General features: G+C 57.1%; 5 protein-coding genes across 9 annotated transcripts; 2 read left to right on the plus strand and 3 right to left on the minus strand.

Annotated features, from left to right (window-relative positions):
• Window positions 1-4,565: 4,565 nt before the first annotated feature.
• PDGFRB (platelet derived growth factor receptor beta) lies at window positions 4,566-17,533 on the minus strand. Its single transcript, XM_010227405.2, has 22 exons — window positions 17,485-17,533; window positions 16,119-16,415; window positions 15,438-15,704; window positions 15,101-15,228; window positions 14,573-14,747; window positions 13,779-13,971; window positions 13,474-13,589; window positions 13,153-13,279; window positions 12,512-12,723; window positions 11,748-11,842; window positions 11,355-11,487; window positions 11,041-11,145; window positions 10,805-10,915; window positions 10,156-10,309; window positions 9,408-9,574; window positions 9,006-9,124; window positions 8,212-8,334; window positions 6,688-6,799; window positions 6,278-6,377; window positions 6,053-6,158; window positions 5,324-5,562; window positions 4,566-4,868 (listed from the first exon to the last, which is right to left on the minus strand). The coding sequence occupies exons 1-22, from the start codon at window positions 17,531-17,533 to the stop codon at window positions 4,718-4,720; spliced, it is 3,279 nt and encodes a 1,092-aa protein (XP_010225707.2). The 3' UTR covers window positions 4,566-4,717.
• Window positions 17,534-33,398: 15,865 nt separating this feature from the next.
• Window positions 33,399-43,312, plus strand: CDX1 (caudal type homeobox 1). Its single transcript, XM_088536764.1, has 3 exons — window positions 33,399-33,876; window positions 42,332-42,477; window positions 42,709-43,312. The coding sequence occupies exons 1-3, from the start codon at window positions 33,444-33,446 to the stop codon at window positions 42,913-42,915; spliced, it is 786 nt and encodes a 261-aa protein (XP_088392890.1). The 5' UTR covers window positions 33,399-33,443; the 3' UTR covers window positions 42,916-43,312.
• Window positions 43,313-47,601: 4,289 nt separating this feature from the next.
• SLC6A7 (solute carrier family 6 member 7) lies at window positions 47,602-62,250 on the plus strand. 2 transcript variants are annotated; one of them, XM_088536952.1, is made up of 14 exons: window positions 47,602-47,695; window positions 53,052-53,232; window positions 54,400-54,531; window positions 55,136-55,370; window positions 56,109-56,247; window positions 56,603-56,737; window positions 57,550-57,653; window positions 58,849-58,973; window positions 59,087-59,199; window positions 59,282-59,413; window positions 59,766-59,865; window positions 60,258-60,358; window positions 60,570-60,737; window positions 61,822-62,250. In XM_088536952.1, exons 1-14 carry the CDS (start codon window positions 47,663-47,665, stop codon window positions 62,032-62,034), a joined length of 1,911 nt encoding a protein of 636 aa, XP_088393078.1. In that variant the 5' UTR covers window positions 47,602-47,662; the 3' UTR covers window positions 62,035-62,250. The 2 variants fall into 2 exon arrangements, with proteins under 2 accessions (XP_088393078.1, XP_088393079.1); XM_088536953.1 differs by having other exon boundaries at window positions 60,570-60,693; window positions 61,822-62,015.
• Window positions 62,251-69,146: 6,896 nt separating this feature from the next.
• CAMK2A (calcium/calmodulin dependent protein kinase II alpha) lies at window positions 69,147-97,394 on the minus strand. Of its 4 annotated transcripts, none has more exons than XM_088536770.1 (19): window positions 97,177-97,394; window positions 91,729-91,823; window positions 89,957-90,016; window positions 86,206-86,260; window positions 85,811-85,876; window positions 84,573-84,645; window positions 83,718-83,820; window positions 83,120-83,203; window positions 82,546-82,640; window positions 82,036-82,158; window positions 81,459-81,542; window positions 80,049-80,091; window positions 78,469-78,509; window positions 74,778-74,810; window positions 73,641-73,689; window positions 72,051-72,126; window positions 70,948-71,042; window positions 70,415-70,652; window positions 69,147-70,028 (listed from the first exon to the last, which is right to left on the minus strand). In XM_088536770.1, exons 1-18 carry the CDS (start codon window positions 97,236-97,238, stop codon window positions 70,420-70,422), a joined length of 1,470 nt encoding a protein of 489 aa, XP_088392896.1. In that variant the 5' UTR covers window positions 97,239-97,394; the 3' UTR covers window positions 69,147-70,028; window positions 70,415-70,419. The 4 variants fall into 4 exon arrangements, with proteins under 4 accessions (XP_088392896.1, XP_010225705.1, XP_010225706.1 ...); XM_010227403.2 differs by having other exon boundaries at window positions 70,424-70,652; window positions 97,177-97,393; XM_010227404.2 differs by lacking the exon at window positions 74,778-74,810 and having other exon boundaries at window positions 97,177-97,392.
• A 5,822-nt stretch (window positions 97,395-103,216) lies between these two features.
• Window positions 103,217-105,985, minus strand: ARSI (arylsulfatase family member I). The gene is made up of 2 exons (XM_088536769.1): window positions 105,666-105,985; window positions 103,217-104,618 (listed from the first exon to the last, which is right to left on the minus strand). Exons 1-2 carry the CDS (start codon window positions 105,983-105,985, stop codon window positions 103,217-103,219), a joined length of 1,722 nt encoding a protein of 573 aa, XP_088392895.1.
• Between the last annotated feature and the right edge of the window lie 23,439 nt (window positions 105,986-129,424).

Here is a 129,424-nt window from a genome sequence, read left to right on the forward strand (position 1 = left end):
CACACTTTGGGCAAGTGTTGCAGGCATATTTAACTTCGGTGCGCTCCATAAAGGAGAAAAGGACCCGAACAAGTGGGACACTGCAGGCCTCCCACTGCACCCTCTGCTCCAGCTGGCCTTCCTGCCTCCTGCAGTTCCACAAGAGGAGCTTTCTCTCCAAGTGCCACCTGGGCTACAGTGGAGCAGTTCTCCTGCCTTTGCCAGGGCCCTCCGGATCCATCCAGACCCCAGGCTGTGGCTGTGCTCCCCATGTCTAGCTTGGCAGCCCGCTGTCCTCTGGTCCATGTTGGCACATAAGGACGTGCCATTTGCACAGCAAACTGGCCAGGCTGATCCTGGGGTTTGAGCTAGGCACCATGCCCAGCTGGAGGGAGACCTTCCCTCTGCGCTGGTACAGGGGGGTTGCCTCCACAACGCTTTAGCTGACATCCTGCTTTAGAAAAAGCCCCCAAAAGGAGATCCCCTTCTCAGATCTGCTCAGTTTTACACAGGTGGCCCCTGGACTTCCCCCCAGCCAAAACCTAACCCGCTACCCAGGACCTGGTATCTGCGGTGCTGTGTCTCCCCACTCAGGAGAGCTGGCGAGCCCTGGCTGGGAAGAAGGGGAAGAGCCATTTCCCACTTCTGGCTAAGTTCCTTCTGGCTGCACATCTGCATTGCACTTCTGCCTCCCATCCCCATGGGACTCCACCACGGTCCCCTTGTCAGCTAAACAGAGACAATTTAGTTATAAGTAAAGTCCGCTGTGCTCTAGATTCGATAACACGATGCAAACAAACACCAAACATGACACTCTCACTTAAAAAAAAATAGTAACAAACCGAGGAGAGGAGGATTGAAACCTGCGCACACGTCAGTCTGAGACGCATCTTAAACATGGAAAGAGACACCAGAGTGTCACATTAGTTTCTGGGATACACAAGGCACATATGAAATAGTGACTGGCAGTAGGATTATGCATATATTGGTGCTGATAACAATGCAACAGCTGTAGAGTAAAATATGGTCTACAAATAAAAGATATTGCACTAGAGGTGGGCCCAAGCTGTGGTATGTTGCCCTTCTGGGGATCATGGCCATGATAGAAGTCTCAGCTTGGGTCCACCTCTGAACACGAAAACACACCCAAACAAAAATACTAGTCATTGAAACTAAAAACCCGGAGGGACCGGTTCCCTTCAGAATCTCACCGCAGAAATTATGGCTACAAGACTGATGGGTCCAGAACAACCAACCCTTTCCCACAGCCCTCACCCATTGGACTGTGTGGGGACTGGAATGTCAGAAGCAGAGAGAGAGGGAGAGAGGGCTGGGTCCAGCTCTCTATGTGGGACAAGCTCGTTTTGGAGCTGCTGGAAGCCTCTGCCCCTGCAAAGGTCTCGTAGAAGAAAATCTTCCCACCTGGGGCCACTGGGATGCACAGATGGAGTCACTGCAGGTGCAGAGTTTACCGGATCGATACCAGGACCAGGGTTCCTGCACCAGCAGCTAGAGCTGCTGCTCTGTGCATGCCCTCACTAAGGGGTCATAGGAATAGCCAAGTTAGTGTAGGAAAGTACCACAAAGTGCAAGACTTGGCCCTTGCAAACCTGGGGCCAAAGGCGAATATTTGGTCATACCTCTCTGAAGTTGAGAATGGTACCATAATGCAAAGAGATTGGCGTACCGGTGTTAAAAAGGGAGAGGGAAGTGGGATTAGCAGCAATTTGCTGACAAATCTGACCCCATCAGCAGCCAGAACAGGTGCGAAGGGTAATTGAAATGGAGGCACAAATGGGATAAAAATGCAATAGTCATCCAAGTGCAGTGAATGCCCAACCAATAGGAGAGGATACCTGAGTTCCCTTTGAGGGAGAAGAAATTGATCTTTGCTGTCAGGGCTGTGGAAAAACATTTGGTACTGGGAAACTCATCTGTAGAACATGGAATTTAGTGTAGGACTGGTGAAATGAATAAGAAAATGTCTCAAAGGAGGGTAAGAAGGGGTTAACTGATGGGGAAGTCTTTGGGCTGGAGGGAGGTAGTAGAAGTGGTTCTCCAGGGTTGCTCTTGACACCAAAAGCATTAAACATTTTTATTAGTCAGTCCAGCCCAAAAATAACAAGTTTGTTAATAAAATGTGCTGATGACCCAATGTCTGGAACAGCAGGAAGTATCTCAGAAATGCCAGAAGAGTAGAAAGACATGGGTGCCTAGATGGGTCAGGGGATGACTCCAAACTGCCAGTATGTTGTGACTGGGAAAAGGCCAACCTTAACCAAAGCTACACCAGGCAAGACAGTTCCAGCACATATCAGAATGTATTAATGCCCTATATGAGGTCCTGATTTGACCCACCCTGGAGTACTGCACCTACCTGGGAGTACTGGCTGCTTTTTGTCACCTTTGATAGGGAAGGACAAATGCAAAATGGAGCTAGTGCAGATAGTGGCTGCTAGGATGATCTGATGTGGCATCCTATGGGCTCAAGTTGCAGGGATGTGAATCCTATGAAGCACCTTAGAAGTTAGAAAAACAAAGTGGTCTGACCCCAAAGATCTCAGGCACTACTGCTTCTCTGTGGTAAGGACTCTCTGGACCATGACCATGAAGGTGGATACCTTGTTATAAGCAGGAAGGACAGAGTGTGGAAAATAGGTATTTACAGTGTGATCCCTATGGATGAAGGGGAATCTGACCATGCAGGTTGAAATTATACTTCACTGGCTGCTAAAGAAAGTGCTATTTTTTATGTTCACATTTTACCAACAATATCAGCCCACAAAATATCTACTCCTCTTTTAGCTGCATAAATGGCAGTGTTACTAGCTAGCAATGATTGACAACTTCAGATAGAAACTCTCTTGCTTGGGGTTTTCTGGCAGCAGTCTCAGAAATAAAAGAAGTCTCAATGGTGTTGAGGTGGCTGAAACCCAGAAAGGCACTGAAGGAATTTTTGAACCTGTCCGTGCAGCTTTTGTAGGATACTCACAGAGATGTGCATAAGCAGGGCAGCAAAGGGGTTAATGAGAGTGAGGCACATGCAGCAAATTGAGCTCTGTGCAAGGCAAAACTTCTCCTTTTGGAGAAAAAGCCTCCTTGTTCCTATGCTGGTGTCGTAGCTGTAGCTTTTGGGGTCCAGCTTTCCTCTCTGTGGAGCAGGACCTCGTGATTTCAAAAGCTTGGTGTTCCTCCTGCTTTGAACCTCCTTGTTCAAGTGTCATCTGAGAGCACAAGATGTCCCAGGTCTGTCTGTGAGAGCTGGGAAGGAGGTGAAAGCAGGAAGAAGATCTCTGCCATTTTATTCTTCAAAACCCTTTCCAAGAGAGGGGAATCTTGCTGATTCCTCTTGCTCTGCTTGGTTCCCTATGGCACTTCATCCACAGTCCCCAGCAGGCTGCAGATGACTGTGCTTGACCAGCAGAAAAGCTTCTTGCTGTTGAAACCTACCTTCCCTTGTGTATTTTGGCAAACAGAAAGACTCAAAGTGACAGAGTGTTGGACGCAGTTCAGCCCTGGCCAACGAGCCTGCTGACCTCTCTCCTACTCTCTTTTGCATGTCCCTGAGTTGGTGTTCTGGCATCCTAATGTCTCCCCATAGTCTTGCTATGACTCAGGAGGGACCGGTGAGACCTCCCATCCTGAGAAAGAGGGTGAACAGTCTATCACAAGGGAGCCTTTGCTTCCCAAAGACAAGGCATAAAGATTTTGCAGCTGATGGAGTTATATCATTTCCCAGCAGATGAGCCGGGCTCAGTGGCAGTAGAAGATTAATGAATAGCCGTATTGCTTCTTATACTGGCCCTGACTAGTGAATTAATATATTTGTTCCCTTTAAATCTTCAATAGAGGCTTTTTAGTTTGATGTCCACACAAGCAACAGCAACATTGGTTTGCCCTGTTTGCTACCACAACAAAGACATCGTCAGAGCCCTTCTTGTTCTTGGCATTCCCTTGGGTCTCTCAGGTGCCATGCTGGGCAGAAAGGGCATCAAGGTGTGACAGTCCCTGCAGGTGGGTGCAGAGCTGTGGCCCAGAACCACGGTACCTATAGTGTCCATGATGCATTATCCACCGCAGAGGAGCTGCCAAAAAAGGTGATCCGATGTCTCCAAGACACTGTCTGGTTTCTCCAGGCCTTGGCTGTGCTTGAAGGAGAATCCACCCAGTGTGCTCTTGGTCTCCAGCAGCTGGAGCTGGGTGTTATGGCTTCTCTACACCCCGGCGATGGGCTCCAAGGAAATCTGTCCTGGTGGCATTTCACAGAACTTGTGATGCATTGTGGCTGGTGCTGAAGCCATCAGGGAAGTGCTGGTGCAGAGGAGCTGAAACTCATTGCCATGTAAAGAGTGTGGAAAGGGAAAGGGCTGGATGTTCATATTAGCAAGGCAGAAAGTAGCCTCTCCTGTGGAGATCTGACCTGTGTCTTCCACTCGAAGAGAAGATGTTGGTCTGTGAGATGTCTCTCTCCAGCAGTGTTTCCATCACTGGGGAGGATGTGGCAGTGATATGGAGTGTTGTGGCACTGAGCCACCTCTTTGTAACAGGGGAAGGGGATGGCAATGGGGGAAAAGTCTCTAATTTCCCACTTGACCACAAGAGATGGGAGGGAGGGAGGAATGCCAGGACAGGCGGAGATGTCCCTATGAACAAGTGCAAAGCTTGGCTCTCCGTGACATCTGGTTCAGTCTCTCAGCTGGCCTCGCTGTGAGGAGTTGCAAAGTCAGCCCAGCTCTGACTACAGGAAACTCTCCTCCACCTCGTGGTGCCCCATGTTCGGCTCCTGGCAGCCCAGCGGCAGGTCCGATTCCTGCTCCTCGTCCTGCTGAGGGCCCAAGGGGCTGTCACAGGATATCGTAGACGATGTGTTCACCTCATTCAGCATAGAGCTGAAGGGAGACAAGGGGGAGAGAGAAATAAGTGTCCTGTCCCGACATTCCTGGTAGAAGAGGATTCCCAACCGGTAACAAATGCCTTCAGCTTATGGCAACCTGGGTCTACATGAGTAGCTTTCGACAAGGGGTCAGACAAAATTGCTTCGGTCTGTTTGGCCCTCATATACAACATACATCCAGTTGTGCTCTATAGGCTGTGCTCCTGTGCGCTCTCCTTGTCCACAGCTGCACAGGCTGATGTCCCAGGACGCGACATGACACTCATCTTAGCTCACTTCCCAGTTCCTGTGGTTCATCTACATCCTGGGGGCTTGTGTGAGACCTCAGCAATCAGATGGGGGTGACCCTGCCCTCCATCCCTCTCAGTAAACCCACCCCAGCTCATCCTCATGCAATTTTCAGGTTTGGGCAGCCAGAAGCAAGAGCACATTCAGGAGGGACTTTTTTACCTGGCCCGGCTGACGGAGGCCTCCAGAGGGAGGTCGCAGATTCCCTCGGGCTTGGGGTCGGGAAGGGGGATGATATAGTCGTTCTCGCCCCCATTCTGATGCACAGCTGTGTAGAGGATGCTGCTGGTGGGGGAGCTGGGAGCAGGCCTGACGTTGTTCAGCCCAGGGATCGTGGGTCTTGTGCGGACAACAGCGGGGTGGTCGCTCTTCATGAACTCTTCATCCACCTGCTGGTACCTCTGCTCCCGCAGGGCAGGTTGCCAAAGAAACAGGAAGTTTTTGTGAGCGGTGAAAATGAACTTCTGTTGTGTTGGCAGCCTGGCATTTGGCTGCCTCTACAGGGCACCTTCTAGCTGGGTTCAGCTGCCCAGACTCCACTACAGCAGACCATGAACGTTTCCTGAGTGGGTAATTAAGGGAATGACACCACAACTTCAAAATACTGGATAGCCAGTGGCAGGTTTTCAATTCAATGGACCTGCCATTGATTTGGATGTTCCCTGCCGTTGGGACATCTGGCAATGTCAGTTGTCTCAGCAATGTCCCCCAGGTGCTCTAACCACCTTCACTGGTTGTTCAGCCTAACTCAGGCCAGGTCACAACAAAATCCTATGGCACAGCAGGAACTAACCACTGGTCTCCCAAGTATTAACTGAGTCCTCCAACCATCCTCTCCAGGAGAGTCCTGACCCTCCTCCGTCCCTCCAAAGCAGGGTCCTTTGAACATACCTTCCTGTAGCAATCCACCAAGAGGTTTCCCATGAGCACCACCAGCTGTGAGAAGGATGGTCTTATCTCAAATTTCTCCTCCCAGCACTTCTGCATGATATCGTAGCTAACCAGAGGGAAAAAGGGGTATGCTGGTGAGTTAGTAGGTGGGGAAAACAGAGGCAGGAGTGCTCCTGTGGTTAGTGTGGGGCAGGGGCAGGTAAAATATATATGGACAGCACTTACATTTCATCAGAAGCATGGGTGGGTTTGGACATCCGATAGCCACGTTTGATGGCATTGTAGAACTGTTCATTCATGGGGAGTTCAGGGTATGGAGTCCCTCCTGGGTGTAAAGTGAGAGCAGGGAATGAGGCTGACGGAGACTGCCACCCTCATGCTATCCGACCGATCGCACCAGCGTTTCCTGTTCTTATTTACCTTTTCTGTTTCATTTCACTTCCAAATGGCAACGTTAGCATGGGAAAGAAGGAGAGAGAGCATGAAGTGCTACTCTGAAGCTGCTATGGTTGGGAAGGGGGATAAGAAATGGATTTGTACTTCCTTGGCTTGAGAAGGGATCCTAGGGATGTTCAGATGCTCTGCTAATGTGCTACCAGACCTAAGAACACTGGCATGATCTGCAGGGCACTTACCCAGAGTGAATATCTCCCAGAGGAGAATCCCAAAGGACCACACATCACTCAGAGTGGTGTAGAGGTTGTTGAAGATGCTCTCTGGGGCCATCCACTTAAGAGGCAAGAAGGTCTAAAAGGGAAAGATGGAACAAGAAGAGAGTGAGCTACAATTACGGCATTTCTGTATCAACACTCAGCTTACAAGTGAAGGAGACACCCTCAGAGCTTCCTATCAGCCCAGTACAGTTGCTGTCAGCCACTCCAAGGGCGAACCAGTTTCGTCCTACCTAGCACAGGATGAACCCAGCAGGCAGGAGGGACATGCTACATCCATTTCCATGACAGCTGGCAGCCAGTCTGCTGAGCTGTCCTGGTGTGCACGTGTGTCTCCTAACCCCTTGGGTAGAGTGTGCTGCCTTGTGGTGACCATGGCACTCTGGCAGGGGCTCCAGGCCTGTCTGCACCTTGCAAAGGAGACCAGCCTGTAGATGGCTATGGGGCTAGGAGGAGATGGGCTGACAAACACATCCAGGACATATCCATGATGCTTTGTCCTGCTCTTATCTGTTCAAAGCGATGCATAAGGAAAGCCTCACTTGGTCAGCCTGTGTACAGTGCTGGCCATGCTTTTCCTGGTCTCTCAAGGGATTTGCTTGCGCAGTGAATACCAAAATAATCCCCAGGAAGGATTGCAAAGGAGCCCAGTTTCATTTCCTGTTTTGGAAGGAAAAGAAGCAATGCCAAGACTGGACTGGAAACTCCAGCCCCTCTGCTGCAGCAGAGAAGAGGAAGGACTTTGCAGCCTCTCCAGGCACTGAGTACCTGGCTGCCACCCATGTGAGTGGGAGCAGGTGGAAGAAGGCTGAGCAGTTCATTCAGCAGCTAAAAGGGGGCCTGGCTTTCAGCTCACGAAGCCTCAAATTCCCTGTCTGCCCAATGGGGCCAATTGCATGTCTTGCTTTTCCCTCTGTGCTCTCTGCCACAGGGCTGTTGGAGGGAAAGGGGAGGCTCTGGGGGAATGCTGATCTACACCCTCATCCTCTTCTGCCTCGAAAGATTGGAGATGTCTTTCTGGAATGTAACTGTTCACAGGAAAGCACTTCTTCTTTCCCTATGATCTAGTGGTTAGAACAGAAGTGTGTGAACCTCTTCCCTGATGTCCAGTGACTCACTGCATCACTGTTGAGCAGCATAACCCTGCACTCCGCCTGCCTGCAGCTCAGGGCTGGACACACACTGTGCAGGAAGGGATGCAGGGCTGATCCTGAGAATGGCCTGGGTGATGGGCTCTCACAGTCCCTAGTTTTGCTACGGCCATCCAGGTTCTTCCACAAGAGCATGTGGGGGCATGTGGTTCTGTGACTCCATGGCACACAGAGTGCATCAGGTGTAGGACAAGTGGCCTTTGACACCAACACCTGGGAGTCCTGCCTCACTACCCAGAGGCACAATGTTGACAGGCTGCTCACAGGGCAAGAGCACAGTGGTTGTCAGGCCCAGAGCAGGCAGGAGGAAGGGGCTTGCATGGCTTGCAGTACTCACGCTGCCCTTGGAGATGTAGTTCGAATCCCTCATGATGTCCCTTGCCAGGCCAAAGTCGCAGATCTTCACCAGCTTCCCCTCACAGATGAGGACATTCCTTGCAGCCAGGTCACGATGCACGCACTGCAGGGGAGAGGCAGGCCATGGTCACTGCACGGGGCAGGAACACCCAGGTCCAGGGGAAGCAGCCCAACTCCAGTGCTAGCCCCATTCTGGGACTGCAAGAACAGGATTCACCTCCCGTCACTGGAGGTACCTCCAGGAAGAGACATGCCTCACAGAAATGAGCAGTGCTACCTTGTTTTCATTGCTACCTTGGGCTGCTTCCCCTTGTGATGGCAGCAGCCATCCAAAACTCCCGAGGGCAGTTTGTATAACCCAGTGGGGTGAGGGTTGCCAGCTGCAGCGTATGCAAGGTGAGCAGCAGGCAGGCACTGAGGAGACATCCCTGTTTGGACAGCCTGACCTGCTGTGGAGTGTCTTGTGCTTTAGCACAAAGACAGTATCACAGTTCGGGGTGGCCACATAAAAGGAGCCAGAGGCAAGCAGTTTGGGGTCTGAAGCTTGATCTACGCCAGAGCTATCTGTCATGTGCAAATACAGCCCTGCTGATCCCAGGGCTGTCTTTCCAAAGAGAAGTGGTCAGCAGCTCTTCAATTGCATGGCCACTTTTACGTCAAGGAGGTTGGTATGGACAGAGGGACAGTGAGCTGTCCCACAGGCAACCACAGGACACAGCAGAGCATTTCTTGCCCCTGCTGCTGCAGACACCATGGACTGGCCTATATACGTACGTTTTTGGAAGCCAGGAACTCCATTCCATTGGCCACCTGGAAGCTAAACCCAATCAAGTCCATATAGCTGAGAAGCGGAGACTCGTTTATCAGGGTCATCCGGTCTGTTCTTTCAGGAGCTAGAGGGAGGGAAGGGTAATCAGAGATTCGCACTGGCATTCCTTGGCACAGCCCTGACTCGCACGGGAGCCTGCGCTGGAAGGACCCAATCTGCTGGGGATTGCTCAGCCTCCATGGGCAAAGGGGCAGAGCTGGGTGTCCCCAACACAAGGATATCTGTCACCACTGCTGGGACAGTCCCAAAAGGGACCTTTACAATGTGCACCACCCAGCTCTGCAAGCAAGAGCGTCCAGCGCGCCAAGTCCAAGCTCTTCTTGCTCCCGCTGCGGTTGAGCCGTTACCTGATGGGGAGTAGCTGTCCAACTCATATGGGGTGCCATAGTTGGAGGATTCGATGTCAGCGTACTTGACTTCACCCTTCATGTCAGACATGGGCACGTAATCCAGGGAGTCATCCTTGCTCATGTCCATGTAGCCACCATCGCTCTCAACAGACACGGAGAGGTGACTATGGGGGTGAGAAAAGAGGCTGTTGAGGCCCAGAGGAGCAGAGGAAATGCAGGCAATGGGAAAGCAATTTGAGGGACTACAGTTCCTTAACTCTCAGCCCTGTATCATGTACATGAAGATGTGCAGATGGCACTGGAGAACCTCCACCACCGAACAGCTCTGGCTGTGCTTGGTGCTTAAGAGGAACTCAGCTGCCTTAAAGCAGCTGGGTGGTAGGGGTGGTAGCTGTGCTGATGTCCTGACACTGCTGTGTTTTACTACTGGTTTGGTATGCTGGAAGGAAGTGCTGCTTTCGAGCTTCCCGTGGGACCGCTGCTCTGCCCTGCCATGCCTGCAGGCTTGCGGCCAGTGGACAGATGAAGGATCATTCCTCTTTGCTCTGAAAAGCTCTTATGCAACTACATTCCTTCTAGCACTTCTCCCTTAGGCACGGTAGCAACAAGATGTTCCCCGAAAATGCAGAACTGAGGTTTCCAAGGCCTAAGACATGCTGGGAAACCTTTCTCCTCTGTACTAGATGTGTACTAGTACTCTGTACGAGATGAGCATCCCGCTAGATGAGGGCTGCTCTTTAGGCACCTCTGCACGTGCTCCTCCTTGATGGTGTTCCCGTACAGCTCTGCCTCTCGCCGGCCCTTCTCGCCGTAGGCCTGCAGGAAGGTGTGCTTGTTGTGGTGCAGGTAGTCCACCAGGTCCCCGTAGCGGCAGTACTCGGTGATGATATAGATGGGCCCTGGGAGGAAACAGTAATTCCATCAGCCCTGCTTGCTCCCTGGGGCAGCCAGTTTTATCCCACATGGCCTAAGGGTCTGCAGGCCACCTCTATGGGGGCCGAGAAAGGTGGGAGAAGCTTGTGGGGCTGAGATGTGCACATGGGGTCTCGAAGCCAGAAATGTTTCCTGCCCCAGGGATGTTACCGGCTCATAGGAAATGTTCCTGGCTAGGGTCACAGGGAAAAGCCACTCTTTTGGCAGCAAACGTTTTTGAAATTTGAAATCTGTGGCTGGGGAGGAGGGTGGGTGTTAATGCATTCTCAGCTTCAAGCAGGCTGGAAGGAACAACTTTTGGAACCCCACTTAGCTTTCCTAAGGCAAGTCATTTTGAAACAGGAAAGAGGAATTATTCTATTTGAGGACAATTCTTCCTTGCAGCATGACCTGGGGCATCAGGGAGAAGACAGGGAGCACCCGGGGCCAGATGGAGCCCTGTGTGAGTGGGGCAAAACTACCTCCTTTGGTACAGGCTCCCAGCAAGTTGACAATGTTCAGGTGAGGTCCCAGGTGGCTCATGATCTTCAGCTCTGACATGAGGGCCTGCTTCTCGCTGCTTCTGGCAGTGGCTGTTGGGAAGATTTGGTGTGAGCCGAGGCAAGACAACCCACCAGGGTGAGGAGGGGAGCACGGTGGGACCAGACGGTCTCATGGCATTTGGATGGAGGGATGGGGGATGTTGGAGCAGACTCACACTTGAGCATTTTGACTGCCACTTTCATAGCGGATTGCGAATGGCTCAAGCCATGGGCTGTTGCCTCCACGACGCGTCCAAAGGCACCAGAGCCAAGAGTGCGACCTGCAGAGAAACAGCAAAGAGACAAAGGTAGTGATGATCCCCTGCGTATTCCTCAGTGAGGATAGGAGCTTGGAAAAGCCATATCCCCTGCCTAAAGCAACACCAATCTTGCTGCAGCTGGAGTACCGGCCACATACTCCCCAGACACCCCAAACTCACTGGGCATGAAAGTCCAACTGACTTTCCTGTTGGACTCGCAGAGCCTTTACCTAATATCAGCTTGTCCCTGGGCACCTCCCAGCTGGAGTCATAAGGCAGCTGCATAGGGTCCACGTAGATGTATTCGTGCCCATCGGAGCTGACTGACTCAATCACCTTCCAGCGGATTTCGTAACGTGGTTTCTGGAGAGAGGAGCAAAGGGGCAAGTGAGGCATGAGAAGCTGGGGGGTCAGGGAGAGCATGGGATGTGAGGATGGGCTTTGTCAGGCAGTCTGTGGTGCCTGCAGCCACTGCCTCCTGGGGATGTGCAGGCCTGTGGAGACACGTGGCCCCAGCTCTGGTGGGACAGCACTGGGGCAGTGGCAGCAGGATGCTCTCAACTTCCCTCCTCACCACCACCCAACATCGGGGCAGCACCACGGCAGGCTGGGAGCATCCTTACCTTCTGCCACAGCACGATGAGGATGACCAAGGAGATGACGGTAAGGACCAGCAAGGCCAGGATGACGGAGATGATGACCACTTTAAACGGCAAGGCTGCAATGATAACCACAATCAGACCCCCCTGTCCCTGTGTTGCCTGGGCACCCTGGGCAAAGGGGGGACTCCCCCTTCCAATGCACCTTTCTCCTTCCCCACTCTGGGTCTCACTGGAGGGAGTCTCTCTCCTCTCTTCCTTGGCAGACCTGTCTGGCACTAGTGGCGGCAGCACCCGGGGGAAAATGGGGTGAGGGGTTGCTACAGCCCCCTGAAAAGCTCTCTGCAACCTTGGGTGAGGTTTGTAAGGAGCTGGTTTTCTCAGGGGAAGATCTGGTCATGCCAGTCCTCAACTCAGAGCATTTTCTTTCCTATTAGGGTGGTTTAGCATGTAGTTGTTCAGGTCCGTGGCACCATCTAGTGAACTGCAGGCTAATAACAAGCCATTGGGGACCTGCTCCTCTCGCCATCCTTACGGGTGTCCCTGCTCAGCAGTGATAAAAGGACGTTCAGTATCAGGGAACAGGAGGGCTCCAGGAGGAGCCTGGAGCAGGCTGTCCTTCTTGACCCAGAGGAGGCTCTGCTTTGGGCGTAAATAGCCAGACTTCCTGCCTTGGAGGGCTGCAGCCATCCAAGGACAGTCCTGTCTCCCAGCATCTCCAGCCTGGAGGCACGGACACGGCAGCCCAGCTCCCCCAACCCTGCTCGAACACCTCCCAGAGCACTCACTGTGCGGGACCAGCGTGATGTCCTGGGAGTTGGTGCCCAGGAAGTTCTGCACGGTGCATCGCAGCAGCAGGGGCTCGTCGAGGCGCTGCAGCTGCAGGGTGCTGTTCACGCGGTACACCTGCAGCTCCGCGTGGTACGTGGCGTTGGTCTGCAGGCCGATCTCCGCCGAGTCGTTGCCCAGCAGCCGCGTGGGCTGCCCCTTGGTGCTGCACCTGCCCCGGGGAGGACACAGGAATGTGAGGGGCACTCAGAGCTCCGCTGCACCACGGGTTTCCTCCTTGTGCTCAAACACCACCCTCTCCTCCTGTTTGGCCTTCCTGCACCATGTGCTGAGGAGGTGGAAGGCATTGGTCCAGATCCCTGCGAACTGCTGGGCTGAAGCCCCAGGATGTCTCCTGAGTGCAGTATACAGCACGTTTCACTTAGAAATGAATTTTCCAGCTCTTTTCCTTGCAAGCACAGGCTGAAAGGAGAAGGGGCCTTAGTCCGTTGCTGCAGCAAAGCCCCAAGACCTGCTCATCAGAGGGCAGGGTTGACATGGCTGCAAACAGTGCACAGCCAGCAGAATACTACAAAATAGTCTGTTATTAAAATAAATGTGGGAACCGTGCTGCTCCTCTGGGCTCCGTCTCTCTGCTTACCATTTGATGTCACTGCAGGTGGACCAGCTGATCTCTGGCTGCGGCATCCCTTCAGCAGAGCACGTTACCGTCTGCTCCCCACTGCTGGCACTGCTGTTCTCCTTGAGATCCACCACTTTGGCTGGCACTGAAACCAAGAGACACTGGTGAGAATCAATCCTCCGCTTTGCCTGCAGGTTGGAAAGGGTGCAGGATTCCTCTGCACCTCCAACATGGCCCGAGGGGGAAAGGACAGTGAGCCCAAATACTGCAGTGAAGGACAGAGACAGCCCCAAGGACTGCCAACACTCCTTGGTCAGGTGTCTGTAGGCAAGTCCTCACCATTTATCTGCAGATGGAAGGACAGCTCCTGCACATCATCCTCATTGGAAGCTCGGATGGTGTAAAATCCTCCTTCTTCTTGCTTCACCCGCACCAGGACCAGAGCTGTTTGGTACCTAGAAGAGTCACAGCCCTGGGGTGATGAGCACAGGGAGATACCTGGGGGACGACAACTCCCACCCAGTCAAAATCCATTTGCAAAGAGGCCAGTGTTCAATGGCTGCCCCATGTCCAGCTGGCTATTTCCAGCTTGTCTTACGACACATCTATTCTCTGTGCTCTGCTGAGGGGATATGGGTTTTCACCTGGTTTCTGAGAGGTTCCTGCTGGAGATGCTGAACTCGCTGTTGCTCTCCATGATCAATGTCTTGTTGTTCTTCAGCCACGTGATGCTTGGTGGTGGGTAGGCCTCCACTTCCACCTGGATGGTGCGGCTCTTATGGACCTCGGCATACTCCGTGCTAGCCAGGTGAGTGTGGAAGCGCACAAAGCCTCGCTCTAAGAGGGAACAGGACAGGTAAGAGCTTCAGAAAGAGACATGGCTCCTTCTCTACCCCTCTGACTGGCACAAGGGAGGACAAACATGGATCTGGAACAAAACACCCTGAACAGCAAGCAGTGGTGGGGCACTCCAGATATAGAGTCTTCAAGGCCTCAGGCCTGTGTCCAAGGGGAATGTGAGTGCAGAGTTGTACTTTATGGCAGGGGAGCTCATGAAGGAGATGACATGCAAGGAAAGGCTATAATCTGGTAGAGATGGAACAGTTTCCCTCAAATTACACAAAGGGAGGAGAGACACAGATGAGAGAGATGACAAGTTTGGGTTGGCAGTGCATTGACTCTGCACAGCTCTCACCTACACCATGAGGCATTTAGAGGGACCCATAAAGCCATGGTGCCATGGTGGGGGATTTGGGATTTTTGGAAGTTCAGAAGCAAGCAGGGATGACATTGGGCCTCTCCAGAGTTAACAGTTAACCTTTAGTAAGGGAGGTGGGAAGGGAAGAGAGCTGGAGGCTGTGTGGAGAGGAAAGAGTCTGGGATGGTGGACACATGGATGCCTCAGGTGCTGACTTTGAGCGTGCGGGCAGCAACGCACCGATCACGTGGACTGTGATATCTTTTCGGTCTGTTTTCTCATGGTAGCCCTCCGAGACATTGCAGGTGTAGGTCCCACTGTCATCTAGCTCTGCATTCTGGATGATGAGGATGGAGCGGATTTCATGGGTGGATCCAGGCAGAAAGTCAGTCACTGGTTCCACAGCCTTTCCAGCCTGCATGATAGGGACACGATAGAGACAGGAGATTTGTACTGTGAAATTAGACGTGTTCTGCCATCAGAGCTGCAGAGTCAGGCTTATGAGGAGGGAGGAGAATGGATTGGAAGATCCCACAGTTGGGGTGGGATGGGAACAAGCTACATGCACTGATCACAGGCCACTGAGAAAGACAGCTTTACTCTAGGGATCTCCCTGTGAAGCCACCCTACATGGCATCAATATGATCCCACACCTTCTGTCAGGGGATGAAGCATCCTGAGCATCACTATGATACTGATGTGTGGTTGCCACAAGACATCTGGGCAAAAGCTGGGGCAGCCCAAAGACCATAAGGCTGGAACGCTCACCTTTTCACGAGGATAAGCCCAGTTGAAGTTGACCAACTCATTGCCGCTCACTGTGCACATCAGGGTAATGTTCTCTCCTTGCCTCACCACTGTCTGCACAGCACTGATGGAGACATTCACAGAGGAAACTGTGGAGGATGCCAAAAACAGGAATGAGTAATGAAGGTATGGAAGAGAAAGTAGGAGCACTGGAGAGCTGCTTATCAGAACAGCCCCTGTGTCTGTATGATCTCCCCATCTGTCTGGGTTTGCCTTTTATTCGAAGTATCCCTGCTTAGGGGCAGGGACCAATTCTTTGTTCAAGGCTGTACAAAGACAAAGGCCCCGAGCATCTCACCCTGGATTCTGTAGACGTAGAACGTATCTGAATCCACCTCCTGCTCATCCACAATTGTCCGGCAGAAGTAGGTCTTGTCCTCAAAGAAGCCTTTGAAGCCCTGCTGTGGGTCATAAGCAGCTGGGATGGGGTTCTCCACCTTCTTCTCATAGAGGGTCACCTGCATCTGCGGGTTGGTCACACGGCACGGGATGACAGCCTCTGTGTAACCCGTGATGAAGATGAAGAGTTCTTCAGCGGCCGTGGGGAGGAAGACTAGGGCAGGATCTGTGGGAAAGAGAGCCATGCTGGTTATGGTAAGCAGCTTGAGGCTGAGCTATGGCTGCTCTGTGTCCCCTCAGCATCAGGTTGTCTCCAAACTGCTGCTGTAGGTTGCTCCTTGCCTATTCCTCCTCATCACAGGAACACAGAGCCACTCATGGCTCTGAGAGTGAGAGACATGGGCAGCTACCAGCCAGCACCACTGCCTCTACCATCACTTGCACAGCATGTGATCCATGGGCCTGTCCTGGGACCTGGAGACATGCCAAAGCCAGAAACATGGCTTGAGAGCTCTCTGCTCTGGGAGGAAGGATGTGGGGAGGCCAGGTGCTTGGAGACCAAACAGTAATTCAGGACCCTCTTTCTCTTGACTGCTAGACCCCCACGGAAAGGCAGAGACCAGGATATGCTGCCCCGTACCTGGAACGTAGATGTAAACAGCCTTCCTCTCCGTCGGCTCTGGAGCCTGCTCGGGGCTGTAGGTGCACACGTACTCCCCAGTCTGACGGCCCGTCACGTTCCTGAGGGTGAGGTTGCTGGCGAAGACACCATCCTTGTGCTCCAGCGAGGCGGCGAGAGCCTGGCCCTCCCGCTCCCAGACCAGCAGGCCATCCCCATAGCACACGAGGGAGAAGGTGCTGTGGAGGCTGAGGACGATCTCAGCATCTCGGGGTTCGATGTGCAGCCTGCGGCCTCCTGATATTGCCTCCAGCAGCCCTGGGAGAAGGAATTTGGGAGAGCGAGATGAGACTGTGGCACTGCTACGCTGGCCTGAGTGAAATCTTTGGAGAGGAAAAGGCTAGGAATCCCCCATGTATTTGCTCATGTCTTCAGCCTTTTTATGTCCCATCAGCTGGTCTAGGTGGTCCCAGGAGCTGACGTTATGGATACCAGTACTGTTGACTCAAAATAAGCCTATCTCTGTAAAGGCAGATGTAGGTCTCAGAGGCACCTTCAAAGGCTTGGATAGGCTATTGGTGCATTTAGTGAGTGGGGAGCAGTGGGGGGAAGGAAATGATGCAATTCCCTGTTCCACTGGCTGCAATTCCAGAGGGACACTTTCAGAAGCAACACGGACCAGCCAGAAACAATTTAAAAGAAAATGAAAAGGGAATGGAAGCAAAACCTTGCAGGAAATCCTATGGAAGCAATAGAGCAGGCAAGGTCTTCCTGAATGATTTCCCGTGTCTCTCCTGGGCAGCTGCTGTCCTCCCCGTGGCACCCTCACCCGGAACTTCACATAGTGGCTGGGGACTTCACATCCCGCAGTAGCATTGGGTCAATACGGGCAGAATGACCCCAACCATTGGAGGGGCAGGTGCATCCACCCCGTAAGCACAATGTGACGGTCGGGAGCCGCAGAGGGCTGGCGTGGCCACGTGTCACCCATGTGCTGGGCACCCTCTGTGCCGGCCAGCACCCTTCGCTCCCCATGGTGCTGCTTGGGATGAGCCTCCCGGGGCAGGTATTATCATGGAATCATGGAATGCTGAAGGTTGGAAGGGACCTCTAGGGATCATCTAGTCCAACCCCTGCACACACAGGGTCACCTAGAGCACGTGGCACAGGACTGCGTCCAAGCGGGTTTGAAGATCTCCAGAGAAGGAGACTCCACAACCTCTCTGGGCAGCCTGTTCCAGTGCTCTGGCACCCTCACTGTTAAGAAATTTTTCCTTAAGTTCCTGTGGAACTTTTGGTGCTTCAGTTTGTGGCCATTACCTCTAGTTCTGTCGGTAGCCCATGCAGGGCCCAAACCCGCGCGCGTCTCCCCAGCCGCATCACTCACCGGTGAGGAAGAGGAGCCCGAGGGCAGCCTTCAGCGAGGGGCACGGCATGGTGGCCTCTGCGGCACAGCGGACGAGCCCTGCCAAGAGCACAGCAGGGTGAGCACCGTCTGCACGGCCAAAACGCTCCGTCCGGAGCCACCCCGGCTCTGCAGCCGCGGGATCGGGGCAACTCCCTCCTCCCGGACGGAAACCTCGCGTTTCTTCCCAGTTTTCCAGCCCCTCTGGTCAGCCCAGCCCGCGGTGCCCCGGGACCTTCGCTCAGCCCTTCCCTCCTGGCCGGCTGCCCTGGTTTTCCCTCGTGCTGGGGTGGCTGAAGGAGCCGTTTCTAAGGCATCTCCCACTAGTAAACAGGGATCCTGCGGGATGCAGCGGGAGTTGTCAGGCATTGCTCATCCCTGCTGGAAAGGCCGCTCCGCCACCGCAGAGCCCGGCCTTTTGCTCTGCTTCCAGCCTTTCCTCCCCTAGCTTTGCCTTCCCTCAGCCCTGGGGAGATAAAACTTGCTGGAAAAAGCATTCTCCCCAGCTTATTCCTATCACATTTTTTTGCTTCTTCTGACAATCCCCTCCCTCCAATGAAACTGAAGATGCTTTTGTATTTTTGTTTAAAATACATAAATTTTAAGGGAATATTTAAGAAGGCATTCCAGCTAAACATCCTCTTTTTTTTTTTTTGCAAAATTTCTCAAGAAATCTTTCCCACTGAGCATTTCCAACCCTCCCTGATGCAAACACACAGTCCCAAAGAGCCCAGGCCAGCGTTTCCCACGAGCAAGGAGGTTGTGACGTGACGAGGGGACAGATATCCCCCTGCTCACACCTCCACGCTGGGAATGAGCATCTCTGCAAAGCCAAACAAAGAAGCTAAGGAAAGAAGGAAAGTCTTTCCAGGGGAAAATGGAAGGTCAATCCCTCGGGATTGGGAATAAATGGGAGGAGAGTTCCCTGTCCCCATTTGGGCTGAAAATAGGACAAGAGCAATAGGACAACAGCACTGGGCGAGGGAGCAGGGCCCCCGTGGCCGAAGCGGCAGGGTTGAGCAATGGGACGGCAGAGCCAAAGCCGCGGTTCAGCACTCCCGGGATTAGGGAAGGTTTCCATGAGGATCTGAACGTCACGAGCCAGCCGTGCTGCTATCCAGGGACGAGCTGCTGCCCTCCAGCTGGGTCTCCAAAGCCCGTGGGTCACCCTGCACATACAGGGCTGCCCTGCGCGCCAGGCCCCCTGTGCCAGCGACGTCTGCGGCTGCAGCCCAGCTCCAGGTACCGTCTCTTAGCGAGCAACATGTTGCCGCTTGGCCCTGGAGCGGTGTCTGGGTCTGCTGGAGGAAATGGTTTTTAAATGACGTGCGCTCGTCAGATGTTTTTATTATTCTCTCGCTTTGGCTTGGGGAAGGCTGATCTACCAGCAAACTCTTCCAGCTCTCCAGCTTATTCAGCATCTTCCTGCTCTCCTTCCAGAAAACCCCTCCGTGCCTCCTGCCGCGTTTGCCGGGGGGATGAGCGCGCTGCTGGGGCTGGGCAGGATGAAGTGGCCTTGCTGCTCCTGCCCGCCAAACCCACCGCCTGCAGGGGGATGGACACCTAATCCCGCCAGGACAATGCCATGGGGACAGTGCTGTCCCCACGCACCTTTCAGAGGTGCATGATTCGCCAATATCCAATGTCCAAGGCTGCAAGGACGAGCGGAATCATCTCCTTTCCGTGTTCCCATGCACCAGGCTGGCTGTGTGGCCCATCCCGAGTCTCTGCCTTCCAGCAGTGAGCGCATTCCCAGCCAGTGCTCAGGCTCCAGCTCTGCGCCTGCTCCCGTTAGCCTTGTCGCAGGCAGGTGCTGCATTTCGGTGCCGGGCTCTGCACGTCTGCATCCCGCCTCTGCCTGCCTCTCTGTGCTGTGTTCATAGCTGGTGTTAATAAAACCGCTGGCTCTGCAGGAATGCATTTCTCTGCGAGAGCAGAGTGGGAGGGTGGCAGCATCCCGTGCGGAGCAGTGACCTCCCTTGTCTGTCTGCACATGGAGATGCCGGGCTCTGCCCACCTCGGAGCAGGCGCTGGCATCTCCCACAGGCTGCGCCAGGACGGGCACAGGGATGGGATCGCTCCCCACTTCCACAGCCCCCTCCGGAGCCCCTTGCCCAGAGCTAAGCAGCGCAAACCTCCTTATACACAGGGACACAAAGGCACCCGTGTCCCTGCCAGCCTTGAGAGTAATTCTCCTTGTCCTCCTCAACCTCAGCCGCAGAGTGACAAGGTGCCCCTAGCAAAGCCACTGCTGGGGCTTTCAATGGAGCCCCGTGGCTGCCTCCCGCCTCGCAGCCTCCAACATCCTGCGTCCCCATCCCCGCGCGGGGGCCCCTCTCCTCCCCGCCGCGGTCCCAAGCGCAGACCCGGACCCCCCAGCGCCGTGACGCGAGGGCAGAGCGGCCGCAGCCCGGCAGGGCCAGCAGCGGGACTGTTTATTATTCTAAAAGAGGAATTTGGCCGGCGGAGGGGACGGGAGGTCGGCAGGCGCGGAGGCCCCGCGCAAGGACCGGGCGGCTGCGCCCTGCTGGGGCCAGCCCGGACACGGGTGGCCGGTCCCTGCCGGGGGACGAAGCCGCCTTGTCCGTCCCTATCTCCTGGCTTTAATCGCCGTGACGGGGACACGGGCGGTGGGAGCTCGCGGCTCCCGCGGCCGCGTTGTGCTCCCAGGAAGGAGGCAGCTCTTGGGTGTCTGGGTTTCCCAGCCTGCTCCGTGCTCATGGAAAGGAAAGTGTTGGGATTCCCGGTCTCGTGACTTTGCAGCTTCTGCAGAGCAGCTCGGTCCTGTTTCTCCTGTCCCCCAACCCCATCGGTGCCTCTGCTTCTCCATCTTCCCTCCCGCAGCCCCCTTCCTGCTGCCAGCGATGCCTCCTTGGCTGATGAGCAGGAATTTCTGCAGCAGGGTGGGATGAAGCCAACAATTGGTGATACAACAAATAGCCACATCCCCCTTCCTTCAGGCAGGCCTGATTTCATCAGCCATCTCTGCTCCCCATTCCGCAGGGCCTTGCTAAGGTGTCTGAGCTGCCCCAAACCTCTTGTCTAAGGATGCTCCTAAATCAGCAATATCTTTGCTAAACCCAAAATACATTTTGTGGGATTGAATTCTGCAGGGTGACAAGGCAGGAGCTCACTTGGACATTGCTTGGCGTGTCCCACCATGCATCCGAGTCTCCTGCCCTCAGCTCTTGGTCGCAGCCCCGGTGCCCCCAGCTGGGTACCTCTACATGACGAACGCCACTGGCGCCAGCAGCACAGAGCGATGTCCCTCCCAAAGCACCGGCCCACATGGGACGGGTCCCTTTGCAGCTCAACAGAAGCCAGGGGAGCCCTGAACGAACGGAGATCAACGCCGAGGAGCCCCTTCGCATTTACCGCCTACGACTCGAGCATCCATCAATTGCATTTTTTTTGCATCTCCCCAAAACCACTCGAGCCATCAGCAGAGCGGCAGCAACGCAAAACAGGGAAGCAGCGCCAGGCTCCTCACAGAGCCCCGATCCCTTTCCCTGCCCCTCGCTTTCTATTTTGAGCTCTCCCGGTCCCCCCTCGCCCTCCGCACAGCCCCGGCCGGGCTGCGATTCCCGGCGCTCCCACAATCCTCGCCGGCCGCGGGGTCCTGCCAAGCCGGCCAGGGACATCTGGTGCAAATTAGCGGGAAGAAAAATATACTTTATTTCTTCTTTGTCTAAACGCATCTGAGTCATTAAGTGAGATCATGGGTGCCCGCGCGCAGTAAGGAAGCCCCACACGGATCCTGTGATCGATGCCGCTCTCAGCCAGGGATCGAGGGCTTCTCCCGGCCCGGGGTCCCGCTCACGAAGGCAGGAGCTCCCCGATGGACGGTTGGCAGCCCTGAAACCCAAACCCTGCTCGTCTGGCAGGGAAACGTGCTGGCTGGTCCTGCTTCCCTCTGCCACCCTCCCCCCTGCTTCTGCGACTGCTTCTTTCCCACCCTTTAATCTAAATAAATCTGAGTGTTTTCTTTCTTTCTTTCTTTCCTTTTTTTTTCTCCTTGGCTGGAAGCGTCCGGAGTTGCAACATCTCTCCTCTGGGGTCCCTCGGCTCCCATGACACCGCCTTTACTCACAGGCCAGATGATCATCACAGAGCCCTTTTTCTTTTTCCCAGCACATGGCTGGAATTAGGCAGCGCGCGCACGTGGGGGCTCCCCGTCCCCAGCCCCTAAACAGCTGATGATAAAAGGCAGAGGTAGGAAACGTGAAACCAGGCTGAGCAGCGGAGGGGCTGGGAGCCTCCGCGCTCCAGCAGGACATTCCCTGCCCGGGATGTGCGGCCCCGTCCCCCTGGTGCTCCTGCCCGCCAGGGCGAGGGGGTCCTGGTGCTTCGTCCCCCGTGGGGACACTCGGAGCCCACATGCACTGTGCATGGTCCTGGTTCTCTTTTATAACCCCCGTGCAGGTGAGATTTTGCAAACTCTGCTCCTCAGCCCCACTCAGGCAACATCACAGGCACCGTCCCGCGTCCTCCGAGTGGTTTTGCCAGAGCTCTGTGAGCTGCTGGCTGTGAAGAAGCGCTCAAAACCACAACCACATGTCCCCGGTGTGGGCCAGGCCCCGTGGGCGATGCTCCAAGCAGGGGCAGCCGCTGTCCCGGGGCAGCCCATGCTCAAACCGGCCGTGCCCGCGATCCCAGCGACTTCCCGGCCGGACCCTGCCGCGGGTTTGGGACCGACTGCGGGAGCAGGGCGGCCCTGTGCCCGGACACGGTGCCCTGGAGGAGGCGGATCCTCATCCCGCTCCTGGCCGCATCCCGCCCGCGCTGCGCATCGCCTGCAGACACCTGGAATACACGAGTGCTGGCACCACATTTCCCAAGCCAGAGGAACGGCGTCTCCATCCCTCCTGGCTGCTCCCAGCAGCCGCAGGGAATCTGGAAGGGGGGCAACCCCATGCAGAGCTGTCGCAGGAGCCAGCAAGGTGCAAGTTAGCAAAGTTAGTGCCCTCATGCTCCCAAGCTCTGCCAGCAAGCCAAAAACCAGGGCTGTGATTCCAGAGTGGGAGGCTGATAGGAAGGATGCTGAGCCCTGAGTGGGTCTGTGCTGGGTGCAGTGGGGCTGCCAGCCGCGTCCTGCTGCGTGAACTCGGCATCGTGTGCGACGAGCGCACGGGGAGCCATGGGACCGAGCAGAGCGCCGCTCTCTCACCCCTAATTCCTCCCCCTTGCCTCCCCTCTTAAGCCCAGGGGAGACAGAGGAAACGAGTGACCTACTGAGTGCAAGCTCAAAATAAAATGAAACATCTGTTTGGAGAGGTGCCAGCGTTATAAATAAACCGCCAGCCCCCAGTGCCGGTATCCATCGCCCCGCCGGCCGCGCATGCTCCCCCGCTTCCGCTTCCAGGAGAAAGGCCAGGCCCCGGGAACGGCGCTCGCTCCCGGGAGCTCGCTGGCTTGGCCGGAGCTGTGGGAAAAACCCTGTACGAGGGGGCCGGGGGCGTTGGGAAGAGCGGCCTCGCCGTCCCGCTCTGCCTGCGGGGATGCCGGGGCTGGCTGCATCCTGCGGAGCATCCGGCCTCCCCGTGCCGCTCGCTGTGCCCGGTGCCATCCCAGCGACTGCACCGGAGCCCCGGGAGTTTCCTCACTTGTGCCGTGAAGGCCAAGGAGCCATGACCGGACTTCCCTTATTAATTAGAGGGAAGTGATTAATAAGGGAGGTACCAGGAGGAAAGCAGCCCCCGGCACATCGGTGTCCCCTCTCCTGCCCCGCGCGCTGCTGCCACGGGGCACAGGCCGCAGAGGGGCCAAAGGGCCCAGCTGACTCTAATTAACCACTAATCACCCATTGCAAGGGACAGGGAGAGACACTGGAGCCCTCTCCAACTCCTTCCTCCCTGTGCTTCCAGCTTCGCCCTGGAGAGGACGCGGGAGCTTGGCAAAGCCGTGGGATCCGGTGGCGTTTTGGGGCTGCCTGCACCATTCCCGTGTGCGGCAGCAATCTGGTCCTGATTGGAAAAACTTCAGCAGAACGCAGGGCCGAAAGGCACTGCCAGGGAGGAGGGAAACGATCCGCACGGATGCGTTTGGGCTCCTTTCCTGGGCTGCCTGCAAGGGAGCCGAGCGTAATCGCTTTGCCATGGGGGTTTTCCTCTCGTGGCCAGGATTAGCTGCGGTCAGCAAGGAGCAGGGCAGGGAGCTGGGCGCATTGGGAAAGGGCAGTAAACTGGGACAGGAGGCCAGGAGGGATGTTGGTTTTGGAGATTGGGTCCCATTTTTCCAAAACAACTTGATAATGGGATAAGGAGCCAGGGACATCCAAAGATTTTTGCCTTTCGGATGTATTGTGGTGTGAAAACTGTGGGGCAAAGTGCCCCAGGCTTTGCAGGAGGAATTTGCCTCTCTGCCGGCTCCGAGGGGACCGGAGCTGTCTGCCCCACAGCCATTTGCAAGGAGAATCCTGCAACCGAGGTAGCTTCCCGTTTGCAAGCGCAGAATGCGCTCTCAGAGCGGCGCACTCGAAGTGGCTTTTTTTCCCCTGGCCCCAGTTCAGACAAACCCACAAGCAAACATATCTTTTTTGTATAAATAAGACAGTGTGTCTCGCCAGTTAAAGCAATTCAAACATGAATGTAGCAATTTAATTGGTGCCAATTACCGTGTCTCGGTAGCATTAAGATTTCAGTCACAGCTTCTCCGGCGTGGAAGACGGGCCAGGAAAGGGCAGGCAGAGCGCCCGGCGCGCAGGGCCCAGCAGGATGGGGACCATGTGGAGGGGCAGCCTATCCATGCTGGGGCTGGGGGAGCTCCTTGTCACCCTGTCCCAGCCCCGCTGGGAGCGAAGCCAACCCAGATCCTGTGCATGGGGATGGGGGACCTTTCCTTAGCAGGAGGACGGTGCTCCCGCTGTCTGCAGTGCAAAGCCCTGTTTGTGCTGGCGCGCTCCAACCCTGCCCCATTTCTGCTCCTGCCCCTTGCTGCAACCTGCGACCCCTTCGCCCCTCGGGTGCGGATGGCCGGATAGTTGCGAGCCTGGGAGCCCACAAGCCGGCCACTGCTTGCACAAGGCCCTTTACACTGAGCAAATTCCAGGCCTTTGGCAACAACCTTTCCACAGCCCCTTGCAAAAGGTTCCCTCCCTGTGCAGCCTTTTCCTATAGCCCTTCCTTTTCACCTTCGGGCCCCCAAGTGAGTGGCAGCACAGGGGGAGCAGAGGGGACATAAGCAGGGGCTATCCAGCAGCCTGCAGCCCATGCATCCATCCCGGGCTGTGTAAGTGCCCCATGAGCCACCCTGTGCCACCGTCCTGGGCAGCAGGGCTTGCACTGGAAGCCTGGGGACACCGAGGCCCAGGGTGGGACAGCTGGCACGTCGTGCTGTGCTCGGCCTCCCTATCTAGATCCGCATCCCACGCGTCTCCCGGAGAGCACCGCGGCATCGCCGCCGGGAGCGGAGGAGCCGGAGCGGTGCTGGACTCTGAGAGCCTAATTAGGCACCCAGGGAGGGGAGGAAGGGAAACAACCATCCCCAAAACAAGCCTCGTTATGTCCAATTTGCCTGGCAGAGCGGAAGGAGCCTTCTGGAGCGGCTCCAGCCCCATAGGAAACAACAAGCGGTTTATAGGATCCCCTTGCGTTCCCTCGATGGGGGGCTGCTTTCCCGAGGCTTCAGCACTCGGCCCCGCATCCTGCCCCAGGATGCTCCTGCCAGCCTGGACCGCGCTGCCCTGCGCCTTGTGCAGCGCCCGGCTGGCCATGGCCATGGGACACCGGATCTCCGGCATCAGGAGAGAGCTCAGGAGCCCTGGCAGGCCCAGGACACGGCCTGCACAGGCCCCCCGACACCGGCACCCCAATTGCTCCGTCTCGAGGGTGGCCCTATGGCCGCCCAGTGCAGTCTCCTCTCACGTGGCACCGGCCAGGAGCAGTTTCCAAACCCCTGCTTTGCCCAGCTGCCTTGCAGGAGAGTTTCCACACGCCCTGGCAGGGCTGCAGGAGGACTCCGTGCCCTTTCCTGCATAGCAGAGCTGTTCTGAACGTGCTGAACACCCTGTCATAGGGCCACGAACAGCGAGACTGCAGGGGAGACCATCACATCCCCGTTGTGCTCCACACCGCATCCTCCCGAGCCAGATGCTGCCCAACCGGGCTGGGAAACCATCAGTGCTGATGGCTCTGGGGCTCCTTGTCTTTAACCCTGCACAACTTTTCCCTAAAAGAGAACTTTTCTTCTCTGCAGTGCCCTTTCACGTGCTCCAGGACGGCATGCCTGGTCTCCCCAGTGCCCGGTGACTCCTCTGCCCTGTGGACCCTGCTTCCAGCCCCCTGGCACCCTTTTCTGCCCATGCCACCATGCTGCATTGCCCAAACCTTCCCGGTTTGGACACATCTTTGCTGGAGCTCCAGCGGCTGGTCCCGCATTGCTCCTCCACAAGGCAGGTACCTCCCGACACCATGCACGGACTTTTAGAGCTTCCTTCCAAAACACAGCATGTTGTCCCAGCTCTTTTTGCCTTCTTGATGCCAGGCTCCCTCCGTGAGCTCATGGGGATCATCTGGAGCTCTCCTCCACCAGCCAACACTGCATAAAACCAAGCCCAGGACGGACCCTGTGGACCCCACATTTGACAACAAGCCCTTGCTAAGCCCCCTGGCTGCAGTGCAGCAATGGGTTGTGCCTCCGCTGTCCTGCTGTTTGGGCCGTGCTTCCCTTGCAGAACACCGGTAGGGCCAGGGACAGGTATCGAGGTGGCTATGGCCTCAGCTCCATCCTTCTGAGCTGGAAGGAGGGTTTTAGGGGAAGGAAGAATTGCATGCTGCACATGGCTTGCTGTGGCTTCTCCTGAACACCAACCCCTCTTGATGCACTGACCACCTTGGAGGTGCTTCCTGGCCTGGGGATACTGTCCCAGGACAAGGGTGGCAGCACGGGCCACCAGCCACCCATGCCAGGGTAGCAGCATCATCAAGGAGCAGCTTTGAGCTCCCATCAGAAGTGTTTCCAGGGAAGGTGCCAGCCCTGGTTGCTCCATCACCAAAACACGCCTGGCGTGTTCCTTGTGCCACACAGGGCCATACCCTGAAAGGAAATGTGTCACTGTCCCGGAGCATGGGATGCACAGTGCAGCCAGAGGGAGGACACGGCTGGGGGAGATTTTCTTAGCCCTCATCATGTAGGGAGGAACATCCTAAAGATTAGAGCTTGCCAAGACCCCGCCAACGGGGTTTGCATGCCGAGCCCTGCCACTGGCCTTCCAGCAGCTGCTGCCTTCGCTGCCTGCCAGATGCTGGAGCAGAAGCCCCAGCTGCTCTGGGACAGCAACGGGGTGACACGATGTCCCCTGCACCCCGAGTGCTGCTTTGAAACCCTCCTGCTGCCAAGGGAGCCCCACACGCAGCCTCCTGCCCCCCAAAATCCCCTGTGCAAGTGCCAGGGTTGCAGACGTCTATCTCCAAGGCCAGCCTGGCCCACAGGGACAGAAATCCAGCCAAGGATCGGCGACAGAAGCGGCACGTCCCTGGGAGCATTTAGGGACACCCGCGGCTGTGCCGGATGGTTAAAGCTCCAGCAACCCTGCAGTGCCCAGGCAGGGCAGGGCACCAAACCAAGAAGGGGACATGAATCAAAGCGCTGCCACGAGCATCTCCTAACTCAGCAAGAGTGCCCGTCCCCACGTCGGCCTTCTGCAGCCACCTCGGAGCCACACAGAGGGACGCGGGTGACTCGGATAAGGCTCCAAGAGCCACCTCGCTGCGACAGGCACCAGCCCCTTCCCAGGGGCATCCTGGCTCTCCGATAGCCTGGGGATGACACCACGGGACCTCCTGCCAGCAGCACACACTGGGATGGGGTGCAGGGGGAGTCACGATCCTCTGCAGTGAGGGGTCCCCGTGCTCCTGCCCTGCAGCACCCCCTTGGCACGAGCCAACCGCTCGGCTTTTCCCATGGGATGGCTTTTCCCCCGGGAGGCTGCACCAAGCTGGCTTGGCGCAGAGGCCACAGGGGCACTGGGGGCCTGTGCTGCTTCCCGTGCTCCGGGTGTCCCGATGTGACACCTGGGCCTGAGCGGGACTTACCTGGTGCAGGGGCTGCAGCGGGCGAGCGCCAGAGCCCCGTGTCCCCGGCGCGCTGGGAATGCCTTGCTCTCCGCCGCCGCCGCTCTCCTTATCCACCGCCTTCCCCAGCTGGCAAGGCTTTTCCACTTAAAGGAGAAAGAGAGGGAAGGGAAGACGTAAAAGGGGGAGGAAAGGGGGGAAAAAAAGGGCCAGGAGAGGCTGTGCCAGGGCTGGGCTGCAGCCAAGGGCCGGCTCCGCTAGCGCATCCCTGCGCAGCCCCCGGCCCGTATGGAGGCTCCGGGGGTCCCGGTGCGGAGCGGGGGGGGTGTTTCCACGCGCGCGTGTGCGGGGATAAATAGCCGGGATGGCGGGAGGGGGGGAAAGGGGGAGGCTCCCGCTCCAATGAGGAGCTGGCGGCCGCCGACTTCCTCCTGTGCCGGCCGGTTCCCTCCACCCTCCGGCCGGGAGCGCTCGCGGAGCCAAACTTTCGATTAGCGCCCGGCGGGCGAGCGCGGCGCGGGGAGAAAAAGGGAAAAGGAGAGAGGGGGAAAAAGGAGGAAGGCCGAAGGGGCTGCGAAGAGAGGGGGTGTCGCCGCAGCAGGCGATGGCGGAGCGGGGGAGGTGGGACAGCTAACGGGAGACAAAAGCAGCCCGAAGAGCCGGCCGTGGCCTCCTTAAATCCGAGGGAGGGGAGCTGCCCTCTCCCTGGGTCTGCTTTCAATTCTGGCCTTTTCCCCTGTTTTCTTTTTCTCTCTTTTTTTTTCCCCTCAAGCCCCCCCGCCTTTTTTTTTTTTTCTCTCTCTCCCCCCTTGCTCCTTTCTCAGGATATGAGGGGATGTTTAGAAAATCCGCTGCCCACGCCAGCAGCTGACTCATGTTTTTATTAAAGCCGGCCTGTGCGGCGCTGACTCCGCGCGCTCCCCGCGGACGCCTCCCGGCCGCGCCGCGCTCGGGGGCCGCCAATGCGCTTAACCCGCGCGCGGCGCCCCGGGACCTGCACGCAGCGATGCCCGAGGGCCCGTAAGAGCTCGGGAGTGGGGTAATGGATGCGCTTTGCACCTCTTTGGGTGCATTTGGGTAAATTTTGTGAGTCTCTGAATAGATAAAGCGTTACTGGTCCGCGAGGAGCATGGTGCCATTTGCTTTGCCAGCAAAACTGGGGTCAGAAACTATCTGGATGGGCTCTGTCTCTGGAATGTCACTTCTTGCCTCGGTTTCTCCCTTGGGCTTATGCCTTAATCTGACTCCAGAAAATAAATGCAGAGAAAATGCCATGAGCTGTCAAGAGAAGGCTCCCCTGAGATGATGTGCTTCTCCATTTCCTTCTCCCTCTTCCAAGGAAAACCTCAAACCCTTCCCATAAAGCCCATGCTGCTGGAGCCTGGGGACTGGTTTGCTGGGCAGCATCATCTCCTCTGGCTCCGCAAGGTCGAAACGTGCACGGCAGAGTCTAATGATTCACCATGCGAGACCGACCCTTATCTCCGGTTATCTCTATGTTTCTCTATTCACTGATGAAAATGCAAAGCGGGAGCGTCTTGCTCCAGACTCTCGTCTGGCCATGGTAAAGGGAAGCGAGGGCCGGGCCTGCGGGAAGCCCCGAGTGAGGAGCGTGGGGCAAAAGATGCTGTTCCCTGTGCAGCCCAGGCAGGAGATATGCAGAGGGATGGTGGGGATGAGGAAAGATGCTGGAGCGATGTTTCTAAGGATGGGGACAGGGCTCTGTGCTGGGCTCCCAGGGCTGCGGCATGAGGCTGGGCAAAGCAGAGGTGTCAAGTCCTGCTGAGTCCTGCCGGGTCCATGGTTGGACTGCATGGAAGCCCTGGACAAGGGACGCGATGGCCCCGCAGCGCGTGGCAGCGTCTGCCCTGCAGAGCTGAGCGCGCGAGCGTGGGCTCATGCGGGGCGCAGGCCGGAGAGCGGCGTGCGCTGCACATGGCTGTTCCCGGCACTTTCCCCAAGGGACGGAGCCGTGTCTGACGGGTCCCTGCACGGGGCCGTGTGGGTGGGAAGAGCTCTGCAGAGCAACGCTTTGCTGCAGCCCTGCTCCGGCGTGGTGGGACGTGGCTGCTTCCACGGGAGAATGCGTCGGCGCCGTCTTTCCTGGCCATCCCGTGTCCTCTTTCACCAGGGTCCTGTTTGGGCTGCAAGCTGCTTCCTGGGTCCTGGGAGCAGCCCCTGTGAGGGGATTGACTGGAGCCCAAGGCCACGCAGCCTGGCATGGAGCAGCGAGAAGGAATACGAGCTCCAAGCTCCTGGAATGTGAACCCCAGCCCTGTCACCAGCCGCCCTCTCCTCCCTGTGCCCCCAGGCCAGGGGTGAGGACAAGCCGGGCGAGCAAAGCCCTTTGCTCAGATGGAGTTTGAGGGCTCTTGTTTCGGGATACCCGGAGAGCCGGCAGCATCCCGGGAAGCAGCGGCCGCTGCGAGCGTGCGGGCCCGGGCGTCCGTTTGGGAACAGAGCGCGCCGGGGTTAGCGCAGCTCCTGGGAAAGGGCAGCTCGGAGGAAGCGGCAGCGCCGCGGGGACACGGCGTGGGCAGGGGCTGTCACCTACCCGCTCCCACCGTGCGCCGCTCTGCTCTATTTTCGCCACCCACTCGTGACCAAGCGCAGGACGTAGCGACTCCCCCGGAGCCGGGCGGCTGCAGCGGGGGCTGCCAGAGCCCCTCGGGATGAGGTTTGAGCCTGGGGCAACCTCAGATAAGTGGCTCGAGTGCTTGGGACAGGGCCACTCTTCAGGTGCACAAAGCAGACGCGGGGACAGGGATGCTCTGGAGTGTTTGGATTGCAACGCCGGGATCAAAATTGCATCCCAGCCTCCTGCCCCCACTGCAAGTGGATCTGGGACCTAAGAAAAGCTTGGGCCGAGGCAGAGAAGAGCAGTTCTGCGTCCCGGGGAGCAGGACTCCTGTGCTGGCAGGCGAGGGGCAGGTGAGGAAGAGGAGGAAGAGAGCAGCCTCCTGCTCCTCTGCAGGCAGCCGTGGGTCCGGATTCCCCCCAAGGCTGCAATTCCTCCAAGCCTCTCTTGGTGGAAAGTCGACCCAGGAATTTGCGCCCTGCTCTGATGTGGTGTTGAACCTCAGACCACAAGAGAGAGGTGGCGGGTGCCGGGGAGCAAGGGGGAACATCTGGGCAAGCCATTGATCGTGGCAGCTGCCAGAACATCTTCCTGAAGCATCCAGCTCCCGGGAGAGCAGCACGGATGCTTCTTCCAGCCTTTTCCAAAGCTTTCTTCCAAAGGGCTACGCTAGGCAGGGCCTGGCTGCCTGGGGCTTTGCTGTTGTGTGGGTTAAGCACCATTCCCGGGCCATGCCAGGCTGCAGTGCCGCAGGATGGATCCGCACGGGCCCCCAGCGCTGCAGAGCTGCTCCATCGGCTGCGGTGACGCCAGCCCAGCGCCCTGTCCCCAGCACGGGGCCTTTCCGCCCCCGTCCCACGCGCTCCCGCTCGCCCCCGCGATGGGCCCTGCTATTAAATGTGCTCGGGAGGCGGCGCGGGCTCCAGGGTGAATACTAATCGTGGTGCCGGCCGCTCGCCCCAGACTTTCCCACACATCTGCAGCCACTTAACACGGGCCGCGTTAACCCTGTGCGTGCCCCGCGCCAGCTCGCTCCCGCCGTGGGCGCTGCCGTGGGGTCCGCCGGGCGCCTGGCCCTGCGCCCCGGTGGAAGCAATTGCACCCGCTGCACCACGGGACGCGCCGGCCCCTCTTGCAGCTGGTGCCCGGGGTTGTCGCTCTTGCATTTTGCCGGGAAGGTCGTTCCCGTCCTCTTGGACCTGGCGAATGTCCTGGGAAAGGGCATCAGGAGCAGGGTGGTTTGAGCTACCCCAACCCTTGCCCGGCTCTTTGGAGAGCAGCACCTTTAATGTCACCCTGCGGGTGCCACGCTACAAAACTCTCCCAAACTCTGTCCCAAAGCTTGAGAGGTTCCCCAGCCCTGGATGCTCCTCCTGGCCTAGGCCCATGGCAGGTCCATCCTCCTGGCTCCGTTTCTTTTGCTCCCACGGCTGCTGGGCTGAGCTGGGCACCGTTCCCCACTGCAGACAATTCCCTCGCGGTGCTGCTGTCCCCAGTGTCAGACCTGCTGCGTGTGACGTGTCACCCGGCCCTGGGGACCTGCCAGCCCTGCCCTCCCCGGCCCAACGGCTTCCAGGAGATGGCATCACTCGCTCACGGATAGCAGCACCGAACCCCGTGGAGCCAGGAAAGCCGTGTCCGATGCTCCCTCCAGCCCCGGGAATGGTCAGGGCAAAGGGGTTGCCCAGGATGGGGTTGAGGCTGGACATCTCGGAGTGGGTGAGGAGGTTGAGCTGCCTCATTATTCCCAAATGGAGAAATCAGTGCGGAGCCGGGGCAGCCGCGCACTGACCTGTGAGGTGCTCCTGGCCGGGCTTTTCCCCAGCAGAACGGCCAGAGCAGCCCCTCGAACGCCTTCGCACATCCCGATGTCTTCTGCAGGGATTTCTTCCCCCATCTGCTTTTCTGCTTCCCAACCTTGGGCACTTTTGCAGGCAGAGGGAGGAGAAGGAGGAAGAAGGCCTTGGTGTTATTGTTTAAACAAAGTTGCTGCTCTAGGGAGACCTTGGGAAAGAACCAAGGGAATTACAGGAGACATCAACTGGGCTGTGGGGTGGTGTGGGCACGGGGTGACGAGGGATTCCCTCTGCCAGGCTTCACGTCGCATGGGGGACCTCACGGAGGGGCGAGCAGGGTGCCCCAGCCATGTGCCCCCAAAACCGGGCAGAATTTCAGCCTCCTCTCAGCCTGGAGCAACACGACGGGGCTGCATGGGAGCGGGTTGAGGTGCTGCCCTGCTGCAGACGGGAGACGCTTTGGAGCCAGGCTGGGAATCACCCGGCTCTGTCCTGGCTGCAAAGGCTGCCGTGAGCAAACGGGGCTCTGCGGGATGCTCCCATCCCACCCCAGGGACCAGGGCTGGTCCCCAGGGACCGCGGCAGGGGTGAACAGGCGAGAAATGGTTGTGCCCAAAATGCTCTGAGCCCCGCAGGCTTCCCAGGCATTTCATTGTGGCCCTGCAAGCCTGGGAGTCAACGTGACATGGAAGGAGAGCAGTTCCCAGGTGCATCAGTGTGACCAGGAAATGCTCTGCACGTCGGCCTTCCCTTGGTTTCTTCTTTCGGGATTGGCTTCATCCCAAATCCTTTATTTCCGGCCTTTTTTAAAAAAATTATTTTCTTCATTTTTCCTTGTTTTTATTATTAAATCCCAGGCTCTTCCTGGGCGGGCAAAGTCCCTCTCCTGTTTCTAGCAGGGAAAGCGCGTTACCTCCCCAGTGGGGTCCCGGGGGTTCCCTTCCCGCTTTTGCATCAGGTGGCTGCTGCCACCCGGAGCGGGAAAGCTCCGGCCCAGCACCAGGGCTCGGTGTCCCCAACGTGGATGACGGGGCCAGCACTGAGAGCGGCCCAGCTTGTCCCCCATCCCCTGACGGGTTCAGACATGGGGGACTCAGCGCCAGCTCCCCCGTGTAGGTGAGACTCCCTGCGACCATATGGGCACCCTCGGTGGGTCTTCATGGGCACCCCTGGGTGCACGTTACCATCCCCAAAGCCAGGCAGCACCAAAGGGTCCAGTTGTGGCCTGCTCATCATCATCCCCCCAGTGCTGCCCGTGGCCTTGGCCAGGTGCAGGTCTCCCCGGCCACCCCCGGCGCGGGGTCCGCGGGATAGGCTCGAATTCGTCCCCGCCGCCGCCGGGGTTCCTGCACTTTGAAATGCAAGCCTGCCTTTCAATGCAAATGCTGCGAGAGGTTGGGCCCAATAAAAGCCTTGGGGCAGGGAGGCGCCTGGCCCGTGGGACGCAGCTCCCCAAGGCGCCCAGGTGAGCGCGGGGCGGGCGGGCGGACGGACGGACGGACGGAGGGGCCCGCAGCCGGCGTGGGCGCAGCATGCGCGCGGGGCCGGGCGCCCAAGATGTACCTGGGCTATCTTCTGGATAAGGACGCCAACATGTACCCCAGCCCCGTGCGGCACCCCAGCCTCAACCTCAACCCCCAGAACTACGTGCCGGGGCCGCCCCAGTACTCGGACTTCGCCGGCTACCACCACGTGCCGGGCATCAACAGCGACCCGCACCACGGGCAGCCCGCGGGCGCCTGGGGCTCTCCCTACACCCCTGCCAAGGAGGACTGGCACGCGTACGGCAGCGCCGCCGCCGCCGCCTCGTCCGCCGCCGCCCCGGCGCAGTTCGGCTTCAGCGCCCCGGATTTTAACCCCATGCAGGCGCCGGGCTCGGGGCTGCTGCCGCCCCCCATGAGCAGCGCGGTGCCGCCGCTCTCGCCCACGTCGCAGCGGCGCACGCCCTACGAGTGGATGCGGCGCAGCATTCCCAGCACCAGCAGCAACGGTAGGGACCCGCGCGGGGCACCAAGGGCTTTCCTGGGAATCGCGGCCTGCGCATCGGCCTCTCTTCCCGCTGGCTGCTGGGCTTAGTGTCTGGTGTGGCCATGGGGCAGGGTGGGTGCCGTGCGATGCAGGGGTGGTGGCACCGATCCCATGCTTATCTCTGTGCTGCCTGCGGCCTGCTGTCCCCCAGGTCTGCCCTACTGTCCCCTGGGTCCTGCTGTACTGTCCCTGGGTCCTGTCCCTCCTTTCCTTGGGTTCTGTCCCTGATGTCCCCCAACTCATGTCCTCACTGCTCGCCAGGTCTTGCTCTGCTGTCGCACAGATGCTGCTGTTCCCTGGGTGCTGTTCCTGCTGTCCTGTCCCTGCTGTCCTCCTGCCTGTCCCCTGTTCTGTTCCCCGGTCCTGTCTTCAATGCCCCCTAGCTCCAGTCCCCCTGGGTCTGGTCCTCCTTGTCCCCAGCTCCTGTCCCCACTGTCCTCCAGGCCTTGTCCTGCTCTCCTGGGGTCCTGCTCGCTGTCCCCTGGGAGCTGTCCCTGCTGTCCCCGGGGTCCTGTCCCTGCTGTCCCCGGGGTCCTGCCCCGCTGAACTCCTGACCTGGGGGGGAAGTGGAAGTGTCTGGGCCACCAGAGCCCCCTGCCCACTTCAAAGGCGGTGGGCAGGTCCCCCTTGGGGCCAGCCCAAATTGACAAGGGCTTTGCTTTGTCATGGAGATGGAGCCGGCTCCTTTGGCAGCCGCGGAGGTGCCGGCTCCGGCTGCCCCTTTGTGCCGCCGCCTGCGCCCTTTCATGTCCCCTGCGCCCCAGCGAGGACAGCAGAGCACGGCCGGGCCGAGCTCGCTGCATGAGCGGCCCTGTGCATGGGCACGAAGCTGCAATGGGATCTCCTGGGGACAATTCGGGGGCAGAATCTCCTGCGGATGATCCTGTGGCAGGAAGGCAGGCGCGAGCTTCCCGAGCTGGCGTTCCTGCAGGTTCGGCGGGTCCAAACCTCCCAGCTCCTTGGAACATGGGAGAGACTTGAGGGGACGGTTTTGCAGTCGGCAGTGGGACTGAGACAGAGCAGGGGGTTGAAAGTGCCCCTGATTGAGTTATGTGACAGTCAGATTGATTTAATTGTGCAAAAACACCATTAGCGGTGCACTTTGTATCTCTTAGATTAAATGCATACAAAGGGACAAATAAAGCAGCCATTGCAGCCTCACGCACGGCCCCTGAGCAGAGCTGGGCCTCGCTCCGGCCACGTGCCTGGCCCCGGTCCCTGGTGGATTAGAGCATCCGAGGGCTGCAGGATTGGGCCATGGTGGGACCATGTGCTGGGAGGTGGTGGGAAACAGCCCCATTGGTAGCAAAATTCCCCTCGGGTTTATTGGAGCACTGGGCACTTTGATGCATCCTCAGGATGCTGGAGGAATGAAAATCCCATATGTTTTCCAGCCCTCCTTAAAAAAAAAAATGCTTTAGACGTTTTCTCTGTTAAGCCTGAAGGCGAGCAGGGCAGAGATGGGTCTGACAGAGATAAGGAGGAAATTCTTCAATGAATTTTATTATTGCCATCAGTAAGCTGGACATTAATCGGGCTGGATAGATTGAATGCCCATCTCGCCACCGCGGGAATAGGAAATTAATGCGTGGGCTTTTTCTTTGCTATAAATATCAACAGTTTTGTTATGAATGCTATAAATCATAGTGCTTCACAGGGCTGTAAATTGAGGCTCTTTTGCTGCCTTTCCTCGAATAAGCAGCTGTTGGCTGCTGCTGGGAAGGTTCGGGGAAAGAGCTGGGCCTCTGCCAGAGGAGAATTTACGTGGGGAAAAATGAGGGTGTTGGGAGTTTCTGCAAATTGAAGCTGGAGCCCAAGGAAAACCAGTGGGAAGAGTCTGAGCGAGTCACCACAGAGCCAGGCTTTAGCAGCAGTGCTTGCAAAGACCTGTTGCTAAAAGCAGGTGCGTTTCACCCGGCTGGGCTATCGATAATGGGTGGGAAAAAGGGGAAAAAATCCCACCAGGGGTCGGGAATTAAGCAGACCCGAGCCCGGGTTCACTCTGCTCCCAAAAATCACCTCTTTTGCCGCTCATAAAATCTTCACGAGCCGAGTGTCAAAGCCTCGCGCTTCCTCCTCGCTCACAATCATTTGCAAACTTCCCTGTGAATTGCACCCCAGCTCTATAAAAAGCTCAGCGAGGCTGCGGGAAGCAGCAGCGACCTGAACTTTGAAATTCACCCGGGCCCCTGGCTTATGTAAAGCGCGAGATCCCGGCCCGCGCGGCCGGAGCCCGTGAGCTTCAGTGAGCTCCCACCTTTATGCTTTTTATCCCTAATACGGTCCTTAAAAGCTGTGGGGAACAATGGAATTGCTGTAATGATCCAGAGGGGTGTTTCCTCCCCAGAAAGGCAGGGTTTGGGAAAGCATGGGGCTCTTCCCCAGGGGGCTTCTCCTTGTGGTGCTTCTCACCATGGGTTTTCTCACCATGGGTCTTCACCCCGTCAGTTATTAACCCAGCTCTGTTGGGATGTGCGAAGCCACTGGGCTTGCTGGCCAAGGCACAGGCTTTTTGGGGTTTTCCAGACGCGACTTTCCTTGAGTGGAAAGGGCTTCCCTTGAGCTCTGGAGGTCCCTACGTGACGGGCTTGGCCAGCGAATGCCTTGGGATTAGCAGAGGGACACTTAAAACCGCCGGCCAATGGCAGATGCTTCCGCAGGGACTGTCAAGGACGCGGCCGCAGCGCTGTTAGCTCTGCGATGGCAGGATAAGGGGCCGCGTCCCTCCCCGTGCGGCCCCCGGGATGTTCCCCGTGGAAGCAGACCCGGGTTGCACGGCCCGGGCGTCGCACGCGGCGGCTCCGCGCCAGCCCGAGCTCCCTCGTGCCGGTCTGCGCCCTGCGGATCCGGCTGCGCCGAGCCCTGCGCCACCTCCCTGCTCCTGCCCTCCCGTTGTCCGTGCGCTGAGCATGCTCCCACATGCAGCAAAAGCGCTGGGCTTTGGAGAAACACAGAGATCAAACCCCCTTGGACAGGAGGCTCTACAGCCAGTGGGACAGTTTCGTAGAAGAGAAGCATTTTCAAGGGGTGATATTTCAAGTCAAATCAGGTTTTGCTGCTAGTGTGGTGGCTGCGGGATTGGTACCATTTCCATGCGCATCTTTGGTGCCAGGCAGGGACTGTGGGAGGTCGCAGGGTGCTGGACAAGTCCCCGGTCCTCATGATTCAGGTGCTGTGGGGTTTTGCCACCAGTGAGTTTGCTACCAACACACACAGCTCTGAAACAGCCCGTTTCTCTGGCAGGGACCGGGCGCTGGGGAGTACTGGGGTCCTTGGGGTGCACATTTGTTCAGCAGCTCCTCCCTCTGCCCTGCAAAGAGAGAAGTTCACGATGGGAAGACGTGGTTCCTTCTAGCCAGGTTTAGTACCTGACAGTTGTCCGAATCCAGCGCCCTGTTGGTAGGGAAATGATCTCAGACAGCAATCGCGTGAAGGTGACGTGCCTGCTGGAGGGGCTCCTGGAGGGCCACATGGCTCCTCTCCATTGTGCCTCAGTTGCCTCATCCATCACCCTTGGGCAGAGCAAGAGCATTTGAGGACATTGACCCATGAGAGGGACTGGGAAGGTGGGTGGACTCCCTGCCCTGCTGCTTCCTGGGAGAGGTGCAACGGGTTCATGTCCCACAGTCCACCTGGGACACGGATCCTGTGGGCACGTGGGAGGCTGCGGTGCCTTCACCCAGCCTGGTGACACTCAGTGGGGGCTACGCAGCCCAGAGCATGCAGGAGGGATGAGGTCTCAGGGTGCTTTGGTGGAGATGAGATGGAGGCAGCGAGCCCTGGCCTGGGCCAGCTCTGGCCGGGCACTGCTGCAGGGACAGCCACGCTCAGCAGAGGGGACATCAGCTCTGCCACCCAGAAACAACTGGAGCACATCTGGCTGCCACATGAGGTTGACTCCAGCGAGCCCGGGTGCTTCCAAGTCCTACGAGAAAACCCGTGGTGACCTGGGATTGGTGTCCCTGTCACGGGACAGCTGCTCCCTCTTTCTCCTGGCAGCCGTGGAGGATTTCCCCCTGGGAATGGTACCAGGGCCATGGGCTCAAGCTGACCAGGGGGGTCACAACAGGGCTTGCAGCCCACAGCTCTGACTCTGGGGTCCTCTCTGGATCAAAGCTGCCTCCATGCCTCAGTTTCTCCATCCATAACACGGACTAACCCGTGCTGGATGGATGGAAGTTTCCATTGAAGCTCCTTCTGGGCACAGACAGCGAGTCGTGATGTAGCAGCTCTTCTTTGAAGTGCAGGGAGTTCATCCTCTTTGGAATGAGACTCTGCTCGTTCAGAAGCGGTTTTATCACCCACTAAAAGCACTTGGCTGGGGGGCCTAGCCCCAACAGCTTTGTTCTGCTCAGACAGGTCCTTCCTTCGATGCTCACCAGGAACGGGGCTTTTACACCTAATACTTTTCCATATGAAAATACAGAAGCACCATTAGAGAGTGTGGCAGGAGGCACGTGGTGCAGACAGATGGGCGGACAAGGCTATGCAAACAGCACCGGGCCAGGACCGGAGCCTGGCCCAACAGCAGCAGCGCAGCTCAAGCACCTGCTGGCTGTGCCCATCTCCTGGGACTCGCTTTGCTCCAAGCACGGCGTTTGGCCCGTGAAATCATCATCATCATCATCATAGAATGCTCAAGGTTGGAAGGGACCTCTAGAGATCATCTAGTCCAACCCCCCTGCACACGCAGGGCCACCTAGAGCACGTGGCACAGGGCTGTAGAGGCACCTTTAGCAAAGCACGCGGGGCTCTGCTCCTCTCCAGTGGCACCGCGGCATGCAGGACGCTTTCCTCGCCCCTGCACTAGGCAGGAGACATGAGAGCCCCATCCTGCCTGGGGCTGCATGGCCAGGTGCCCACCATGACACTGCAGTGGCAGGGACCCATCGTCCCTGGTCAAATTTGCTGTAGGACCAACCCTGGGGCTGATGCTGGTGGCAGGAGCGTGGGAAGTGGATGGTGGTGGGGCAGCGGGACCCTGGTGCCCATGGGGTGTGTGCGTGAGTGTGCAAGCACACTCGGGAGTGTGTCCTTTGGGGTTTGTACAGCACATTAAAGCTATTCCCTTATCTAATCATGGCTAAGGTGAGTGCTATTAGGGTTATACATTAACGAGGGGAATGATACCCTCTCCCCAGGCAGCCATTGGCCCTTCCTTGATCCTGAAGCCAAAATCCTCCCCACTGGTCCTGTGAGCGTCTTGATTCAACTGCCCAAGCTGTTTGTCTGCCTGGTCTTTTGGGGACAAGAGAGAGGGAGTTAAAATGCAGAGCGGGGCTGGACGGGGCTAGTGGCCATGCTGCAAGGAAGGTCTGCTTCATTGTCCTGCTGCCATGCACGAGGTCCCCTTGCACGAGGGGATGGTGGCATGAAGATCTGCAGTAAACCCAAGACTTTCTGGGGGAAATCAGAGCTCACTGCACCCCCAGTTGCCCACCCTTGCACCAGGGTTGGCAGAAGGGGCTTCACCAGACCCATGGAGCCCTCTGCACCTGCACCTGGGGCAGGTTCACCACTTCCACGGTTTGTTACTTCCTCTTGGGGAGGAGAAGGCAGTGCTGGAGCTGCTCCATCCCTGGGCTGCTCCATGCGTCCCATGGGTTTTGGAGGGCTTTGCCCAGGAGCTGAGGTGCCTTGTCCCAAGTTCCCTCTTTCCTTTCACAGAGCCATGAAAGGTTGCCAAGAGGGAGGTAAGTGCAACTGAGCATTCATATTCAAGGTAGTTGAATTATTCATTGTCAATAGTATTTCTTGCAAATCCTTTTCTTTTTTTTTTTTTTCCCCTTTTGAATCACTCACAATACATTCCTGAATTCAGCAAACATAGCTGAAAACAGCAATTAGTTGAGATGAATAACTTTCCATCTCTGGCTTGCTTGTGAACGCTCTGCTTTGACTATTTGCTGCTTGACGTTTAGCGGTTTGGGACCAGCTTCCCATCCCGCTCACACGACGATGCCTCACCAGCATGAACGGGCATCTGGGAGACTTGAGACAAAGAAGAGAATTGGTCCAGCACAAATGATGAAGAGGGAATAAATAAAGAACAAGCAGTGATGGATCTATTTACAGCTGGAGTAGCAAATAATAACTCCTGCTAAGATTCATGGCTCAGGTGGCATTCACATCTCCTTTCTTTAGCATTTTTTTAACTTATCTGTGAATTCATTTCTTTCCAACTATTTTTTTTTCCCCCTCCAAGCCATGGTATGCAAGCAGTACCATTTCAAGTAAGACCTACTTCAAATTTTTAAAGCATCATCAGTTCAGGAAGTTTTCTGTTTTCATCTGGCTTAGATATTCAGGTAATTAAAAAAATAAATTTATATGAGAAAGGAGAAAACCTGCAGGAGTCCCTGAGCCTGCAGCAGGAAGAGCGAGGGAGCATGATTTCTCATGGAGCCGCTAAACCCTGTGTAAACCTCAGCCGGGGCAGCTCCCCTGTTTTGTAATTCCTTGGGAATTGATGCGTTGGCAAATTTGGCATGGGTGGCTCTGGGGTGTGCATGCAGGTGGCCCTCGTGTGCCGAGGAGCAATTCGGGAGGCCCCGCGGAGCTGCGGGAGATGGAAGCACAAGGCAGGGATCCCGCGGGAGGAGCGGCGGTGCTGGTGCGGCTGTCCCGGCTTATCTCTCGCTTTCGTTTTGAGCCACCAGCTCCTCTTTATGGGAAACAGCAGACGAACGCCCAGGAAAGGAAAAAAAAAAAAACTTGCAAAAATCCCCAAAACCCTCTTTGGCTTCCCTTCCACTTGGACAGACCCATGTGGTGGCTGCAGGTGACATGAAGCATGGCTCTGCTGTGGGACATCCCGCTTGCCTGCAGACATCTCCCTACACATGCCAAGCCTGGACAAATCCCTTTATACATCTGCTTTTTACTTGCATAGTCCCCCTCTGCCTCCAAAAGCAGGTTTGCTTTCAAGGAGAGGGGACGAGCAGGGCCCTCCACTTTCTTTGGATCTTTTCTACCACCGAGGATAAAGCGGATGGAGAGATTCATCTCATCCATCGTCTACGGTTTAGGGAGGCCTGAGGGCTCCGGGAGCAGGGCTTGCCCTGGGCTTCAATCCCAATGGGCCTCAGCTTTTCCCTGTTGCTGCCCTGCTTGGGCCAACAGCCCAGCGCTGCTCTGGAGCCGGAGCTCCGGGCTCCGGAGGAGCGGTTATCCCGGGAAGCTTGTGTGCAGCTCCGAGGAATCAGCTTACGATGTTCCTAACACATTCTGAGATGCTTAAAAATAAAAATTGAGTTGCCTGGTAAACAAGCAGATTTGCATGCTGGAGGCGGAGGTGTCACTGTGTGGGGATTCTCTGATGTCTAACCAAGGTTGAGTCCCTACTGCCATCTCTCTCTGTGGGACAGGATTTTGCTTCATTCCATCTGCTTCTGCCGAGCTAGCCAGGATGGCTCTGGTGCTTCTCACTGCCCAGCAGATTTGACCCAAACTGGTCAACATGCCAGGGAGTTACTAGTGGATGCAAATGAACAGAAGGATGAGCATGGAGAGCATTGCTATTTTTTTCTTGGGAAAGCAGGGTAAGAGCGAGGTTAGAAAACCCTAGAGAGGATGGACTGTGCTGGGAAGCGGTGCCTCCACTGACTCCTGACAGATGCAGGGGCTGGAGCAGGGGCAGGAATGGGGCAGAGCCCCTGAGGATCCTACTGGAGCATCTGAAGCAAAAACTCTGGGTTTTGTCTTGAGAAAGGAGGAAGCTCCTGGGCCAAAGCAGCTGGCCGAATCCTGCCTCCCTGTCAATGCTGGTGCCTTGGGGAGATCCACAGAGCCCTTCGGCATTGCTCTCTGTTGCAGAAATTCAGGAAAACACAGGCAAACCCAATAACCTGTGACTTCTAGGCAGACAACTGGCTGGATTCCCAGTTGGGAGGACAGGGTCTGCTCAGCTGAAAACCTGGCTATGTCCCTCCAGCCGCCCTGCAACAGAGTTTGGGGATGTGGAGTGGAACAGCAAGTACTTGAGCTGTGTTTATGCTCCTCTGCAGGGGAAAGCACCACGGTTTTGTCAGCAAACTCCCAGGGATGGCCAGCCTTCCTCGAAAGGGTGCCAAAACTCGCAGGAAAAACAATGATCCTCATTCATCTGAGGATGCTGTTAAACTGAGAGGCTGCCCAAGGTCTGTGGTGCCCCCACGCCGGGGCTGCTTTGTGGAGTGGCTTCATGGTGGTGGTGACACAGGTTGGACCCCACCACATTGTGCTTCAAGCTCCTGGGCCACCATGCCATTAGAAGGAGCATCTCTTCCCTCTCACCAGACAGTCCCCAGGGCGTTGCTGGATCTCTGGAGCTTCCCATGGCTTCATGCAACCCCTCAGCCCCTTTGGGGATGCTCCTACCCCTCTTGCTGCCCCTCTGGCTCCCCTCTCATCTAACCCCACTCCGTTGTCTCTGCTAGGCAAGACCAGGACAAAAGACAAGTACCGGGTGGTCTACACGGACCACCAGCGCCTGGAGCTGGAGAAGGAGTTTCACTACAGCCGCTACATCACCATCCGCCGCAAAGCCGAGCTGGCCGCCGCGCTGGGGCTCACCGAGCGGCAGGTCAGTGCACCGGGACCTCTTCCCAATGGAGCCTGGCGGGAAAGCTCCATCCCGGGGGAAGATGCAGCAAGTTGGGCTGCAGGAGGAGGCGACGTTGTCCCATGGTTCTCCCTTGATCCGTAGTTTGTCCCTCTCTGAAACCCCCAGATATTTCTTGCTTCCCCGGGGTGCTACAAGGGTTGTCGCTCACCGCCCTCTCCTCTTTTTGCCACTGTCTGTTTCTCCCTACAGGTGAAAATCTGGTTTCAGAACCGGAGGGCGAAGGAGAGGAAGGTGAACAAAAAGAAGATGCAGCAGCAAAGCCAGCCCACGAGCACCACCACCCCCACACCACCAGCCGTGGGCACCCCAGGACCCATCGGGGGCCTGTGCAGCAGCAGTGCCCCCAGCCTCGTCTCCTCCTCCCCACTGACCATCAAGGAGGAATTCATGCCTTAGCCCCCGCAGCAGCTGCAGACGCCGAGAGATAAGCACTATGCAGCAGAGCCGAGATGGTCAGGGTGCTCTGAAGAGTGACAGTCCCTTCCCCAAGACACAATGTTCCCTGACTGAACTAACGGGACAGCCCAAGAGGCTTGGGAAGGTGGCACTGTGACCTTCCCAAGGGGCTTGTGGGCTCTTGCCCACATACAAAATCGTTAGGTTAAGTAGTATTGCTCTCCTACAGGAAATACACACTGATCTGGCCTCCAGGGTCCACAGACCAAGGCAGGATATTAATATTATTAGAGAGGAAGGGAGGGGGTCTTGGCTGGAGGTGTGAGGTTGTGGTGGGGAAGACTTTCCTGCAGCACATCACATGGAGCTTACAGGATGGACCTCCTGGAGATCCAGCGGCCTGAAGCTCTTGGGACAGTTCAAGCAAGACTGAATGAGAAAAGAGACTCGGCTGGACTCAAGGCAAAGCTGAACTGCTCTGCTGGATTTGCCCCGCTGGGAAGGGGGATGCAGAGGGAAGAGCAAGCTGGATGGGGCTAGTCGGGCCCCTTGGCTGATGGGGCTGCAGACAGAGGGGCCTGAGGGGGGACAGGAGCCCTTCTTGAACCAGCACAACGGTGCTGAGCAGGAGCACGGCCTTGGCCAGCTCCTCACGCATGCCTGCACCGTGCAGGGCACCCCTCCTTCTGCACCCCGCGCTGCTCGTGCTGCGCTGGCTCCGGAGCCTCCTTCTCCATGCAGATAACGTCTCTGCTCTGCTGCAGCGCGGGAGCCGAGGTGCATCCGTGAAGCTCCACATGGAGCCGTGCCAATCTCCATCCAGCAAACGTATCGCTGCGGTGCTGCGGGAGGGCTTTGCTGAGCCGCACTGAGCTGCGGGGACTGCGGCAGCCGCAGGCACGGGAAGAGGCTGCTCTTTGGGGCTGGGGCGCGCAGGGGAGATGAAGAGCTGGTGACGGAGGGGGTGGTTTCCACAGACAGCGCCGTGGGGTTTTCCTACTTCCTTCAAGACCCAAAGAACACTGGGTTGTGTCCTCACCACGTGTCTCGGGCCAGTAATGAGTGCACCCGTGCTGGGGATAAGCAGCACGCAAGAGGGCTGCTCTGACATTCCCCCTCATGCGAGGGCCACCAGGCAGGTCCCTGCTGTCCCCTCCTACCTGCTGGTGAATCACAGCCCAAAACTCCATTTCTCCTGCCAACTCCTAATGGCCCTGTTGGCCCTGTTTTGGTTGCTCTAAAGACTATAAGGGAGCAGGTAGGGTCCTGCCTTGGGCTGGTCTGCAGAGCTGAGAGCAGACAGCAAGGTGATGGGGACAATGGCTCCACCACGGACCCAGCTGGGCCCTGCACTGGGGTCTTGTCACATCCGAGTGTCCTCCATTGGTACCTCCCTTGGTCACCACTGCTGGCTGCGGTCGCCGATGCAGACGAGCAGTTGCATCAGCTTGGAACTTCGGCTCATTTTTTTTGTGTATATAGAGCAGATTTGATTTTCTCTTTATTTTTTAAGCGTTGGTAAAAATAAAAGCTAGCAGGAATCCCACATGCCGCGGCTCTGCTGCCGCCTCCTCGCAGCTCTGGCTGTTGTGGCTGCCGCGCGGTGCCTGGGAAGGGGATGCTGGCTGCTGGGCTGGCGCTGCAGCAGCGCTCCTGGCTACCTGGGGCTGCGAGCCCAGCGGGATCCCGGGCTCCAGATCCCAAATGGATGGACCATCTCCAACAGGAAGGATGCCAGGAGCCCTTTCAGAGCATGGGGGCACTGCTGGGGGACTGGAGGTCACAGCACAGCATGATGCCACCACGTCCCGGCTCCTGCTCGCTGTGCCGGGGTGTCCCAGTTGTGGCAGCCACAGGAGCAGTCAGGGAAGGGGTGAGGCTGAGCCTGGGATGGTGGAGGCCAAAGAACAAGGCCAGCTGCCCCGGTACGTGGCGGCCTCCCATTGGCGCCTCCCAGCCTCTAATCTCATTTTATGGCTGCTGATGGGCTGAATATCCTCCTTGTCCAAGAAGAGCAAACACAAAACGAGGATGTGAGATAGTGCCTGGAACAGCTGGCAACGGTGCCCAGTTGCACGGAGAGGCACTGCCGAGCGGGAGAGGCTCAGCATGGGCTAAGCCATCGCGGCGCTTGCTCCAAACGTGGGGCTGCCCCTTTTGCTAAAACCGCTCTTTCTGCCCCGCCACATGCCAAGCTTTGGCTTGTGAGGATGTGCATGTGGAGGGTGACGGGCTGTCGCGGGAAGGACACCGGGGACAGGATAAAGCCCTGGTTCCTGGTGGGTGGAGGAGATGGTGGCACAGCGACGGGATGCTGAGGTGGCCGAGCAAAGGGTTGTTCCCGACCTCGCTGCCCATTGCTGCGCCCTGGGGACCTGGGCACTTCCCAGCCCGAATGTCACCAGCGCCAGCAGTGTCTTGCTCCAAGCTGCTCCGTGCTGGAAGGGGAGCTGCTCTGCTGCAGCACGAGCCGGGACCAGGGCTGGAAGCGTCAGCACGGACACTTTGCATGTGGAGGGAAGATGCTCCGGCGCCGGTGCTGGCGAGCTTCCCGGCTGCCGTTGACAGGCTGAAATTCCAACTGATCCCCTAATCAGGTGCCTGCCTGTTTGCACAGCCGGGTAAAAGTCCAGGCAGCCCTGGGCTGTGCCCTTGGGTTCCTGCCGCCTGTGTGTGCACAGGGAGCAGGCGCTGGCGGGAAGAGGCAATAAATGTGCCCACACACCCAGGCGCCCCTTCCCCCCGCACACGCATGCATATATGCACATGGACACGCGAATGCACACACCTTGGGCTGGCAAAATGCATCTGCTGCATCCCAGCTCCCCTCACTCAACCATTGTGAGCCCTTTGCTCATCTACTTGCTGTTTTCAGGCTCTTTGGCCCCGACCTCCCCTCGTGGTTGCACCGGTGGCAGGTGCCAAGCACCCGTTCTACCACCTGCGGCAGCTGCTCCTGCATCATTGAGGCCCCGGAGGGCACAGCTGGATGGAAGAGACCTGCTGGGTGGCCCTGGGTACCGGCAAGCCCCAAGGTTTCCCTCTGTTCCCACCTGCTCGTTCCCGCCGTGCCCTTTCCTTGGAGAAATCTGGAGATCACCATCAGCATAAGGCCGCTCAAAACAAGAGGCCCAGAGCATGTCCAGGATGCAGCAGCCTCCGAGGTGACCCGCTTCCCTGGGCTGGTGACCAACCAGTGCTGTGACACCTTCCTTGTATCCCACAGAGCCAACTCGCAGGCATGGGCCCACCATGGCCCTGGCCAGGCCACATCTCCAGGGCCCATGGCCGGGAGGCGGGTGGGATGCGCCCGCCCCACGGGCTGTGCTGTGGGCACGGGTGGCTTCCCAGCCTGCGGGCTCCTTCCTCCTGCAATAGCAGCTGCAAGAAGCAGCGTTGATGGTGGTTTGGGGCATGGTGAGCTCAGAGAGCACAGGCCGAGGTTTCCCTCTGTCCCTGCATCTCCACAGTCCCCACAGTGGGATGTCTTGTAGCTGGAGCCAGGGAGCAGCCCAAGGGGATGCCAGACTCAGCTGGCTGCTCCAAAGAGATGCTGGAGCTCCGTGAATGCTGGAGCTGGCCACCCCTTGTCATCCTTTGTGATGGGTCTGCTGGCTCCACTACCCAAACAACACCTGCCATATGGGTGCAGGCGCTCTGCAATTGGAGCATCCCTTTGGGGTCTGCATCCCAACCCACTCTCAGGGCTATCGTTAGTCCATGAGCTCCTGCCAGGAAATACACTCTCTGGATACACGAGGACAGAGTCTTGACACCGGCTGCGGGAAGGCTGGGCTGTTTGTGCAGGGATGGGTTGGAGCCCGGTGACGCAGGGATGGGGCAGCTGCAGTGCGCTGACACCAGCTCTGCCTGCTGCACCGGGGCATGCAGCTCCTCAGGCAGATCCCATGGGAAAACAGCAACGGGCTGATTCACACCAAACAGGCACGGGAGGCAAACAAGGCACCGAGCGGGATGGCGAGACTGGGACGGTACCTGAGAAGGTCTCTGCCATCTGTGCCAGCTCAGCAGCTCTGGCCCCGCTTTGCCTTGGAGGGAAAGGATCTATTTGCAAGGGATACGGGGCACCTTCCTGATGGAGTGGCTTTGACCGGAGATGGTCTGGGGGAAAGCGCAGCACAGAAAGGACGAGGGCTGTGGAGCACCCTCCATCCCAGCGCTGAGGACCAGCCTCGGGCAGCCTGTGGCAGCATCAGGACATTTCTGACCTGCTGGGCCTATCCAGGGCTGCGGCACAGGGAACATCAGTGCCAGCCTGGCCATAACGAGCCAGGACTCGCAGCCCTACGTGGGGGCTGTGCAGAGATAACACTGTGCCCCACATCCAGGGCACAGGCTGAGAACAGACACACTCGTGGCACGTGTAGCACATGAGCGGCAGCTGCCTCCTCCTTGCCCCATCGCCCTGGTGAGGGGCTGAGGTCCTACCCCCCCATCCCGGCAGGGGTGCGTTTGACAGACAGCCCCTCTCCAGCCTGCCCAGAGCCGTCCCCTTCCTCCCTTCCCGCGTGTGGCTCCGGGCTCCCGCGGGCTCTGCCCTCCTCCTCTTCCTCCTTCCAGGCAGCCTTCGCGCTTCGCCCGCCCGTGCCGTGAGCAGGAGGCAGTGCCATCGCTCCTCGCCTTTTACCGCTTTGGATGCTCCGTGCGCTCCCTCCCTGCCGCTGCCCGTCTGCGGAGCGCAAGGAAAAGTGCCGGCGGAGGGGGTGCATAGCAACAGGGCTCTGGGATGAAGAACATTCGGCAGCAGCATCTCCGCAAGGTGAGGGCCGGCCGTGCCACGGCAGCGGGAGACGCGGTGGCTGGGGGGGACGCGTGCCCATCACAGCACCGGGCTGGCGGGGCTGAGCCGTGGCCCCGTCCCCCTGCCCAACCTGCCATCTGCTCCCTCCGTGCCGAGTCGGGAGACTTTTCCTTTGCCAAGACTGCAGGTGGGCAAAGGGTAGGGCACACGTGCCGGCTGAAGCAGGGGTTGGGTCCCGCTTTTGGGGGTGGTTGAGGGCCATTTTGTCACAACCTCTCGCCGATGAGCAATTAGGTGAAGCTGGAGCCGCCGCGCCATCCCCGCGGGTGCCGGGAGGATGCTCCTGCCTTCCCCGCTGCGCACAGGTGCTCCCGGCGGGATGATTCATGTTGTGTCTGGCCGGGCGGCCGGAGGAGGCAGCGGGTGCAGAGCCGTCTCGCTGCCACGCGGGTGCCCGGGATGCTGGGGACAGCAGGGGACACCGCTGCTGCCCAGTGTCCTGGGGGATGCCAGCGGATGCCAGCGTGGCTAATCCATTCTCCGGTTCAGACTCCGGTCCCTGGCTTGCTCCCAACCTCCCCTTTCCCAGCCTTTCCCATGCATCTCGTGATGCATCTCCAGGACCCTCCGTCACCCCTTACAGAAGTCACCATGGGGCAGTGGCACATCGTGGCTTGCAGGGGACATCAGTGCCACAGGCGCAAGTGCAGGGAGGTGTCTGAGACTTTCCTACCTACTCCTGGGATTTCCTACCAGCTGTGGGATTTAAAGGGGTGCAGGTGGTGCTGGCTCCTGCCTCACGTCGTCGTGCCCCTTGGAGACGGAGAAACCCCATCTGCACCCTCTGCCTTTTCCATCCCTGGGGTGGTACCTTTGCCCTCTTGTGCTCTCTGGGTTCCTGTCACCCATGCTGGGGACTGTCCCCTTGCTCCCGGCCCATGTGGACCCACTCATGGTGATGCATCCGTGGGGGCTGATGCCATGCAGGAAAACTCAGCATGGTCCAGACATCACCAGGAAATTCCCAGGATTTGGGGCAGGATGTGCAAAGCTAGCATTGGCCTGGTGAGACTCTGCAGATACCTGACGGCTCCAGCAGCCTCGGGGCTTCCTACATTCCTCCTGGAGCTCTTTGGATGCATCATCTTGTTCTTGCCTCTCTTCTTCCTACAAATTGCTTTTGCAGATGGCTCTGTGACTGCCAGATCCATTAAAAGTTGTCTCTGTCCCTTCCACATGCTTGGGGAGATACTTGAAATAATTTCCTCACTGTCAGTGATCCTGCTCAACATTTCTTCAGGAGTTCTTTTAATCCCTGAGGGAATCAGCTTGAATGAGAAGCAGATGTCTCCAGGGTTATTTTTCCCCATTCCCGATGCTGCCCAGGGCCCTGATGTCCTCCTTTACCCCCAAACACTTGCCGAGGTCACGCAGATGAGGGTCCGTCTGTCCCCAGCGCCTCCGGCCCGGAGCTACAGGCGGCACTGGCTGACCAGCCCTCGCCCCCATGTCCTCCTTCCCCGGGGGATTCAATCGTTTTCCATCTGCGAGCTGGGAGTTTTTGCCTCGTCACCAGGCATGTTTTTGACATATGGAAATTCCTCTCTAATAGGGAGGAAGGAATTTCTCAGGCTCAAAGGATTTCGTGCTCGCTCTTCCCCGACAGCGTTTCTGCAAGAGACAAGAGGATGTTTTCAGCTGTTGGCTCATCTGGTGTGGGTTTTGGGGTAGGAATGGGCTAAGTTGCTCAGTCCCTCGCTCCCCCTCACCCCAGCGTGTCCCCAAGAGCCACTGTGTGTCCCCACACAGCCCCCGGTCCCAGCTCCCCCCACAGCATTTTTGAATGAAAAGCCTCTGCTGTTTGCAGCTGGGTGATGGACTCGCTTGTGCATGCTCTACGATGCTTGGGACATCTGTGTAACGAGTTTGTTCCAGCCTCAGCGTTCTCCTGCCCCTCGCTGGCCCCGGCAGCTCTCGCTCCCTCTCCTGGCACACGCTGCGATCCCAGGCTAGGGAGAGCCGGGTCAGAACAGCTCTCCTCAGGGCCGTTTGAGATGCTCTGATGTTCTTCGCTTCCTAATCATTGGAATGTATTTTTTCACTTTTTTTTTAAAGAGATTAACGAGCAATTCAGGCTAATCTGAAGTGACTCACCGGGTGCAGACGCGCTGTGTTCGCACGCGGTGGGGATCTGCCGGGGGAAGTCTGGCTCCGTGTGGCATTTCTCCAGACTCGAGTGTTGCAGTTCATGGCACAAAACGAGGACCAAATGACTCCCCAGTGCCAGCCAGCATTTCATTAAAATGAGATGAAAAAGTAACGTTAATCTGGCTGCCTTTCCACTGGTGCTGCTCCACGCCAGCTGAATTTTGCACAGGTTTAGGGGAATCAGCTCACCCATAATAATTAGCATAGAGCAATTTCCCTGTGGAACGAGCTGTTATCTTGCCAGGGACTAAAGTGCTTTTTCTTCCCCGTGACCTTTGCTTTGCTGTCTTCTTGGGGCGCATCTCCTGGTGAATAATGGAAAGCGATGCCGCTTCAAAGAGCATCTTGTTGCCAAGGGAGCTGCTGGTCCCCGTCTGTTTGTACGAGCGAGATGGGAGCCCGTCTTGAAAGAAGGCAGCTCTGGAAGTCACCGAAGGGACATTGTGCTTCAGCCTTTGCCAAAGGAGAAAATGTGGGTTGTGGCAAACGCTGCAAGGAGCATTGAAGCTTGGAAAGGGGCTGAAGTGGAGACAGGGGGTGAGATTTCCAGGAACCAGGAGCAAAGAAGGGTGAGACTTTCTGTTCTCTGGGACAAAACTGGATGTGAAATTCTTAATATCCCCCTGTGAGGTTCATTTTAACTTGGACAAGCAGGCTGGTTTGCAAGGCCTCCGATGTCGTGCATCAGAGACGGGGCTTAGGTAGTTGAGAACGCTGCAGCCACTGGATCTTTTCCCCATGGGAGCTTCCCCCATCCTGCAGGGATCCTTGGGGTTGCCACACAGCTGGGCAGTCCCTGCTTTGCCCTGAGGCCCCAAAGCCATCACCAGGTTGGGGATGAATGGCTATGCACCCTTGAAGAGAACAAGCAGTGACAGATTGTGGTTTCATGGCTGAGATGACGGTGTCATGGTTTAGAGATGGTTCCTTCCTTCTGTTTTTGCTGCTTCAGTGCAGTTTTCACACTGCAGCCAACACATGGTCACCTGGATTTAATCAGGTCCCACTGCTCCACCTGTGTCCTCTTGCAGCCATTTCATTCAGCTGGATCTGCAGGGAGGAGCTGGGAGGGTTTTAATGATGTGCCAGCTGTTTCCTTCACTGCATGTTATTCACATCTGAGACCAATCTGGAAAAGGGGAGCCCTGTGGGCACCATGAGAGGCTGCAGATCTCCTGCAGGACAGGGCTAGGCATCAGAGCAGCCTCAAGGCGAATGGTGGCACCTCCGGGTGGTCCCGTGCCCACGTGCAGGGACCTGGTGAGCACAGGGAGCAGCAGATGAAGCTTCCAGGGAGGACGTTGCCAGTGGTGAGTCCATCCCCCTTGAGTGCACCTTGGTGAGGGTCAAATCCCCCATTCACGCTGGGGTTATTTGCTGGCACGGTCACATTGGGGAGGAATAGCTGAAGAGGAGATCTCTGCTGAGCAGGGCAGGAAGGCTGCGTGGCGGCAACGGCTCCTAATAGCAACAATATGTTATCCGGGCCACGTTTCCATTTTTCAGCCTGCCTTTCTGAAGCTTTTCTTTTGGTCTGTGCCTTCTGATGGTGGCGTCCAGCGGGGACAGGTTTTTAGCAGTGGCTTCTGCTGTGGACATTGTTTTTCAGTGAAATGTTTTTATTTCCACGCTGAGTGTTTAAGATTGTCTTTGGGAAGAGCTCACCCCTGCTCACGCAGCCCCATGAGGCCTTTCCAAGGGGGCTGGAAAGGCACCGTGGAAGAGGAAGGGGCCTGTGGCCGCCTAGGGAATGGCTCTGTGTCTCCATGGGAACTTGGAATAGGAGCATCCTGGCAGCTGGGTGGGCAGTGGAGGCAGTGGCAAGGCTGGTGGGCTAGGGACGTGGGCAGTGAGCTAGGGACAGCAGGGCTGGCCGGGGATGCACATTGGCATGGGGGACCCGCTGGTTGCTCTGGCCTCTTCTTCCATCCTCCCACCACAAACCCCTACCCTCAGCCGTGTCCCATGGGCTCTTTTCCTAAAATTGTGCAAACTCGGAGTCAAGCAAAGGGTGGATTTTTCTTTCTGATAGTCCAGGAAGAAGCAGGGTGGGGGCTCCCCAGCTGGGGCTCTTTCCCGGCACCGTGCTGGCAGGGCTCCCGCTGGATCCCACTGGATGCCTCCGCAGGAGCCGGACCCGGTGCACCCGTGGGCAAGGAGCGGGGCAGGATGCTGGTCCAGCCCGCTTTGCTGCTGGTCTCACTCCAAGGGGTATCTCCGATGGGATCCCAGCTGGCAGCTGCTATCCGAGGTTTTTAGTGCTGGTGCTGCATGTGGGATGGGAGGCAGTGGGAATCGCTTCCCTCACAGCCAGGGAAGGTGGATGGATGGAAGATCCTGCTGCAGATGTGTGCACAGACGGGAATGCTGAGGGGCCCTCCTGATGCACTGCCCCATCCCAAATGTATGGCAGGATTCCCACCTCCCTCTTGCAGATTGGGGTGGGGGGGGGGGAATGGAAGGGTTAATCCCTTGCCTGCCAAAGAGTTGCCTGAGCCTTGTTGTTCGGGGGTAGATCAGGAAAGCGTGGACGGGAGCTTGCTCCATAGGGACTGCTGGGAACGCATCACTACCTCCCCACATGACAGGCTTTTGGCAGCTGGAAAAGTGTGAAAAACACACACAACATTTAATGGTCATTGAGTGCCTTGCACGGCAGGGGGGTGTGGATGTTGTGGGCACCATGTTCCCCTGTACTCCCAGGATGGCACTTCCTCATCTCCCTGTTTTGCAGGAGATGAGAAAAGATAGCTTCACCAGGGCCATAATAATCTATTTCTTGGGAAACTGGGGTTGCAAGATCACTTGTGGCCTCTCAAGGGGAACCCGGGTCATTCTGCCTTTCCCGGGGGAGCTCTGGCCATGCGTCATCATGTTTATCCTCCTTCCTCACTCAACAGCAGGGTAAGACATGGGTCTGCTTCAAATTATAACTGAAAGCCCCTTAGGAGTGCAGGCTGGTGGTGCACAGGGAGCTGCCTGCACAGGGGCTCCCTAGGGCAGACACGTCAATGCTGTGACTTGGGGGTCACAAATTCAACCCCCAAATCTCAGCACTCCTTCCCTGGTGCCTGCTGTCCGGGTGTCCCAACCCCTTCCCTCTTTCCTCCTTTTTATCTCTTCCCTCGTTCCTGGTCTGTTGCTGTTGCTCTGCTCTTTCATTCAGCCTGTAACACCAGACCTCTTGGTGAGCCCGAGCAGTCAGGACGGGGACCTGGGCTCGGCGGATCCCGAGGACAGAGGGAACTGGACGGGGCGGCTGGATTTCCTCCTGTCCTGCATCGGGTACTGCGTGGGCCTTGGAAATGTCTGGAGGTTCCCGTACAGGGCTTACACCAACGGAGGAGGTAGGTCTGACCCTCAGACTGGTGGGACTTGTGTCCACCTGGATACCCCATCTCCTGCTTGGGCCTAGGAAAAGGCTTTGTGGGGTGAAGTGCAGTGGGCACCAGGAAGGCCTCCCATCTGTCCTTCTCTGCCCCCCATGCTTGTTGTAATGTGTTACCCAGCCTATGAATTTGGTAGCCACATGTGGAAGGAACTCCCCAGCCCATATCTGCACTCATGGCCTTGGTGAGATCCCCAGTGCCCAGCCCTATAGTTAACTGATTGCCACCCTGCAGCTTGGGTCCTTCACTTGGGAGCTTTGTAACTGGGCATTGCCCTTGGCTTCCAACACTGCCTTTGCCTGGTGTCCTCCAGGACTCAGCAGGAGCCCATGAATATGTCTCAAATACCAAGGGATGAGTGTGAGACTTTAGCAATGCTGGACTGAACAGTGATGGAGCAAGGTGACCAGTCTTTTGGTCTGTTTCCAGTGTAATAGTTTGCCACATGCTGTAGTAACTGGTAAATTTGCCAGGATATTTGCAAGAGACTCAAGGAAAAAAGTGTACGAGTGTGTGGGAAAGCCTGCTAACATGTGAATCACCTCCCCTTCTTCCTGCATCAACCACACATTCTCCTCCAGGAGCTCAACAACCTCCTGGTTCCGAGTACTCACAGCACATTCTTGGGATACTGAGGCCAGGACTGGCGAAGGCACAGGAGGCCACGTGCTCCCGGTTGAGTCACTGCTTCCCGCTGTGATAATGTCATAGAGGGGCTGTTTCTGCGTATGGGCTGCAAAATTGTGCTTCTGGCCATCACTATGATGGAGCGGGAAGGTCTTGCAAGCTCAGAGTACGCCCCTGGGGTCCTGAGCATGTGCTAGTAGTGGTGACAACAGGGTTCCAGCTGAAATATGGGCTGTTAACTGCACACTGAGGACCTGGTGGGACTTAATCTCATGACAGATAGGAATGCCCACAGGGTCAAACCTGAGACATAACAGGGCAGTGCCACTCCTCACCAGCATTGCAATGAGCTGCTGGCCCTTACTGCCTTCCAGGTTTTGGTGCACAATATTTTATGTCCCTCAGGCCCTCAGATGTGGTATGAATTCTATTCACTGTCATAGATGGGCTTCAAGTGTTCAATCTGTGCTAATTTCTGGGGGTCATTGCTTCTTGCAGGCGCATTCCTGGTTCCTTACTTCATCATGCTGGCCATTTGTGGGATTCCCATCTTCTTCATGGAGCTGTCACTTGGGCAATTCTCCAGCCTGGGGCCGCTTGCTGTCTGGAAGATAAGCCCACTCTTTAAAGGTGCATGAGTGAAACCCAAGTCCTCTTCAGAGCCTCTCAATGAGGACATAGATATACAATGTCATCCCATGATCTGCAAGCTCTTGTTAGAACCAAAGGTTAAATCTTGGGGGAAGGCGGAGCAGGCTGGACTTCTGGGTCCATTTCAGGAGCTGCAAGATACAATGTAAGATCTAAGAGCCTTCAAAGGCTCTGGACGTCATGATCAGTTCCAGAAACTGTATGGTTACTATTAAATCAAATATAGGGTCCAAAATATAGCATATATAACCAATATAATATAATGGATAATAATGTAAAGCAATGGCTGTTATAAAAAAATATAAGAATTAAAGGAAGGTCAAATCAAATATGTTTACTCTCAGCAGTGATCTAGAGTAAAATCATTTGGTTTACCAATTCTTATGCATTCAGAGATGGCATGTGCAGGACTGGCTGTCCAGATGGCATAACTGCAATAAAAGGCTTCCATCCAGACAGATGAATCTCTAAGTCGGAGCTGGTTAACTATCTGAGTGCCAAAATCCAATGTTTGACCCTGCCTTTTGATGTGCTCAGTTCTGGATATATGGCTCACCCCTTCTTTATCTTCTCCTTCCTCCAGGTGTTGGCATGGGCACGATCCTGATCGTCTCCCTGGTGGCCATTTACTACAATATGATCATTGCTTATGTTCTCTTCTACCTCTTTGCATCCCTAACAAGTGACTTGCCATGGCAGCACTGTGGCAACTGGTGGAACACTGATCTGTGCTTGGACCATCACATCATCAAGGCAGGAAATGCCTCCTTCCCTGTCAACATCTCCAACACCGTGAGCCCCAGCGAGGAGTACTGGAGGTAGAGAGGTTGGCCTGACCATGGGCCTGGGGTGGCTGTCCCCAAGGGGACCATGTTGGGATGGGTCTGGCGGTGACAGGGCTGTGCTGGACATTTCATGGCATGGTGGGCATGCATGGGGACCCTGGGGGGATCTTCCTGTGTGGATGTATGTGGTATTTCAGCTTCGCCCGTGGGATCACACAGGTTGGCTGGCTCCATGTTCTCCTGCGGGTTCATCTGCCTTGGGTAGCTCAATGCTGAGGAGTGTTGCAGAGGCTCCTGTTGTCTTTGCACAGCTGCACTGCAGGGGACTTGTACTGCAGTGGTGCCTCTTTGGAAGAGAATGAGGGATCGGGAGGCCCCTGGATGCCAGATGCAGATGGGAGGTGTTCAGCTATGCTGAAGTCTTGGAGGAGGTGAAAACTTTTGATCTAATGTGGCTTTTCTAGCCTGGAGATATGTTAGACTGAAATGCATCCTGTGTCTGGATCATCCAGGATTTTACTCTTGACCATCAGTCTTTCCCCTGCAGGGCCATTAATCCATGGTGAAGAAATCACACCTCTTCCCCTGGCAAAGAGCTGCCAGCTCCTGGTTGCTATCTCACTGGGTTTTTTTAATGTATTTTTTGACATGGTTACTTTCTGCAGCAGAGGAATTGCTAAGTTCAGAGAAGGTAGCTGGAAGATGTGGTGTGTCTGGTGTGCTGGGGAGGGTGACCATGGCTGCTCACTAGCGGTTCTCTTTTTGCCCTAGTCGGTATGTTCTGCACATCCAAGGGAGCTCTGGGATCGGGGATCCCGGGAGGATCCGCTGGAACCTGTGTCTGTGCTTACTCCTTTCTTGGACTATTGTGTACCTGTGCATCCTAAAGGGAGTGAAATCCTCTGGTAAGGTAAGGACTGGAGTCACCAGTCACTGCCTTTCTGCTCTAAGGGGGATCCACTTGGAGGATCAATGTGGTCTCTTTGGTGACATACAGTGAGGCACAAAAGTGCCAATAACCTCTGTGCACCCAGGAAATGCCAGTGAGGAAAATAAAGGAAAATAAGCAACGTTTCCTGGATGCAGACTACTTATGGAATGACTTGCACACGCAGACAGTGGTGATGCTGATGCCTATCACCAGGACCTGCTGCTGCAGGGCTGTGCTTTGCAAAGCAGCTTTCAGCTGTGGGGACAGGGTGCTGAGGGGGTGAACGTGCCCAGGTCTCGCTCCTGGCTCTCCAGCGGCCTCTGTTCTCCTGCAGGTCGTGTATTTCACCGCCACCTTTCCTTACCTCATCTTGATGATGCTGCTCGTCCGCGGCGTGACATTGGAGGGGGCCTGGAAGGGCATCAAGTTTTATCTCACACCACAGTTTGATCACTTGCTGTCTTCCAAGGTGAGCAGGAGCTGCTCTTCCTTTGGGAGCTTCTCTCCCAGCATGGGAAGATCTGTCTAGTGGCTCATGGCACGGTGGGGGCCTTGTGCAATTCGCTTGAAGCACCAGAATTAATCTTGCTGTGTTCTCTGCAGCACAGGGCAGAGCACTCTGTGTCCCTGTAGTTTCCTGCCTTTTCTGGCCACTTGCTTGATACAATGCCCTCTCTTTTGGTTGCTCCGATGGCAAATCTACTTGTTGTTGAGGTTGTGTTGCATATCCCTGTGTATATCCCCTTCCCAAGCGGCAAAATCCCATGCCTGTGTTTCCGGCTTGGGACACCACGTACTCCCTGCTTTCCCTGGGCACCTGAAACACGAGCAGAAGAGCCCAGCCCTGGCGATGGGCTGAGAGGTGCCTGGGTGTGATTGGCTTGGACGTGGCCGCTCTGTTTTACCCAAGCAGGGAGTTCCCTTGCGTCAGCCTTGTTGGTGGCAGACACCTCCCTGTTTTACAAGGGTGCTTAAGGCCACGCTGGGCTGACTGCAAAACGCTCTCACTAGCCTTTCCACTAGCCACAGGAGACATTCGGGAAAGTGAATGTGGTAGCAAGGGAAAGCAAAGCCATTGCTCTCAGGAAAATTGCTCACTGAGCTTTGTGTGGAAAAATCCAGACCCAAGAACGATAGGCTTGGAGTGCTGGAGCGATCCGGCGCTGGAGGGACACACAGGCAGCCACACAGGGTGAATCTTGAGAAGCTTTTCCCATCCCCTCTTCCTTGGGGAAAGATTTCTAAGTCACTTCTCTCTTTGAATCTGTTTCCTTCCACCAGGTGTGGATTGAGGCAGCCCTGCAGATTTTCTACTCGCTTGGTGTGGGCTTTGGGGGCCTCCTCACCTTTGCCTCATACAACACTTTCCATCAGAATATCTACAGGTGAGAGCCAGGTACTGTCTTGCAAAAATCAGGAAAAATCTCAGCTGATGGGTTCAAAAGCAGCAGCTGTGCTTGATGCTGCACATGGTCACACTGTGGTGAACCTTGCTCTAGGACCATGCAGATATCATGCTGCTTAGAATCACAGAATCCTAGAATTGTTATGGTTGAACAAGACCTTCAAGATCATCAAGTCCAACCATAAACCCTTCAACACCCTGCCTGCTAAACCATGTCCTGAAGTGCCTCATCGACACGTTTCTTGAGCACTGCCAGGGATGGTGACTCCACCACTTTATTGGGCAGCCTATTCCAATGCTTCACCTCTCTTTCCACGTAGAATTTTTTCCTAATGTCTAACCTGAACCTCCCCTGGTGCAACTTGTCCCATCAGTAGTTATTTTGGAGAAGAGATCGACCCTTGCCTCACTACAGCTTCCTTACAGGTAGCTGTAGAGAGCAATAAGGTCTCAAACTTACTCTCAAACAAGCGATAAGGTTTCAAACTACAAGTAGATGAGCTGCACTTTGGGGGCTCTCACTAGAAAGAAAAACAGCCCTGGAGATCCAGCTGCCATAGGAAGCACTGGCTCAGGAGATGCTGCTTTAGCAACGAGGCAGAATTCTACTTTTCCAAAAACCCAAGGGCAGATTTCATGTTTTCATTGCAGTTTTCTCTGTGTTAGCAAAAATGATGTCATAAATGCAAATATACATATTATAACACAAATGGAACCCTCATCATTTGGTATTTTTTCAGCTACAATATAACCAGCTTTCCCTTCATACTAGCATCTCACAGTTTATCTTGCACAGGTTTGAGAGGGATTAGAGGGCTCTGTGGAAGAAAAATCCCCTAAACATCAAGACACCATCTGGTTCAGAAGTGTTGGGCTGCAGCTGCTGAAGGGTAGAGTCAATCATGTTTGTCCTGTCCCTACCATCTCTTGCAGAGCCCTGGCAATGGAGAAGGAGAATTCTTATTACGTGCTTATTTCAAGAGGAAAAGCAAGCTTCAGAGAAACCCCTCAAAGTGACCCATGTCATTAGATATAGGCTCCTTTTCCCCCTTGGAAACTATATATCGAGAGGTCCAGTAGAAGAATTGTGGCATCTGGACTGAAAAAGCCACCCTGCACTGCTGTAGGATGGGAAGGAGAGGGTATGTTCAGAGCATCTGCTTTCTCCCCTGCAGGGACACCTTCATAGTGACCCTGGGCAATGCCATCACCAGCATCCTGGCTGGATTTGCCATCTTCTCTGTCTTGGGATACATGTCCCAGGAGCTCGGGGTCCCTGTGAACCAGGTGGCAAAAGCAGGTAAGGCCAGATGACTACCTTTCTCCATGACCTTTTTCTGGATGCCTGCACCCACTTTACTGGGCTCTCCTCTGTCACCCCCTTTTCATCCTAGTGTCCTTTGCTTCCCCTAGGTCCTGGCCTGGCTTTCGTGGTGTACCCCCAGGCCATGACAATGCTTCCCCTTTCTCCGTTCTGGTCCTTCCTGTTCTTCTTCATGCTGTTAACCTTGGGCCTGGACAGCCAGGTAAGGACAGAGCCCAACAAGTCAGCCACAGTGCCCAGGCAGCCCAGGGGGCTCAGGACACCCTCTTTTCCCTTGGTTGCAGTTTGCCTTTATGGAGACCATCGTTACAGCAGTGACAGATGAATTTCCCTACTATCTGAGACCAAAGAAAGCTTTTTTCTCGGCTGCCATCTGCATTGCCCTCTTCCTGATGGGGCTCATCCTCACGACAGAGGTAAGGGTGTGGGGCTGGATGCTTCTTGAGGACTCGCTCACTTCATGACGTGCTTAGGGCAGGGGCCAGGTTTGTAGACATATGTTGCATCTGCTAACAAGGTTGGACAGAGATGACCAGTGAGCTTGGTTTACTGGGCATGTGAGGTCCCAAGGGGAATGACACAGCATTATCATGTCCCTGCACAATCCCACACGGGGAGTGGGGACTCCTGATGCTGCTCAATCTTCCCCAGTGCCCAGGAAGGACCGATGGGACACGTCCCTATAGGCAAGAGGACGTGGCTGGCAGTTTATGGGGCACTGCTCTGAGTCTTCCTGGAGACGCTGGCTGCTGTGTTTTGCTTCTGCAGGGTGGGATGTACTGGTTGGTCCTACTGGATGATTACAGCGCTGGTTTTGGTCTCATGGTGGTGGTCATCACTACCTGCATCGTGGTGACACGTGTCTATGGTAAGGACGTTGGGAAGAGCAGGCTGCCTGCCCAAGAGTGGCAGGTGACAAAGGGAAAGGTTTAGGGGAACAGATGGTCCAACCAGCAGCATTGCCATGGAAAACCAAACACGTCATCTCCAAACTCTTGTTTACATGTGACCTTTGCTGGATTCCCCTTCCTAGAGCTGTTTGGGGCACTGAGCCTGGTTCCTCAAACAGCACTGCCTGGACCACCCCATCCTGCCTCTCTGATAAGCAGGGAAGATGTTTCTTTGCTGGAGAGGAGGATTCAAACCACAGGTCTTGCTGTGCATGTCCTTGGCCGGTGCTGATACATGGCAGCCTTGTATAGGTCTTGGCTGTGCTGGAACTGTCACAGTTTCTCAGTTCGTGTCTTCTTCCTCCACCAGGTATCAAGAGGTTCTGCCGAGATATTCACATGATGCTGGGCTTCAAACCAGGGCCCTACTTCAGAGCCTGTTGGATGATCCTGTCCCCAGCAACGATGATGGTAACTGCTTGGTTTGAAGGATTGGCTGGTGCTGTAGTGATGCCATTTCCTCCAGGATGACCTCCCAGTGTGACAAGTCCCTCTCCTGGCATCTTGTCCTGCTTTCTGCAAGGCCCAGGGGATCTTTCTGTTTTTCCTGGGAGGTCCCTATGGGCTCTGAGTGAAGCTGTGGAGGGATCTGGAATGACATTGCTTTCCCCCAATCCCGCAGGCGCTGCTGGTCTACAATATCATCAAGTACCAGCCGTCTGAGTACGGCAGCTACCGCTTCCCTGCTTGGGCTGAGGTCTTGGGCATCCTCATGGGTCTCTTCTCCTGCCTGATGATTCCTGCTGGCATGGTGTTGGCTGTGCTCCGAGAAGAAGGAACGCTGTGGGAGGTAGGAGTCCTGCTGCTGCCACCAAGCACACTATACATGCTAAGGGATGTTGGGGGAGAGGATCATGGGTCCCTGCTAGGCCTGCATCCTCCAGCAATTCCTGCATCCCATGTCCTGGAGATGTGCATCCCGGTCCCTCCTTCCTGCCCGGGCAGTGAGAGGCAGCATGTGCCAGGGCATTTGTAGCCAGTCCCAGTGCTTCCCATGGGGAGCCCCATGGATGCTGCCCATTCTGCATGGGCAAAAACAGCCAGGAGGCCGTGGCAGGGGCTCAGCCTGGCAGCCTGGTGAAAAGGGAAGAGGCTTTGGGCTGTCTGAGACACAGACAGCAGCGGTCAGGGCAGGCAGCTGCTCTGGGCTCTCCGGGCACCACGAGGTCCCGTTCCAGGGCAATGCTCTGCCCAGCCTCGCGCGAGCTCTGGCTCTGCAAGCTGGGTGCCCTCCTGTCCCATCACGGCCTTCCCATCCCCAGCTGTCCTCTGCTGCTCTCCCCGGGCTGCTCCAAGCACAGACAAGGGAGCTGGTGCCCTCCCCAGGCAGCAGCCCTCCCCGGCAGCCACCTGAGCTGCCATCTGGCTGGGGACAGCCTCGGTCTGCAGTGGCCTCAACAGCCACCGCCTTGGCTGGCCCTAACCTCTTGCTGGAGCAATCCAGCCCGGTGCTGCTGTGCAGGCTGTGCATGGAGCTGTGCACGTCCAAGAGCCCTCCTGCTCCTGCCAGGGCTGTGCCTAGGGACAAGGCAGAGCCTTGCTGGCAGAGCCACATTTTGGCCAAGACCATGATAAGGAAACAGCTGGGAAAGGTATTTCCTGCACAAAGAACCTTGCACTAGCCCCTGCAAGCCCTCTCCACACCACTGTAATGCCAGTACTTATGTGGAGCTGCCTCCTCAGCCAGCCTTGGGCCAGACTTTCGGTCTCATCCCATCTTCTCCAGGGGCTCTTACAGTCCTCAGTGTCTAGCAGAGCAAATCTGCTTCCCAGAGGAGTTGGGGAGGCTGCTGGCTCAGGGTGACGGCTGAGGAGCAGAGCAGGGGCTGGTGTGACAGCAGGAGCCCTATTCCTCCACCTCTGCCTTCTCGCAGCGGATCCAGCAAGCCAGCCGGCCCACCATGGACTGGGGCCCATCGCTGGAGGAGAACAGGACTGGCATGTACGTGGCCACCCTGGCCGGTAGCCAGTCCCCCAAGCCGCTCATGGTGCACATGCGGAAATACGGAGGCATCACCAGCTACGAGAACACGGCCATCGAGGTGGACCGGGAGATAGAGGAGGAAGAGGAGGAGTCCATGATGTGAGGAGTCCTGCAGCCCCAGGGGCTATGGGGGTTGTCACCCCAAAACTTGCACAGGTCACACTTGGGCACTTCAGGCTGGCCTGTGGGGGCCGTGCAGGGGGCAGTCACGGTTGCCAACTCTACCGGCCTTGTTGCCACCAGCTCCTCACGAGGAGAGGGCTGCTGCTGGGTCTGCCGTTCTCGAGGTGTTCCTGTTCGGTGTGGTGAGCTGTGTGATGCATCTGTGCAGTCGTGTGATGGTGTCTAGTGCAAGTGTCCGGTTTTCCCATCCCACCCTCAGCCTCAGCCTGTGCTCAGCAAGCAGGAGAGGACCCTGTATTGCCCTCTCTTTGCAGGGATGCTTGGGGTGGCGCGAGGCAGGGAGGATGAGGCCCTCTGTGTCTGTCTTCTTTCTGCTAACACATATTTGACTCCAGTGATCCACAAACATCTACGAGAAAGGACTGTGTTAACATCCTCCGAGGAAGGTGGGTGTCAGGGTGCTCTGCCTACACAGAGGTGCTCCAGGGCAACAGGGACCGGTCAGTGTCCAGGGAATGAAACCCAACCAAATAAATGAGCAATCGTTAAAACAGAACAGAAGCTTTAGGAACAAAACAGTTGGGCCCTTCCAAGCATGGAGGTCACCCAAAGACCTTGGCCAGTTGGGGCAGCTCCTCCCCACCGTGCTTGGCAGACCTAGGCCATGCTGGAAGGGCAGGAAGAGGATGGGCCACCCATTCCTCGTGCACACAGGAGGTCAGGTCTCAGCTCTGAGCAGAGCCAAGGGCAGCTCTGTGTCCATCCCCCTGGATTTTGGGGCAGCTCAGCCCAGACCCCATGTTAGAGGAAGGCCGTGACTCTGCTGTGCGGGAGCCCCATATCTGGATGTCTGAGCCCATCTCCTGCAGACGCTGCTGGCCTGGAGGATGCCAGGAATGTCCTGGCTGGGGTTGTCTGGACCCAAAGTCACCCATCCCCATTGCCCCACTGTTGTGTGCACCCTTCTCCCTGTACATTGTCAATTATCCATTAAAAAGCAGCGTGTGATTCCGTGCTATTGATGAGGTCCTCAATGCGCAAAGATCCTCTCCTGCTTGGGGAGAGGAGCTTGGACACAGCAGGAGAAAAGCAGAGCAGAGGGGGCTTCCACGAACAGGGGCACACCGACCCCCAGGCTCTGTCCTGGTCAGGTGAGAGCCAAACCCAGGTTAAAAAAGGAAGCTGGGGTTTATGCCTGGTCCCGGCCACCTCCATCCTCCTTCCCACAAGACCGGTGACCGCTTTCCACGTCCCCCTCTCCAGCAGCCCTGCACCCACCATGGCTGGAGGGCGAGTGGTGGCTCTCCCGGGGGGGTTCCCAGCTCCGGTACCATCTTCCCCCATCCCCTGCGGCCCCGGTAGAGCCCCCGCTTTGGGAAGCACCTTCGGCCGCTAGCCCCCGAGTTAATGATTAGAGCTGGCCATAAAAGTGTCGCTGATGGAAAGTTCAGGCTGGGGAGCGGGGAGGGCCGGCCATAAACATTTATGGCCCCAATGAATCCCTCGCTCTAACCTTGACACTATTTGCCGAGCAGGAGGCCCTGGGAGGTCATGGCGCTGCCCCCCATGGGGAGGCACGTGGGGGTCTGCCCTGCGTGATGTTGCGGGCAAGAAGAGGAGATGCCTTGGTCTGAGCGAGGGATTTGGCCCAGACACGGCGAGGAAACGTTTCCTGAATGCTGGATCGGTGCTGGAAGGTCTGAGCTGCTTTAGCAAGCAGAGCACAGAGCTGGTCCACGTGCCGCCCACGGCTTTGCAGCGCGTCTGCTCCTGCCTCCGCGTGAGTCTGCACTCGTTTCCTACCCACACGGGGTCCTGGCTGCATTCTCTGAATTCCCCTTGTAATCCCGGGATGCTCTCTGCAGGGCTCTCTTGGCAGCTGTGATGGATGGGAGAGGTGCTGCAGAGCGAGGGCAAGGGCAGGGACTGCAGCTGGGGCCACGGATACAGCAGAGAGTAAGGTTGAAAGGAGGAAAAACAAGGGGAAAAGGTGACGGGGGCACTTATGCCCCAGTGTATGTGTGGCCGTGCATGGAGTGATGAAGCTTGAGGGCAGCAGAGCTGGGCAGGATGGTCTGCTCCCAGGGACTGGCTCCAGGATTTGAACACAGCCCCTGGAATGGGCCCTGGGGCTTGGCTTTGGCCTCCTTGCATCCCCCTCTCATGCCAGTTCAGCATTCAGGGTTTCTCCTGGATTTCAGCAAGGCTCTTCTGCGCAGCCAGTGCTGCCAAGGGGGCAATGGTGCTCGGCCAGGATCCCTGGGGTGCCCGGGCACACAGAGGTGCCGCTCGGCCCCTCACCTCTGCCGGAGCTCCGGCTCCCAAGCAGGACCGGGAAAAGCGGAGCCCGCGGGCACGGTCTTCTGGTGACATCTCGTGGGCCTGTCACACCATTGCAAGGTGACCAGGAGGAGCCCGGGGTGCCCCTGCACCCCAGGGAGCAGACAGGGTCCATGAGGGGCTGCCCTCAAATTCAGGTCGAAGGGAGCGACAAGGCCCTGGCAGGAGGCCCGGCAGTGACGGAGAACCACCCGTTTCCATGCTCAGAAGTTTGTAGCTATTTATTGCACTTGAACACCAAGAGGAAAACAGACACTCGCCCTAACCCTCCCCTAGCCCTCCCCGTCCCCTCCCCAAAACGCAGAGCGGAGCAGTGATCATTCTGTTCACAGCCACAGGATCCAAAAACAAAGGAAAAAAAGGAAAAGAAATCACCCCCCCAACACGACCTCCCCAAGCCCCTGATGAGTCCAACACGGTCATACTGCTCAACAGTTCGAGTGCACGTACAAAAGAGAGAAAAAGGCTTCAGCTGCAACCATACGAGGTGCAGACACGAGGAGAGGGGCAGCTGCCCCCTCCCCGCCGTCCGAGTTCTGTTACGTGACAAAGCTTGATAGAGTCTTAATATATTTTTTTTTGCAATCATCTTAAATAAATATTTCCATAGAGATTTCCTGTATGTATATATACTTTTATATATATTATATATAAGAGAGATCTCCTCTTTCGTTTTTTCTTAAACCACTGTTAACATATTTTCCCTGCTTGTCCAAAAAAATGTTACAAAAGCCCTAAAATTGTGCAACAGTTCGAAAAAAAAGGATTAACAACCCTAAGACAGAAGGAGCTTCTCAGTATGCTCCCCCTCCACCACCCTCTCTCCCACTCCCTGGCATCACATTCCGTATGGGATGCAGCCTCGCACCGAGGAAGGACCTGCAGGCAAGGAGGGACTCCAAGGACGGGCAGAGGAGCTACAGGGTGGCCCTTGGGGGCCGGACAGCCCCAGGGCTACCAGGGTCTCCTCTGAGGTGCCCACAAGCTGGTCAAGTCTGGGTTTGTCTTGTCTGGTACTCATGAGCTGGCACCTGCTCAGGGATCATGTGGGAATAGGTGATGGTAAGAGGTCTATCCCCCTATCATCAGTACTTACCTCTAAGGATGAAGAACAGGGTCTGGTTACCAAATCAAGCCCATTTTCTAATGGTGGTTGCAACAAGAGTGCTGGGAGTGCCACGAGACATGTCCTATGGCAAGAAAAAGGGTCAACCAGGTCCTTGAATGATCAAAGATGATGCTCAGGGGATATTTTGCTGAACACAGCGTGCTCTGTCAGACACATGCCAGGATGCACTTTCAAATGCAGCAAGAAGGTTTGCTGGTCCTCTCCTACAACGCTGCCATGGTCTGCAAAGTGGGCCATAAGCTTAATGTCATGGGTGATAGGGGACACCTGGGAGAGCCAAGCTGCCCTGAGGCTCTGCTGAGCCTGGTGGGCTGCCCATGGGCACCTCTGCCATCGGCTCCCAACACTGCATCTCCACAGGGTGGAAATTTGCTGAAAGTGAGGGGAGAGGAAGCAAGTTTGGGCCAAGTGAGACTGATGTCTGGGAGATAGGACATTTCTCAAGGGAGAAGGGCTGAGGTTAGGAGCAGAGCCTTTGCTCCCTCCAGATGAAGGTGGAAAAGAACAGGGTGGGCTGTTCTTCCAGAGGGCAAGACCTGAGAAATGACTATGTTACAGGCTGGAGCATGGCCCTGCCAGTAGGAAAGAGGAAATGGGGAACTCTCAACCCATATCTGGAGCTGGGAACCTGAGATCACTGTAGCAAATGCTAAGACTCAATTCTTTGTTGTGGGTTGCAAGGAATGGAAGCAAAAAATAATCTGGAGGACTTTGAGTGTTTTTTGATTTAGTAGGAGTCAGGCTATGTCTCTACTAGGAAATTAAAAGTGCCATGGAAGGGTCTCTGGCCTCGAGGCCAATGGGGACAGGAGGTCTCTCCCTCTCAAGAAGGTGGCCTCGTCCATATTGCTTATTGGAAACATCCCCTGGACCTTGTCATGCCCAGAGCCTTGCTGAGATGATTGGAGCGGTGCCCGCAGACACAGCCCACCTTAGATGCAGGGATGCAACCACAGTGTCCCTTGCTCCGTCAGTCAAAGGAGGACTATGGCAGCTGGCCTTCCTTAGCTCTCCTGTATGTTTAAAAGAAACCAGGGAATATAGAGGAAGACAGAGACAGAAGCTGTTCACCATGGCTGCTGAAAGAAAGGATGGTGGTTTATTCAGTGCTTGTGCAGAGATGATCAGGGGATACAGAAACCTCCTCTGGAGAACCAGAGGGAGGTAGGGAGGGAAACCAGGCAGAACAGACCCCTAAAGTGCAGGTGCTTAACGCTGCCAGTGTGGGCAGATGGTGGGAAGCTGTGTCTTCCTTGGTCAGGCTTCACCTTGACTGGAAGACTAAAAGGAGTTGAAACCTCAGACTCTGCTTCCCTTTGAACTATATCTGGAACATTTGGGCATTGCAAGGACATCCAGCTGCCTCCAGAGGAATCAGAGATGATCTCAGGAAAGCCTCAGGACAGAGAAATCACCTCCACGTAGACAGGTCAAAGATATTCTAGAAACTTGGAAGATGTTCCCTTCGCAGTGATTGCTCTCGGTGAAAGGAGACTAGATCTAAACCAGCATTTCATTCATCATACCTGCCACCTCCCTTCCCAGGCCAGCCTCTCTCCAGACGTAGTCGTTGAAGCAGTTTCACCCTCACAGCCCACCTGAGCACACAGGTATCAGCAGCTCTATAAAGAGGCTGAAGCCAGATCTGCTCTACAGCAAAACTCAGAGCCAAGCCACGAGCGCGAAGAAACGGTCCTGACCACAGTGGTACGGCCACCTCCTTCCTCATCTGTCTCCCCCGATCATCCCAAATACTTCCAACACGCAGACAGCCTGAGCATCAAGAAGTAGAAGAGACACTCATGAGGGCCGGCTTCAAGGAAAACTTGGGAGAGGAGGAGAGCGAGCTATAGAAGAACTAAACCCATCCTTTAAAAATGATAAAACTCCACCACTGTGTGACTACAGGAAGAAAAAGATTCATAAAAAAACACCCAAACTCTATCTTAAAAGCTAATCCTCTCCTTGCATGGTTGTCCCTGCTTAGAGAGCTTTGGGGCTAACCCTTGCAAGCCAATGTAGCTGCACTGTCCAAGAGCACAGGTCTACTGAGGTCATGGGGACACACTCTTGTGCCCCTAGAGAACCTGTGGAACTCCCCCCAAAAGGCATCTGCTACACACATCCCCAGCAACAACTGCCCCCCTGCCCTGCACAGTAAGAGACAGGCTCAACAACTCTTCAAGACTGTTAATGCCCTGACAGTTTGGATTTCTTTCCCTCAATCCATCGGGAAAATATTTTTGCAGTCTGCAAGAATGTGGCTGTTTCGTGAGGCAGCCATCCCTGCCTAGACAGAGCAAAGCATTCAAAATTACAGAAAAGGCAAAATACACAGCAGAATTTACATGGAGAAAACATTTCCTTTTTTTTTTTTCTTCATCTTTTATGTCCAAAACAAGCTTTTTTTGTTCATTTCTTTGTTTTTCAACACACGCACCATCTAGAAAGTTAATTGCCATGCAGACGAAGAGAGTGCAGTTAGAGAGTCCCCCAGTGGCAGCAGTGCACTGCAGTAATCCCACATCAACGAGCAAAGAAGTTCCAGTTGGAAAAAAGAGAACAAGAAACAGAAGGATTGCCAGAAAAATAACCACCCTTACGCCTCTCAGACCTCTACCTGAAGGCAAAGAGGTGATGCCAAAATTCCCTGTTCCAACCTCATCTTCTATCCTGAAAACCACATGCCAGCGACTCCTGAAGAGCCTCTGACTGGCTTTGCTGTTCAGGAAAATCCAGGAAAATCCTGGAAAGGGCCCCTGGGGACTTGGCTGTGCCACCTTTGCCCATCCAGGGCAACTGGAAAGAGTCTCAGTGGCCTCTCCACCACCATGGGCACCCGCAGAGCATGGGGTGGGAGACCCAGCTCAGGGCAGTCTCCACCACCCGTTCCCTGGGATGCAGCCGTCGGGTCCCGTTAGGAACGGCACTTCATTACAACCCTACTGCAAAGGCAAATGAAACAAAAAACAGCAACATCCCCCCCAAAAAATCCACCCCCCATCCCAAACAGTTGAATGTTTCTAGTTATTACATAAAGATCCATGTCAGCAAATACTCAAAATCAAGTTACGAAATACACAGTAGATTGTTTTCTTTTTCCTATAAAAAGGCATGCGCTCAAAGTAGAAGAGATAGCTAAAGGCTTGTTTGTTTCTTCAAAGCATGATCAGATTCTGCAGAGTTTTATTACTAAAGCTTGCATTCCTCGTCTTTGCTGGAAGGTGTCGCGTGGGCAATGATGCTTTGTATCTTGAGCGGGTGGCCAGCTTGGCTGCCTTAGCACCAGCATTTCCAGCACTACGGCGAGGGCTGCGGTGTGTGGGAGAAGGTCCAGGTGCTGCATGCGAGGGGCAGAGGCTGGTGTTCAGCAGGGGTAAGAGCTGGGTGCCAAGTCAGCTGGGGGTAGAGGACGCCGGGGAGAGAGGGTGCATGGAGTGATATATGTGGAGGACAGCGGGCTACCACGTCAGGCCCATCCTCGTGGTGATGCTTGGCCACCACTCAAAGAGCTGAGCTCTCTGTTCCTGTGGCCATCAGTTCCTTCATGGGGCAGATGCAGCGCTCGGAAGAGGTTTCATACTCTTCCTCTCTTCTCCCAGCTTCTCCAGTCCCTGCTCCCGAGGGATAAGGGAGGAAGGAAGGAGAACATCCCTGCTCACACAGCATGCTGCCTGTCAGTAGGACAGCTCCCCAGGGCTAGGGCACAAACACGGTCACCCTTCCTGGGAAGGAGTCAGCCTACATTCCTGGGAAAAGAAAATAAAAGGTAGGCCTTTACTCACCCATCCAAACAAATCTCTCCTTACCCAGCGGTGCCTGGAAGCTGAATTTTGCGATAATTTAAGATGAGATTTCTCAGTTGAGGCCACCAGGAAGTGACAACTCAGGCTGGGGAGAGTCCAAGGTGGGAGCAGGTGGGAGCCATGGCATCAAGGTGGGACCGTGGTAGCAGAGAGATGAAAATCCTCTGGTGCCGAGAGAGGGTCACCCAAGCCTCAGCCAGCATGCAGTGGCTCAAAACTGCTTTTATGGGCTCCTCTTCCTTGGGGCCTTTGAGACTTTCAGCAGAGGTGAGGATGGAGATAGAGTGCAAGTCCTGTCCCATTTCACGGGACATGCTGGGTTATGAGGATGTGCAGGAGCCAAGGAATGCCATGCAGTGGTGAGTGAAAGCCTTTACCCCAGGCATGATTCTTCTCACTGGCCAAATAAGAGTGCTGATTTTATACATATAATTTTTCTTCTCTTCTTTCATGCAGAGAAAGGGGGCCTAGTGCAAAGACCCCGGTGGGGCTGGCTGCAAAAGGTGGGATGGAGATTTCAGTTCAATGTGTGTCATGTCAGTGGGGCCATTGCGTGTTCATGGTGATAAGCAAGAGGAATTCCAGCAGGAAACAAGCAGCAGAGCCAACAGCCAAAGTCCCATGGGTGAAGAGTTGGAGGGGGTCTCCCCTTGGTAGTGAGTCAGTGACAAACCCAACACAGGCCGACCCGCACTTCAGCTGGAAAACACAAATTGGGCAGAGGGTTTTTTCACTTTTGCTGTCTGTTTGATGGGCTCTTCCCGCTCCCTCTGGCCATCCCTCCCACTGGCAATCACCACTGCCCCACCACGAGAGATCATAGAATCACAGAATGCTCAGGGTTGGAAGGGACCTCTAGAGATCATCTAGTCCAACCCCCTGCACACGCAGGGTCACCTAGAGCACGTGGCACAGGACTGCGTCCAAGCGGGTTTGAAGATCTCCAGAGAAGGAGACTCCACAACCTCTCTGGGCAGCCAGATGGGGGGGATCATTTCACCCCCTCTGAACCCTTGCAGCCCCCATCATCTCCTCGCTCACCCCATGACCCCGGCCCCACCGAGCCCCCAGCGCTGGTTTCTCACAGGGCTTACTGCGGTAGGACGGAGGGCGCCCCGGATCTGTGGAAGTGGACGATCTGCCATTTGCCATCCCGGCGGTGCCAGATGCGGGTCTCCTCCGACTGGGCGGTGCGGGGGATCCCTCCCGCGTCGACGTACTGCGTGATGCGGATGTAGGCGATGCAGGCCGACTCGTCTCCCATCAGGTGGATGTGGGGGTTCAGGATCGTTGTGTGCACGGGCTTGCTGTTCCGGGACCACACTGGAAAGGGGACAAGCGTAGAGTGGCCTTAGGCAAGGGAAGGAGTTTTGTTTTCCCCGTGCTAGTCACAGGGAAAACAGTTAACCAGATAGTTCCTCTACAACCCATCCCAGCCCTAGCTGAACTAACAGCCTTGATCCACCTTCTCCTGGGATCTTTCAAATCAGCCAGAGATTCAGAGACGCTCCCCAAATCACCCTTACCCTCTTCTATTCAGCAAGCTGATGGATGCCAAATGACAGAACAGGCTATGGGAGGTGAAAATGGTCACTTGGGAGGGGAAGAAGGTGCTTACGGTTTTCAAAGTAGAATCGATGAAAATCCAAGCCTTCCACTAGGTTTCCCAGAGCCTCAGGCTCAAAAGCAGTCATTCCAGGGTCACACATCTTCCTAGGGAGGCCATGAAGGAAGGGAAGGGGAAAGAAAAAGGAGAGGTTACCTCACAGGTCCCATCATGAGAGCTTGCATAAATAAGGTTCTGCAAAACCCAAACTGCTTATGCTCAAGAGAATTTTCCATTAGTTTGGGATTGAGGCATTTCGATGCAGAAGTGGCTGTGCTTGCTAAACCAAGCTGAAGGATTTGGGACAGGGAACTTAGCGCTTTGAGATGTTGTGGGAGAAGGTCCATGCTGCTTTGTTAGCCCCTCTCTGCATTTCACAAAGACAGGTTTCTCCAGAAAGCAATTAAGAGCAGAAGTCTGATGCTATAAAAGCTCTCAGAGGACCTCTGTCCTGGCGCTCTACGGGAAGCCTATACAGCTACATCCTTTCAGCTGGGTACCTCAAATGAGACAGGGTGAATTCAAATCAGTTGCCATGTCCAATTAAACTTTCCTAAGATACTGGTATCATCTTTGCAAGAGATAAAAAAAACAGCAGGAAAAAAAATGAACTCTCTCTGTACTGAAATATCCCCACTGTTGCTCTCTAAGGCAGGAATCTAGACCTGAATTCACTCAGAATTTAGCTAATCAAACAGGCCTTGGGTACAGGAGCGTACACCGAGCAGCAGCAGCTCCCCACATTGAAAACAGCAATCTTTCCAAGCACCTAAGGTAATCTGGATATAATGAGTACCATAGATGTAATGTTTCTTTCTCCATCATAAATCACATCTACAATTATTCATCTTTTGCAAAAGAGAAAATGGCCTTATCCATGGTTATAAGACCACAGTTAGCATGAAAGAAGCCTCAGCTTTGGAAGCAGATGTCCCTTGACTCTCTTGGATCTACTCTGTCCCCCAACTCCATGTCCCCATTCTGCACTTGACAGCAGTAAACCTAACAGGCTGCAGTTTTACAGGGAGAGCACGATTCCCTCGAGCTCAGTCTCCTGGAGCAGGTGCTATCAACCAGCAGGCTCCCACCCCGGCTCAAAATTGCATCACACTCACGTGTAGGACTCAAAGTCACCATTGCTTATTGCTTCAATCAGCTGCTCTGTTACTTTAATGATTTCTTGCTTCCGCACTGTTGGTTTAAGGGAGAAAACAAACCAAAATATTAATACTGCAATCTCTCAGACACATTTTTTCTGCCTAAAAAGAGACCATTGGGAACCATCAGGTTAACAAGAGGAATTGCAAAATATGCAGAAAAGGACTTAAAGATGTGGAAATGGGCTCCAGGTGAAAAGACCCCAGAGACCTCCACAATCAGGGGATTTTTTGTTTGTTTGTTTGTTTTAAATCCTTTATTTTTCTCACTTCCTGAACAGTGAGAGGGTTAATCACCAAGTGCTGAGCTGCCCTTGGCACAAAGAGATGGCATGTCTTGGTCTCAGCTCAATACTGGGCTATAAACTCTCAGCAGGGACACATCAGGGCAGGCTTGGGCCAGAGGATGCTTTCATTTACATCTAAGAGAATGGTCTCAGCTAGGGAGAAAATGTGATTGAACTGGCTAATGACCCAGGAAGCCAAACTCCCACAAGCTTTTCCCCAAGAAAAAACAAGGGGAGAGCCAGCAAAGGACACACCATCATGTGGTGGTTCCCTGGGCTTCCCACTCCGTTCCCAGAGCTGGGCATGGGCCATGCGGTGTGAGTGGGTCTGTCTCCCTTGGGTGACAAGGAGAGTTCTCAGAGACAACTCTGTGCTTATTAATGAGGCTCTGTTTCAAATGCAAATAACTGGTATGCCTTTTTTTTTTTTATCATGGGTAATAAAATGGGAGGGGAAAAGAGTGCTCATGCATGACCGTCTTTTATAAAAGAGGATATGGAGCTCCAGCCCTTTTCTGAGCACCTTCTGCCTCTGGGCCCTCACTCATGGCATGCATGCGCTGGGAGAACAAATGTTCAATTAACTCTGATGTCAGGCCAAAGTCCATCTTGCTTTGTGCCGAGTTCACTTCATTGACAGACTTTACAAATTAGCACCAATAAATTATTGTCTGGGTTATTCTTAGAAAGCTGGCTCTGTCTGTGGGAAGGAGAGTTGGAAAGAGTAAGGGATTTCCCAGGGAGGCTGGTCCCAAAGGGCCATTTACTTTGTCTCCAGCAAGTGACATTCCCACTTGCTGCCTTTCTGAAGCAAAAGGGGGCAGGAGGATGGCATAGCATCCCTCAAAGATCCATACAAACATTTGACTGATCCCAATATCACCCTATGTGATACGATGAGGGTCACCACAAACTTTCCAAGTGGGCCAGATGCTGGCTAGTGCCACTTGTATGACAGGGGAGTGTGAACAGCCTCCCCCGAGCCAGACATTTTCTTGCCTGCTTTCAGGAACTCTTCCATTTTTGTGAGTGCTTCCCTCCTCTCCAGCAGTGCTAGAGCACAACTGTTGATGGCAGCATATGGGCAGGGGAACCACCTGCATCGGCCTCAGTCCATACTGGCATTTCATTCACGATGAATGAAAGCAGCTTCTGAATACTCCAGAGGGATCATCTGCTGTAGGTTTTGGCTTTGGACTAACCCCCCAAGCCTGCCCCTCTGAAATAACCTTCCTCCCTCCCTGGGCAACCTTCTTGGTACCTTTGGTGTCTTCATCTTCAATGGTGGTGTTAGTGCTCTCCGACGATTCCTGAGCAAAGAACAGAAAGAAAATGGGAAGGTGAGACCAGTCTTCACCTTGCACAAGCAGGAGCTCATGTGTTCGACAGCCCCCCGAGTCTGACCCCACAACGCTTGACTGTGCAAATGGACAGATACCAAGGAAAACGCCAGCAGGTTCAACCTGTCCTCAACCACAGCTCTCATGTAGCGATGGCAGAGCCCTCCCTGACTTCCACACCTCGTAGCCAAGGGCACAAGAGCTGGGCTGTGGAGGGTCTCGTAGGAACAGTGGTGCCTTTCCTACCAACGCCCGCGGGGACAGACACAGGGCAGGTCCAAGGGGCCTTTTGGCAGGTTCCTATGAGCGTAGCCAGAGGGGCAGGGAGAGGGGCTGTGCGGGGGTGGAAGACACCACGTTGACCGTACAATAAAGAGAAATGTACAGATTAACAGCGAGGAGGAACTGGGATGAGAAAGAGGAAGTGAGGGGACTGTGCAGGAGTGAGAGAGACCACACTGACCGTAGAGTAGGGAGAGAAATGTACAGTAAAACAGAGTGCTTCCAAGAGCCACATGGACCACCGAAGGCTGAGACACAGCTCTTCCAATAACAGCTGAGCACTACACAGATTTTGGGGAGGGGGTCCTGACCCCCGTCTCTCTCCAGGAGCCCCATCAAGGCGACTCTGCTAGCGGAGCTAGAGCAATGGGCCTGCTAGCTCTTCCCAGCAGAGCCTTGCTTATGTATTACCCAGAATACCCCGATGTAGGTTGGCAAGGTGTCCCATGACCATACAGTCCCCGCAGAGGCATGGAAGGTGTTTCTCCAAGGCTCCTTGGACCGATGCAGCCTGCAGACCTGAGTCAGGAGAACTGGGAGAAACGGCATGAGAACCCATCAGCAAGAACCAGGGCTGGCTTCCCACCAGCTGGCGGCCAGCAAGTGCCTGCACCAACCCTTTAATGGGGATTGTGGGTGATACGACTTTGAGGATGTCCCTCCAACCCCAGTGTCCCTTTGTCCCTACCCCGAGGTAACTTCCAAAAATGGGGGAAGGCTGGAAGATGTTGAGAGGCCCAGCAATATCAGCATTGAGGAAGACGATGGACACTCACCATTAACTGAACGCTGGAACTGGACTTTCTTTTCTGGAAAAACAAGGAAAAGAGATGGAACAGGAAGAGACACAGAGTGAGAAAGGCAAAGAGCAGCACGTGAGAGGGAGCAGCTCCTGAGCCAGCCTTCATGGTCCTCGTGTAGGGGCAAACACAAGGTGCAGCGGGCCAATCTGAGGCTCTTGTAGGAACGTGCCACTGGCTGCAGTGCTGCTGGTGCCATCCAAGGCCCTTCCCATGTTTCTCCTAGCACCTTTCTCTCCTGACCTGCCACAATCTCTGCTACTGCTCATCCCGGGGCCTTGGCCAGTTCAAAATGGAGTCTCCTAGAGGTAGATGACCACTTTGGTGACTTTGCAACTATGCCACCAAGGTCACAGGAACACAATTTAGGTCTCAGGAGTGGGATGCTAAAATGCCAAGCCAATTCTTACCACCTCAGGCAACAGTTAACCCCAAGGTTTTGGGCTTAGATTTGTCTCCAGCACTAAGCCAGCTGGTTTGAAGCTAGCATGGCTATTGCTGCTGTACCTGAAATGCAGGCACACCATGCAGGCCACTGCCTTGAGTGCAATCCTAGTCCTTTATATCAGGACAAGACTCCTCAAAAGAGGAGACCTTACACGTGCATGTGTCTATCCCCGTCCCTGACTAATATCACCAGGCTTTAAGGGCGTTTGGTTAGATGGGCCCATAGCCAAGATTCTGCTTGCAAGCCCAAACTTCTTTGGACCATCCTTCCTTCCTGTGTTCTGCTCTCCACCTCCACCTGCTATCTGCTCGAGAGCCGAAGGACCGTGCACATCAGCCTCATGCCCTTTTTCCACTTCCAGCTCCCAGGGCAGGAGTCCCAGGAGGCAACAGGCAGCACCAGTGTGCAGCAGTTGGAAGCTGCAGTGCCAAATACGTTTTAGCAGCACGTTTAATAAGGCAGCAGCTCTGGGGGGAACACCTCCTGGAAACGCCCATGCAGCAACTCATTAGGGCATTCAGATGGGCTGCAGGATAAAAACTGCCAATGTTCAGTCCCACTCATTCCTGCTTTCACAGCCTAAGTGGCTCCCACCAGCATCCTCACTGAGTTTCATCCTCCGTTAGTGGAGCTCTCCCTTCCCTTGCTGGGTCCTACATTGAACCTCACCCCTCCTTCTCCAAAACATAGCAGATGTCCTAAAGGGCACATCAAGCTGCGGTATTTCAGAAGGAACCTCATAGGAGATAGAGCAGCCAGAGAGACACTGTCTGAGGAACCAAGCTGCAGGAAGGGCTCACAGCTTCTGCTAACCAAGGACACAACATGGGGCAGTAAACTGCAGAAATTTTGGACGCAACAGAATGCAACACAAAGCAGTGACCGCGTTAAGTTTGGACATACAGTAACAGGATGCAACATGGGGCAGTGAGCTCATTAATTTAAGACGGGACAGGATGTGACATGGGGCAGTGATTTCATTAGTTTACAATGTGACAAGATGTGACACTACACAGGGCAGTGAAGGTATCATAGCTGCTGGGACTCAGACCTCCTAGAGGAAGTCTTACCCACCCAGCACTGATTTTATGGGGAAGTTTTGGTCTTCTGAATGCTTTTAGTAGGGGAGGAAGCTCCTTAGAAGGGTGAATTTTGAGTCCTCTCAGCCTGGACTAGCAGAGTCCTGATGTTGGAGGGCTGTTCTGGCAGACTGGAGGGACAGCACCTGCTACCTGCTGTCCACCTATGTGGCTTGGGGCAGGAGCTCCAGAGGCAGCTGCCTGTGACCTGCCTGCTCCCAGGGCAAAGCCAGTCCAGCAGGTTTCTACAAACGGGGACAACTCTTCTGACAAGCACATTCCATGGCCTGGCTGGCAGCACAGCTCACTGAAAAGGCAGGACCTTCCCAACTTCCCACCCTCTGCAGTGGGGTACAAGGGACATGCACTCAGTTGACCACCCTTGGGTGGCAGGGGGCTTCCAGGCTCCTGCCTTGCTTTTCTAGAAAGATAAGGAATGAATCCAACTTCACTTCTGCCAGCTGCCCATGTTGGGTCATAAAAGCTTCCTCCAGAAAAATGAGCTTCCCTGTCACACTTCTTGTGCCCCCGTGAGGTAGTTACATTGCAAATCCCTCCATGCTGAGCAGAACGAGGAGATGTAAGGAAAACTAATGCTGAAGGTGGTCAAAGCAAGCTACCTGTTGGGAATGAGCCTTCCTCCGCCTTCGTTGCGTTCCTCTTCCTGGGCATTCCTTGGCATTACTCAAATCAACTATTTTGCTACCTGCAGCACATGTCCAGGATAACACTTACCCTCAAGCTCTACTGCCAAGGCCAAGAGAGAGCATCGTTAGCATGTTGGGCTGTTAAATGGTCTTCTAACACCATTCCCATCCCTGCCATGCTAGGAATGAAATTTAAGCCTGCCTCCTGCTGCTGGAAGATTAAATTCAGGACCATACCTGATGAAGCCTGTGTCCTTTCACAGCTTAATAAAGCAGCTCTTGATTGCTCTTATCCACACTCCAACAACTCACAGTCAGTCTGCTCCACCTGGCCAATTCTCAGGTTTGGAGCCACTGAGTGTGGAAGGAGTGGGAGAGAAACAATTCATCAGCAGACTTCTGGCTCCACTGAACACTGGACCAAGGAGGGGAGACGTCAGCTGAGAGCTTTGCTTTTCCAGAACCTGGCGGCCCTCACAACCCAATCCTGGGTCCCTACAAAAGGCCTCAGAAAGAAGGGAGGCCTCGCTGTAAGCAGGCTGCCAAAGCTCATGACTCGCATCCCTAAGGTGGAAATATGTAATCACACAACTTCTCAGCAGCTGAGCATGTACTGGTATTCATGAGGCCTAGAGAACATGTAAGGAGAGAGAAAGACCTTTACATGAGCAATTCCCTTGCCAATCGTATCTCTATTGAGAGAGCAGGCTGTTGGGCAGGCAGATTTTAGCTGTTGCCAGGAGCCCACCTTGTCCATGAGCAGAGCTGTGGCCCACAAGCAGAGAGGTGGGCAAATCTGCAGCACTTTGTGCAGCCCAAGATCAAGGCCCTTCAAGCACCACATCACTGATGGTGCTTTGCCACACAGGTATATCCTTTCTGGCTCTAAACTCAGTGCTGGGGCTGGGAGCAGTGGTGGGAGAGTTCAATGCACCCAGGGATGGGGCGCTTGGAGGGCAGTGGACAGGCTTGGAGCTCTGCAGGAAGAGCCCTATTCCAGCTTGGAAGAGGGCCACGAGGAAGGAGCTGATGGCTCCCCACTCTTCCAGCTGGGCATCCCGTGGGATGCAGGACTCCTGCAAGGGTGAGACACAGTGACCCTGCTCCCTGAACGGCTCTGCCAGCCTGAACCCACAGCCTCCGAGCTCAGGTGCAAAGCTGCCCCCCTCTCTCCATTCAGCCTCTCTCCTCCTCCCCGTTCTGCCAGGGGCAGCATGGGGCACAGACATTTTTTGGTCAATTAAAGAAAATTCTCCCCACATGCCCCTCTCGCTCCCTGGCTGAAGCAGCAGCTCTATCCTTGCACTCCTCGCGCTGCAAAACCACCTCTATGCTCCCTCTTCCCATCGGGGCCGGGCACGCCGGGGCCCGGGACGCGCTCCGGAGCCGGCCAACAACTTCCCTTCCAAGCGCGGCCGTCGCGGCCATGCGGGACCCCGGCCGTCCCCGCTGCGGCCGGAGGGCGCGGAGCGGGCGGCAGGGAGGGCACTTACCTTCACGCCGTCATTCTTCTTGTTGCCGCCGCTTTTGCCTCCTGGAGAGAGAAGGAAGGAGGTGAGCAGAGCCAGGCAGGGCACCAGCACCAGCAGCACGAGGATGAGCAGCATGATGCCGGCCGGCGGGACGCCCCGGGACGAGGCAACGGGCTCTTCCTCTCGCCAGCCCTCGCCGCCGCAGCTCCCCGTGCTCAGGGGCCACCTTGCTGGCACCGGCCCATCCGCCACGTCCCGTTTCAGTGTCACACCGAGCTGGGATCGCGGGAGGAGGCCGGGGGCTCCAGCCGGCGCGTGGGGCTCCCCGGCAGGACCCCAGCCCCAGGCAGGCGCCGGCGGCCGATGAGCGCGGCGCTGAGGAATGGCCTCCCCGCCTGCCCGCCCTCTAATTTTAGCCCCATGCTGCGGGATCATGTGCTGCCGGCCCGCCGGCCCGACAGCTGCAGCGCACATTTTGACCATGACGGAAAGCAGGCGCCGGCCCCGGCGCCCACCTACCGCGGCCGGCTTCGCCCCGGCTCCCTGGAGCCTCCCGTGTCCCCAGGGACCAGCCTGGCCACCCACCCGCCCAGGGCTGGAGCCGCGTGTCCCCGGGGATGGAGCCACGTGTCCCCAGGGATGGCGTGGGCCTGGCCGCGGTTGGGAAAAGCGACCGCTGAATTTCCTGCCCTTTGATGCTTCGTGCCTGATGCGCCTCCCCTCCCAGGGGCTGGTATCGGATTCCCCCCCAGCTGTTGGAGTCCTCCAGCCCCGCCGCGAGCTGCCCACAGGTGCTAAATGTGTCAGCCCAAGGCCCCGGTGACAAATGCGGATCCCGGAGCCCAGCCTCGGAGCTCCCCGTGACACCTCGCTGGGTTCGGAAGCCCCACGCACCTCTCCTATGAGCCACAGCTCCTGGGATGCTGTGGTAGAGCCACCCAAAATGCCCCTTCTGCTTCTGCCTGGCCCACCCTGGACCCCTGCCATGAGCTGCCTGTCCATGAAGCCTGGCCCAAAACCGAGGTGCCTCCCTGGGGCACACAGTGCATGGAGCAGGCCTGGAGCACCAAGGGCTGGGGCAGGTTGGAGGAGGGAATTAGCATCACACTCGGCTGGCTCCTTTTGCAGGGAAAATAGCCAGGAATGGATGAGCCCAGCTGCCAGGCTCGCTCCCAAGAGCCCAATAACCCCAGAGGGGGAAGCTCCCATTGGGGCTGGTGCAGGGCCTGTCCCACGGCACACGCTGCCGGCCAGGCTGCCCCCGGGTGCTACCCTGGGGACTACGGGGTCCCATGTGCTACCCTGGGGACTGGGGAATGCTCTTGGTAGGACCCAGCCTGCCCACACTCCGATACGAGCGGGATGGGCAGGCGCACACAAGCCCTGATGTCCCAAACCTCATGGGACACCTCCCTTTTCTTGGGCACCCCAAGGCAGCCACCAGCCTTGGCCCAGGTCTCTGCAGGCTGCTCCACAGACCCCCAGGACCAGAGGGAGGCAACGGCGCTGGCCGAGCTCCAGGGAATACCGGGTCTCCCAGAGCCTCTCGGCACAGCCCAAGGGCAAAGCAGCCCCCTGAGCGCTCGGGAGATGGCACCTACCGGAGAAGTTGCGCGTCGCCAGCATTGTGGTGAGGATTGCGCCCTGAAACACACAGAAAGCAGGAAGAAAAAGGGAGCGCTGGGCCCTGGCACACTGTACATTCCCACCCCATCCCCAGCGGGAGGAAGGCCCCACTCATCACCTGCCTTCCCGAGGTTTTGCTGGGAGGACAGGCCCGCGGGACAGTAGTCCCCTCCTGCCATCAAAAGCAGCCTCGGTACCCGACTCCTTAACCCCGATGCCAGGGCGTTGGGTTGCATCCTCTGAACCTGCTTTCCCTCTGAGATTAAAGGGATATTAAATATCCCAGGGCAGATTTCGGTTTCGTTCTGCCATGGAGGGACAGGGATACCACGGAGCAGGGAGGGCAGCTGGGTAGAAGGGGAGTCGCTGGGAGCAGAGTTGAATTTAATTGTAATTAAAGTTGTGCTGCTAACAACGGTGGGGTGAGGATTTGTCATGGCAGCAAGGAACAACATTGCAAGATAATGTTTATAAAAACATTTCCCCTCTTCCAACTGACTCCACTAACTAGTTTCTTAGTGTATAATGAGATTACTTCAGACTAATTAGTCACGGTAATGGATTACTATTTTGAAGTACATGCCTGAACTAATTTGATTACTTGTCTAGCTGAAAGGTAATAACAGTTTATAGCCGGTTTCCTTTCTTGATAATCTTGTTAGCAGCCCGTGGCTCTACTGCTCAGTGCCACAGTGCACTCAGGCCCGAAACGCCGGTGGGTCCAACTCGGGCGCAGGTCGGAGCCCTCCCCGCAGCCGGGAGAAGCCGTGGGAAGCGGTGGATGTTGCTGGCTCCGGGGGAAGCATTCCCTTCCCAAACCAGCCCGGAGCCAGCTCCCAGCAGGCTGCCACCAACAAGGGCCGAGCAGCTGTGGGAATGAGCTCTTAGAGGGGATTTTAGGGTGCGTGGACACTGCCCGAGCACAACAGCATCGGGAAGGGGCGGTCTGTGGGGCTGCTGTGCTGGGTCAGCCTTGCCTCCGCTTTTTGCCTACCTACCTACACTTTGCTTGCTCCCTGGATGAAACATGGCTCATTTGGCCCCTGCATCTGGCAAAGGGTCTTGCTGTGCTGCTCAGGTCTGTGTCTCTTTAACAGCGTCCCAAGGAGAAACATCCTCTCCCTGGTTGGCAACAGTCTTGCTATGGAATTCAGTGCTTGGCCTCAGGGTAGCCTTTCCCCAGGCAATGGAGCCCCCAATGCAGCCACTGGCACCCATTGATCCCTCTTCCCTCCTTTGGAGCAGACCCCCAGTGCACATCACCCCCAAAGCCTGACCCACAGACCCTAGAGAGACCCGCTGCCCTTTTCCTCTCAGGCAACAAATTCCAAACCATCTTGCCACGTGTTCTCCAGCCAACTTGGAAAGGAGAGTGTAAGAGTTACCTTCAGCTTCCTCCGGGCATTGAATTTCTTCAGACAGTCCACAGTCTCCTGCCTGTGCATGCATGACGCCACGGTCGCACGGTGCTGAGGAGAGACAGACACTCAGCTTGGAGAGGGAGCAAGAGGAGAGCAGCATCGAGGGAGGCCGAGCGCATCCCCCTCTCACACACACGGACACGTGTGCCGTCTCCCGCGGTGCTGGCCGCGGCTGCGTGCAGCAACGGCAGCAGATAAAACTTTAATAGGCAGCAGGAGCTCGAGTCAGAAGGCTCTGGCTTGGCTGCGTGGGAGTTTGCAGGGAGAACTCGCTGTGCCCCGGGTTTGCATCCAAGCTGCCTGGCTGTATGGTGGGGAGCCTTGGGGTCTGCCCGCAGTATTCCTGTCCTTGGGAGCTGATCCCAGCTCCGAGGGGTGAGCAGCAGGGCTGCAAGCCCCGTGGGCTGCTGCAGCCTGTGCTGCATGCCCTGCTCCCGGCTGTGCGCGTGAAATACTCGTGCTGGGACTGGTGGGGCTGCCCTCGTGTCCCTCCCGTTGGCCATCGTGTCCAGCCTTTCTCGCGAGCCCCTGGCCAGCTCACCGATATCCAGGGGTGCTTCAGAGCTTCTGCTGCTGTGATGCGCTTCGATGGGTTTATAGTTAACATCTTGTTGATGAGATCTTTTGCTTCAGGAGTGACCGTGTCCCACTCCGGGGAAGGGAACTGCCAAGGCAACAAGAACAAGGTGAGAAACGGGGACAAGCAGTGGAAGCAGAAGCCCACCTCAGACCCCCCAAATGCAGCAGGGCTGCTTCTCCTGCAAGTCTTCGCTTCTGCCCACAGGACAGGGTTGGGTGGAGGGATTTGCTGGGAAGAGCTGCCAGCTGGAAAAGGAGAGCAGAGGAAGGGGGAAGCACAGAAGGGCAGGGATAACACCTATATGTGCTGTACTGCGTGCCTGGACAGCACCTGCGGGCAAGGGCAGATGGACGGCCCTCTGCGAGCCGAGCAGGGGGAAGAAACAGCTCACGTCTGTCCGAGCAGACTGCAACGAGGGGACAGCAGGACAGGGGGGACAGCGCAGGAGGAGAGGAAGGCAAACGCACTCACATCATAGGCGCCAGCCTTGATCTGCTGGTAGAGGCGATGCTGGTCTTCATCCCAAAAGGGGGGATACCCGACCAGCAGGATGTAGAGGATGACTCCTGCCCAAGAGAGGAAGAGCAGATATGGGTTGGGTGCTGGTGACTGGCGGAGAGTTTATATTGCTGCAGGACCCAAATGGGGGGCAGTTCCAGGTCCAGAAGAGAAAGGGAGAGTTTTAAGGAAGACAATTTGTTCCCTAACTAACAAGGCAAAGCCAGGCCATCTCCATGCTCCCATGCTGGGCAGCTGAACCAGGCACCCACATGCACGAGCCCTGCATGTCCCCTGCATTGTGGGCAGCGGGAAGCTCCCCACGGATACAGTGCCCTGGCTCCACATTCCAGGGCTTTGCATTTGGAGGAAGGAGGCTGGTCCATCAGAGACAGGCACCACTGGGCTGGGAAAGGGGATGCTGCTCTGGGGACAGCACCGTGCAAGCGCCAGCTCCTGCGCATTGAACACTCTGCCCTGGCATCCCGCATTGTTCCCAGGATCCCTGTGCAGTCAATCCTGGCCTTCCAACTACAGTCTGACTTACCACAAGCCCACAGGTCCACAGCTTTGCCGTAGGGATCCTTTCGGAGCACTTCTGGGGAGAGGTATCCCGGAGTGCCGGCAAAACCTAGTGACCGCAGAGAGACAGCCCGTCACCGCCTCGGTCCCGCAGCCCGTCACAGCGCCGCGTGCCAGCGACGCCTGGCTAATGGCCACACACTGCGGGAGGGCCATTTGCCCCGGCATGCCAGGAACTGTTGGATGAGTGTGTGGGCACTCGGCATGTAGGGGATGGCAGGGATATTGAGCCATCCCCGGCTCCTGAGACATCTGTGTGCCTTGAGCACCTGGAGGAGGATTTCCTCCCCTGGCTCTGCCCATCCCACCAGCTTGTGGGGCTCCCCAGAGCATCTCGGGGACTCGGCGTGTCCCTGCTGAGCTGGCTGTTGGTGTCATGGTTCAATACATGGGCTGGCTCGAGCTTTCAAATTGCTCTTCCCCTTGCCAGGGCGCTCTATAACCTGGTATTTAGGACCTGGTCACACGTGCCTGTCCTGGAGCCTCCCGGGCCTTGCTGGCCCTACTTCATGTGTGCCAAAGAGGGCTGGAGAACAACCCACCTCGGGGCCATTGCTACTCACCAAACCACGCTTGCTGGTCCCCCTCCACCTCGATGGCGAGGCCGAAGTCGGCCAGCTTGACGGCTGCTCCCTTCAGCTTGGACGCCAGCAGCAGGTTCTCCGGCTGCAGGAGGAAGCAGAGGTTGGGAGAGCCGTGAGCGCAGCCTCCCCGCTGGGTATTCAGACCCCGTGGCCATGAGCTGCAGTGCAGCCGTGCAGGAGCTTCCCGGCGTGGGGCTGGGGGAGGCCAGGGGTCTGCAACAGCTTCCCAATCCTGCTGTGTCTTGGAGCTGCAGCAATAGATCCAGCACATGGAGGCCTGTGGTTTGCAGGGGGAGAAACTGGGACGAGCTCGGCCCATTGCCAGGCTCGTGGCGTGACAACAGGGGGACCCTGCAGCACCGGTGTGGCAATGCCAGAGGCTCAGGGCACTCCTGCCTACACACGCTGCCCTCTTCCCTTCTTCTGTGTCCTGGTGTTTCCAGGAAACATGAAGCTTGGCAATATGCTACCCCACTCCAGCCATTCCCCATCCAGTGCAGGAGCACTTCCCTGTTCCCAGGTTGTCCCATCTGCCTCTCTCCACAGCAAGGCATTTCAGGGAGCCAAGATGCATCTTCCCAGGAGGAAGACTGGCTCCTTGCAGGACCTTGGACCACAGAGGCATCTTGTTCTTTTCTCTCCCTTCTATCTTTAAGCCCCGTAGCTTGTCTGTGCTCTGGCTTTCCCAAAGCTCCTTCAGAATAATCTTTTCCACAGTGTTTCAGCTAGCCCAGAGGACACGACAGGGCAAGGCTCCTCTGGACATTACTCCTTGAGGTTTTGCACCGTAGATGGGGTCCTGCATCCCACAGGCCCTTCCCCTGCAGCTCTTACCTTCAGATCCCGATGTACCACCCCCATCTGGTGGCAATGCAGGACAGCTTCCAGGATCTGCTGGATGCAGTGGCTGTGCGAGAGAGGCAGAGAACACTCAGCAAAGCAGAGCTTCCGTAGACACATCCATTCGCCTACATTCCACCTTCCAGCACCATCCGCCAGCCCATCGCCCCGTCCCAGCACCAGCCCTCCCCGCTGCATTCCGCACACCCACATCCCGGGAAGCGCGGAGCGGCTGTAACCCATCCGCTCGCTCCGCATCCAGCCCCCGCGCGCTGCCGGAGGAGCCGGGAGCGCCACGCGCTTCCCCACGGATGCGGCGCTGGGGGAGTCGGGCGCTGGCAGCGCCGCCACGAGCCCAGATCCGGGCTCTGGCACCCGGCAGAGCAGATGAGCTCTGCAGACACAGAGCGTTTACTTCAGCCCCATTTCCCTCGTCTTCTCTAATGCAGGTGGCTCTCGCTGTGTCTGCTCGTTTTATATATAGCTCATTAAACCCTGGCTCTGCTGCACGCATGAGAAAGGAAGGGGAAAAGAATGAGGCAATGAGCGCTTCCCCTCCCAAACAGCTGTCTGCCAAGCAGAAGGTCTTTATTTACATGTATTTTACTTTATTTATATGACACTAATAAGTGGATGGGTTGTAAGTGGACTGAGAGCAGGCAGAACATTAAATAAGAAGATCACTTTATGCCTATTAATAGGGGATATTTTCCATGCATGCAGAGGTAGCGCAGAGCTTACCACTGCTCGGACATTCGTGCCAGCCCCGCTCATCGTCCCCTGCATGGGCTACTCCACACGCAGAGGGCAAAGCTGGGGCACAGCGGGATCTGGGGACACCAAGAGCCATCCCGGGCAGTACAGGTGACCTCAGCCAAGGCACATCCCCTCGGTGAAATGCTGTCTCCCTCTCTGAGCCTGCAAAGGGGTGGCCAAAGTGACATCCAGTGGGAGGAACAGCAGCTAGAGCCTGTCCTCACAGCCAGCCTGGCCTGCCTGCTCCTCATTAGCGCTCCCAAGTGCTAAATGCCAGAGAAACCCTTGCAAATAACTAATAGAGCTGTGAAGGGGAACGTCGGGGATCACGGCACATTTACACCATCGTGCTCCCGCCCGGGGCACCAGGCAGATCCCACAGCGCTCCTGCTTCCCGTGGAAGGGCTCAGGATGTGCCGGCAGCTGCAGGACACGGCAGGCACGGAGCGGAGCTGCCCGGCATCCCCCCTGCTCACCTGGCATCCGCCTCGCTGTAGTACTCTCTGGCCACGATGTCCTCAAAGAGCTCCCCGCCTGTGACCCTGGAGCAGAGCAGAGTCACACGGGGCCACCTCCACCCTAGGGAGCAGGTCCCTACGGAGCTGGGACGCGGGGCAGGAACCAGCAGCCCGTGGTTGTGTGGGCTGGGGACCGGAGCCAGAGCAGCCGGATCAACCTCCCTGTGCTGGGGAGGCTGTTGCAAGGCAGGGGACGGGGAAGGTGGAGGGTGATGCATGATTTGGATGGGCCATGCAAGGACACGTGCTATGGCACCAGCCCCACGCACGAGGCATCACACTACGGGGCTGGGCAAGCCCGTTGTGGATTAAGGGCTGGTTTTAACCACAGGTTAACCGCAATTTCTACTCACAGGTCAAAGATCAGGTAGTGGTGACCCTCCTCGGAGATGCTGTCATGGAGCCTCACTGCGGTGCAGACAAAAGCGGGATGGTTACGTAGGTTATGCCCAGCTCCCACCCGGCTCTCCTGGCCACCAGAAAACCCTTGGCTCCCCTCGGGCTCAGCATGGCTACTCCTCCTCCCTGCTCCAGCTGGGATAGCAGCTCCCTGGGAATGCCCCTGCTTGGATGCAAGGCTCCATGGCCAAAGGGAGGGACTGCCCGGGGCTGGGATCGGAGCTGGATCGGGAGCCAAGTCGCTCCGCTGCCAGGCCCTTGGCAGCGGTGCAGGCTTCGCCTTTCACGACCTTCCTTTTCTCCTCGGGATGTCTCCTGCTGGGGATTCCCGGGAATCACCGAGGGATGAGTTTCCTTCGGAGGAAGGATCCCTCTCCCTGGGCACGGGGCACCCAAAGGTGCTGCCCCCGGCCAGGGGATGGCAGAGCAGAAACCTGCCCCATTCTTCACACCTGGGCTTAGCTCCCTGCTCAGTAGTCAGATACCCAGCAAGGGGAAAGGCACAGAAATAAGGCAGAACAGATAAAAAAGAGCCCAGCATGTAAATTAGAGCAGCATCCAGCATCACCTGCCCCAGAATCTTACATTTTGCTCTGATTTCTTTGTAGCTGTATTTAACCCTTTCTTGCTCGTCAGCTGGTTTCAGCATAACACAACTTTCAGCGCTGTACATGAAAACCAGTCAGGGAAAAAAAAAAAAAAAAACCCTTTCAGGTAAATATTTGTGTGCAAATTTTAGCTCGTAGATGATTTCACTGCAGCTAAATCAGTGGGAAACATCCTTTGCTCTCAAGCCTCATAGAGCCAGCAGAAACAAGCCTCGATGCTGGTGCCGGGTGCCTGCTGGTGCCAGCAGAACCGCGGAGCCTGCAAATGCAGCAGGCAGATCCCACAGCTGCCAAGAGCACACAGGGAATGGGAACGCTCACAAGCAGGGAGGGAATCTGGAGAAGAGCAAAAGGGCTGCAAAAACCCGGAGCCCGCCCACGCAGAGGCCTCAGCAGCTCCAGCTAATTAAGGGGTTAAGTCATTAAGCTCAGGCATCCCCAGCAGCCCAGCCCCAGGCTGCCCAGGGCTCTGCAATTCCCTTCCTGCCGGCAGCGCTCACGTCACCCCTCGGCCCAATTTCTTCCAGAATAACGGGCAGCAGCAGCTTGCTGTGCCTGGCTGCGCGTGTCCTTTGGGTCTCTTCCGTGGCCTTGAATATTGACACAAGGCTGCTCGGCTTATTTAATGGCTATTCCCCCCGGTTTCCCTACTGCAGGTCTCCACAGAGCTTTTGCCTGCACTCAGACACCTGCGTTTGCCCAATATTTTCTCCTTTGACACTTAATCCCAGCTTTTCTGCCTTCCTCTGTTAAAAGGAGCCCGTTTCCTCCACGTTTTGTCTCATCCGACAGGGATTTGGCGGGTATTGTTCCCAGGATGCTGCAGACTCCGAAACGTTCAGAGGATTAGACCTGTTAGGAGGGATTGGGCCATTGCAGCTATAAACGGATGGTCTGGAGACACCCCCCGCCTGGGGAAGCCCCAGCAGCTTTAACAGGCAGCGGCCGCTCCAAACATAGCCTGGTCCGAGCGGAATCTGCTCCGGGAGGGCACCCGGAGAGGGCCGTGCCCGGCCACGCCGGCTCCAGTGCCAAGAGCAGGATAGAGTTTCAGTGCCCAGGCTCAGGAGGAGGAGGAGGGGAGCCAGAGCAGAACTGCGGGTGGCCAAAACCTGCGGTTTTACCCAAAACGTTATCCCGAACCCATGGCTTCACTGCAGAGGCTCAAACCTCCTGGTGCCTGCAGCTTTCCCTCACACCCCTGTGGGGATGGGAGCAGCTCCGGCAGGGTCCCCCCGGGGTTCCCGGCCACAGGACATGCTCTTCCTACAGGATTGGGAAAGCCCTGGGCGCAGCTTGGACCCCCGGCCTCGCTTTGCTCCGCTTCCCTGTGCCGTGTCCTGCTCGTTAGTGCTGGCCTGCAGCGACGCCGCTCGCCCCAGCCCCTTAGCTTGTAATTAGCTTGTTTGCATTGCAGAGCGCTGCATGCAAGGGAAGCAGCTCACCCGAGCATCCATGCAGCAAGAGCAGTGCTGAGGTGGGGGGAAAGAAGAGAAAAGAGGAGCCTCCTGTGTATAAATAGCAGCTCCACATGGCCCGTTAGCAGCTTGTGTCCTTAACCCCTTCCAGCTGGGGCCTCTCCAGCTGCTCTGAGGGAGCCAAATGGCAGTGCTTGGTGTGGGATAGAGGGAAAGCAATGAGAGTCTGCCTGTGGCTCTGAGGAGGAGAGATCAGGGTGAGGAGATAGAGGAAAAGGGCCAAGAAGAGAGCGATGGTGCCTTCCTGCAACCCTGCTGAGGGGCTCAGCTGCAGGAGGATGACAGGATGAAATGCTGTGGCCATCGCAGCACCTGCAGCAATCCTAGCCTGGGGGTTAGGGAAGCACCAGCTGCCAAGGTGCTCCTGTTCTGGGAAGTATCCTGGGGCTATCCAAGGACCTGCAGGGACTCCTGCATGCAGGGCTGCTGAGCGTGAGCCCTTCTGCAGGGGGAAATCCTGGGAAAAAAGCAGCTCAGTGTGGCCAACTCCTATAGAGAATATAAGGTTGGAGACCAGAGCCAGAGGAATGCAGGTGCCTAACGATAACCTCAGCTCCGAGCATGGACATGGCCTGAGCTGCCTATCCTGCCGGAGCAGGATTAGTGCTGGGAAAATGCCTCCTTGTCCCGGATCGCAGCCGGATCCAGCAGACCCTGGTGCCCGGCTGCACGGAGGAGACCTGGAGCTGCCGTGCGGGTGTTTGTCCGAGGCAGATTGAAGCTGACAGGCTTTTTACCGTCTGAAAGATTTATCAGGCGGGAGCCGTGCGTAACCAGCACTGGGAGCGGGGTAAAGTGGCTGGTCCTGGTGGCGAGGAACCTCCTCAGGGGCTGCAAGGGAAAGCTCGGTCCAAGGAAACCTCCCTGCTGCGGTTTGGGGTTGTCGAGCTCCCACCCTGCCGTGCATCCCTCTCCCTAAAGGAGCAGGAGCCCCTTGGGGCGAACACATCCCATGGTGCCCAACGGTGCCCAACAGCATCGGGATTTTTGCTGCAGTTTACCCCCCTCCCCTCGTTCTCCTTCTGTCCTATTTTTGTCTTTTGCAGGGGCTCGGGAGTTTTCCTGAAACAGCTTTTCCGAAGGAGGCTCCTCTCAGATGGACGGTCGGCGGGACCGTCTCCGCGTCCCCCCGCCATCGCTCCTCCCACGCGCCCGGCTCCGCGGCTGCTCCGCGCCGGCGCCTCTTTTTGGAGCACGGAGCGGGATGAAGTATCCGCGGTGCCGGAGAAGGGTAAAAATAGCCCCCTTGCAGCCTGCCGGAGCCCTGCGTCCCCGCGGGGAGGCACGGCCAAGTGGGTTAGCTGGGACCTACTTAAACACAGGCCTTTCTTCTGATGACCCCGTTTGGAGGCGCGCGAGGAGGAGGAGGAGGCTGGGGAGGCAGGTCCTGCTCTCTGCACCAGCTCTGAGGCTGCCGGGAGGCCCCTCGGGCCGAGTCCCGCGTCCCTCCGTGCAGAGATGGAGGAGCAGCCCTCGCCGCCGCAGGCAGCCCTGAATTATTGATGGCAGCCCCGAGGCTCGGCCGCACGGAGGGGATGGAGAGGGGGAAGGCGCCCGGCGGGGCGGGAAGGGCTGGCTCCGCTCGCGGCTCCGCGTTCCCGGCGCTGCTCCGCGCTTACCGATGTTGGGATGCTTCAGGAGGCGGCAGATGCGAGCTTCCCGCTCCAGCTTCTGGTGGTCTGAAAGAAGCAACGTCCCCGAGTTAGCGCCTTTGGCGCAGGGAAGAAGCCGATTTCCATCGTCCCCAGCGTTAGCTGCGAGGGACGGGCGCTTAGCAGGGAGCGAACGCCGACCGAGCTCCTGTCCCCTCCGTGGTGAGCCCTAAGGGCACCTTTCTGTGGAATTCCCAGCATTAGGGACAGGCCAGGATATGGAATGTGACACCTTGCTCAACCGGGGCAGCACCGGTCCCTCTCCCCGCTATGTGCTGGGCTGGAATGTGCAAGGTGGCTCCAGGGAAAGCACCCGTAGACGAGCCGGAAAAACCACCCGCTGGGGCTGTCCAGGATGAATTTTCAATTCATTTTCTTTCTTTCTGCCTCCCTCTGTGTTTTCCTCAGACATGAAACAGCCTTCCTACACGGAGGTGCCTTCTCACTGCAGTTTTGCCTGAGCGCAATTCATGATAGCGGGAACCCGGCAGCCAGGAGAAGCAAGGATATAATTAGGGCTGCTCGTCTCTCGGCGTTATCATCACTGCCTTGCCTGCTTCACACCCCAGAGTCTCGCTCCGTGTCTGACCGAATCTGGGTATCTGTGACTGCTCACACGTGAAGGTTGCACAGGCGCTTCCCCGCGGCGCAATTCCCTCGCCTCTGTCCAGCCTGCTTTGAAAGCACTGAATATTTGGGATCTTTGCCCTATCCGTAGCTCCGGAGCTTCTCCTTGGCTGGATTTTTCTCTCTCCTGCCATCTTCTCTTCTCCCCAGTGCCTGTTAGCCAATGGCTTTTGCTCCTTGGCTTGGGATATTTGCAGCGCAAGCCAACAGCTGGGGGCTGGTGCCCATAGAGGGGGACCCCAAACCCGTTTCTCTTCCAGAGTTCTGGTTTCTCCCCGTGTGGGCAGCCAGAAGGAGCCCTGAAGAGCCTGTACCCAGGCAGCTCCTGTCTCATGCTCAGGTCCCTGCACATGGTCCCTCCAGGTCCTCTGCAGGGGACATGGAGCCAGCCCAGGGCCCATCGTGCCCCTTTGGGGATTGCTCCTGGCCTGGGGAAGGGCCATTCTCCCCTCCTAGCGTGGCAAAACAGGGGGATTCGAGCTGCTTCCGAAGGAGGCCAGTGGTTCCAGCCAGCAGAGCAGGTAGAATAACCCTGGAGCGGTGTCACCCAGAGGGGTGACCGCAAAGGGCCAGGCCCCTGCAGCCGCGAGGAGGAGGGCAGAATGCAGCGGATGGACCTTTTCTTTGCTGTGACTTGCCCCAGGGAGCAGCTTCCCCACAGCCCTGCCTTCCCACAGGCTTTCTCCCGCTCTCCGGAGCACATCCCGCTTGTCCAGCTCCTGCCTGGCACAGGGTTCCAGCAGGCTGAGCGGGAGCAGCGCCGCAGGGAGCCCGTCCTGCTCTGCCTGCAGCAAGCGGGAGCCCAGGAAGAGCAGGGTCTGCTCCCACTGCGGGAGACCTGCGTGCCCAGGGGACACGGGGGCTTTGTGGGGACTCTAGGAAAGGGCAAAGGCTCAAGACCCTCGAGGTATCCAGGCTTCTGGCTCCCAAACCTTATGGAGCTCAGTGCTCAGATTTGGCATGGTGCAAACGGGGGCCTCCTGCAGCGCATCCAGCGCCTTGGCTGCACCAAGGACACGATGCGCTGTTCCGGCTGTCCCAGGCCCGCTGCATCCCCTGACATCTCCCATTTTCCCATTTCCCCTTTTCCCATTTCCCATTTTCGCACCTACCTCGGGCAGAGAGCTTCTTGGTGTTGATGATTTTGGCTGCATACTCCTGTCCTGCCAGCACCTTCACGCATCTCCGGACAATGGAGAAAGCGCCCCTGGGGAGACAGGAATGCAAAGGGAGGAGTGAAGGACCTGGCACGGGGCGAGGAAAGCGCCAGCAACCAAGGATGGGGCATGAGCTCAGACAGGGGATGGGGGCTCCAAAAGTGCAGAAAACAGGAGCTCGGGTGGTCCCTCCTAGGAAGCCTCTGCCCGGGCGATGTGGGGTGATGCGGAGGGATGAAGGCAGCATTTGACCCTCTGCTCCCTGCTTGCCAGGCACGTTCTCACCTTCCCTCCTTTCCATGCAGCCTCATCCATCATCCTGGGAGAAACAGCAGCACTTTAGCAGGAATGTTTTCTCCCAAAGAGCAGCAGAAATGGACGTAGCTGTCGCACAGCACTCAGGTACTTAACTTCGGTGTCCCCATGTCCTTGCGTGCTTGGCGCAGCAGCAATTCACAGTGCAAGAAGCAGCTGTGAAGACTCCTCTCTCCTCCTGCCTGTAAATCCCTGGATATAGGGGGATAGGGGCCCCTGAGGGCCCCCTGTGAGATGCCAGGGCGTCTGAGCACCAAGCCGCAGGATGCTCCGGCATCCAGCCTGCTGGACCAGGCTGCAGGATGCTCCGGCATCCAGCCCAGTGGACCAGGCTGCAGGATGCTCCGGCATCCAGCCTGTTGGACCAGGCTGCAGGATGCTCCAGCATCCAGCCTGCTGGACCAGGCTGCAGGATGCTCCAGGATCCAGCCTGCTGGACCAAGCTGCAGGATGCTCCAGCATCCAGCCCATTGGACTAGGCTGCAGGATGCTCCGGCATCCAGCCTGTTGGACCAAGCTGCAGGATGCTCCAGCATCCAGCCTGTTGGACCAGGCTGCAGGATGCTCCAGGATCCAGCCTGCTGGACCAGGCTGCAGGATGCTCCGGCATCCAGCCTGCTGGACCAAGCTGCAGGATGCTCCAGCATCCAGCCCATTGGACTAGGCTGCAGGATGCTCCGGCATCCAGCCTGTTGGACCAAGCTGCAGGATGCACCAGGATCCAGCCTGCTGGACCAGGCTGCAGGATGCACCAGGATCCAGCCTGTTGGACCAAGCTGCAGGATGCTCCGGCATCCAGCCCAGTGGACCAGGCTGCAGGATGCTCCGGCATCCAGCCCAGTGGACCAGGCTGCAGGATGCTCCAGGATCCAGCCTGTTGGACCAGGCTGCAGGATGCTCCAGGATCCAGCCTGCTGGACCAGGCTGCAGGATGCACCAGGATCCAGCCTGCTGGACCAGGCTGCAGGATGCCTGGGCAGGACCCTTGCGCCGGGGGCCGGTGACTCACGCGGCTGCTGCTGGCGCGCGGGGGAGCGACGTGCGGGGCTTTCCTGCAGGCGACGGCGCACGTGCGTCCCCGCGTTGCTGCCTCCCCGCGCGAGCAGCGTCCCGAGCCAGCGCAGGCCCCGGGCTCCCCGCTCCGAGCCGCGGGGGCGGCCGCCACGTGCCTGTGCTGAGCCCTGCCAGCTCGTGGCACCGAAAGTGCTGCCCGGCGCCGAGCGCGGGAGCCCGTGGCGTGCACGGTGTGAACGCCCCGCGCGCGGAGCGCAACCTTTGTACCCGGCGCCCTCGCCTGCCAAACCCAAATAATAAGGATGAAAAGCAATCCCGCCTCGGTCCCGTGCCCCCGCCGCGCTCCCGCTAAATGGCAGGGAATAAAAGGCGAGCGCGGCGGCTGCCGGCGGGGAATCATTGATTTTAAGCAGTGGGGGCGGCTGCCGAGGGGCAGTTTGGGGCGGAAGGCGGCGTTCGGCAGAGCGGGAGCGCGGCGGGGTGCAGAGGGAGGGCACGTGCCGAGCGGGAGCGCGAGCGGAGCGGGAAGCGAGCGGGGCTTCCTGCGGGAGCCGGCGGATAATCCTGGCCACTGGAAGGGCCGAACTATTAATATCCCTGTAGCCTGGAGGGGGGAAGTTTAATTGGAAAAGGAGAAAGGCTTCATTTCGACCCTGCTGCCGCGTGGGGAGGCGGGAGCCGTTGCTGGCTCCGCAGGTGCCTCTTTTTCCTCTTCTTTTCCTACAATTCTGGTGCCTAGGGAGAGGCCTGCAGAGAGCACGGGCAGCGCTCTGCACCCTGCTGGGCTCTGCAGCTCCGGATTAGCAGCCCCACGGCAGGACGGTGCTGCAGGGCTTGGAGCTGAGGGCTCGGGACACGTCTCCATCCCGGGGGACGGAGAGGGAGCCCTGGGGTCGGCCCCTCGTCCCCTGCAATGGAGCAGGCCGCGGTGCTGGAAACCCTCCCGTTCCACTTGTGCGCGGTGGGAAGAGGCAGCCCCAGGGAGCTGCATGGGGGATCCCCAGGCGAGCACAGTTTCCTTCCACCTTTTCACTTGTGGTTTTTGGCTCCTCGGGGTTTTCTGTCAGCAACCCAATTGCTTGAGCTCCATGCAATGCAGGCCGGAGAGCAGAGGCAGCCCGGCCTCCCTCCCCGGGCAGAGGCGTTAAATGGAACGAGCGCGGCGGCCTCATCCCCGCGCGCCGTGCGGCTGCCCCGGCGCTGCCTCCCCTTTCCCTTATCCCAAGGCCGGCCGGGGGGACGCGCTCGGTGGGACCCTCGTGCTCCCGGCAGCCGCGCTGACACGGCTGCTGCTTTTCCCTTTTTCACACCTTCCTCGCCAGCACCGGGCTGTGCTGCTGCCTCCTCCCTCTCTTCAACACCTCCTCCTCCTCCTCTGAGGCATTTTATCTCCTTTCTAGAGAGAAGCGTGTGGGTTGGGGATTTTTTTGTTCCTTTTTTTTTTTCCCTTTTTTTTTTTCTTCTTTGTCGTCTTTTTAATAACCACCCTCTCCGCAGCTCTGTGAGCCAAGGGGCTGCTGGCACCATGCAGGACCGGGATGGCCCAGGGATGACCCCCCTGCAGCGCCCGCCGTGGCCCTGTTGTCCCTTGGCCAAGCGCTGTCCCTTGCCGGCACCTACGTGGCACCTTCCTCAAACGGGGGGTGTCTCCAGGTGAGGATGGAGCCGAGAAGACCCCCGGGTTCCACGTGTGGGCTCGCTGCGATGGAGAGACCTCTGGAAGGTGGAGGGGACCTTCCCGGTGCCCTGGGTTTCTTTTAGGACATAGAAGCTGTCATGGCCAATGCAGCTCCCTGCGGTTTGGGCTTCGCTCCCTCCCTTGGGGTCCCATCGCGCTCAGACCGTAGGAGTCGATCTCCTGTTCTTCCCGTTGTCACCCCAGCTCCCTCCAGCCCCGCTCCTGGCAGCCGGCTTGGGGACCCGCCACGTTGTCCCCTGCGGCTCCTGCATGGCCATGGGGCACCCAGGAGGCCGGGGCTTTTCTGCCCCAACCTTCACCTCCGCTGCTGCCCTTTGGGGTGGCCATGGGGCACCGTGAACCTGGGTCATTCCTGCAGTGGGTCCTTGCACCTCCGGCCACGCTCCCTTGCCTGGCTGCACCCACTGCGATTCCCCCAAGTTTCCCCCAATCTTCCCCATTTCCCTGTGCTCTGAGAGCCCTGCGGGGACCCTGTGTGTCTGGCAGGATCGTTGTTCGTGGCAGCGGGCCGGTCAGGCAGGCGGATGCTCAGCACTGCATCTAGGTTTCCCACTCTGAGCCCATAAAGTGGGAATTTCCCCACTGGGAAACTGCTGCTCTTGCGGAAGCCACATGATGCATTGGAAACCATCCCAGTGGAAAATTCCCCACCGGCTTCGCGGTGCATTGACTTGTGCGCCCAGAAAAGCCCACCGGGGCTCACAACTTAGGAGCAGCCCCCGGTGCTCGGATGCACTCACACCTGCATCCTCCCGGCTTGGGGAAAGGTGGGTAGGATGCTGGGAGCCTGAGGAGCTGCCCTTGGCACCGGCTCTGATTGCACCAGGCCCCGCAGGAGGGAGAGGTGAGACCTGCCCCTGTGGGCAGGGATGGATGCGCCCGGCGGGGGCTGCGTCTCTGCAACTCGCAGACCCGGTGCGGGGCTGGGATGGGCCCGTGTTCCCCCCGGCTTTGCTTGGAGCAACGCGTCTCGACACGGTCCATCGCGGTGCTGCTGCTCCTCCGGTACCTCCGGGGCCCTCCCGGCCCTTCCCCACGGCACCGTCGCCGACAGCTCCTCCCCTGCGGCCCCTCACGCCGTTTCTGCCAGGCCACGTCCCAGCAACCTCTCTTGGTGCCACCAAGCGGCACCCACGGGCCTCCATCCGCCGCCTCTCCTGCCCACCCTGCGATGTGTCCGCACGGGCCATGAAACCCCTGCAAGGAGCAGCTCCTGCACCGGCTTCCCGGGGACACTCCTGTCCCTGCCGGCACCACCAGGCTCCACACCTGGACACTGGCTCCCTGCTCCGCTCCTGCATCCAGCACTGACGCAGCGGCCAAGCTGGGCGAAGAGCACCCGGCCCCGAGGGGACACAGAGACACATTGACACATCCCGGGACCAGAGGTCCCTTCGCTTCCAAGGGGCTGCGCGTTTGCAGCAGCAACCGGGTTGCCCATCTGCATGGGCAACATCAACCGCGTCAGCCTGGTGCGCAGCCCTCCTCCCCGCTTCGCTCCTCTGGCTTTCTCCATCTTTTCCCTCTCCTTCCTCTCGCAATCCCCTTTCTCACACACCCACACACGTGCGGGCACCCATCTGGGCACGGGCTCGCCGTGCGGTGCGGGGATGCGGGGCTGGAGCGAGTTTCCCTGCCTACGGACGGACAGGGCTGCACACGCGAGCGGGATGCGCTCCGGCGTCCGCACGGACACCCGCTGCTCCCGAGCCCGCGCGCGGGGACCGCACACCCCAAAGCGATGGTTTGCACCCCAAAAGAGGCACCGAAACAGGGTTTTGTTTGGGAGTGAGCGAACGCTGCTCACTCGCGTCCCCCGATGCGCATCGGCTCGCAGGGCATCGCGCTGCCCGCGCGGGACCCCAACTGCTGCTCCAGCCGGGGGGCTCCGTGTCCTGCCGGAGCAGCCCGCGGCTCCCGGCACACACGCGGCAGGATGGGCAAAGCCGGCAGGCGCCGCTCCGGAGAGACCCCAGCAGAGCCGCGGTGGGAAGGTGGGCGCCCGCCCGCGGGGTGCTCGCGCTCCCTGCGCTTTCGAGGTGGGATGGGGATGGGGAAGGGATGCGGAGCAGCCGCCTCGGAGCTGCCTGGCTTCCCCGGGAGGCTCCTGCAGGGACGTGGCGCAGAGGATTTCCCTAAGGAAGCGCGGGGGGCACCAGCGGCTTCCACTCGGATCCCTGCTGTCCCACCCCCTCTCCCAGCTGCGGGAGCTGCCCGAGGCCCCCTCTGCCAAGAGGGGTCCCGTTCCCGCAGCCCCGCGGTGCCACCGAGCCCCTGGGAAGCGCCGGATCCCGCTGCCTCTCTCCTCCTGCGGGCAAAACCCTCCCTCCCGCTCGGCTGGGATGCGGCACCTCCGAGCGCCGTCCCCAACTTACTTGCCCAGTTCTTCGAAGAGCTGGTATTCCTCGGTGAAGCGGTTGCAGGTTATGGTGGCCATGCCGCGGGGCTGGGAGCGCTCCCTGCGCGGCGCCGAGTGCGGTGCGAGTGCCTCTCCTCCGGCTCCCTCCCTCTCCGTGTGCTCCGGGGGCTCTCTCCTCGCCGAGGTAAATAAGGGAATACGTTTGATTGACAAGCCCGCAGATAATGATGAGGGCAATTTGTCTTCTCAGCCTCGCCAGCCTTCGTCAGCATCCCCGTCCCCATGGCGACCACCGCTGCCAGAAACGCCCTGTTTCTGTTGCCGGGGCAACTGCTTCCCCAAACGCCGGGCTGGGACCGGACCGGACCGCGCCGCGGGCGCCCGCCGGGACGGGGGGCGCGGGCGGGGGGCAAAGCCGAAAGCGGCCACGTTAAAAGCAAATCGAGGGACCGGCGGCAGAAGAGGAATTGGGGCCAAATTTAAAAAAAAAAAGGGAGAAAAAGGCAGGTTTCCATGGAAACTGCAGTATCCATGTTGCAGGAGGGGATGGACAGGCTGCCGTCGCCCCGGCAACTGCTCTGCACCCCCAGTGCCCTGCGTGGCCCCCCGCATCCCTGGGGCCGGGCGGGCGCCGGGGACGACGGTCCCGACGTTCCCGGTGCCCGGCGGGACGGCGCAGCGGCAGGTCCCGGGACTGGGGGGAAACCAAAGAGTTTTGGGCTTTTTCCTTCCCTGCAGTGTCCCACCGGGAGCGGGGAGGAAGGGGGGGTGGGAAGGCTGCCGGGAGGCCTTTCCCCACTCACTGTGTTTGAATTTGGAGCAAAGCCCCAAATCCCTGCGCTGAGCAGCCCTCCCTGCTCCTCCCTGCCCTTCTGAGGCTGCAAACGGTGCTGAGATCAACCGAGGGGGTGACTTGCACGGCACGGCACGGCACGGCATGGCCCGGCACGGCACGGCATGGCGAGCCCCTCGGTGTCCAATGCAAAGGAAACAAAACCAAGAGAGAACGTTTTAAAAAAACGAGCAAGTCAGGAGCTCTGAGGCCTTTTGCTGCAGGTCGGTAGCCCATGCAGTGCCACAGCATCCTGTCCCCTCGGGCTGTGTGCCCAAATCCAACCCGAGGGTCCCTCAGCCCCGACCCCCTTCCAGTTTTTTGTGCCCCCCAGCAGTGTCTTCCCCCAAGGGCTTTTCCCGTTTCTGGCTGTTTTTGCCGGCCTGACCCTCGTGCTGGGGGGCAGCACGGACGGGCCCGCGCTGCCGCGGGGCGATGCCGGCTGCACCGAGGGCTCCGCGGCCGCCGCGCTTTGCGGGACGGCTTTGGCAGGCGACATCGGTTCAGCTCCCCGTCAGGCAGCCACGGAAGGGTTAAAAGGAAAAGAAAAGGCTCTAACCAGACAAAAATAGGGAGAAATCTTCGAGAGGAGAGGGAGAAGGAGGAGCGGAGAGAGGGAGAGAAGAAAGGAGGTGGAAGTGGAGGAGGACAGCAAGTGGCGGAGTGAGGAAGAGGAGGGGGAGGAGGAGAAAGGTCTAATGGCTTTTCCATTAATTGCACCATCACCCGCTTTCGTGCCCACCTTTCTGTTCCCGCGCCCGCGCGCGGTGCCCGGGCGCTCCCGGCGAGACGGGGCCGTCGCAGCCTCCCCGTCGGGCCGAGCGGGGCCAAGCGCCGGGCGCTCTGTCCCTCCGGGATGACTAACCCGGGCTAAGCGGGTGGTGGGGATGGCGCGGAGGAGACGCCTGTGCCACATGTCCCCCGTGGGCATCCCCGAGCAGCCTCTCCTCCCCATGCCCGCGCCGGGCTGCCAGGCACGTGAATCCATGTGCTCCGGCACCGGGAAGGGCCGCACGGCCCCCGCTCTCCTTGGCTCCGGAGCCTCAAGCCCTGCAGGCGGGATGGGCACGGAGGGAGAAGCTTTTCCCGTTTCTTGGGAATGCCACGGAGCAAAGCAGGCATCTGGGGGAAACCTTTCCCACTCGGCACCAGGAGCTGATGCCGGTGGCCTGAGGGGTCCCTGGGCACCCCAGGACATGGGCAGAAGTCCCGGGCCTCTCCCGGGATCCTCTAGGGAAAGCTGCCCGCTGCAGCCTCTTCCCTAGGAGCAGCTGCCCGGCTATCCCGGGATGAGCTCCGGGGCTCCGGAGCCGCAGCGTTCCCTCTGGGCTGCTGTGCTGGGCTCCCGCCGCCTGATGGAGACCTTCCTCCCACGGCCTCGCCAGGGAAGTGTCCCGCTCTCCCGTGCTTCCTGCATCCCATCCGCGCTCCAAACGGCACCACAGGAGCATCCCGGGGCTCCTGGCCCTCCAGCCGCAGGGCCCGGGCTCAGCTCAGCGTCCTGCACGGAGCAGCAACCCCACGAGGACCCCCCTGCTCCGGGGCGCGAGGGCTCACAGGGGCCCTGCGCTCGCGTCTCCCGTGCGAAAGAAGCGGAGCTGCGAGTTACATATTGCAGAGATCCCAAAATTACCGGGACGCTTTCACACACAAGCTGGGGTCTGGGGGATGCTCAGTTGATGTCCTCTGGAAAGCTGAATTCTCAGTTATTTTTAGGGAAGAATTATAAATACCGTGGCGAGGAGAACAGATTTGCATTTAAGGCTCTGCTTTCTAACGTGCCCTGTCCCTGCAGGCTGCTCGGGTGATGGCGAGGGGACATCCCCAGGGCCACTTCTGCCCTGGCCACCGGGCTCCGTGGACAAGGGCCATGGGATGTAACCTATAGGCAGGATGCTGGGCACGAGGGGACTCTCTTGAGCCATCCCTTGGCCTGTGCCCCAGCGCTGGCTCCGCTCTGCCACGGGGAAACCTCCAATCCCCACGAGCTGGAGGATGCGGCCGCCCCGCGGCCCCGTATCCGCAGCATCCGCCTCGCCGGGTGCAGCCGGCTTCCCTGCGGGATCCTGCCCCTCGCTCGGCTCCCGGCCCAGGGATTCGCGGAGCCTTTGGCTCGCGCGGAGTTTTCGGCGGCGGGCGGGAAGGAGCGGGGAGAGCGCTCGGCTCGTCTGTGTAAACAGATCTCCGCGGCGCGAACGTCGCCGGCTCGGCAAGAGCCGCAGCCGCTTGGCAGCGTCTCGCCCACCCGCCGCCTTAACCCCTCGGCAGCCGGAGCCCGCAGGCCCCCAAAGGGGCTCAAATGCCAAAAAAAAACAGGCAATTTGGGCACATTATTTGGAAAGGAGAACGGCGAAGACCCCATTCTCTTCCCATGAGGATGGGCTTTGCGCTCTGCAAACACCCGGAGATTTTGCGGCCTATTTTCCTGTCTCCTCTTCGTGGACCGAGACTCTCGTATGACTCTTTCTTTTAGTGAGAATTCAGAGCACAACATTTTTATTAAAAACAAAACAAAACAGACCCAGAACCATGGCTACCCTGGCTGACCATCACCGGCGTCAGCCTGGGAACGGCAAGGCAGCGATTCAAAACTGGAAATGAGACAAGGCTAACAATTTCATTGAGATATTAGTAAAAGAGCAAGGAGAAAAAAAATCGAACATGTTTTCATGGAAATTTCCATTTTTGAAAAAAAAAAAAAAGGAGAGAGAAAGAGAAAAAAGAAAGGAGGGCCAAACTTGGACACGTTTACATAAATATGGAAATGAAAAGCGTTTGCCGAGCCTTGTCGCCACCCCACGGCTGGCTCCAGCCTCGCGCTGCCCTGCTCCCTCCGGAAAGGTGCTTTTTTCCCAGTGCCACCCCCTTCGCGGGCCACTCGTGGCCGGTCTCCGTGTCCCGCTTTGCCCTGTGCTCGGCGCGGCGTGGAGAACGCGCTGGGATTTGGGCACTGGAGTCTCTTCTCCTCCAGCGGAGCCTTGGTTGGCACCAAAGGGCTCTGCCCGGGGGCAGCGGGCGCTGAGCTGCCCTTGCCGGTGGGGAATCCCGCGGTGTGTGCGCCGGGATGGAGGGAATTCAGGGAGGGAATTCGGGATGCGACGCATCCCCCCGTGGCTGGTTTTTGCAGGACGCGCACCGGGGTCTCGACGCCGCGGGGCCGTGTCCGTCGCCGGATCCACACGGAGCGACTCGCCGAGCGCGGCGGGGATGGACAGGGGGCTCTCCAAGGATGCGGGCGGCTCCCGGGCAGATGGGGCAGCCCTGGAGGCACCCGATGCCCCTGCAAAATCCACCTGAAATTCGGTCCTAGGGGACGGGTCCGTGGGGCTGGACAGGGGCCGGAGGGGCAGCATGGCGACCACAGTGCAAAGAGCAGCCAGGACAGACGGACAGACAGACAGACACACTCATGCTCTGCTTTTGCAAGCTCCTTTCCCTCTGTACAGTAACAGGCCCTGTGTATTATGCCTTGCTGCAGGCTTTTTTTTTTTCTCTTCTTTGTTTCTGTAGAAAATCCCTATTCCCCCAAATAATCCAGAGTAGAAGAAAAAAAAATACAAACGTGTCGCTGCATTCTCTTCCCATCCCTCTCTCTCACACACGGGGCTTGAAAGCACCCTGAAAGGTATTCAGTGTACATTCTGCCAATTGTCACATCTTTCAATGACAGATTTTAAATGAATGTTATTTTGCAAGGGAGAGAGAGGAGGGAAAGAAAAAAAAAAAAAAAAAAAGCCCACACTGCTCATCCAAGAGCTGACAAGTCCTAACGGGCCTCATTTTCCAGAGACAAAAATAACTATTTTCAAAATTCACAGCAGGGCCTTCGCCTACACACGCTGCACCAAGAGAAACCTGTGGGGAGAAATGTAAAATACATTGTGTAAATGGAAATGCACCATGCATCCAAAACGCTTTTAGAGCTATTTACCCTCTTTGGCGCTCGCCAGCGCTGCTCCGAGCGCTGCAGCGCGGGGCCCGGCGCCTCGCTCGCCGCCGGAGCTCGCGGGATGATGCCCGGCCCCGCACAAATGTCTCGCTCGGATCCCCATGGAAGGTGCGTGGGGAGGCATTTCCCCCCGCACGTCGCTCCCGGGATTGCTGCTCCGATCCGCAGGCCGGGGATGCGGTGGCACCGCCGTGCGCACGGGAAGACGAGGAAGGGGTGACCCTGCTTCCCTGTCCGTGCTGTGGCTTCCGAGTCCTGCATCTACCGAGGGGCAGGAAAGCCCTCCCTGAGATCTTCCCGCTGCTCCAGGCTCAGGACATGGGGCCGGCAGGGATGACACATGCAGGACACCTGGGCACATGTGGGGATGCAGAGCAAAGATCCCGCGAGTGCAGCCAACGCCTCAGGGATCTGGACACGCCGAGGTGTGGACACGAGGGATATACATATATGTCAATATATGTATATATAGATATAGATATATATGCATGTCAAGTCCACCGGTGCTTGGGGCAAACCAAGCAGTGACACAGAGAGAGAAGTCACAGCCCCGCATAGACCACTGGGGCAGGAAGGCTGAGCCCAGCCCCGGCCATCTCAGTTCTGTCATCCGTAAGGCAGGAATATCTGTCCTTGTAGGAAGTACAGCGGGGAAACGTGGTGGTCGTGGGACGGGGGCGGCCCTGCAAGTTCCCAACAAGGCAGCACTTAGAAAATCGGGAGCACTTTTATAAAGAGAAAGAATGTGAGGAAACCCACAGCCTCTTAGAAGAGCCCGTGGCCGGGCGCCTCGCTCTGCTCCTGGGCTGCTGCAATGGGCTGCGGCGCATGTAAAGACTGCAATCGCCGTGCAGTCCTGGAGAAAAAGGTCTTTGGAAGTCGCTGTGCAGGAGCCAAACGGGCTCAGCACGCTGGAATGTCACCGCTCGGCACCGTGGTCATGGCTCCTTGCCTGCATAGAATCATAGAATGCTGAAGGTTGGAAGGGACCTCTAGAGATCATCTAGTCCAACCCCTGCACACACAGGGTCACCTAGAGCACGTGGCACAGGGCTGCGTCCAAGCGGGTTTGGAAGATCTCCAGAGAAGGAGACTCCACAACCAAAGCAGACCCATCCGCTCCTCCACGCGCTGCGGGGGCGGAGGGGAGAGGCGTTTGGGGCGAGCGCGGCCCGACATGAGGCACAGCACGAGGGAGCTGCTGCCTCCCGCTCCGTCCTGCTCCCGGCCGCGCTCCCGCGGGGCTGCTCCGCGGCGGCGCTGCGGGAACCCCCATCAGATGCGGTTGGACATGAGCCTGGTGTTGAGCTTGCGGAAGAAGGAGCGCAGCTTGCAGATCTTGCACTTCTTCTTCTTGTTCCTGCTCTTGAGGGGCTCCCTGGCCCCTTCCCACTCCTCCACGTCGTCCTCGCCAGCCCAGGGGCCCCAGGCGCCGCCGTTGAAGTCCGGGTGCGCGCGGGGGTTCTCCGCGGGGTACCGCACGGGGATGGCCGTCCGGTTGTAGTGCACCAGCCTCATGAGGAGCGCCCGCACCACGTCGGGGCGCCGCTCCGACAGGTCGTAGCGCTCGTAGGGGTCGGCGGTGATGTTGAAGAGCCACACGGACTTGCGCAGGCCGTCGGTGAGGCGCTCCAGGTTCCACCAGCTCCCCGGGAAGTTGGTCAGGGTCTGAGGAGGGATCCAGTCGCTATAGCCCGGGTCCCCAGTGAGCAGTTTCCACTCGCCAACGCGGATGGAGGCCTGCACGGCCGTGTTCCAGATGCCGAAGCCATCCTCCAAGGAGCCGTACTTGGCGTGGTTGTAGAGCGGATCGATGTTGTGCAGGATTTCGGTGCGGGGGGACTCTTTGCCCTCACTGATGGCGGGCCACACGTTGTAGCCATCCAGGCCTGGGACGTTGCTCAGGTTGCCCCTTGCCAGGCTCACCAGAGTCGGGTACCAGTCTGTGATGTGAACCAGGGCCCAGCTGGTCCGACGCTTGCGTTTGATCAGGGGACTGTGCACAAAGCCGATGCCACGGACTCCCCCTTCCCAGTACGTCCCTTTGCGGCCTCGCAGGGGCCAATTGCTCCCCCCTGAGAAGGTCTGCCCGCCGTTGTCGGTGGAGAACACGATCACACTGTTGTCGTAATAGCCGTACTTCTTGAGGGCCCAGGTGATGTTCTTCACCGCCTCGTCCATGCACGTCACCATGGCCGCGTACTTGCGGCGCGCGACGTTGCCCATGGAGCGGTAGCGGTAGATGTACTCCTTGGGCGACTGCAGCGGCGTGTGCACCGCCTGGAAGGCCACGTAAATGAAGATGGGCTCCTTGGGGCTGTGGGACGCCAGGATCTTGCTGACGCGCTGCGCGTAGAGGAAGGTCGAGTACTTCCCGCTCTGGTCCCAGGCCACTTTCTCCCCTTCGTGCAGGTCGTAGCCGCAGACGCCCGGCCCGTCGCAGTTGTCGTAGGTGTAGTAGTCCACGTTGCCCGTCAGGGAGCCCAGGAAGGTGTCAAAGCCCCGGCGGGTGGGCAGGCATTCCTTCTTGTAGAAGCCCAGGTGCCACTTGCCCACCATGTGCGTGGAGTAGCCCGCTTCCTGCAGCTTCTGCGGCAACGTCACCTGGTCCAGGGGCAGGCAGTTGGGCTGCCGAGGGCGGATGATGGAATGCTGCAGGCCCGTGTGGATCTGGTACCTGCCGGGGAAGAACCCAGAGCCATCAGTGCCCACGGGGAGCCCCCGGTTGGAGCGCACAGCACTTCGGACAAGGGACACTCCGTGTCACTCAACTCAATCCCATGGAGCAAGCTCCGTGCCAGAGGCAGGGAACTGTCTGTGCATCCAAAAGAACCAAAGAAAGCTCAGAAAGGAAGAGAGGAGGCTCAGCAGATATCCCTGACGTGTACCGAGCTCTGAAACCCTTTGAATCCCTTTGAAATCCCTTTGAATCCCTTTGAAAGCTGGGATGCCACCAGCAGTCAGCCCTGCAGATGCCAGCCCAGGAGAGCCCCACTTCGAGCCTTCCAGGAGGAAGGAAAGGGCTTTCCTCGCACCTTGGTGGGCTCCATCACCTTCAGGTGGCCTCAGAGCCTTGGCCAGAGACCCCTCTCTCCCAAAGCGAGTTTGGTGGCCCAATCATGTCTACATTTTTGGCCTTGGTGATGGGCTTTGGGGAGTCACTGGTGTGTGGTAGCAGGGACCACATCTCCTGCCTTCCTTGAGCCTGTCCTGAGGTTTCCTTAACACCTTGCCAGCTCCTGTTGGCAGAGCACAACCTGGCCCTGCACCCATTTCTTCTTCTTCTCAGGACTAGAAACACTCATCACAGGGATGGCAGAGCAGGGGACAGGCACTGGCTATTGGCCACACTGACGGTCACCCCAGCTGGGACAGGGCAAGGGCTTGGGCTCAGGCTTCAGAGCCCCAGGCAAATGCACCAAGCCAGGATGGATCCTACCTAGTTGCAGCACAACTTGCACGACCAAGGAAGCAGCTCAGCTGGGCTAGGGGATGCGACCCACGCACTTGCATTGCCATGGGGTCACACCATCATTGACATTATGTTATTCATAACATGCAAAAATCAACTGTCTAACCAGGGAGTCATCTAGAAAAACCAGCAAGATGCCTATTCTGTAAAGCAGCCTCCAACAACGGGGTTAAGCCTCCAAGAGCCAAGAAGGAGAAAGAAGCAGGCCCATGTCATGGAACCTAAGCAGGACATAGCCAGATGCTTTCTTACCTGCCCGTTATCAGCTGGCTCCTGGATGGGGTACAGATGGGCTGGATATAATAGTTCTCCAGCTTAACCCCTTCTGCTGCCAGCCTGTCCAGCGTCGGTGTTTGGATATCCGAGCCGTGATACCCAACATCATGGTAGCCTTGGTCATCGGTCAGAATGAAGATGATGTGAGGCGGCCTGCTGAAGGCAGGAGGCAGCGATTTCTCCATAGGGTCCATAGCCACGTCTGCCACCAAGCCGGGCTTCATCCAGTCCCAGGATAAGTAGCCAAAGCTGAGCAAGCTGACCAGCGAGAGACCCGTGAGGGCATAGACAGCCATGGTGGAGCGCCGCGCCGCGCGTCAAGGGGACTAATGCCCCAGCATCTCCCACAGCGAAGTGAAGCAGAGCAAAGCAGAGCAAAGCAGAGCAGAGCACGGGGTTGCTGCCTCCTCCAGCGCAGCCCCCAGCCTAGGGGATGGTCCCTGAAATGCCCGCAGGGAATTCTGCAGGAGCGGCGCCCATGAGGACACGCTCACACACGCACAAAGAGGCGGCTTAATCCGCCGGGGCGCGCTCAGTCAAAAGAAAATAACCACCAAGCCGATCCAATCAAACACACATGCACTGTAGAATGAGTTTCCTTGCAGTGTTATTAAGAACAGTCCCAGAGCTACTCCAGAGCGTCCCAAGTGCTGGAAATACTCTCTGGCTTCTCAGCTTTTTGTTGCTGTTATTTTCTTTTTCCTTTTTTTTTAAAATTCACATAAAATCCTTGCTGGAGAACGTAGCCGGCTTCTCCTGCAGCCCAGCTCCGTGCCTGCTCGGCCGTCCAAACGGCTTACTCAGGATAAGAGGATCTTTCTATTTAAACTCCTGCGGAAGAGGGTGCTAAAGTTCAAGCCCAGAGGTGCTGAGTTCTCGTCCTCACCCGTCAGGGAAGAGCTGCCGTCCCCTTTTCTCACCGTTCGCTGCCGAAAAATTCCTTGGCAAGACCACACCACCATGATTTTTTTTCCTTCTCGTCTCCCCTCTCGTTCTCCTTCCCTCCTTTCCTTCTTTTCTCCTTAGCTGGCTCCGGGAGGCAGCCCCGGAGTGTTTCCCCGGGGTGCAGGGAGCTCTGGACCGTCGCTCCCGGGCTTTGCCGGCGCCGCAGGGGAGCAGTGCGGAGCGGAGCCGGAGGAGGCAGAAAGTTGGAACATGTGGCCGGGATGCGGGCTCGGCGGCCAGGTTTATGGGGAGCCGCGGGCTTGGCCCCTCCCCGCTCGCTCCGCGGCTCCAGGAAAACGCCGGGAAGACCCAGCGCTTGCAGGGTCCTAGGAGGGACGTCCCTCCGCCCCGCGGCCGCGCTCCGTGCGTCCCTCCCTGCGGAGCGCCGGGTCACGGCCGGAGCTGGGGCTCCCTCGGGGCCTCCCCTGTCCTGGCACGGATCGGCTCGGGTGGGAAAACCTGCCCGGGTGTCCGCGCTCCGCATTGCCCTGCCGGGAAGCGGAGCGGGGCTGTGCCGAGAGGGAGCTCCGGGACCGTGTGCCCGCGGTGCCGCCGTCTGCGTGCGCCAACAGAGCAGAACGGAGCAAACCAAAAGCCAACCGAGACAAGAGGAAGCGGCACAAACACGCTGGGACACCGCCAAGTTGGGTGAAGCCACCCAAGGGCGGGCTGGTGGCACCGAGCAGGGCACGTGCCGCTGTGCCCACCTCCAGGTAGGGAAACAGAGCCGGGAAGAGCCACTTGTGCTGCCCCCGGCCACGGGCAGCCAAGGCAGAGCAGGGATGGACACGGAACGGGGGCTTTGGCCGATGCAGAGATGCTGATCTGAAGTTGGGGTAGCAGAAGAGGGGCTGGTTGGGTGCCCTGGTTGCCCCGCTGTGCTTCTGGGGAGCTTTGGGGAGAAGGAGACAGACGCTCCGGTGCAATTCCCCTTGCAGGAGCAGCTTCCATCGGGCAGCATGGGACCACCAGGCTCCCGCGCATCCTCAGCTTTGGTTACACAGCCTGGGACACGGATATTGTCACATAACATCAGACACATTCACCGCCCTTGGCACGGGCGGGAGCTTTCCCGTCCTCTGGGCTCTCTCCTGCCACAACCTCCCTGCCCAGGTCCCCTCTGCTGGAGTCCCCTCCCTGGGTTCCTCTCCCCTGCACTTCCCTCCCCTGGGTCCCTTTCCTGTGTCACCTTCGCTGGACTCCTGGGCACTTTCCGCGCTGGACCCCATCTGTCCCCTGGCACCTCCCGGAGCTCCCTCGTCTCCTCGCCATCCAACACCAGCTTTCCCAGCTGGCATCCCAGGCCCCTCCGTGGAGCGGGAGGCTCCACAGGGCTTCCCGCTAGCCGGGACTCGGGTGCCGGGTGAACCGGGGGGAGGCAGGGATGTGCAGCCTGGGTTCTGCACGCGAGACTTGGCTTCTCCTGCTGGCAGAAATCCCTGCTCGCTTGGAGGAGCAGCGCGGGGCTGGGTCAAACCCTGCAGAAAGGTTTGATTAATCCCGGGGGGTTAATCACTCCTTCCGCCTGCTCCTCTCTCCCCTCTTCTCTCCTTCCCACCGCTCTCCTGCCTCCAACCCTTTCTGCAGCTCTCCCGACTTCTTTACTTGCAAACAACTCCTTCCTCCCAGAAAAACCTGGGCCTGAAAGGGGTTGGGGAGCAATTCAGAAAGCAGAGGTGGCCCCAGTCTCCTGGTGTTCGCCCATCGGCCGCTTCAGCCCTGCGGGGACCCTAGACCTCCCCGTGGCCACCAGGGCCACTCGGAGCCGCGGGACCTGCTGCCCCGTCCCCATCGCTCCCTGCAAACCTCAGGCCAGAGGCAGCGGTACCACCAGGGACAGTCTGTTATCATTCCAGATAGCAAATAACACTCAGTCTGGATGAACGTCTCTGGGAAACATGCACATACCTTGCCTTCCCCGCCAGAGCCCTCTCCCATTTAGCAAATGCGGCCGTTTTACACGGAGCTCAAAGCTAATGGGAGGGTTTTATTGAATGTTTTCCTATATGGACAATCTCTCCAAGCTGGGGAGAGGATTCCTTACAGGCCTTGCTGAATGCTGATCACAGAACATCCCTGGGGCCCTATGGACAAGGCCTGGCTCTTCTCCTTGGGTGTTTTCCTTACTGCATGGCGCTCATTGGCATTTACAAGGCCAGAAGAACTAGGACCCACGGGTCATTCCCTTGCCTGCTTGGAACCCTTCTCAAGCCAGGGCAGATTGGGAAGAGGGAACTGCTCCGCTGCGGTTCTCCCGGCCAGGTTGTGGCAGCTGCCTTGGAAAGCACCAGCCTCCCCATCCTGGGGCTTGAGATGCCGGTGCCAGCTACAAGGAGAGGGACAGGGAAAAAGGAAAGGGATGGAGCTGAGAGGCACTAAGTCTGTGGCGGAGGGAGGGAGCACAGAGTGCTGATAAATTGTGCGTGCAGTTTGGGGCCGGGGGAGTGAACCCATCTGCCATAGACAGCAGCGGGCTGGGCGGGACGTGCGGGAGAGGAAAAGCAGGCATGGGAGCAGGTCGGGAATGTGCTGGGGAGAGGGGCAGCCCGGAGAGCACCTCTGAGGAACGAAACCCCGGCACCTCGCTGCAGCAGGGTGACTTTGCCATAGGAAACCAGTCTGGGGATAGGCCTAGCTGGATTGGTGACCAGGATCGCAAGGGATGGGACCAGAGTCCCATCTGCGACAGCTTCTGGAGGGAAACCAAGAAGAAATGGGAGCAAGAAGCAAGAAAGGGGGAATTGGGGAATTGGGGAACAGGGAATTGGGCTGGGGTGTGATAATGGAGAGCTGTGCTCGGCCAGACCAGCACGTCCTCCGGGAGATCCCTGGAGGGTCCCTGCTGGCCTGGGATCCAGGGAGGGAATGGCTGGGTTCACTCGGCACAGGGAGGCTTTCCAAGAGCAAAAAGTCCCGCTGGCCAAGGCTGGCACTGCGGGCTGTAATTCCAGAGATCAAAGGCCGTGTGGGAGACGGCGGCTGGGCACGGCCGGGCTCGGAGCATCCCGCCGGAGCCGGAGCCAGGTATCGCCTCTACCAGAAAACAAGAGGAGCAAGTGCCAGGTTTGCAGGCGGTGACCCTGCTTGGGAGGCTCAGGGACAGATGGCCAGGCCCCGGGGGGACACAAATGTGTCCCCGCAGAAGGAGGATGCACAGACTGGGTTCTCCTCCCAGCAACAACAGGAAGGTGAAAAGCAGGGAGCGCAAGGGGGAAAAGTGTTCTCCAGACCTCCGAGAGAGCGGGATAAAGCAGCACCCCGGCCTCAGCCTTGATGAAATCATCTGAAGAGGAGACAGGAGGTGGGAAAGGCCAGGAGAGAGGAGGAAATGTGATGGGGGGAGAGGAAGAAATGACAACTCCCGAGTTCCAGGGTCAGGACAATTCCCGCTGGCTGGGAGGCCGCTCGCGGGGTGATTAATGCATCACAAGGTCTCCGGAATGGAAAATGTGCTCAGGGCCTGGAGCAACCCCCTCCGCCCCCGCCGACTGTTATTAATTCAAGGCAGTCCCTTGTCCAGCCTTGCTCCGAGATGTCTCAAGAGCCGGGAGCTTCCTTGGAGAGCGCTCCGGAGCCTTGCACAGCGCCGAGGTCTCCCCTGGTTGGGAAGGGGCCCCTTCCCATGCGCCCAGTGCCAGCACCCGCTGGCACCCGCTGCCCACGGGGCTGCTCCGAGCTGTCCTCAGCAGTCAGCGCATCTCCCTTGCGGCCTCATCCATGGGCATTTTTACCGCTCCAACCCGACGGGAATGCCTGCCAGGAGGAGCTGGCGGCATCCCGGGAAGCGCAGTATTCCCTGACGGGCGCGTGGAGGAGGGAAGGCACCATCCTGCTGTCCCAAGCGAGCACTTCCACGCGCCCACGGGCTCTTTCCAGCAAGGACCAAGCCCCACAAGCCGAGAAATCAAGGGGCAGAGCCAGCAGACAAAGCTGGGGATGGTCCTTGCTGGTGCTTTATGGCACAGCAGACTTCACCACAGTGCAATGGGTGCTCCCCTGCCACCGGTGTGAACCCGGAGACAGCAAACGGGACCAGTGCCTGGGCCAGCTCCCTCCATGGCTCTGCAGCTGGCACAGCTCCTTGCATTTGCACAGCTGTTTCTCTAACCAAATATTTGAATATTAGCTCTTTTCTTTAATTAATTTTATGTGGCCTGGGGCAAGAATGAAAATAATCACAGTCCTTCCTGCTTTTTTCCCCCCACCAGCTCCGGCCGCACTTGTGTTTTGGCTCAGAAAGCGCTTGCTGCAAACCGGGTTATGCAAACAGGCTCCACATACTTCTCAGCAGCCGTGATTTACCATAGGGGCCACACAGCAACGTTTAAACCTAAGCCTCAAACCTTTATTTTTTTTTTCCCCCCCTCTCCTCTCTATTTTTTAACCCTTCCTGGGGCCGGAGCCCCTCCGAGCTCAATACGGCCTTTCTCTCCCCGCTCAATGGGGCATTATGAGCCGAGCGGTTATTGAAAGCAGAACCCGCGGGTTTTACAATGGCAGCTCTGTGCAGGGCAAATATTGCACAAGCTGTTTGCAGGCCGCGGGCTCCCCCTCGGCCGCCCCGCGCCCGGCTCCCGCCTCGGCCGCCAAAGCGGGACCTCAGCAGCAGGAATATGAAAGGCTTTTAATAAGTCCCCTCTCTCCTTCTTCAGAGCGAGACGTTTGACCTAACGGGGCATCGGGGGCCTAGCCCGGCCTCGGAAAACAGAGCGGGCTGCTCGCGGCCCTTAGATGTTTAAGGGTTTTCCGCTCTGCCCCGCCAACGTGTGATGCATTCGCTTTTTTATTGGCGTGATGAAAGAGTCTAGGCAAGTCTGGAAAAGAAGCGGACAGTCCCGGTTATTTTGTCTAGGGGAAAAAAAGCATCACGGGGCGACACGGCCACACGATCCGCAGGGCTCCGCGGCGGCCGGAGCCGGTGCCTTGGGCATGCAGCATTCCCGGGATACCCTCTCCCCATCGGCCACGACGGCGGGAGCAGCTCGTGCAGCCGGGAAGAAGGCTGGAAGAGCTGGAAGAGAGAGCTCTCCAGCGAAGTGTTTCGCATGGAGAAATCCCTGGAGCGTTTAATTGTTGGGAAAGAGGCACAAATAACAAGGCTGCGTTTCCAAGCCCCTCGGGAGAGGGTTGAAGCGCTCTGGATAACGGCCCTTCTGCAGAGAGCCCTATTGTGCCAAAGCCAAGGGCATCCCCAGTCCCAAGCCCAGCAGAAGACGGTGCCGAAGCCAAGACAGCTCGTCATGGACTTTGGGTCCTCAGACACGTCCTAAGGGTTGTCCCATTTCCCCTCTTTGATCCAAGACGGCACATTTTCCACCCTGAGAGCAGCTGTGCAAGGGGAGCCCGTTGCCTTCCTGCCTCCTGCAAGCTGTGGGCAGAAGCCAACTTTCTAGCGGCCACCGCCGCGGCGAGATCCGCACCAGATTACGGGTTTCGGGCTCGATTTGTGGGAACCGGGAGGTTTTTGCAATGCCATAATTCGCTCTGGAAGCCAGAGCCAAGGGAGGAGCGAGCAGCAAGTTTGCATCGGCTCCCGCTTACGCAACCCTGATCATTGTAAAAGGGACAAATATTGTTCAGCAACAGCCTGTGACGTTGGAGGCCAAAGCGACGGGGGGTAACGTGTTATCGGGGCAGAAAGGAGTCTCTGCTGGAGAGGATCAGCCCTCCCTCTGACACGGGCTCGGCGGCACCGCTGGATGTTGTTCTTGGAACCAAATGGCCTTTTTCAATACTCTGCCCCTGTTCGTAGCATTTGCACAGTTGAAAATCATCATCATCATCATCATAAAAGAGCACTTAGAAACCATAGGGCAATGTTAAAGCCTTTTCTAATGTAAACCACAGCCTCTAACAACACGTTGGGCTTGGCCAGGGTTTGTTCCTGATCAAATACTGCTGGTCCCCGTTCTCTCTCTTCTGGTCGCCCAGGCACCAGGAAAATAAGAAATAAAAGCCCTAAGTAAGACTCAGCTCCTCTCTTAGGCTATGGATTTTTCTTCCATTTTTGGTCACCGATACATTTCAATGATTGTGCAAATTCTCCCATGAAATGACTTATACATATTCCTGCACGCATTTGTTTTCTTTTCCCCCTCCCTTCAGCAGACTGCAGTCCATGAGCTCCGCTTCCCTGATGCCGTGTTCCTCCCCTCGCCTTACCCCACGGCTCAGCACACGGCAGCTTCTCGCCTTCTCCTCTCCTTAATGACTGGGGTGTTTGCTTGGAAGCGCTGGCGAGCTGGAGCGGAGCCCGTGGCTTTGGCACCGCTCCTCTCTTCCCATGCCTTATGGCATGTTTTCCACGTCGCCGGGGTGCTCTCCCTCCTCGTTCTGCCCCGGGCCCCCGTTTCCAGCACGAGACCCGAAATCCGGGAATCCCGCACGCAAGATCCCTGGGGCTCGCAAGGGAGCACGGAGAACCTGGACGTGAATCCCCCAGGATCCAGGGAGGACGTCGGGAAGGGAGGGATGCAGCTGGGGTCTGGATTTGCACGGGGAGCAGGGGAACTCGGCGGCTCCGGGCAGCTTTTCCAGGAGAGCTCGACCCGCTTGTCCTCGGCGCTCGCTGCACCCGGGTCCCTCCAGGCTCCCCTGGTTAAAGGTTTTTGGGCAGATGCTGCTCTGCCCTCTCCACCACCACCTTCCAGCAGGGCGGACCTTGGCTAAAGAAAAAAAGGCAGCAGTTCCCTGCAAGGGCCCTCTTTGAAGCAGGAGAGAAGGTCCCAAGGCAGCGGAAGGAAGGATTTAAGCATCTGGCATGGTTGGTTTCTGGCAGGGCCGCCGCGTGACCCTGCCGTTGCCTCCCTGCCCTATTGGTTTTGGCCTCCCTCGCCTTCATTCCTGACACGATTCATCATGGGATACAGAGAACCTCGTCGCTCCTCAGAGCGAGCACGGCGCTGGCGCCGGCCCCGGATCCGCCAAAAAGAGGGATTCTTCCCGGCACCCCGAGCCCTCTCCTGCGGAGCGGCGCCGCAGGGGACCGGCCACCCCGTGCCAAGGGCTCGGCGGCCTCCTGGCCCCGGCAGCTCCCTCCTCTTCCCGCTTTCTGTCTCTCCTTTCATGCACGGCCTCTCTGAAGGTGCTTGGGTTTAGCCTGGCAGGAGATGCGAGGCCGGCGGGCAGGATCCTTCCCGGATCCCTGCCCCGCCAGCCCCAGCCAAGGCACGAGGAATTAGGCGGATAAGGCCCTGCGGTCCCCAGCCGGAGACAAGGGGCCCTTTCTCACGCAGGGACCTCGCAGCAGGGCGCAGCCCCATCGCCCGGCTTGTTTATAACCCGGGTGTGTTTTCCTGGGAGGAAAACACACCTGCCCGCGCGCACCTGTAACGCACCGGGGCCAAACGCGGCCTGTTTAACCCACGCTGCTTCTCCCTGCAGCTCCAAGGGCTGTTTTCGGTTTGGGCACGAGCACGGCAGCCGTTTTGGGGAGCACATTTCAGCGATGGCAGCTGGACGTGAACAAGCTGGGAATGGGCAGGGATTGCACCTTGCCATCCAGATGTTTTTGGGATCCCCATCGCCCGCAGCTCTCGCCTGCCCACCTTGTCCCCCGGGGGTCCCCATGTGCCACCACCGCTGCTGTCTCTTAGGGTCACTCTTCTCCTTCTCCGATGCTGGATCGCTAATTAGGGAGTATTTCAGAGCAAGGAAATAGCCCATTTAGACACAGCATTACTTAGTACAAAAGGTATTAATAATCGAGAGAAAGAGATGAGAGCTCGTTCTCGCTGAAGATGCCAAGAGCACAAATTGCCTTCTTGTAAGAGAAAGGCTTAATTTCCATAGAACATGACAGATTAAAGCAGGAGTGGGTGGGTCCACTCTATTATTCATCAGTCTTCGTTGCTAACAGGAGACGCCGTGCCAGCTGCTTTGAAGTTTCTTCGAAGGCCCGGGTTGCCCACAGTCATTTTACCGGAGTGGAAGGCAAGATATGTGGAGATTCAAATACTTAACGCTTTCCCTGATATCCCAATTTTATAATAAATTAGCCCTGTTGCTTCCCAAGCATGAGTCAACGCGGGTCTGTGTTTAAATCCAGAGACTTGTCTGGCTTCTGGACCCAAATGAGGGATGGAGAGGCTCAGGATTACCTGGTGCTGCGTTAGTCACAGTCCTGCCCTGGGACTACCAGGGCTTCCTTTGGTAGCCGTGCAATGAGCTCTGCCAGCGAAGAAACCTAGGATTAAATTGTGGAGATTGGATTCTTCCTTCCTGAACGGGAAACAGACCAAAATCATAATAGGAGAACAAGCTTCCATCAGCTGAATTTACTCGGTCACACGCTGGAGTATTTCACTTAAATGGAAAACTCGAGGAGTAATTCTTCAGAGCAGCAGATTTCATTTGCAGCTCAGCTCTGCAGGATGGGTTTATCCCGGGGAAGGAGTTCAGCGGAGGGGCCCGGCTTTATTTACTCAAGCGCCGGCAGCAGCTGCCTGTGGGGCAACAGCAAAACCACCAGATCCTGCACAGAAATGCGGCTGCCCGCAAGGAAAGCACGACTTTAACAGGGCCTGGCCAGGGCCTGCCGGGCTCCGCTTCAGTGCAGAGCCAAAGCAGATCCGTAGGAAAAAGGGGATTGTAAGAATCAAGAAATCAAACGGGATTGTGAGCGGGTATGGTGTGACCATGGAAGATGTGGGCATCAGATGGGAACAGAGGTCTCCTCCTCTTTGGCGTTTTCCCCAGCACCTGCCCTGGGGAGCTGCAGGATGAGGATGAGGATGAGGACGAGGACGAGGATGAGGATGAGGATGAGGATGAGGATGAGGATGAGGATATGGGGGGCTTTTCGGCCCAGTGGTGCTGCCGTGGGGAGGCAGCGGGTGAAGGGAATAAAGCGAACGCATCCGCACAGCCTCGGCGACTGGAGGTGAAACGAGCTCCAAAGCAGCCACTTTCTGAGGGGATTTAAGGGGAAAAGGCTTCATCTGCTAGCTGAGCAACGTGGAGAGCCCTCACGTATGTTTTCCAGAACACGTTTATTAAAACACCTCCCTTTCAGAACCACATGTATTCCAAAAACCAGGAGTTATTTCTGCTTTTGCCAGACCTCCTTTCTAAACTTGAGCTTCCAGTTGGGATTAGAAGTGGTTCCTCCTGCCTGATTTTCAGAAGAGCAAATCACCTCTGGGTGATTTGGGAGCTGGAAGCAGAACTACCCGGTGCTGCCAGAGCTGCTTTCTGGGAGGACAAGAGGGGAACGGGCCCCTTGAAGAGGGAGCCGGCGCAGGAATCCCTGCCCTCCTCGCAAAGCGCGAGCCGGTGCCGGGAGCTGGAGCGGAGCCAACGCGTGTGCACGGGGCCTCCCGGCTCGGAGCAAGGCCCAGCGCGGGACCCGGCGGATAAACGCGCTTCGAGATCCGGAGCAACGGACCTGTCCGCGGCGTGAGCCCGTCCTTTGCCATCGAGGGTTTCCTGCGCTCCGTCACAGCTCGCAGACGGGTTGTCGGGAGGCTTCGAGTACCTATATCAATACTGCAGAGGGTGATTCATGATTATCTGCAGTAATCCAGAAGCTATACAAAATTGCTAATAATAGGTCTTCAAAACCAACATTTTAGTCAAGAGAAAAAATGACTGGAACGAAATCCAATCATGCTTTGTTAAAACTATAAATGGAAAGGTATAACCCATACTCAGCTTCTGTAAACACTGAGAAACAAATGAAAACAAGGGATACTGATCAGCCCAAGGATCCGGGTCAAAGCAGGAACTGGATTTTACTCTGGGAAAATGCAGAAAGGAAGCGCAAACGTATTGCATGGATTGTGGAGCAGGCAGACGGCAGCGTACGGACACGGCCTGCGCCTGGGATTGCGGGTGGATTTGGGGAGGGCGCAGTGCAAACGCATCACGTTGATGCTCCTCACAGTTAGTCCCTCAAGCCCCACGGCTGGACGACGGCAGAGCCGGCAGCCCCGAGCGGGCGAGCGGCCAGGCGGGGTGCGTGGCCCTGCTAAACACAGTTCGGTTAATCCCGCCGTGCAACAAGATGCGCAGTTGCTAGGTGACCGGGGACGAGGGCGCGCGCAGAAAACCCGGGAACGGGTCAGCCGGGCCCAGCTCCTCCGCTCCGCGTCTCCCCGGCGCGCCGGGATGCTCCCATGCGGCAGCATCCTCCGCAGGCGGGGAACGGTGCGGGAAACGGGGCAAATCGGAGGTGTTGCAGCCCAAAGCCCACGGGATTTTGTCCACGGCGCCTTTCCCGCCCGCGGGCCTCCTTCCCTGGCTGCAGCTCCGGGGCTTGGACGATCCGAGCTGCCAAACTTCCCCTCGCTGGTAATTCCCACGCTCCTCCTATCTCCTCGCGCCTGCTGCACCCTGTCGGGAAATAGCTTCTCGCCCTGCCTGACTTGCACCGTTTCATCTGCCTACGTCTCGGATAAGCTGATAAAATGTGCTGAACACCCCGGGCGGAATCTGTTCCTTCCATCCTCTCCCCACCAAGGCTCATCCAAACCAGCACCGCGGCGTCCAAGGCCTCGGAAATCTCCCTGCCGTTAACGCCGCGTGCTGCACCCGAGCGCGGCGCTCCCACCGCCAAAGTCAACAAGAAATTTGCAGGGATTTTTGTGGTATTGAGGGCAACTTAACGCCTGGAGCCAGAGGCAGATTTACTGTCACAGTTTTCACCGAGGACTGTAAAATTCAGCGCGCTGCAGCTCGGTTGTTAACGTTGGCTTTAGGCTTTCCAGGTTGGGCCTGGGAATGGGTAGCAAGGATGCGGATTCGCTCGCATGATCCTTTGCGGACGTAGGGAAGTGCGGGGTGATCTGTTCCCCTTCAAGCTCCTCTCTGCCTTGTTTGCAACGGACCCAGCGCCTCTTTCATCTTCCCTTCCTGCAGATGGGAGGCAATATTTGCTGCCTGTTTCCCAAGGGATGTTTTCATAGCAAATCCCAGGCGTGGGGTGAGGAAAGGTGGGGTTTAGCCCCACCGCTGCCCTCTTCCCCGGCAGGGCTCCTGCAAGGCTGACGGAGAAGGAGTCCTTTTAAATTATTTTTCCCTAATAAATCAGGAGGCGTTTCATGCTGACCACTTTAAATGAAACCAGACTGTTTAGTCCAAGTGATTACTCATAAGCAGCATCTAATTACTTCTAGTATTTAAAGAGAAAACAGAGAAATCTCCTTGGAGTATAAACTCGGTGAAGAAGCTGCAGCTGCAGGAGCAGAGCCCGTGTTACCCAGACACGCACCCTCCTTTCGCCGAATACACCCGGCACCTGCGGCCTGAGACGTGACCACGGGGTCCCCGCGTGTCCCTGTCCCCTTGCTGCGTGCCCAGGTGGCCTTCAGCCAGGCAATGAAGAGGATGGAAACACAACGTTCCCCTGCAGCGAGGGCAGCCGCGTTCCCATTCCTGCTCAAGTGTTTCTTCCCCTCCTCCTTCTATCAGTAACAGCCTAAGAAACAGATGGGAGCGAGGGGATTTGCAAATATAAATCCCAATATACCGTAGCAGTACGTGCACCGGTACGCGCACACGCTGTCACAAGAGAAGGATGGCTAAAATCTTCATGAGATCTTCAATGAGATCTTCCAAACCCGCTTGGACGCAGTCCTGTGCCACGTGCTCTAGGTGACCCTGCGTGTGCAGGGGTTGGACTAGATGATCCCTAGAGGTCCCTTCCAAGCTTAAGGATTCTACGACTCTATGAAAATCAAGCCACAGTCTATGGGAAAAACGGTGAGCGGCTCCCTGGTTGGAGAGCCAACCCCTCCCCGAAACGCGGAGCAGCTCCCCGACCAAGAGCCGATACGATCAGAGCTGGCACGAGCCGTTCCCGGCTTTCCCATCCCCACCACGGATGAGGGGGAGCGGCTGGAGCTCATCAGCGGAGATGCCGTCAAGCCCACACCCGCTCCCGGCCTCCGGGGACAGCGCGGGGATGAATCCCAGCCTTGGAAGCCTCCCAGAGCACTCCCAGCTTCCCGCTCGGACAGCTCCTCGGGCGGTTGTGGAGAAACGCCCCTCGTCCCCGTGGAAGCAGCATCGCAAGGATCGTTTTGCAAGAAGCACCGAGTCCCCGCGCGTGTCCGGGTGTGCGGGCGACGCGGGCACGGGAAGCGGCCGGTTGTGCTTGGACAACTCCCTCTCGTGCTCCCCCGTGGTCCCGAGCCTGTTCTCACGCAGGCCACGGCTCCCTTTCCATCCTGCTGCCCCCTCTTCCACTCGTTTCCCTGCCTTCTCCCTAAGCTCCTCTTTCCCCCTCTCCACGGACTCCGCGCTGCTCCTCATCGGCAAACAGGCCCTCCTGCCAGCCTCCCACTCCCTCTCCATCCCATATCCCAATGGTGACCTGAGGAGGTGGCAGGGAGCCGTGTCCTCCTGAACCAGCCTTCAGAGGACGCCTGAGGTCCTCTGAAGGTGACTGAGGTCCCCACTGAGGTGGGGACTGAGGTGTCCCCATCCAGGCCCTGCCGGAGCTTGGGCGGCTCTTCCACCAAACCCATCTCCCCAAGCCCCAGCATTTTTTGGAGCAGGGCGCTGGGCTGACCCACACAACTCTTGTGTTAGCACAAGGGACAGTTACTAAGTAGCTGCTCTCTGTTTTTCCAGAATTACTCTAAAATGTGGCTTTCCCATTAGACTACCAAGGGGGAGCAAGGGTGAGGTTTTCTTTCCCTGCTTGGGAAATCTTGGGAGTTCTCCCCTCTTTTGGCAACAGGAAGATTTTGCTGATGCCAGCACCGAGGCTAACTAAAGCCAGGTGGAAAAACGTCCTGAAGTTTTCACCACGAGGATCCCGTTTCCAGCACTCGCTCGGGTCTCCACAGCAAGGATTTTCCAAGAGGCTCCAAGGTGGGCTGCTGTCCTGAGCTAGCTGGGGACATCTCCGGGTTTGTCCAGGGCCATCACAGCGCAGGATGGGGCTTTGTCACCCTCTTGTGGCTACGAGGACTCACGGGCTTCTTGTGGCCAGGAGCCGGCCACATCCCTGGGAAGGCAGGAGCACATGGAGCTGCTGCTTGCCCCTGCGTTGCTGCTTTGGCCTTTCGCTCCGAGGGGATTCAGGGAGGTTTTTCACACTTTGGAGAATCCCTAGCTCTCGAAACAACCTATACACGCAACACTATCAATTCTGTCGATAACAATTTCTTGCCCATCTGATTTAACATAGACCAAAGCAGCTCGTTCCCGGGGAGAGATGCCACCCGTTTGCCCCGTGCAAGCTGCTCCACCCACGGCAAGTCACAGACCAGGAAAAACGCCTGTGATTCATTCAGACGAGGTTGTTTTAAGATGCTCCCTCTCTTGCAGTTTAGGTGGCAGGAAATCTCCCACCCGATTCCCAACCCACCCGATTCTCAGCACGGAAATCAAGCCACACCAGCCTCTAAGACAGAGGGAGATTCGTTCAGCTTTATCTGAAAGCCATTTCAAGTATGTCCAGATTTTTAATGAAACTTGGACAAAACCCCAGAGATTAATAACAATGCAGGGCTTTTTGGATACCAGAGTTCTGCCTGTTTCCAAGAGAAACACATATATGAGCTCTGGTGGAATCTCTGTGTACATTTTTTGGCAGAAAAGCCAAAATAAATCCCTTTACTGCAGTATCCTCAAGCAAGATAAGGCAAGAATCTGTTTGCAATTCCCTTCTATTATTGGCACATGTGGCTAAGCAGGCTTATCTCCCTGTGCTATCCCCTTGCAGATAGGGACTTACACGGCTCCAGGAGCCCACTCTTCTTCATGGCAGCCTCCCCTGCCCACGGACGGTCTGTCCACACGGCCAGGTTTTCTTTTGCTGCCTGCAACAGCAAAAAAAGCAGCAGGATCCCTGCTACAGCAGGGACCAAGGCACCTCAGAGCCCTGTGGTGGGTCACAAGCCTGTGGTCAGGACCAGGGAACGGTGCAAGGGCGAATCCGTCTGGGCCGTCGTGAGGAGGGAGCAGGAGGCCCTGAAATGCCAGGTCTGGCTGCCAGGCTGAGCAGACGGGTACATGCGTGTTCCTGTGGGAAACGGGAGCTTTTCTGCAACGTCACGAGTTGCATCAATCCGGAGAACGTGGCTGGGGCCAGCGCGGGGCCGTGTCCCACCCCAGCAGACGCGGGGAGCTCCGCGGCCTGCCCGGGAAGCCCAGGACACAAAGATTTGGGCATCGGGAGCAGATCTGTGTCCTGCCCGCTCCGAGGGGCAGCAGTCACGGCGGGCAGACGACGCGACCAGGGCGGTTCACCGGGTCACCCTTTTGGAAAACGGCCTCCTTGTGCTGGGATGAGCGGGATGGAGACACCGCTGACCGCTGGGCTTGCGCCGGCTTCCGCAAGGAGCATCGGGCACGGAGCGCTGCCGCCGCAAGGGGCAGGAGGGATGTGCACGTGTTGAAGAGACTCACAGCGAAACCCCATCGCCCCAACCTCGTCTGCTCGCGCCCCGGGTGCCAGGGAGGGTTGGCAACACCTTGGTACGAGGCAAAGCTCATGCCCGTTGCACTCACACAGGTCTCCACTGCCTTCAGACTGAATTAGGAGCCAGTGGCTGCAAGAATTCAGCCCACGGCTGCTTGGCCGAGGGGCGCAGGCCATGGGGAAGCCGTGCTCTCCACAGCCCCTGCAGCCCAGCCTTCCTCCTCTTGGAGCCAAGGCAAAACATCTCATAAAACGGGGCCCTCCGTGACTGCTCGCAGCGCTAACGCATCTGGCATCTCTCTGCTTGCCCTCCCTTAAGCACTGTGGCTTTTTCCATCGTAATAAGCAGGGAAAGCAATCACCATAACAAACAGCTCTCGAGCTCTCACCACAGCGCTCCGGATGTGCTAAACGAAATAAACACACATCAGGGGCCCATTAACGGCTCCCTCGCCGTCCTGACAGCCACGGCCAGGCACGAGGGGGACGACGAAGGCGCGCTAACGTACAGAGCAGAAACGCTCAGAAACAGAGGGCTGAAATCTCACCTCTTCTTTATTTTTTGCCTGAATTTGCCCAGACACCCACCCGCAGCAGGACCCGTGTCCGGGATGGATAGGTAGTTACATGGGGGCAGTGCTGTGGGGCACGGGCTGTGGGTGTCCCCAGGGGACACCAATCCACCAAGCAGTTCTGCACTGAACTGCACCCCCTGCTCTGACCTCCACTTCCCTAGACCCAACTCATGGGGGGACTTCAGATCAAGACAAGGGCTGTGGGTGCTGTGGGGGGAGCCCCAGGAGAGGGATGCAAACGCTCCCGGTTTGTGTGGGAAGGAACCATCCATCGGGGATGCAGCTATGGGAGGTTCACGAGCCCGCACGCAAACCCACGGCACAACCTGGAGCGAGCGGCACCGCAGGGAGAGCCCAGACGGAGCCGGCGCCTGCCCGGACACAGAGCCCCCTTCTCCCCTCTCCACCCTCCGCCTGCTCCCGCTCCCTCCTCTTCCTGCCGCACAACTTCTGACATGACTTAAATCAGCAAAGGATGCCCGACGGGGGAAAAATAACACCCCAAACCTCCGGCTTCGCAAACGCAAACACAGCCCCCTTGGCCTCTTCGTGCAGGTAGAGCTGCTAAAATCTGAATAAACACAGCAGGGCTGTTGTGACTATTGCTGTTGGCCAAGCTGCGCCGCGGAGCTGCCAGGCCTGTTAACGAGGATACACTCACAAACCAGCCCTGAGCAAGAGCTGGCGGGAAAGCAGGGGGGGCTGGGGGTTAATTAATAATTACAACCCTTCCACTCGCTAGGGCAGGGCATCAACAGACACTAGATCTGATAATAATCAGAAATGAAATGGCTTAACGCTGCTCGCTTTTCAGTGCCAGAGCGGAATAACTGTCATCAATTAGACATACGGGCATTCAGACATACAGAGAGAGATGTTTTCAATCTAAGTTACTAAAATTAAGCACATTGCAAGCAACTTTTAATGTTGCTAGCTGGAGTTTTTTAATCTGTTCTTTCAGTCACCCAAATTAAACGACTACTTTATATTCTGCAGGCTCAGAGGTGACTCTTTTCCACAATTAATTAGATTGAAACTAACAGGGCTGGGTCACTCCAGGTTTCAGTTATGGAGCTGTTGGGATATATATACATATATACGTGCATGTGTGCGCGCCTGTGTGTGTATTTCTTTTTCCCACTTCTGAGCTGCTGTTTCTCATCTGGCAACAGGCTGCTAGCGCCTGAGTCAATATTATTTGATGCTTGCCTGATAGCTTACGTGAAATGATCCGATCGTGCCAAGGAAACCCCCAGGGGCAGGTGGCCACATCACAGAAACCACCGGCGGCCTCGGGGAACAAACAGACCTGGGGAAGGAGCCCGGTTTTCCGAAGCGGCCCAGATCCAGGCTGGAGACGGCCGGGAGGGCTGTGCTGCGCAGGGCTTGTTCCTCCTGCTCCCGCTCCTCGTGGGGACAGAGCTCCTGCACCTTAGGAGGAAATCCTGTAATTGTAACGTGGGGATTTAGTGCGATTCATAACCCCCGTGCACCCAAAGGCGGGATGGAGCAGATGTTTCCAAGCTAGATCCTGGGTTTGCCACCAGTAAAGCAACTGTGAGCTCAGTTCTGACTCCGCAAACGCGCCTGGTTCATTAATGGGACTTGAGCACCCTGGAGGGGACCTGTGGACCAGCTGGCACGGGCGCCGAAATGACCTTAACTCTATTTGTAAAACTGGAGGGAGAAACTGCGCGAGCGAGGGTGAGCCGCAGCAGGGCCGTGTACACAAAACAATGCCGTGATTCATCCAGATTGCCATAACCCATCACATTTCATCAGGATGCTGTGGCATTTAAAATGGCATTTCCTCCCATCTGCTGCGCATTAGCAGACAAAGAAAAGGAGCAGGGGGGCGAGAAGAGCGAAACAAAAGGGAAAGAGAAGGGATTCCTGAGCGAGGCTGTTCCTTAAGCCGTTCTCCTTAAGGTCCAAACCCGTCTGCTGCACAAGGGGGGACGGGAGGCCACTGGTTGTGGCCCTGCAGCCCGCGATGGGCTCCCCCAGGCACCTTCGTGGGAGATGCAGCATCCTCGGTGGCTCAAGGCCCTGCAGAACAGCACCCCGCAGCCCCTCCAAACCCCGGAGCTGAGCCAGGGATGTCGGACCAGGGCCATGAGCAAATTCCCACCAGCTACCTTGTGGCTTCATTTTCTTGGCTTTTCTCTGTTTCCTCTTCTCCATCCCTCCTCTGAATTTCCATGGCTTCTTCTGTTTCCGGCCTCATTTTCCCTTGGAAATGAGAAGCCCTCCCTCCATCCCGACATTTTCCTTTTGCCACCTCCCCTGTCCTCACTCTCAGCTCCCATCTCCTCTCCTCGCTGTCCCAGACACTTCTCTGCCCTCCTCCTCTTGTCCCCATCCGTCTTTGCTGCACTTCTCCCTGCCCTGGCCCAGGCAATGACTCGGATCCAGCCCGTTTGGCTCTCCAAGGCATCGTGCAGGAGAGAGGGATCAAAGCCCTCCCGGCAGGGGCGGCCAGAGGGGGGAATTCGGCTCAGCCCCCTTTCCAGGCTGTGCCCGTTCTCCCCCTGGCATTCCGCTGCCTCCAGGAGATTTCCCACTCGGCAGAGCGCCTACCCCAGCCTTTGGGGAGCAGACCCGGGACACGGAGCCGGCTCCTCAGGCCCCGGGAGGACGGGAAGCTCTCAGAGCGCTCCGTGGCCCCGCTGCATCCCCGAGGATGCGGGTGGCAGGGACGGAGCACATCACGGCCAGCCCAGGCAGCTCTGCTGCTGCTCACGGGATGGAGCTGCCCCTGGAGCAGACAGAAAGGTCAGGAATCCCCGGCGGGACAAACCCCAGCGCGTCGGCCCTGCTGGATCTTGCCTTGAGATAACACACGGGTCACATTCATCATCCAGGCCTGGGCTCTGATCGTGAGACTCCTCAGTGAACCTGCTGCGGGTGACAAGGTTCTTGTCCCAGCCTCCCCTCCCGCTCCCTGGCTGGGAGATCCTGCGCCAGAGCAGCGTCTGCAGGTCCCACGTGGGTGAAATCTCCCTTAGGGGCACCAAATAGGTCCAACAGGTTCGCACGAGGAGCACGAGGCCCCTTCTGCCACAGCACACACACAACAGACACTCAAAACCCATGTGCGCAGCTGAAACAAGGGAGAGTGGAAAAACGTCCCTGCAAGCCCAAGGGTCCACAAGACACGTCTAGAGACTGTCAGCTCCCACACGGCACAGAGAAGGAATGACAGCGTTTTCCAGGCAGCTAGCGTGCTCTCTGAGCGCGGGTTTGGCCTGGACACAGGCAGCCTTTCAGAGCAGAAGAGCTGTGGACAAGCTCTACCCCAAGCAATAACCGAGCAGCACGCGAAAGCAGCAGCAGGCAGAGCCCCCGGCTTGCACCGAGGGCTCGGACAGGGCACTGTGGTTATTGCAGGCCCAGCTGGACCGGCTACTAAATCACATTCATTTTATCCCCTGTCTGGATTTGAAACAGCTTCCTGCAAATCTCTTCGTGACTCAGTGTCTTGGCATGGCAAACGCATACTCGAGAGGGTAGCTTTTGAAATCCACCAGGGACGTTGCACCTTCCTAAAATAAAGAGTGGGCAAAATATTTTCAACCTCCTTCCAAAAAAATGCACAGAAAAGTCGCTCCTTAATAACTGTACGTTGTTGGGTCTCAGCTGGCTTTGGGCTGGGGTAGATTTTCCTATTTATAATCACGCAGCCATTCGCTGACTGAATAGCTCTATTTATTATTTGCCATGTTTACTAAACGCCTGAAATACCTTCTCTACCTGTAATTGTGGTGCAACTTATTTTTTTTTTCAGCTCCGTTCATTCAAGTGGGTTGCGGTACTGCGGGGCTTTGATCTGTGGCTTTCTAAGGGTATTCATAGTCTCAGGGTATGAAGCTTTGGACTCAAGTGACCCTGAACTGCAGCAGACCTGCAAAGAGCCACTTGGAAAAAAAAATGAGGCATTTTTAAATGAATTTGTGCATGGGCACTCAGGGCTTTAACAGACTCCATTTACCTTCCCAGAGAGCAGGCCCTCCTGAATGCGTTTGTCCCGTTTATGTTGAAGTTTGTCTTTTTCCCTCTTCTTTACTCATATTTCTCAAATCTTTCATGCTGTCCCACATACGTGAGTCCTGAGGCTTATGAGAGGAGAGGCCCCAAAACTCAGCTCAGTGGCTTGTTGGACTCTGGAAATCTGACACAAGGAGGAACTTATGCAGCAAACTCCCCCAGGCATGCTGAAAATCATCATTCCCTCGATGCGAAGACAGAACAGAGAGTTCTAGAAAATTTGGCCCTGATGAACACCTTCAATTCACCTCCAAGGCAGACCATGAGCCTTGGCAAAATGCCCTGCAGGCCCTTGCTGGCCCTCCCTTGTCCTCTGTGTCACAAGGTGATGGGTCTCTCCATAGCACCCCACTTTGCTGAGCATCAGCATTTGCTCCCCACACTGATCACTCCCCCAGCACACCTCCTGCCAGTGCTTCCACACCCAAACACCCCCATTCAAAGCAATTTAAACATTGCTATTACAATTCCCTACAACCTACCGGACTCATCCTAAAAGGCTGCTATTTTCTGGAGAGCTTCACTGACCAGGAGAAACTCTTTTTGCCCTAGGCCTGGCCAGCATCTTCCACAACTGAGCGACTCCTGAACTCTACATGGTGAGCAGGGATGGAGGCAGACAAGGCTAGGGTTGGTTTGGGGACCTTTTCTTTTCTGTTAATTAAACAAACTGGTTGCTGAGGGTTTCCATTTCAGACGGTGCTATGTCAAAGTCAAAAATCTTTTCTATAAGACACGTGCAGCAGGTAGTGCCCTGTGCAAGTCATGGGGACTGAACCCATCTCAGCTGCCTTTTCACAAGGCCTGGAAGTCATCCCTGGAAGTCATCCCTGGAAGTCGGTCCTGGAAGTCGGTCCTGGAAGTCTCTGCCCGAGACTTTGTCAGCTCTGTGAGCTCAGTCCTCACAACCATTTCCCTGTCCTGGGCTACCACCTCCCCAGGAAACTCACTCGAGTGCTTTGCTGCCCTGGGACGCTGTTCTTACCTGCACCTTCCTCTCCTGTTAAGAAAACTGGGTCTCCCCACCAGCGTTGTGGCTGATCCTGCCTTGTGCCACTTTCCAAGGGGCATTTCAGAGCACAGGAGTCTTGCTGGAACGTTGTCCTGGCTCTGAGGCCTGTGGCCCTCACATGGATCCTGCATCCACATTTACCCTGAGCATCAATGATCATTTGTGCAGGGGGAGGTCACTCTTTAAAGCGACTAGCCAAGCCTGTCTTTCATTTAGTGGAGCTGTAAAACTGCCACCTGGCCAGTGGCTTTACTGCTGTGGATGATGCCGGTGTCAAAGCAGTTTGGTGCTGGAGCCAGCTGGAGCACAGCCAGTTTTATATTTAATCTTGCCTATAAATACAAACAAAGGTTCTGTATTTTGAGTGAGTGACAGACACATCGTGGACATTATTAAACCTTCCAAAAATAAACCTCTGCCAAAGTGAAGGGAGCCAGATTTTTCCTGGAAAGTATCAGCATGGGGAAGCAGGGAGCAGTAACAGCAGCCCCTCTGCTGCGCAGCCTCCAACCAGCGGTTCTCCACGTACTGCAGATGCTTCATCTCTTCTTGAGGATTGCTTGTTTTAGCCCCAAAAATGCCTGGGCAGCTCCTCAGAGCCGCTTTGTGTGCACCCAACAGTAAATCAGCCCTGGGTGTGCTCTGGGGGCAAGGCCACTACCCTCAGGGCCCAGCCAGATTTAGTGGATGGTGCTGTGGTCACCACTGTCCCTTCTGCCACCTGCCTGTCCCCTGCCCTGCAGGTGGCTGGTCTCTATAAGGGGGCAGAATGGGTCACAAATCTGCTCCTGGGACGCTACATTTCACAGTTGCCGTGTTAACTAAAACCACCATCGATTTCAGCGCGAGTGTTAATGCACTTCATGCAGAACTTCACCCTTTCTGTCAGCCTTGGAGGGTGCTAATCCCTAGCACTGATCACAGCCAGCACTGTGTGCATGTGTGAGTGTCCTGCAGCATTTGGTGGCTTCTCTTTATGTTCTTGCAGAAATTGCACAATGATGCCACAGTCCCAGCCCTTCCTTTCTCCATTTTCTCCTTCCCCAAAACAGCACTTTTAGCATTCCTTGCTAAAGGAATGGAAAAGATCCAAAACATACATCCTACGAAACAGCCAAGCAGCAAATTCAAGTATTTGAATCACGTATCAATCTGTATTGCAAATGCCCTGTGATCACAAAGCTGATTTCCAGATTTTCACGAGTCTCAGCTGCACCACCGTGTACTTCAAACTTGCCAAACTGCAGGAGAACACCTCAAAGCCAAGGCTCTGTCCACTCCTCTTGGATACAACCTCTGGGCACCGCGTATGGGAGGACAGATCACCCTCATGAAGGTGGCAGGACTTCCACAGACGCTACCAGCCTGTGTGTAAAGCAGCGATGCCTGCTCCATCTCCCAGACACGGCTGTGGCCTCAACCCAACCTAGTTCTGCTCTCCCTGTTCCCCAGGTGCAGCTTCCCTGGCCAGTTTGGGTCTGTTTGGCTCCTGGACATGGCTCCTCCATTTGATGCATCTGGATATAGCACCTGGGCACAGTTTCTCCAGCTTCTCTTGGTTCCCAGTTTGGTTCTTGGGCACAGCTCCTCCACCTGGCCCAATTTGATTCTGAGTTCAGCTCCCTCAGTCCTCTTTGGCCCCACTTTGGCTCCCTTAGCCTCGCTGGTTTGATTCCTGGGTGCAGCTCTCCCTGTCCTGCTCAGTTTGGCTCCCGGGAGCATTTTCCCTGAGCTTGTTCAATTCCAGGTTTATCCGGATAATGCTCCTCTGCACCGGCTCAGTTCCTGGGTGGCTCCCTTAGCCTGGCCCAGTTCAGACCTGGGTACAGCCTGGCTTTTGGGCCACAGCTCAGCTTCCCTTCCCCAGCTTTGAGCCCGGTTTCAGCTCAGCTGCCCTGGCCCACTTCAGTCCGGTTCCTGCTTCCCGCTGCAGCTTGGTCCAGCTCCCGGCCCGCCTGTCCTGACGGGCTCTGATTCGGCTCCCTCGGTCCAGTTCAGGTCCCAGCTTGGCTCAGTGCCCAGCTCAGCTGACAGTTCAGATCCCCCAGGCCCGTTTGGCTGCTGGTTTGGGTCCCCCAGTCTGGTTTGGTTCCTGATGCAGCTCCTGGTTGGCTCCCCTGGCCCGGTTCAATTCCTGGTTCGGTTCCTCCAGGCTGGGTCGGCCACATTCAGCTCTCCCGGCCCGGTTTGGTTCTCACAGTCAATTCCTGGTTGGGCTTTCCAGGCCCAGTTCAGCTCCTGATTTGGCTCCCCTGGCTCAGTTTGGACCCAGTCAGCTCCACCACCCTGGTTTGGGGCTTGATTCAGTTCCCAATTCCATTCCCCAGCCTGGTTTGGTTCCCAGTTCAGCTCCCTTGGCCCAGGTCAGTTCCTGGTTCAGTTTCCCTGGCCCAGGTTGGTTCCTAGTTCGGCTCCTCCACCTGGTACAGTTCCTGGTTTGGCTCCCCTGGCCCAGTTCAGTTCCAGGTTCAGCTCCCCTGGCCCGATTTGGTTCCAGGTTCAGCTTCTCTGTCCCACTTTGGTTCCTGGTTCAGCTCCCCCGGCCCAGTTTGGGCCTCCATTCAGTTCCCGGTTCCGCTCCTGGTTCGGCTCTCCCAGCCCGAATCACTCCCAGTTCGGCTCCCCCGGCCCAGATTGCTCCCAGTTCGGCTCCCCAGTCTGGTCTGGGGCTCCGTTCAGTTCCTGGTTCCGTTCCCAGTTCGGCTCCCCTGGCCTGGATCCATCCCTGGTTGGGCTTCCCCGGCCCGGATCGCTCCCGGTTCGGTTCTCCAGTCCGATTTGGGGC

The sequence above is a fragment of the Tinamus guttatus genome, unplaced genomic scaffold (genome assembly GCF_059628265.1).
Source record: "Tinamus guttatus ecotype Peru unplaced genomic scaffold, ASM5962826v1 Tinamus_guttatus_pri_ptg000710l, whole genome shotgun sequence".
In the NCBI taxonomy this organism is placed as follows: Eukaryota; Metazoa; Chordata; class Aves; order Tinamiformes; family Tinamidae; genus Tinamus; species Tinamus guttatus.

What these genes read in the sequence shown, in the direction of transcription:
- CAMK2A (XM_088536770.1), bottom strand. Translation starts at nt 97,238, where the DNA reads ATGGCCACCATAACCTGCAACCGCTTCACCGAGGAATACCAGCTCTTC. An exon ending in TGTGGACCTGTGGGCTTGTG is followed by an intron (nt 82,641 to 83,119) that starts GTAAGTCAGACT and finishes TCTCTTGGGCAG; the next exon opens with GAGTCATCCTCTACATCCTG. An exon ending in ATGCCCGGAGGAAGCTGAAG is followed by an intron (nt 80,092 to 81,458) that starts GTAACTCTTACA and finishes TGTGTGTTTCAG; the next exon opens with GGCGCAATCCTCACCACAAT.
- ARSI (XM_088536769.1), bottom strand. Translation starts at nt 105,985, where the DNA reads ATGGCTGTCTATGCCCTCACGGGTCTCTCGCTGGTCAGCTTGCTCAGC. An exon ending in AGCCAGCTGATAACGGGCAG is followed by an intron (nt 104,619 to 105,665) that starts GTAAGAAAGCAT and finishes CTTCCCCGGCAG; the next exon opens with GTACCAGATCCACACGGGCC.
- SLC6A7 (XM_088536952.1), top strand. Translation starts at nt 47,663, where the DNA reads ATGAAGAACATTCGGCAGCAGCATCTCCGCAAG. An exon ending in GAACCAGGTGGCAAAAGCAG is followed by an intron (nt 58,974 to 59,086) that starts GTAAGGCCAGAT and finishes TGCTTCCCCTAG; the next exon opens with GTCCTGGCCTGGCTTTCGTG. An exon ending in CGTGGTGACACGTGTCTATG is followed by an intron (nt 59,866 to 60,257) that starts GTAAGGACGTTG and finishes TTCCTCCACCAG; the next exon opens with GTATCAAGAGGTTCTGCCGA.
- CDX1 (XM_088536764.1), top strand. Translation starts at nt 33,444, where the DNA reads ATGTACCTGGGCTATCTTCTGGATAAGGACGCCAACATGTACCCCAGC. An exon ending in TCCCAGCACCAGCAGCAACG is followed by an intron (nt 33,877 to 42,331) that starts GTAGGGACCCGC and finishes TGTCTCTGCTAG; the next exon opens with GCAAGACCAGGACAAAAGAC. An exon ending in TGGGGCTCACCGAGCGGCAG is followed by an intron (nt 42,478 to 42,708) that starts GTCAGTGCACCG and finishes TTCTCCCTACAG; the next exon opens with GTGAAAATCTGGTTTCAGAA.
- PDGFRB (XM_010227405.2), bottom strand. Translation starts at nt 17,533, where the DNA reads ATGCCGTGCCCCTCGCTGAAGGCTGCCCTCGGGCTCCTCTTCCTCACC. An exon ending in TGTTTACATCTACGTTCCAG is followed by an intron (nt 15,705 to 16,118) that starts GTACGGGGCAGC and finishes TCTTTCCCACAG; the next exon opens with ATCCTGCCCTAGTCTTCCTC. An exon ending in ACTACATCTCCAAGGGCAGC is followed by an intron (nt 6,800 to 8,211) that starts GTGAGTACTGCA and finishes TTTCCCTTTTAG; the next exon opens with ACCTTCTTGCCTCTTAAGTG.